At 39.9% G+C, this 125,706-nt stretch overlaps 9 protein-coding genes across 14 annotated transcripts; 2 read left to right on the forward strand and 7 right to left on the reverse strand.

The window, feature by feature from the left end:
- Positions 1–900: 900 nt before the first annotated feature.
- Positions 901–30,504, reverse strand: LOC141801883 (E3 ubiquitin-protein ligase RNF19A). Of its 3 annotated transcripts, XM_074685195.1 has the most exons (11): positions 30,196–30,503; positions 26,254–26,372; positions 19,162–19,794; positions 16,126–16,619; positions 11,797–12,002; positions 11,499–11,646; positions 7,129–7,291; positions 6,874–6,988; positions 3,275–3,406; positions 2,917–3,193; positions 901–2,246 (listed from the first exon to the last, which is right to left on the reverse strand). In XM_074685195.1, the coding sequence occupies exons 3-11, from the start codon at positions 19,312–19,314 to the stop codon at positions 1,976–1,978; spliced, it is 1,959 nt and encodes a 652-aa protein (XP_074541296.1). In that variant the 5' UTR covers positions 19,315–19,794; positions 26,254–26,372; positions 30,196–30,503; the 3' UTR covers positions 901–1,975. The 3 variants fall into 3 exon arrangements, with proteins under 3 accessions (XP_074541296.1, XP_074541297.1, XP_074541294.1); XM_074685196.1 differs by lacking the exon at positions 26,254–26,372 and having other exon boundaries at positions 11,499–11,640; positions 30,196–30,504; XM_074685193.1 differs by lacking the exon at positions 26,254–26,372.
- A 2,231-nt stretch (positions 30,505–32,735) lies between these two features.
- znf513a (zinc finger protein 513a) lies at positions 32,736–44,444 on the forward strand. 2 transcript variants are annotated; one of them, XM_074685756.1, is made up of 5 exons: positions 32,736–32,874; positions 35,547–35,683; positions 36,138–36,272; positions 41,398–42,165; positions 42,253–44,444. In XM_074685756.1, exons 2-5 carry the CDS (start codon positions 35,644–35,646, stop codon positions 43,206–43,208), a joined length of 1,899 nt encoding a protein of 632 aa, XP_074541857.1. In that variant the 5' UTR covers positions 32,736–32,874; positions 35,547–35,643; the 3' UTR covers positions 43,209–44,444. The 2 variants fall into 2 exon arrangements, with proteins under 2 accessions (XP_074541857.1, XP_074541858.1); XM_074685757.1 differs by having other exon boundaries at positions 32,752–32,874; positions 35,574–35,683.
- A 2,312-nt stretch (positions 44,445–46,756) lies between these two features.
- Positions 46,757–78,516, forward strand: LOC141802253 (formin-like). Of its 2 annotated transcripts, XM_074685779.1 has the most exons (19): positions 46,757–46,837; positions 48,428–49,925; positions 52,207–52,385; positions 58,210–58,318; positions 60,880–60,941; positions 62,622–63,289; positions 63,629–63,770; positions 65,162–65,249; positions 66,461–66,522; positions 66,606–66,694; positions 66,787–66,916; positions 67,020–67,166; positions 68,160–68,219; positions 70,390–70,510; positions 74,451–74,543; positions 75,099–75,150; positions 76,824–76,973; positions 77,992–78,073; positions 78,222–78,516. In XM_074685779.1, exons 2-19 carry the CDS (start codon positions 48,518–48,520, stop codon positions 78,264–78,266), a joined length of 3,687 nt encoding a protein of 1,228 aa, XP_074541880.1. In that variant the 5' UTR covers positions 46,757–46,837; positions 48,428–48,517; the 3' UTR covers positions 78,267–78,516. The 2 variants fall into 2 exon arrangements, with proteins under 2 accessions (XP_074541880.1, XP_074541881.1); XM_074685780.1 differs by lacking the exons at positions 46,757–46,837; positions 48,428–49,925; positions 52,207–52,385 and adding an exon at positions 56,142–58,108.
- A 174-nt stretch (positions 78,517–78,690) lies between these two features.
- On the reverse strand, positions 78,691–79,891 carry LOC141802277 (gremlin-1-like). The gene is made up of 2 exons (XM_074685813.1): positions 79,755–79,891; positions 78,691–79,644 (listed from the first exon to the last, which is right to left on the reverse strand). The coding sequence occupies exon 2, from the start codon at positions 79,637–79,639 to the stop codon at positions 79,109–79,111; it is 531 nt and encodes a 176-aa protein (XP_074541914.1). The 5' UTR covers positions 79,640–79,644; positions 79,755–79,891; the 3' UTR covers positions 78,691–79,108.
- A 167-nt stretch (positions 79,892–80,058) lies between these two features.
- On the reverse strand, positions 80,059–83,832 carry scg5 (secretogranin V). 2 transcript variants are annotated; one of them, XM_074685811.1, is made up of 6 exons: positions 83,687–83,832; positions 83,037–83,262; positions 82,190–82,339; positions 81,987–82,099; positions 81,556–81,609; positions 80,059–81,387 (listed from the first exon to the last, which is right to left on the reverse strand). In XM_074685811.1, the coding sequence occupies exons 2-6, from the start codon at positions 83,260–83,262 to the stop codon at positions 81,271–81,273; spliced, it is 660 nt and encodes a 219-aa protein (XP_074541912.1). In that variant the 5' UTR covers positions 83,687–83,832; the 3' UTR covers positions 80,059–81,270. The 2 variants fall into 2 exon arrangements, with proteins under 2 accessions (XP_074541912.1, XP_074541913.1); XM_074685812.1 differs by lacking the exon at positions 83,687–83,832 and adding an exon at positions 83,425–83,680.
- A 617-nt stretch (positions 83,833–84,449) lies between these two features.
- Positions 84,450–86,783, reverse strand: LOC141802275 (inactive Rho GTPase-activating protein 11B-like). The gene is made up of 8 exons (XM_074685809.1): positions 86,530–86,783; positions 86,361–86,457; positions 85,872–86,128; positions 85,488–85,639; positions 85,294–85,395; positions 85,054–85,227; positions 84,882–84,963; positions 84,450–84,750 (listed from the first exon to the last, which is right to left on the reverse strand). The coding sequence occupies exons 1-8, from the start codon at positions 86,703–86,705 to the stop codon at positions 84,630–84,632; spliced, it is 1,161 nt and encodes a 386-aa protein (XP_074541910.1). The 5' UTR covers positions 86,706–86,783; the 3' UTR covers positions 84,450–84,629.
- Positions 86,784–89,980: 3,197 nt separating this feature from the next.
- Positions 89,981–99,444, reverse strand: LOC141802338 (NACHT, LRR and PYD domains-containing protein 3-like). The gene is made up of 12 exons (XM_074685878.1): positions 99,429–99,444; positions 99,225–99,327; positions 98,895–98,973; positions 97,933–98,140; positions 95,623–97,444; positions 95,368–95,541; positions 94,762–94,932; positions 94,315–94,488; positions 93,643–93,810; positions 93,223–93,384; positions 90,657–90,703; positions 89,981–90,552 (listed from the first exon to the last, which is right to left on the reverse strand). Exons 1-12 carry the CDS (start codon positions 99,442–99,444, stop codon positions 89,981–89,983), a joined length of 3,696 nt encoding a protein of 1,231 aa, XP_074541979.1.
- Positions 99,445–103,175: 3,731 nt separating this feature from the next.
- LOC141802339 (protein NLRC3-like) lies at positions 103,176–110,486 on the reverse strand. Its single transcript, XM_074685879.1, has 9 exons — positions 110,398–110,486; positions 110,082–110,204; positions 109,012–109,066; positions 108,352–108,565; positions 105,736–107,563; positions 105,487–105,657; positions 105,196–105,369; positions 103,820–103,866; positions 103,176–103,711 (listed from the first exon to the last, which is right to left on the reverse strand). Exons 1-9 carry the CDS (start codon positions 110,484–110,486, stop codon positions 103,176–103,178), a joined length of 3,237 nt encoding a protein of 1,078 aa, XP_074541980.1.
- Positions 110,487–114,968: 4,482 nt separating this feature from the next.
- Positions 114,969–124,289, reverse strand: LOC141802340 (uncharacterized). The gene is made up of 13 exons (XM_074685881.1): positions 124,223–124,289; positions 123,254–123,300; positions 122,507–122,604; positions 121,244–121,357; positions 120,757–120,832; positions 119,979–120,186; positions 118,059–119,862; positions 117,805–117,978; positions 117,519–117,692; positions 117,184–117,357; positions 116,927–117,091; positions 115,718–115,764; positions 114,969–115,597 (listed from the first exon to the last, which is right to left on the reverse strand). The coding sequence occupies exons 1-13, from the start codon at positions 124,287–124,289 to the stop codon at positions 114,969–114,971; spliced, it is 3,777 nt and encodes a 1,258-aa protein (XP_074541982.1).
- Between the last annotated feature and the right edge of the window lie 1,417 nt (positions 124,290–125,706).

Consider the following 125,706-nt stretch of genomic DNA (forward strand, 5'->3'; position numbering starts at 1 on the left):
TTTTTTCATAATGTCATGACTGTTTTCGTTGTGTGGTTCATAGATAAGTCATTATAAGCCCCTGCCACACCCACAGACATGCTTAATTTATTTGTATGTTGGCTTGTTTTATTGTTGGGAAAAAGGTAAATAGAAAATTTGTGGGGTAAATTTAGAGCGATGAATAATGATGAAGTGTTTCTATGAATATGAAACATTCATTTAAGAAATAAAAGTGGCACCAGCCTTTTAAACCCACTTTTTATCAAATAAAAAATGTTTTATTAACCCTGTTATTGGCTGCAAATGATAAACTAAGGAGTAAATCTGTTGCTTTAAGTTTCTTGTCAATTGGCGCCCTCTATGGGAAGAAGTTTGTTGTTACAGCTGCTTTTCCCCCATAGTACAGAATATCCTTTGTGGGCAGTTATGACTCAGTTGAATTTTACTTTATTTTTTAGAAATTAAACTCAATTCTTTTGTGTAGGATCTCTGTGAGTTTTAATGAATAGGTGTGAAAGTTAAACAAAGTCAAAAGAAATTTCACTTGATTTTCATGAAATTTCAGGTTGTTCCTCACACTTTGCAAAACATAGGTCATTAGATAGGATTTTTTTTTTTCTTGTGAACTGAATGAAAAGGAAATTATAACAGTTGTTTTTATTTTGGGTTATTTATCCTACTGGGGTTATTCTGGTTCATTGAGATCAAATTGGGCAGCATGTGGCCACTGAACCTCTGAAATCACCAATCAAAAAGTGTTTCATCTTCAAGATAGTTATAACCCACAATATTCTCATGCCTGAAAACTAAGTAACTTTATTGTCTGACTCAAAAGTTTACTGTTTTCACAATAGTGACGAAAAGAGACTTTTACTAAAACACAGGTTAAATCAGATTTTTTAAAAACAAACAAAAAACAGAACAGTCATTGCATGTTAGTCCTTCATGGTGAAATGTTTATTGAATTTCTCTCCACAACATGTCCGAGTTCACGTCTCACAAATATTTCACACTCAGGAAGCAAAGCAGCAGGTAAAGTCACATGTTTCTCATTAATCATCTATCATCAGGGGGTCTTAGACTTCAGCCCGAAGTGGCATGCTGCTGCTGCTGCTGCTGCTGTAATTCTGGTGCTCTGTGATCATTTGAGTTTATATTTAATGCTCTTAGCTGCACACAATACTGCAACTACACTGACTGCTGTGTGGGCATAGACTGCATGTGTGTGTGTGAGTGTGTTTATCCTGCACACACAGCGAGGAGCAGGATCATGCAGCTAGTTTGGGACTGAAAACTCTTTAGAAAAAACTGGCTGCTGCTGATAAAGTTTCTGCATTAGGATGAGCATTTGAAAGCAGTGTCACCCTCCGTAAGCTGCACTAAAGGAATGCAAAGTGACTCTGCTTCTGTCTGCTGTCATGGAAGACTGTGGATTTGCAAAAGGTGATATTTGATGGTGTTTCTGATCTTTTTTAATCCCCGCTGTAATGTCACAGAGCACCTTTTACCCCAAAAGGTTCAAGAGTCGAACCTACGACAAAAGAGTGAAAATATAGTGACGCATGCATCGTCTGATTCTGGATCCCCAATTTAGGTTTAGGAAGTGAGGTCACTAAAAGAAGTGGATGAAGAGAGGGCTTCATATGATAAATTCATGACAGAGAGGGAGTAAGAGTCGAACAGAAAAGATAAAATCAGGATGATCTATTCAGCTAACATGCTCTCAGCTACTCCTCCTCAGATTCATTCATGGATGCTGTCCCGTCTAGAAACTGATTGTCCTCCCTCCGTGGTACTCATGCTTTAAGTCTCACACAAACTCTCACTCTCTCATGGTTTTATTTGCTTTCTCTGAACCCGCATCATCCTTACAGGCTGGAGCTAAAAAGGCATCTGGTGGGAGGGCCTGGTCAGTCCGGCTGAAACGTCAGCTCATGGATTTCTCTTCATCAATCAAACCGGTCTCATCTTCAAACCAGAGAGCAGAAGCCCCTCATACACCGTCTATTTCAAAGACTGGCTGAACTGTCCCGTCTTCCCCTCCTGGTTTCTCTCTCCCCTCCTGCTCTTCCTTGCCCCTCCCTTCTTGTCTCTCTTCCAGTTCAGAGGCACACAGGTAGTCTTGGGACTGGGACTGGGACTGGGAGTGTCCCAGTGACTCCACCGACAAGCTTCGGCTAGACAGGATGCTACTGAGGCTGGACTGGCGGGCGCCTCGAGGATGGGTTTCAATTTCAACACGGACCTCGATGTTGGTTCCTTCCCTGCAGTGACACAAAAAACAGATAATGGCGTCAATAAAACTGATGATAATATTACTAATGACCTGAGGAAGTATCCGCAATGGGCGCCTCCATTACATCATGCCTGACACATCATAAACAACAAGCATGGCTTTGATTGTTTTTATGTTTTTCTTTTTATCTGAAAATAAATAAAAAAACGTGTCTATTAGACTTAAAGTTGCAAAATTCCAGGAAATTTCAGAGTTAGAAAGTTTCCATTGGGAAATTTGGGGAATTTTCTGGGATTAGCAGAAATTTTTCAGGGAATTCAGGGAATTTTATGTTGACTGCATTTACCTGGTCATATACATGTACAAGTATGAAAAAGATTGGTTTATTACAAGCAGACATGCATGCAAATATGTCTATAGCAATATTTTTTAAATCAAGTTGATAACAAGAAAAAAAAACTCCATAAACTTTCCTTAAAATTAGCTAGATTTTTCCCACCCCTTTGCAGCCCTGACTAGACTCAATACAAGCCATGATAGAGCCCCATTAGTAAGAATGGCTTGAATGTAATAGGAAAAACTGTAACAAAGCTCAAAATGCAATAACTGTTCGATACTATAACAAATGTGCTGAGCCTGAAATGCAATTCTAATCTGATCAGTCTATGTTAGAAACAATAAAGAGAAAGAAGATCTACCTCAAAGAGAGTGCCTGTGAGTCCTCCAGCGTGCCATCAGGCACAATAACCACCTCACAGTCTGATTGGCTGTCCTGCTGCTGCGCAGTGTATCCGTGGTGTTTCGTGGCTTCGTCAAAAACCTCATAGCTGTCTAAATCTGGCGGTGTAGTGCTCGTACTGGGGAGGACACCCACTTCCTGTACGCTCACTCTGACTTCCTGGACACTGGTGTCGCTGAGCGTGGAAGTGTTTTGACCCGTCCAGTGGTCGCTGACGACGTGAGAGAACAGTAGATCTATAAGAGAGGAGGAGAGGTCATCAGATCAGGAGATGCTGGAGGGGAGAAGAGGTAGATTTCTCCTGATGTCATACTCACAGCTTGCTAAATCCTCCAGTTGGATCTTATGTGTTTCAGGAGGCTCACTCTGTGGTCGACACCAGCCATTTCTACAGAGCGACATCGGGACGACCCCGTAGACGTACGTCAGCATTAACGGCACTCCAACACCTGCAGGAAGCAGTACGAGACAAGACGAGATGTTGGATTACAGTCCTCCAAAACACATTTCTATGGCTGGACAGCCTGAGCATCCTGGGTTAGAGACTCTTTATGCCTAAAAGATTCGCATCTCTGTGTAAATCTTTTGTTTCAAACCTCAAAAAAAGAAATGCAGAGTACTTAAGAAAATTTTATGTTTCTTATTCTCAAAAAATAGTTCTATGTAAGATTAGTGTATCATCCTCAAGAGTGATGTCATTTGACTCATGTAATACCCAGATTAAACACAGGAGGGAGCCATTTCTACTTCATTAAGGAATCCAATAAGGATCTAATATGCTTTAACAGACTCATCTCTGAAGTAGTCTGAGCCATTTTACATCAATAGTTATGCAATTATGTCACAAATATGCTTGTAAACCCTCTCTTAAATTAAGGGCAACTTAATGTCCCATTAATCATCTATTTAATGCATTTTTTCAAAACATTTGCCACTCATTTTATATTATTTTCACAAGACCTAGTTCGATATATAATTTTCTGCCATTAAGTGAATCCTTTCCATTTTTCCTGAACTTGTGTGATTTGAAAACTGTCATTTTAACTCTACTGGCGTTAAAAAAAAAAAAGCATAAATATTGACAGATACAAAGTTAAAAGATGCCCCTGCAGTTTACAACTCCGGATAAGGATCCAGGGCTCTTAACAACCTTTAGAAACATGCAGTTTTCTTATCTTGACTCAAACTGGGACTGGTGTTGTCACCTACACTAAAAGAAATGTCTGTAATAAGTACTTTAATGCTTGCAATTTTCTCCAGTTCGTCTCAGTTGGCACTCAGTAGCTGTTGCAGCATCTTCTTGTTTTCCACTGCTGTTGGATGGAAAATGAAGGGAAAAACAACACTGCACTTTTAAAGGGACACTACACTTCTAAAAACTTCCCAGCTCAGTAGACAAGTCTGACGTAATACACATTTTGCCTCTAGTTAAATAAAAAGAACTCCAAAGCACTTCTGAGTTTGAGCAAAGCATACAGGTGCAACCCCATCACAAAAGCCAGTATGTGAAACAACACAGACTGCAAAAAAAAACTGACATCTAAGACCAGAAAATGTCTTATTTCAAGATATTAAAAGACAAAAATGAGGTCTGAATTGCTTAAAAAAAATGGCTCGTGTCGTAAAAAGAAAAAAAGATTATAAAGCAATTACTAATATTTCAAGAAATTAAACAATATTTCTGACCACATCGGCAGATTTACAGATGTCATTTTCGTCTCTTGATATCTTGAATGAAAATGTTTTTGTTATGTTTTTCAATCCTGTGTTTTATACTTGAATACTCAAAGCTCTTTCACCAAAGACAGATGGACTCAAGATGTCTTTAAAAAAAATCTGATTTCTACATGTTGAGATGCTACTACTACTGTAAATTCCGAAGTTAATCCTGATAATGAAATCAAATACTTTGACACATGAATATTAAACGCAAGGTTGTCCTTCTCTTCATTTTTGATGATGAAGTGTTGCACAAACATTGAATAAGTGTAATTAAATAATGAAGTTTTTGTTTCATTTATCCATTTCCTTGATAGCCTTGAAGTCTAAAATAAGGAAAATGAACGGTTTGATTTTTCCCTCACAAAGTGCTTCACAGAGTCTCTCAACTCGACAGGCTGAAGCCTTTTTGTGCTGCATGATTATGCAACCCGTGATTGAGATAGGAATTTTGTAACACAATGCAGAGCGCCAACCAAACAAAGGGACATCATTAACGCAGCGAGAACTGGGACGCTATTGACTCAACACCAGGGTGAAAGCAGGGCAAGAGGACGAGGCTGCCAGCCGGGGAAAGAGAGGCTGTGTGAGTGAGGAGGACAGAAAGTGAGCTGTGGCTGAAAAATGAGAGACAGTGCGGAGGCAAACAGTGAGGAATGAAACACGGAGGCTGTGATACAAACAGGAGGGAAGGAGAGGTGTGTGTGTGTGCGTACGTGTGTGTTTATGCTCGGCCCGTCAGTGTGTGGTGCAGTGCTGGTCATGACACTGCAGCAGGAAGCTGCTCACGCCTAAAAACCCCAGTCACAGCTGAGGATGTTATTTACAGTAGCAACTGGCATGACTCATCAAAACGCAGCTTTACAATATACCAGAGTGGAGCTGAACCCAGGCCTGCTCAGGGCACCCAGAGTGGATTGAATGGGCAGTCTGGTATTTTAGGAATTCAAACAACTCCTAAAAGGAGCTAATTTCCAGGACTAGAAACAGCAGAAACAGTTAGCAAGAAACAGGGAGCACTCAAAAAGGAGGTGTTGTTTAAAACTCTCAACATTAAAGAGGCGGTAATCTGCTTTCACATATTCTAAACATGTATTTGAAGTAACAATGCTGGATGTTCATAATGGGCATGTGAAGATTTTCAAACCTCTACATATTTATATGTTGTAAAATCTCTGAATCTGTCTGTAAATTAATAAAAACACTGTGTAAAAAAAACAGCACTAGATCTTTTTGAGAACTCCATGAGACTTTAGAAATGATGTCCTCACATAAGGATCAACTTGTTCATGACACTTTAAAAGGGCAGACCTCAAACACTATTTCTGCCTTTGGCTCCTCCCCCTTCACTCTGGCCAGTCAGGGAGAAGGGGGTTTCTGGAGTGGAGAGTCTTAAAGAGACAGACACTAAAACAAGGTGCTCCAGACAGAGGCTCAAATAAGAATTTTTTTTAAACCATCCGTGAGAGAAAAATATTGATTTCTTTGAGCTTTAAATCATGTGCAACTGTGCCTAGAGGAACAAAAAAAACCTACAAAAATAGCGCAATATCCCCTCTTTAAATAAATTAAGTTTCGTCAGACCCCAAGTCAGTTTTAGACTTCTTGAGTCCAACTTTATCGAGAAGCTGGTGTTTCTGGATCATGTTACACTAGGTACAGTTCCCTCTCTGCTTGGTACGACTTATGGATTTTGGGAAGTGGTTTGAAGCCCATGTAGTGATCTCCACTACAGAGCCATGTGTTTTAATGCAGTGCCGCATGAAGGCCTGATTATCAGTGGAAAAGAAATAGCATCACTAAGGTGGAACCAGAAGCTCAAGATAATGACTAAAATTGCACTATACCTCCTCTTTGACCAAGAACTGTTGAAATCATATAATGTATTGCTTTTAAAGTTTTATTTTGCTTGGAGTCAAGAAAAAAGTTGGTTTGGTCTCTGATTTTATGTAGAACTTGAAAAATTAAGAACTGACATCTGGGTTAAGCTAACCTAACTAGTGAAAGTTTTTGTACACATGAAGTCTCACCTCAGATACTCAATAACTTGAACTTTATAAAACACTTACTGTGGTTTTTGAGGATATTTTGGCAGTTTTTTTGACTGCTAACAAGAAACTGATGTTAAAAACGTGACACCAAACACTCCTATCACTTTAAAACTCAGTGAGTACGTCATTCAGTAGCCATTCCTTACCCACAGTGACAGCTGCTATAACCGGCGACACAAACACTGACATCATTACCCCACTCGCCACAGTCAAGTAGTGCTTACTTCCTGAGATATTGTTTTTCTTGCAGCGACCATGGACCTGGAGGGTAACAAATGAAACATAAATTAGATCAGAGAAATGTGATTTCCTCCTCGCTGTCCAATAAAACGTGTACTCACGCCTGGGAGGAAGAACAACCAGTGTGAGCTATCACAGAGCAGAGACAGTCTGGTGTTTACCTTTCGACCCATGTAGATTGGTATGCCCACAATGATGACTGGGATGGCGATGCCTGCTATGAGCGAGATGACCACCGGTGCTCCCAGCAACATGCCCACCTGCCACAGAACCTTGCGGGTTTGAGACCATGGCTTCTTCCCCCAGAAGGTACATCCAGAAGGACTGAGAGACAGAGGAGAGACGACAGTTCAAGGTTAAACAAAGAGTTCAGGAAACGTCCTCCATGGTTAATATTTGAACCTTTATGTTGTGGTTTGTGATGAACTGACAAAAGAGGACTCTTAAGTAACTCTTAGCTGTCCATGCTGTAGAAAACAAGTGAAATTACCGACATTAACAGCAACGTAAAGCCTGGGTCCAGTCTAATGCTCCAAATCTATGAAGGACATGTGCCCTCACTCAAATTTTCTGCGATCCATCTTGTGTAAGAGTGGGGTTCGGCCCTTTCTTCTTTCTCAAGTAAACGCCCTTAGTGTAGATCTATCTGTTTATCTTCCAAAGACCCAAACTTTTGTCTGGTGTGTATTTTTATTTCTCCTACACTGCAAAAAACTGAAATCTTATGAAGTGTTTTTGTCTTATTTTAAGTAAAAATTGTCTTTTTATACTTCAGCCATATTCACCTGACCAGTCCAGAAAAAAATGTCTTGTTTCAAGTTATTTTAAGACAAAAATGAGGTCTGAATTGCTTGTAACAAGTAAAAAAAATCTGTTAAAAATTTGCTTGAAACTAGAGTAATGTCTTAATATGAGTAACTTTTCCCTTGTTCTATTGGCAGTTTTTTTTTTTTTTTTTACTTGTTACAAGCGATTCGGACCTCATTTATGTCTTTAAATAACCGAAAACATGACATTTTTCTGGACTGGTTAGGTGAATGTGGCTCATATTAGGTCTAAAAAGACATTTTCTACTGAAAGTAAAACAAAAACACTTGAAAAGATTTTAGTTTTTGCAGTGTAGCTATATGGGATAAGTAAGACCTAATCATTAGACTTAATCTTTGTACGGAAAGCTAATGGTTAACAGTTTTATTATTGAAGCCGGGATCTGCTGGATTTTCTAAAACATAAAATGTCAGCTTTAACAGGAATTATCATATTCAGTCGTTTTCTGTGGCCCTCTATACATGTGTGTCAGTGTCTGTGTCTGCCTGAACCCCTTCCTCAGCCTGTATGTTTATGTTTTGGTTGTATCGAGATGGTTCTGAGTGGAGAGCAGACGTGGTTGCATCAGCCAATCACAGAGCACCCAGTGTGCTAGTGACTTTGCGTGTTGATGATGGCGAGTTAAAGCTTTTCATAGCAGCCAGGACAGAGGACGTAGCACGGAGGAAGAAAAACAAAACCTAAGGTAGTGGATGGAGGTGGTCTAAGGTTAAGAAAAGAACCCTTCACTTGGCCAAATGAAAGGTTGAGGTTTCCAAAAGTATCCCTTCAGGTAGCACAAGAACATTTTATCTTGGGAAAAGTACGGCAAAAACAGAAATGTTTATAACTTCACTAAAATGATCTGACAGACACCTGGGGGCATAAATAATCTCGCCCTCCATGGCTGTGATCACAGCAGCAGCCTCACTGCTTGCTGACACAAACACAGAATGATCCTGAGCCATCACTTATTAAAAAAACGTCGGAAATAAATGAGAGCTGACAACAACATGACAGCTTTATCTGTCTCATCGCTGTCATTACATCATTAACCAAAACGAATGACCTCATCTGTGTGTCTCATTCCAGCTCCGTCCTCTCTCCTTAAATTACCGTCATTTATATCCAAACTGCTTTTCGACTGACGGACGAGCAGAGTGACTTCAGTGCGGAGTCAATTCTCTGTCACTTAGCTTCAGTATGTCTCTCTTTAATCTGCTGTTAGTGTGGGATTGTAAATGCCAGCTAACACTGAGTGATGTTGTTTGCTCCTAATGAAGCAGCGATTACATTAAAGGCTCCGCAGTGACATTAGAAGCAACACAAACAGCACCTCAGGGCTACGGGAGAGGGAGCATCACTCACTTTACTGCAGCGAGTGTCACCTTGAGGCTCTGAAAGCTGAGTGGGGGGAGTTATGGTGGGATGTTAAGGCTGGGCTCTGATGCTCTGACACGGCAGATTTACAGCCAGATGCTGAGAGCTTTGCCCTTCTATAGGACGCTGGGTGGGGTTTAAAGAGTGAGGGGATGAAGGGAGAAAAAGTAGAATGTGCACAAAAGAAAGAAATCAGAAAAAGCTGTAGTTAAAATGGATCTGAAACACATTAACTTGTAGGGAGTCGGGCAGCTCGAGCTACAAACTCTGCTGTATGGAAATATGGTGACTGGATTGTTATTCAAATAACCACCTGTCGTAGTAATCCCTGAATCTGTCAGTAAACAGATTAAAATACTCAGATCCAAAAATAGCACCACATCTTCACAAGACTTTTAAATGATCTTCATGATACTTTGACGAGACCTTGAGGAGACTTTTACAGGGTCTTCACAGACCTTTCCAAGACTTTTACAAGAACTTTAAGAGATCTTTATGAGATATTAACAAGACTTTCACAAGATCCTCATGTGACCTTCATAAAACCTTTTCAAAGCTTTGAATAGATTTTCAAGTTCTTGATGTGATGTTTATGAGATTTTAAGACCAGTTTTCACAAAATTTTCACAAAACTTTCACAAAATTTTCACGAGACCTTCAGAAAACTTTCATAAGATCTTTACAAAACCTTTTCAGAACTTCGACAAGATTTTTACAAGAATTTTATCAGATTTTTCTGAGATCTTCTTTTAAGAGAGAGATTTTAACAAAACTTTACAAAAATATCCAACAGACAAGACATTTTAAAGACTTTTACAAGACTTTAACACGGTCTTTACAAAACCTTTTTTAAACTTTAATGAAATCTTTTGCAAGATCTTTATGAGACTTTCACAAAACTTTCATGATATTTTTTCTGTTCTTAAGGAGAGCTCCTCAAGATCTATAAGAGCGTCTAGCCCTGTGTCCACCAAGCAGTCCGGTTTAAATCAGTGTGGTTTGCCATGGTTTGGCTTGGTTAGGCCTTGTCCTGTTTTCATTTCCTCAGCTAACACTGCCTCCCCTATGGTTGGCGGCATCTAAGCTGGATGCCGATTGCCGCATCAGTTAAATAAAAGCGTGATGCCTTAGCAGTGCAACACAGTGTACCCGCTAATAAAACCAACGAAGAGGAAAAACATGACACAGTAAACAAAGAGCAACGGTGGAAGAAATCCAGCAATTCTTTGTGGTTGGCATGTGGCTCTTTATGTCGAAGCGCTGTCAAGCTTCGTTTCAGAGACGACTGTGTGCCGCCAGGAGAAATATAGCAGCCGCTGTTGGACAGTGAGTAATGATTGTATTCTGTTGTAGCTCCACCTTCCGGGATCGGATCGGTTTAATCTGGCACCCCAATGGAAGAGTCCCAAAAAGTGGGACAGCTTGTCTCCATTATTTGGGGATCTGTCCCAGGATTAGTCAATGGAAACACAGTAAAACGCGTGCCATGCCAAGACGAAACAAAACTGAACCGCTTGGTGGAAACGGGGCTTTAATGAAATCCTCATAAGACCTTCACACGATCTACACATGACTTGCTGAGACGATGAGGTCAAGGATCCCCTGACTGGTTCAAATTGGCCTGGCAACACATAGCTCTGCCCCCAGCACTCTGGCCAATCAGAGGAAAAGGGGATCATAAAGTTGGGACCTTTAAGGGGACAGCAGCTAATACAAAATATTTTGGACAGAGGCTAAAATAAAGGTTTTGAAAAACACCAGAGAAAGCAATAAGGGATTTTTTTGAGTGTCAAATCATGTAAAGCTACTATGGGAGAAACAAGAGGGACAGTATCAAGCTTATAAAAGCACGATACCCCCTCTTTAAAAAAGAATTAACAGATTTTTTAAAACTCTGACTTCATTGAAAACTTCTTCTTGAAAAAAGTACATGTGTTAGTTTCCAATGTGATGTTCACTCCCGCCCTCTCTAGATCTATGATTTCCAAAAAGGATGCCAAATATTGTTTTTTTCAGGCCATCAATCAGTTTAGGACCTTTTTTAAAAAAAATCCATCTTTCATGAGAAGTTTGTGTTTCTGGATTTTGTTAATATAAAGTATCCTTTTAAGTGATACTTTTTAATGTTATTGAGAAGTGATTTTTGTGCTCATGCAGTAATCTCTACAACAGAGTCAGAAAGTATGAAGGCCCAAATGTCAGAGGAAACATGTAAAAAGAAAAACAGTGTGTTGAGAACAGGTGTTGTTATGTCACAACATTGAAAATTACTTTGGATCAATTAGATTTCATAACATCAGAGGTAAAGTTTCCTTCATCTCCAGGTGAGATGTGAGATACATACCTGAGGTAGTGCACGTCGGTGATCTCCTGCATACACAGCCAGCAGAACTGACAGGCACACACAGTGCAGTTCATACGGTTACAGCTGCCATCATTGGTCTTCATGATGTAGGCACCACAGCGAGGGCATGCTTTGATCTCCTCTGCATCTTCAGCAGCAAAGAAAATATGTCAGGAGTGGTAAAATATTCATTCTGCACTTCCTGAAACATGTGAGAAAAGCTGCAATTCACACTTTGATTCCTGGCTCGCAGAGTAAAGACAAAAAGAAGGTAACAGCAGCTGCTGCCGAGTCTCACCTCCTCCAGGTTCTTCATTGAAGACATACAGCGTGGAGGCATCGTTCCCTCCGGAGGTGTGCCGAGCTCGCTGACGCCGGGCTTGGTCGCACGTCTGGTTGGGGTGCCACAGCTGGCGACAGTGGTAGCAGAACTCGGTGTCACATCCCTCTCGGCCGCAGCTCAGCTTAGGACACTCAGCACAGCCGTAAGCGATGACTGCGTAGCTGAGGAGATAAAAACATAAAACAGCCATAAATTAAAAAAAAACCCTAACTGATCCCTGAAGTCGTTCCTCACTGTCAGGGGCTGGAACATCTTTAAAAGCTGCTCTTGAATGATTTATTGTTCTTAAACAGAACATTTGTAGACACTGCGCCTCCATGAATCACATTCAAAGACAGGAAGGATGATCAGTTTCCACAGTTTAACACCTGAACCAGAAATAATCCCCCTTCAGATCCTGAGCAGTCATTTAAATAATACAGAGCCTGACGCCTGAAGACATAATCCCGCTCCTCTGAGGTGACATTAACATAAATTTTAATATTTCAAAGATGAGGTGATAGTGATCAAACACAGGTGAAAGTGACAGGGAGTGATTCAGGATCAAAGCAGAGCTGTTGGAGGAATGTGTGAAAAGCTACTTTAGACTCGTGCTGTCGGTGAATCTGAAAGAGGAATCAGACAAACACAGAGAGGTAATCAGCTTGTCTGCACACCTGTCAAGGTTTTCACTGCGTCTCAATCTTTAGTCAGTGTTAAAGGCTGCTTCCAGATAAGCCAAAACCTGCTTCCATTTGGCAAAGAAAAACAACATAAACATAAAATCTTGCTTAAAATTTCTGTCACCCTTGACAAAATCAAAAACATAAACTTTTTTTTTTTTGAACAACTGCACAAAATCTTCACACTATAGTCCTATAGACTATATTTACCAGATTTATACAAGATTTTTACAAAATCTTGCAAAACTTTCTCAAGACTTTCAGTAGACCTTAACAAGTCTTTCCAATGACTTTTACAATGTCTTTAAAAAAAAAAACCTTTAGGAACTTTGACAAGACCTTTTTGACACTTTCATGAGATCCTGGTGAGACCATTACACGACTTATGAGATTTTTACAAAACCTTTTCAAAACTTTGATAAGATCTTCAGAAGACTTTCACAAGAATTCTGCCAGATATTTCCAAAATCTTTACAAGACTTTTAAGAGATTCTCAAGAGACCTTCACAGGACTTTCATGAGATCTTTGCAATAACTTTTCACAACTTTCATAAGACTTCAACCAGGTCTTTACAAAAGCTTTTTAAGACTTTTAAGAGATCTTTACAGAAACCTCTGACCAAATTTTTACAAGATCTTTTCAAAATGTTTACAAGATCATCTCAAAATTTTCAAGAGACCCTCACAAAACTTTCATGAGATCTTTGCAATATCTTCACAAGACTTTTTTTAAGGTCCTCATGAAACCCCCACAACACTTCAAAAATGTCTTTATGCAACGTCTTTGAAAATTTTAAGAGATCTTTAAGAGACCCTCACAAAAACTTTACAAGACTTCCTAGAGATCCTTACAAGACTTTAAACAATGACATCATCTCAAAGGTATCTTACAATTGTTTCATAACACACTGAGGTTTGGGCCTCAAACACCAAGGTCTGCACATAGCTCCGCCCCCAAAAGTCCCCCAGAGGGCTGGCCAATCAGAGGGCAGGTGGATTGTGGGATGAGGAGCCCTTAGGAGACAGTAGCTTACTGTGTTGTCAGACAGAAAAATAAACTAATAGAATGAAATTTTTATGACATCAAACAGACTTATAATATTTCTCTCTGTGTTTTGAAAACTGCCTTTAATGAAACATGAAAAACTGTGCACACATACACGCTTACATGTGGACATACACACAGCGTGTTTTCTCACAGCTGTCTTAACCTCCTGCTCTAGCCTCTGTCACTAAGACCTGGAGGAATGTGTGTATGTCAGGGACATGATGATAAACAAACCAGAGCTGTTAATGACCGCTTCCCATAACAGGTCAGGTCTTCAGAGGCTCTCTTCTGTGGGAACCATCAGAGGCTCTGACCCTGACATATAAATATTTCTATACTGTGAAACTCTTCTGCAGATACTTCAGACATTTCATGTTCCTCTGTGTTGGATTTAATCCTCCACAGCAGCAGTAGTAAGAAGAGGAGGAGGAGAAGTCCGATTGAGGGATTGATTTTAGCTCCTGAGCTGTGAAAGTCAGGAGACAGACAGTCTGCTTCTAGAGCAGACATGTTTCTGAACACACAACATGCTCACACACATCATGCTTTCCCATCAGCTGACGGATCTCCTTACACATCTATGAACATTAAAGTGATGTTAACAGCAGTATGATGAGAGTTGACTCATGTCTCATTTGTTGTGGTCCACTGAGGCTGTTGTGTTCATGTTCATTTTTCTGATGTTTCCTCTGACTTCACGCTCACATTTAGAAGCTTCGGGTGTTGTTGAAACTTGACAAACCGTTGCTTTCAGACTGATAAAGCTAAAAGAATGATACAAAGAAAAGCAAGAGTGACACTGACAGAATGGTGATATTTTTCTTCTAGCTTTAAAGAAGGGGTATCGTGATTTTTTTTAGTTTTGTACCTGTCTTTCTGGTGCCCCTGTAGCATCTTTACATAATTTATAGCAAAAAAAAAATGTTGGTCTCTCATAGCTATTTAAGATAACCCTAATTTCAGCCTCTACCAGAAACGCTGCTGTAAAGCTGCTGTCTCTTTAAGGCTCCCCACTCCACAAACCCCCTCCACTCTGATTGGCCAGCCCTCTTAAGGCCTGTCAGGAGCAGAGCCATAGGAAGACCTTGATGTTTGTGGCTAGTTGGGAAAATCATAAGTAAAGACATAATTTCAGCAAGTTTTGTTAAGCTCTTGGAAGATCTTGTGAAAAGTGCTATTTTCAACAGTTTAAAGTGGAGTTGCAAAGGGGTGGACAATTTCTGGCAATTTCAGGAAATTTAGTTCTGGAAAATTTGAATTTTCAGGGTTTTGTTATTATCAGCTTAAACTATTTGTTCTTAAAATTCCTGGGAAATTCTCAGAAGTTTTTGAAAATGTTCTTGTTATCAACTTGGTTTAAAAGATATTGCATCACGTTTGCTCATTAATTTCCAAAAAACTCCATGGCAAGTTTTCACATTTGAAAATTCCTGAAATTTTGCAACTCTTGTTTACAAATTCAGAGATTTCTACAACATATATAAACATGTAGGGGTTTGAATATCTGCACAAGTTTAGTCTGAGCATTCAGGATCGTAACTTTATAGACATGTTAACAATATGAGGAAGCAGAATACCCCCTCTTTAAAAAATGTTATGATTGCATGTGACTTTAAGGAACATGAACACACTCACTAGCCCAGCAACCACCTGCAGCATCACTTGAGACTTGAGAGCAGTGCGCCAGACTTGGCATGTTAGCACGACCTTGACACAGGTATCTGACACGTAACATCTTGTGTCGCTCTTTGTCCCATGCTGCCAAGCTTCACCCTTGTTTAGGGTGAAAACTGTGCTACATCTACTTTTGTAGCTGCTCTGATCAGCTTCCACTCACTATCATCCATACCCAAAGTCACTTGTGCACTGGGCATGCTGTGATTGGCTGAGATGCCCGCGCTTACTCTCTGCCCAGAAACGTCCCAGCACAACTAAAACATCAAACTAACAGGCAGAAGAGGGGGCTGAGACAGACACAGACACAAGCACACAAGTATAGAGGCCCATAGGAGACGATGTAGCAGGATTATTCCCGTAAAATTTGACATTTTATTTTTAAATCCTGCAAATCCTGCCTTTACATAACTATATACATCAGCCAGATTTAAACTTACTTATCAAGTGAATACTGTCTTTGAATCTACATGCAGAATCATTTTGTTTGTAATGTTTTTATCATCACAAGAACTTAAGCGCTCAAGAAAAGCAGCTTTTTATATTCAAATGCTGTCTGATCCCCTCCAGAGACTAAAAGATATTTTGCTGGCATAAAATTTCTGTCATTATTACAGCCGTTAGATTTATGCAAGCTTTCTCTTGCTGTCACTTTGTCCTTTGTGAGCTCAGTCAATCATCCTGACACTGAAGAACAGCTTTAGTCTTTACAGCAGAGAGCTGTTGTGGGTTTGATGAGCGCTGACGTGTAGTAACACTGAACAACTGCAGGGCTCCTTTCTCTGTTGTCTCAGGGTAATTACAGCTCAGATAATTATTAGTTTGAGGAGCAGAAAAAGTATTTTTTAACAGACAGTGAAGAGAGTTTGATGAATGCAAAGGATGAACTCTGATTCTCACCTGCAGTCCGGCGCAGGACACCAGCGAGTATCTGGGTCAGACGCCAGGAAGCGTCTCAGCTGGTACTCCTCAAACCGCTCCAGCAGCGCCTGATCATCCAGGATGGCGCGGACATCCAGAGGGGAGAGAGTCTCAGGGCACTGCGGGCACGCGATGCATACCCGGCTCTCTGAGATCTCGATGCGCAGGTACTGACGCAGGCAGTCAGAGCACGTGCGGTGGGCGCAGGAGGAGAGGCGTGGGAAGTGGCAGCGAGGCTGGCTGAGGAGGCACAGAGGACACTCCTCCAGGTGTTCCTCCAGGAGCTGCTCCTGGCTGGAGGAGGACAGGGACAGGACCCCCGTGGAGCCACTGCTGGCGCCAACAGCGCACTCGGCTGTGGCCGCTGCGCTCTCAGTGGCCTCAGCTGCTGCTGCTGGTTGACCTCCTCTTCCTCCTCTTTCTCCTCCAGAAGCTCTTGATTCTCCAGGCTCTTCTGCTGTGAGGTCCAGCTCCTGGAAAAATGATTCAACATGCAGCATCATCAGAGTTCTGCTAAAAATCAGCGTGCACGCTGCAGGATCCTTCTTGTATTTGATGTTCTGGGTTTCTTGGCAACATCATTTCCCTAAATTAGCAAGAATTAAATAAACACTCTAATGGATTTGGGCTGTAACAGCAGGGGAGCTGGCAGGAGCTCATACATCAAGAGTTAATGATCTACAGCCTCTCCACAGGTTCCTCTCTCTTTCACAACATTATATGGACATAATTTGGATTTTGGCAGCAGAGGAAGTTGAATAAAATACCTCAGCTTTACTTTGTATTTAATTAAACTTCAACAGCATGACAAAAAAAAGAAAACTTAACATATTTTTGCTGCACAAACACAGGTTTAGAAAAGTTTTTACAGACTAGGATTGCATTTTTATCTAATCTAATCTTTCCTTGTGAAAACTAACAAAAGTAGGCAATATAGTATCGTGAGTCCACTTCATGGACATTGCGTGACCTTCAAATACCCTTTTATGTCAGCATCAATATGTTTTAAACCTAAATCACACTCTTCAGTGGAATAAAACTCAAATTTCTGCAGATTACCTGCAGAAACTGTTTACATTTAACATTTTTTCTCTTGAACATTTGATTAATTTTCAAAGCACACACAAACAACACTGCAAAACTTAACTTTAACAATATGTTTTTGTCTTAGCTTAGGAATTGTCTTATTGGACTAAAAGGTTGTTCCTAGATGCTACTTCTCAGCCTCCCAATCAGGTCAGGAGGGACTGGATTGAAATTATGGCATTTATGGCTCATTGAAGTCTCCGTGACAACACCACATCAGCTGACGAAGTTTTGTAGTGAGGAGGGAGATTTGTGTTTTTCTCTGCTGAAATGATTTCTGTGATTAATTTTGTAGTGATGGTGGACATTGGAGCCTAACTGCCAGACAAAACAATGACAGAAGAGCAGAAGAAAGCTAAACAGGAGAGTGATAGAGCACAGGCTAAAGATGAAAACACAAGCGAAAGGCTGAAACACAAGTCAAAACCTAAAACACAGGCAAAAAATAAAACACCAGCTAAAGGTTAAAACACAGATGAAAGACTAAAACACAAGTCAAGGGTTCAGCAAAGGTTTAAGGCTAAAACCTAGGCTAAAGGCAAATACATGGACTAAAAGCTACAACACCAGCTTAAGGCTAAAACACAGGCTAGATGCTTACACAAAAGCTAAAGGCTAAAACACAGGCTAAATGCTTACATAACAGCTAGGGCTAAAACACAAGCTAAAGGCCAAAATACTGGCTGAAGGCTAAAACACAAGCTAAAGACTAAACACCAGTCAAAGGCAAAAGCACAGGCTAAAGGCTAGAAAACGGGTTAAAGTCTCACTCACAAGTCAAAAGCTAAAACACAGGCTGAAGGAAAAAACCCAAGTCAAAACCTAAAACACAGGCTAAAAAATAAAACACCAGCTAAAGTTTTAAACACAGATGAAAAGCTAAAACACAAGTCAAAGGTTAAGCAAAGGCTCGGGGCTAAAACCTAAGCCAAAGGCAAATACACAGACTTAAAGCTAAAACACCAGTCAAAGGCTAAAACACAGGCTAGAGGCTAAAAAACAAGCTAAAGTCTCACTCACAAGTCAAAAGCTAGAACACAGACTGAAGGCAAAAACACAGGCTAGAAGCTTACACACCAGCTAAATGCTAAAATATAGGCCAAAAGCATTGTATCCATCAGAGAAAACCCACATCTCTCTTCTTACCACTAAACCTTGTCAGCCTGAGTGGGGATGCCATAAAGACTTTGTGCCATAAACCAATCTGGTCTTGCTTGACTTGATCACAGGAAGCTAAGACATAGCATTGTGACAAAAAACTAGCAATTTAAATTAGCAATAAATAACCTATAGTGGTTGATTGCTGGTAATCTCATTTTAAAGTGTGGAATATGATCAGGCATATATCTGGAAGGGAGACTTTTTTCAAGGTCACTTAGAAACTCCTCACAGTCCCTTTGAATTTAAAATCAAGATCCTGATCCTGCCATAAAAACATCCTGACATATTTTGCCCATATCGCCCCCTAATGGAGAACATTTTCCTTGGTCAAAAGCAGAGTTTGCTGATGTAAACACATCACGTAACACTGCAGAAAACTGACCACTGATCATCTGGTTTCAAGAGATGCCTGAGGGACAGGTGAGCTTTGAGTTCATCAGTCTGTGATGATGGAACAGAGAGGTTTGAGCACACGCAGAGACTTCTTTTTTTAAATTTGATCTGTCATTTCTGCTGAATATTTGCATTTTTACCTCTTTTTAAAACCAAAAAATGTACTTTCTAAGATGTATTCCCCAAAAACAAGACCAAGTATGTATTTTTACAAAGGCTGTGTTCAGCGCTAAGTTGCCTGTCTGAACATTCACGGTGCAGCTCTATAATCTCAAAAAGGCTAACTTAAGGTCTACCTTCTCAAGCTGGAAAATCAAAAGCTGAATAAAACATAAAACTAACATGAGTTATACAGAGGGAACATCTCTTCCTCACCTGCTCTGGGTGCTCGCTCGGCGTCAATGTGATGGCCACCTCCTCTCTGGCGCACGCCTCCACAGGCTTCTCTGGCCTCACCTCTGCTTTGGGTTTCCTGCTGAAGAAGTTGAGGAAGCTGAGCGGCCCCGTCTGCTGCTTGGGCCTCTTCATGGTGTCTGAGTGGAGCGGGAGCAGCAGCTGAGGAGGGCAGGCCAACGACCATGAGCAGGATGCAGAAGTGTGAGAGTGTGTGTTGTTTAACAAGTGTGTGTGTGTGTGTGTGTTAATGTGTTCGCGTGTGTGTGTTTGAGAGAGTGGGAGAGTGGGAGAGTGAGTGCGGCAAGCTCTCACTGCTCAGAGTCCTGACGCTGGGCGGCTGCTCTGCTGAATGTGGGAGGAAGAGAGGGAGAGATGGAGAGGTAGACGGCGGGGAGGAGGAGGAGGAGGTAATCCCTGCCTGAGGGGAGCATCGCTGATTTGGAGCCGGTCCGAGGTCGGGTCATGTGATACTCTCTTTCCCTCACTCTCTGTTCTCTATCCCTCCTCCTCTTTTTCCTCCTCCTCCGCTGCAATCCTCTCGGTTTGAGCTACTCTTTGCCTGGCCCACGGTGCTTCATCATCATCTCAGGCCTCCTCTTCAGTCCATTTACCCTGAGAACAAACAACCAGGTCTGAATAACCAGAACTCAGAAAATCACATTTAAGAGCCCAAGGGAGAAAAAGGAAAATAACACAAACAAAATAAAATTTAAGATTTAATTACTGATTTCATGGATTCTGGAAACCTCCCCCTCTGTTGCCTAGCAGCAAATTTTTGCAACTCCTTTAAAAATGTACCCTTGTTAACGCTTTTGAACCCATATGGGTGCCTTCACTCCCCTTTTACGACTGCTCCTAAAATTAACTCTTCAACTATTTGGGCTAGCAAGATAACTCAAACAGCTCATTAAAGAAAAAAAGACAAGCTTTATGGTGATGTCCTGGGGCATTATGGTTATGCGTAGGAATCAAAGGTGCAACAATGTTCTAATCACCAGAAATAAATGGTGCAAACTGTCATTACAGTAACTCGTATACTATCTGTGCAAGAGAAAAAAATTCAAACAGTTCATGAAAGAAAAAGAAGATGAATTAAATAACAAAAAAGACATCCAGGTGTCCTGTGTGACAGAAGATTAGATCTTTTTAAAGAGGGGTATTCTGTTTAAAGAGGGGATATTCTACTTTCCCATATCTTAAAACATAGATTCAAAGTAACGATGCTGGATGTTTAGACAAAACGTGTGCAGATTTTCTAACTAAAATTATGCAAAGATACTGCTGGGTCTCATAAAGTCAAAACAAAAACAAAACAAAAAAGTACTATACCCCCTCTTTAAAGCTAGTCTGTGCTTTTTCTACCAAAACAATAATTTTAAATTTAGCACCCAAGCTTGCTGAAATGATGAGGCCATGACATTAGGATCTCTGAACTAGTTCATGACATACTGGAGGGATTGAGCTTCGAACACCAAGATCTCCCTGAAGCTGGCCAATCAGAGCACAGGGGGTTTCCCTAAACAGACAGCAACAAGAACTGTGACCAATAACTATTTTTCCTCTACCTGCTAAAATAGCAGCTAAAGGAAAAATAGTGACTCTTTTGAGCTGTAAATTATTTGAAGAAATTACGGGGGCCCTAGGGAGACAAAATACAGACTAGAAAAAGGCACAGTACCCCCTCTTTAACATGATTTCCTTGTCTCGAACTGGTTTTGATTGGTTTGCTGCTAAATTCTGAGAAAATGGTTGTAATGATCTACATTTACGTAAATACAACTTTTGATACAAGCAAAAGTTTCTTTGTTTGAAAGGGAGAAAACAGGGGGCGCTGTTTGTATGATGGTTTAAGCACACATCGTGCACAAAGAGTAGTAAATAGACTCAAAGTTGAACATTTCAAATGCTCTAGCTGTGACCCTGTTTAATCTCTAATCTGCAGTTTCAAACTTTTAAAATGAAAATATCTCTGTTAATGAGTCTCAATAGAAATTTGTGATGGATTATCTGCCTCTTTTTTGGAAACAGAAGAAAGCAGAATTACAGATGGCTCAGCCACAGCTGTTTCAATGCTCATTGGATCTTCATCATCATTAGAAACTCATTAATATTTAATCACTGCAAAGCAACAGCACATAAATACAGGATATATTATGTATGAAACAGCGAGGACACTCACTCTCCTCCGGGAAACCTGAGCAGACACAACACCAGGACCTTTAAATCCGACCTTTAAAAAATGTCACCAAAATGGGCATTCCAAATACAAAACACAAGCTTTGGCATTTTTCTCTAAATCCCTGCTTTAAATCCCCCGAGATCCATTTATATAAAATAAAGCTCAAAGTGAAAACATGCCGCAGGGCTTTGAGTCGCCCTGACCCCGGGCGTAAGACGTGAGCAGCAAGGTCAGAGCTGTGAGACACGGCGAGCAGATGGACAGGCGAGTTGTGACTGGTCTGACAGAAAGGATCGGAGAAGATGGAGGGTGAGGCAGAGGAGAGACAGTGAATGACAGCACAGACAACTCATTCTGTCTCCACTAGGCTGCAGCCAGCTTTCATAATCAGGCCCAGAGAGCAAAGAGAGCGCGAGGTGATTCATGCAGGCCCAGACCAATTAAGACGCCTGTCTCCACATCGCCACTACGTCAGATCGGACCATGGAAAACCACTCCAGCCACAATACGATGATAGATCATTGTCTGTTTAATGAGTCAGATCTGTTTTAGCTTCACATTGTCTCTCGTATAACTCTGGATTTATGTAACGCTGCAGACTCTAACCTGCTTTCCCGCACAGAGACGGGGAGTCAGAGCTGTATTTTTACTCCAGTGCTGTGGAAATGTAAAACTCCACATGAAGAGCATGCTGTTCCTGCAGCAACACATCATTGTATATGTTAATTTGAGAGTATAGAACAGACATCTCTGCCCTTTGAAAAACTGGCAGCATAAACTGATGATTAGAGTTGATATTTTGGATGTGAGGTTTTTGTTTTTTTTTCACTGTGGTGCTGCAGGAGTTTCGACTCTGAGAGTCCAGAACACAAGAACATAAAGAAAACATGTTTTTGTGGAACAGTTTGTCTGGATGTGTTAAATGCAGGAATGTTCACTTCATGCAGCTAAAGGTTCAAACAAGTTAAAAACACTCTTCACTTAAAAAAAATGCATAAATACGTTTATGAAATAAAGACACAAGGACACAAGTCAGAGGTTTTTGTCAGAAAACATCACTCATAAATCTAAAGGAGAAAATCAGCAAATAGATAAAAGACTTTTCCAAAGGGGACAGAAAAAGCAACACCAACAGAAAGTTCCTTAGAAGAGCTGTAAGCCTGTGCTGGAATAATTGATTATGAGGATCATCGTAGCAATGAACACCATTAGAACAATGTCTTGATTCACTAGTTTAATGCTTTACTTTTCCTAATGCAGCATCATCTCTCTTTAATCCTCACTAATCACTTAATCATTTTTGAGCATGTGCAATAAAAAAACTATTTAAAGAGGGGTATTCTGTTTAAAGAGGGGTGTTCTGTTTTCTCATAATTAAACAAGAATTTAAAGTACCTATGCTGGATGTCCAGACTAAACGTGTACAGATTTTCAAACTTCTACATATTCTCAAAAAAAAAAAAAAAAATTGTCCATGAACTGATCAAAACTCTCCTTTCTGAAAAAAAGGGTGAGATTTTAATGAGATCTTCACAAGACTTGCTGACAAACTTTTCACACACTCAAAAGACACTGGTACAAAGGGAAAAAATACTTTGGCTAAAAAACTGAAAAATGATCAAAAAAAAAAAACCTCCAGCGATGTTAAGACACAATTGGCGATTTAATTCTAAGGTTCCCCCTCACTGTTGTCCCACAGCAAAGTCATGTTTCTTCTTTTAAAATGACAAATTTATCCTTTCAAGAAGATTACCAAAACGGTGATGTCATAATTTCAGCAAATCTTCTTTAAAGGAGTGGGGGCAGGCCTCAAACACCAAGGTCTTAGAGCAACAGCTGCCAAAACAAAGTGTTTTTAAGACAGAGGCTTAAATAAGGGTTTTCTGAAACACCGGAGAGAGAAAAATAGAGATTATTATGAGCTGTAAATCATTTGAAGCTTCTATGGAGGCACCAGAGTGACATAATAAAGACTTAAAAAGCACATACCCACTCTTTCAGTATTAGACAGTTTAACCAAGGAGGGTCTACAACAACTAATGCTGACAGCCTGTATGTCCATAATCTTCCTCCATATCTTCTTTGATCATTTTTACATGACCGACTTTTTCCTTCCACATTAATCCACATAAATCTTAAAACTCAGCGACATTTAATTTTAGATGTACATCATCATTTTAACAATCACAAAGTTAAAAATTTACTAAAAGGTATGGCTGGGACGATATGCAATTTTCCAACTGTTTTTTGGTTGTCAATTTGATTTGAATTGCAAATTTCTGATATTTCTATTTTTGGGGGGATTTTTAGTTATCTTTTTTTGCACCAGACAATGTTGAATGATGATGATGTCTATGGGCTATATCAGGAGCCCTATCTTCCTCCCCTAAAATTACATTGCTAGATAGTCTAAGAAAAATACTTTGCCCTCTGCTGGAGAAAAGCTGCAACTTCTTTGGGTCCAGCTTATCACCAAAGACTAATCTAAGGGGTTTATATTTGAAAAAAAAAAAAAAAAATGAACAGAAAATCGTGATATACAAATGGTAAAATAAAAAAATCCTGATGAGAGATGAGTTTTTTCTTTCCACCCTTACTGAAACAATAAAAAACTGTTAAGACCCAAATGGATGTTAGGCCATTTTCATAAAACATCATAATCTTTGTCCTGGAAAGTGGCAACATCTGTTTTTGCACTGAGAATCATCTGTCTAATGGAGAGCCAGCACAGATGTGAGAACATTAACCTTTTATTAGTGATTGAAGGCAGGAGGTGCTTGCTTTGCCAGTGTTAGCCATAGACTCTGTCATAATGGGTTTCGGACTTTTCTTCTGACAAATTAGTTATAAAGTGGTTTGTTCTCAAACTCTTTTTTTGCAGACGAATCAGAGAAAACAGTCTGAGCTGGATTAAATCATTTCTAGCAACAGTTTTAAACAGTAAAATTCTCTGTTTCTGCTTTTTCCCATTTAGTCTCCTGTGACAATGTTCTGCAGCTGTATGAATATACACAACACGGGCACACACACACGCACACACACATTCCACAGGGACCAACTTTCTCATCCGAAAGCATAAACCTCTGAGATGAAGGCACCACTGTGCTGCTGTTTATTTATAGAGATGATTCCCACACATAAAGACATCAAACACACACACACACACACACACACACACACACACACACACACACACACACACACACACACACACACACACACGTTCAAAGGAGCTGGGCTCACTCTCCTTACACATCCAAGCACGCTGAACTGATGCAAAGCTGCAGAATGGGCTGTTCTTGGAAAACGGTTGAGTGGTGATCCAGCAGCAGAGCAGAGATGAGGAAAGAAGCAGGCAGACACATGACAACTCAGCCTGGTTTGGATAAAGCAGAACATCATGTCCATCTGCTCAATCAGGGTCATGGCTTTGCCTCTTGTTTTCTTTCTTCAACATCCGACCGGATCATTATGTTCTTTTTCTGCAATCATCATAATGTGAGCAGAGCATGTTTGCATCGTTACTGATCATCGTCCTGAATTAGATCAGCCGTCCATCAGAATCTGCTCAAACACACACACACACACGCATTTCCAAACACACACAGGTTATCATGCAGACAAGCATCTAAATTGTTTGGCTGCAGAGCCGGAGGGAAAAGAAGCTGGGTAATGACTGTCTGTTTGTCACAAACAGAATGAAGCTGGGGATCTTGGCTCCATCTAGAAACATCTTAAAAACATGCATTATCTTTAATGACCAGCGGGGGGAGGGCACTCCAGTTCCTACATCAAGTTCCATTGTTTCATTGACTTAAAGAGGGGGTATTAAGCTTTTTTTATTGTCTTTATTCTGTCCCTCTGATGCTCCCGTAGTATCTTTACATGATTAGAACAAATACAAATAAAAACTATTTTCACTTCTCTGGTATTTTAGAAAACCCTATTTCAGCCTCCGCCAGCCCTCCAGAGACCTGTCAAGGGATAGAGCTATGGGCATACCTTGGTGTTTGAGGCCCTCTTCTCTAACATTATGCGATGACATGATCATTTCAGCAAGTCTTGAGAAGATCTTATGCTAGTTTCAGAGCATTTTGATAAGTCTACAGTCAGATTCAGGGATGTCTACAATGTATGGATATGTGGAGGTTTGAAAATCTGCACAATTTTTGTCTGAACGTCCAGGATTATAACTTTGTAGACATGTTAACAATATGGGGGAGCAGAATACCCCCTCTGTAAAGATTTTATGATCCCATGTGACTTTAAGGAAGTCATCACCAATTTGGGGGATCTTCTTAAAGGAAAAAAGTCACTTTAAAAAGAGAAACATAGCTTTGCTGTCTGGCAACAGTGAGGGAGGCTCCTAGATCATAATTCATCATTAATTGAGTCTGATCATTTTCTCTTGCCACATTTTTTAGTTTTATTGCCATAATAGTTTGTACCTTTTGCCTTTTTTGTTTTGTTTTGTTTTGTTTCATTTGACAAAACTGTCTGCAACACTTTGTTTAAGTTGTTGTTCCATTAAGCCCCCCCCCCTCTTCTCTGATTGGTCAGCTATATAGGGGAAGGAGCTATGGATGGACCATGGTGTTTGAGGCCCGCTTCTCTATCCTTATGAGATGACATCAATATTTTAGCAAGTCTCATGAAAGATCTCGTGAAGGTCTCAGGCTATTTTCACTCTCTAGTGTGTGTGTGTGTGTGTGTGTGTGTGTGTGTGTGTGTGTGTGTGTGTGTGTGTGTGTGTCTGTGTGTGTGTGTGTGTGTGTGTGTGTGTGTGTGTGTGTGTGTGTGTGTGTGTGTGTGTGTGTGTGTGTGTGTGTATGTGTGTCTGTGTGTGTCTGTGCAGTACACAGTAAAAAGCTTTCAGGGCCACACACACTCACTTATTCGACCTTCCCTCTGTACTCTGCAGCTCAGCTCTGACGTTCCTCCTCGCCCTGCTCCTTCTGAATGAACGGTTCACTAACACCGACTTGTACAACAATCTGAATTCTCCCCCCGTCTGTGAGGATTACAGAGAATTAAAGGACAAACACAAAATCTGGCCTTGGACTTGTTTTCTGTGCCACAACACAAAGAGCTCCAACATTAAAAATCCTCTTCTTCATGGTGGTGGTTTCGGTTGTGTTGTTATTTCTCAACTTTGTACAACAGAAGCTGCCGCTGCTGGGAAGCTCACAGGCCTGTGAGTTAAGGAGCCACTGCAGAGGGAAAAAATCAATACTGATGAAGAGAGTCTCACGAGAGAGAAATAACCCACTTTAGTCCTGAAAGAGAAATTCTCTGTAGAGTAACGCTCACTGCAGAGTTCCAGTCAGAGAGGTTTCAGTGATAACACACTAATGAGATATAAAACAGTCTCATCCAGAACATGAGCACTGTGGCTCTTTGACCCTGTGACCTGACAACTAAATGACAGCATGCACCCCTCAGCCGCACACCTCAGCCCTAATTCATACAGCAGCAAACCCTCATTTTTAATTCATCTCCAACAGGCAGAGGGAAACTGATCCCCGAGCCAACAGCATGAGCGGACATCATTACATAATGCACTAAGCCTTTGGCTGGAGTCTTGTTTTCTTACCTACTAACATGATTCAGCAGGCTGATTCACAGTCCACTCAAACTGACAACAACACCGCACACATTTAGACATGTTTCTTCAAATAAAAGAGGGAAAACGTCCAGGTTTCTTCAGGTTTTAAAGGGCTACTCCACCAATTATACCAAAATAATCTTATCTTATTACAAGCGTTTATGAGCATAAATGGCTTAGAGATCCCTGCTACAACAGAGAGGATCTCTTCAAAGGGGATTTGCTTCAATACCAGTTTTCACTTACAGTACCAGCAAATATCAAACAATAAAAGTAGCTGTTTTGAAACCACAGCAACAAAAAATGAACTTAAGAGTCCAAAAGCTGTCTAATTTTATCTTTTAACACCACACGTTACGATTGAATATATAAATACAACAAGTGCCTCATTGTGAGCCACCAAAGAGATTTAGAAACCAGAATTGTGTACTGACCTCTGAATGAATTGTGACAGAGAGTCGAGCAGAGACACACACATACAGGCCCCACCATAAAAACAGTTTCTGTGTTCTGTTTTAATGCTTTAATTTTCCCATGATGCTTGCTTTTTACTCTTCCTTTGCTAACAGAATCTGTAGGTAGAAACTTTTGGACTTTCTAACATTACAACAAATGGATATCAAATCAATTTAACGCATTTATCAGTGTAAAATATTTAAAGAAGGGGTAATCTGCTTTGTTATTATATTGTAAACGTGGATATAAAGTAACAATGCTGGATGTTCAGATTATACGTGTGCAGATTTTCAAACCTCTATCCTGTTTAAAAAATCGTACAACCTCCATGAGACTTGCTGAAATGATGACATCATCACATAAGGATCTCCTAAAACATTTGAGAGATGGGCCTCAAACACCAAGGTCTGCCCATAGCGCCTCCCCTGACAGGCCTCCAGAGGGACGGCCAATCAGAAGGTAGGGGGTCCTCTAAAGAGTTTGTTTCAGACAGAGGCTTGTCAAAGGGGCAATAGATAATGATACGATATCAAAAAAATAATTTAACAATGAAACTTTAAAAAATGAGGCAATGCGTTAAGATACAATTACTGATGAAAACATTCTGGAGGCCTCCTCCAGTGTTTCCCACACAGCAAAGTTATGTTTCTCTTTTAAAAATCAAAAAACCCAATGAGTGAAGTCATGATTTCAGCAAATCTCATGTTCATTTCTCTGAAATTTCATGGGATTTCTTTAAATTCAGTGCCATTAAAAAATATTTAAAGAAGGGGTATTCTGCTTTCTCGCATTTTCAACATTTCTACAAAGTACCAATGGTGGCTGCTCAGACTAATTGTGTGCTGATTTTCAAACCTCTACACATTCATGTGATGTAAAAATCCCAGAATCTGTCTGTAAACTGATCAAAACACTATGTCCTAACTAATTCATAGCCCATAGCTCCACCCCTGACTGGCTTCAAGACGCCTGGCAAATCAAAGGAAAGGGGGTCACCTTAAAGAGACAGCAGGGAAATTTTTTTTTTACAGACCTAGGCTGAAATAAGGGTCTTTTCAAACAACACTGGGAGAAAAACAGGGAATTTTATGAGCTGTAGATCATGTAAAGATACCACGAGGACACCAGAGGGATAGGAAAAAGACCAAAAACAGCCCAATACACCGTCTTTAAAGTCCTGAAAAGTTCAACTGCTGAACTTGCATTTTGTATAAGTTATCTCTGTCCTGTCACTGAATGTACTCACAAACAGAAGCGTCAACACAAACTTTAACCTACAGCTTACATTGGGGGGACCCCTGGCCTGCATGTCCTCTGGGCCTGTGCCAAGTAGGTCTGATCTGTAATCCCTCCCTGCTGTTCCGGCTTGGGAGCATTTAACTGAAAGTCCTGAAATTACTAGATTAGCCTTAATGTGTGTTACAAACAGGAAGGCATTTTCAGCTTGAGATTTCAAGGGAGACAGGAAGCTATTGGTTTGAAACGTAGGATACAAGGTTTTTAAATATTAACCTTCTCTTGTAACCAGTTTGGGGCAGATTCCTCTTCACCGTCTGCTGCAGCTGCTGCAGATAAACTTCAGGGGAATGAGTGAGGACCTGTTGCTCAGTTTGGCCAACACAGACGGCTGGCTTTGTGTCCAGGTGATGTCATATGAAAACACATTTGATCTTAAAATTTTGACTATAAAAACCAACCTGAACTTTGACCTCATTCCTTTTCTGCATCCTTCAATTTGAACAAAATGTTCAATTACTGTTCCAACACATATGGAGTGAGTTTAGAGCCATGTTTCCAGACATTATTGTCAATATGGCATCAGATCTGCGTGATAGACTGACAATGACAGATGGGATTATTACACAACCAGCAGCATCTGCCCTGCAGCGTCCCCCCTCTTCCAGAATACCAAACAGAGAGAAATAGGACATCCTGAATTTTGTCCTTAGCGTGAACCGTAGCATCACTTTTAGGGGTTTTGGAGGACACTTGTTAGCACGCTGTTGCTGTGCGCTCCATGAACGCAGAAGGAGGTCACTTTTCTAGTCTGATGAGCTGAGTTGTGCCTTCAGCGGAGGGAAACCTGATGATACACCCTGTTAAATATCTGTGCGTTGGAAGTGAGCCCACATCAGCAATGCGGGTTTCAGAGGCATGAGAGTGACCTCAGCCTGCCCCCCCTCAAACACACTCACACACACTCCTCGGCATCCCTCACATAAATATTCTGCTTTTGTAGCATCATGTGGCTTCAACACTGACTCTTAGTGACCTCTGCTTTGTGTTATTGAATAACCATAATATGGGGGATTAGCTGGGCATGATATTATATCACAGCAGGGTGCATTTGTAAGAAATGTCATAACAGTTGTGTGTTTATTTTGACGTGTAGTGGTATAAAATTGAAACAACAGGCGTGTTATTCCACCTCTGATCCACATTAACATAAAGGAAGGCCTGCAGGTTGGAGAAAGAGGATGCTTCTGCACCTTTAAGGAGCTAAACACGCAAATACAGCCCCCATAGTTACAATAAATAAAGTAATGCGCAGATTTCAATAGCTCCACTTTAATAATTCAGAGAGAGGTCTGTCCAGGACATCAGTGTGCTGTTGCAGGGAGTGGCATGTTTAATGGGCTACGTATTCGCATCCACCTCCACCTCCTAACATCCATCACAGACACGAGAAACAGAGAAAAACGCGCACTCACATTGCGCATTCGAGAGTCTGATGTTAAACACGGAGTATTTTTATTGCGTAAAGGTATCTTACCTCTGCTCGGTGCGCGGCGTCTTCTCTCTTTGCAGCGTAGAAATCAACAACAGGCTCCTCCCCTCCAGGACCAAACACCACCGCAGAAATCTCCTTTATCTAGATGTCACCAATGAAGCTGCCCACAGGATGGGTGTTAGAGGCATGCGGGTCAGGTTAAAAGCAGGGTTAGACCGGGTAGAGAGGCAGAGAAGAGTCGATCCCCCTGGTTCAGAGCTGCAGACTGACGGGCTGAGCGGTGCGGCGGCCTGAGGGGAGGCACACTGCGGTGACATGAACCAATGAGATGACGCAGAATCCCAGGATCTCCTATTCATAAATGCCCAGTGTCAGAAAAAAGGAAAACAGGGGTTCTCACATGTTCTCAGAGCCAAGTATACACAGACCTGCACAAAAAGCTAAATATGACCTGCTGCTGACTGTTTGATCTAAAATAAAAATGGGGTCATGAGGTTTTACAGACTTTCAAGTGGGGTAATATGAGGTTTTAGTCAACAACATGTGCTGTAGCCACAGAGGATGGTGCACCTCTGTTAAAATGTATGTACAGATGATTATCAATTGACTTCTTCCTGTTGTGGCAAAAACATTTACTTTAAACAGGGGGTCATCTGCTCTCATGTATTGTGAACATGTAAATAAAGTAACAATCCTGGATGTTTAGACTAAACATGAACAGATTTCCACACCCTTGCGTATGCATATGTTGTAACTCGATGAATTAGTGCTGGCCAAGCAGAATAAAGGTTTTTTTATTTTTATTTTTTGGAACCTTAAAGAACCCTCTCACTCTGTGGGTGCACCAGAGGGAGGAAATAAAGCCCCCCAAAATTTGCAACACTAAGTGACCCCTCCAGGACCTTTGCATGTTAGAGGCAGTAATAGGCAGCATTATGTATCGTGAGTGGATTTTTAGCACATGAGCAGGATGAGAAACCTCTTCAAGGTTTCATTATGTATAAAAAACTATGTTTTATCTCTACATTCAAGTACCGGGGTGGTGTGCTAGATTTTGAGGGGCCCTCCTTGCTCCCTTTTGGATCTTCCCCTGTCTTCTGAAGCATATCCAGAGGTTCCTGGGCATGCACAATTTAGTTTCACTAAGTTCAGACTCCTTATTTCCTGCGAGTTTAAGAGTTTTGAAATTGGAAGGATTTTAGTTGATGGTTACTTTTATTTTGAAAGGTCAAGGCTCCAAGGACACTGGTAAATTTCTCTTTAAATTCAAACAAGTCAGGACTGCATATGTTTCAGCTTCTCTGTAGATGAGAACAGCCACTACTGTAGTTTGAAAAAGCATTAGCATTGTCATCTAGTCAAATTTATGAGTCGTGGGTTAAAAACAAATGCGTGTCCTGACATTTTTACACGTTTTATTACTTTTAAGAAGCTACAGAAAATATATCACAGCTACAGATTTTATTACCTGGCTCTAAGACAGACATTTTAAATAAATTTGCACAAATAGTTTCTGGAAGGACAAAAATGCTCTAATGTGATATATGTTGTGTGTATGAAGAGAGCAACTGCGTGAAGCTCCAACTCAGTAGAGCAGCACAGGAGGGTCAGTGGTTGACATAAAGGTCGTGTGAAATACTGTCCAGAAAATTATCTCAAATTTCTTTAAAATAAAGAAGAAAGAAATTTAAATTTAAAAATAAAAAATATCTTATTTACCTCCATCGAGGTCCTGCCATTACTTCACTTGATTAAGGAAACACATTTCCTGTTGCATCTCAATTTTGGGGCATATAAATTTGAACTGACGGGAATGTAAGTAGAGGACGATACAAAAAAAGGGGTGAGGCTGAAAAAATACCGCAAACATGATGAGTTTCGGAAACGGAAATACGAACTAAACGGAAATGTATACAACATGTATGGAATCAAGTTACAGCCTCACTCAGACAACGACACATCCGGTGTTCGCTTCTGGCCTTCACAATGAAAGTCATCGGTTAAGATAAGCGTATCACCTTTAATAACTAAAAAAAGCAGTAGAAATATAACTAATTGTTTGGCTATTTTGGAAACATGGAAATTGAAAAATAATGAAGTATAAAATATTTTTTTTAATCTCAGGAAAATTTACACTAGTTTTTTGTTGTCGAAGAGATTTAGGGAGAACTGAATCAGTTTTCCCCAAATTTCTTGGACTAAGGCTGAGTAGTAGAAGCTTACTTTTAATGTTCCTTTTTTTGTTCTGTGAGAAAAGTATCTCTGCTTAAACAATAAAAACTTTGGGATAAGTTCATGTGGACATATTTTTGGAATTTCTTCATTTTTCCAAGAGGGACTACTGGAGATGGTATATCCAGTGGTATTTTCAGTGAGTTGACCCACCCTATAAAAACCTTGAATTTAGTCAAATTTACGATATTAAATTTTAGGTTTGCTGTATATTCAAGCTCCAGAGTCACCACGGTCGAGCAGAATTTGAGAGGTGTCTTTTATTTTGAAGGTCACACGCCGGAAGTTTCTTTGTTGTTGCTGCTGTTGGATCTCAGACGAATCAGAAAATCAATTAAGTTATGAAAAATATCGTTAATTGCCTTTCTTTGTCAGCGCAGCTCATGAAGAAATGGCGGATCTCCAGACTTTGTCCCTCCGCTGTGTCTGATGGCTCTCACAGATCCGACAGGAAGCTTTTTAACCGACGGGAGCATTTACGTCTTTCAGGTGAGTTAGCCTCATAGCTCCTTGGCTAATTCAGCTGAAGGCTGTGTGTTAACATGTTTGTTAAATGAATAGCTAAAAACAATGACAGTCATTAGCAGCAACGAGCCTTTACGTTTAATGTGGATACTCTGAAGATAGCAATGTGTCCGTTTTATTTGTCTCTGATATGTCTTAATGTCAGTTACAGTGACAAGAAGCATCAGAGCTAATGTGTTAGCCGCTGAGCTACAATAGCATTAAAGATACACAGAGGTGAATGTTTCCTCCTGTCTCTGATAAATTAGTTAATCATTTATTTCACCCACGTCCTCTTCACTCAAATCTATAAAAACGTGATTTGACACTTGAGGAAAGCTGCTGTGAGCTGGCTTTGTTGGGTCATTATAGATGTTCTATTAATCATGGATACACTGCGGTAAATGAGACATTAGCTTTGTGATCTAGCCTTTAGTTATGAGCCATCCAAGTCGACATAACACGATCTAACTGAGGAATTTCAATCAGTAAAAATACAACATAATGTTTCAGTGATGTTTTGAGAAGATATCATGTTTGAAATTATTTTTGGGAAATTTAAAAGAGATGTCACGTTCATCCAGTATTCTCAGATGTCAATATTTACAGCTTTCTGTCTCCTTCCATTAAATGTATGTACTGTCGTGAAGTTCAGGAAGCTGCACACATTTGTAACATGTTTTGTTTTATACTAGAATCTAGATGAATGTTTTATTTCGTCTCTTGGAGAATAATACATTGAACAACAGTTATGCATTAACCATAAACCTTTTGTTATTGATTATAGGTAAACAAAACATACGTTTAGTAATGAGTGTAAGAAAAATACTCATCCAATTCAGTACTCGGAGAAACAAAAAGCTATTAAAATTATTACACTGTAATATATGTAAATAATACCATAGGTTCTTCTTCTTCTTCTCCATTTAGGAACATAATACTATCCTCAGGTGATGGGGTAGTTTAAGTAACGTGTTGTTTGCTCTTTTTGATAAGGTAGGGTTAAGTCAGACAGAGCTGTTAATGTTTGGAGGGGGAGTATTTGGATAGTTGGGGCTGTGACGTTAAAAGCACTGCCCCCCAAGATGCGGTACTAGGTCTTGGTGATGTGGGTCAGGAGGTCAAGATAGGGAGTGGTGTTTGAGAAAATCGCTCAGGTGTAAGAAGGCAGGGTTATGTAGGGTTTTTGTGAGTGATTAGGTTGTTTTTGTGAAGTTGATTCAGTGCTGAATGAGGAGCCAGAGAAAGGTGCTTACAGAGGGAGGTAATGTGAATTTTGCACATATTGTAGTTTTTGAAGGTCAATAGAGAGAAGGCCTCTTATTTATTTAAATAAACTAGTTTGTAATCAGCAGATAAAGCAGACAAGTTTGTCAGTTTGCAGCTGATGAAGCCTTCATAGTACTCTGGTAATAAAGCAGTGAATAATAATTATAATTATAAAATTGATAATTATAACAATAAAAAATATTGATAACAGAAGAAAGATGCTGCTCAAAGAACTCCAAAAAATATACATTTACAAAGACTAACAAAAGAAAATACTGAAATGTTAGAAAACTGAGAGAAATTTATAAAACTAAGCAAAAAATACCAAATTTGTTTTTGTTGTGCAACATTACCAAATATCATTAAGCATGTTCTTGTTCATAGTCACGTACATTTTAGAGTTAAAGCACATCAGCTGTCTGGGCAGGAGGAAGCAAGGGACGAGTCGAGATTTTTGAATAATTATTTAATAATGAAAAGTTTAATAGTTTACGTGACTATTAGCTTGTCTTAAAAAATGTGTTTTTCATCATTTTGTTTTTTCAGTTTTATTTTACCAGCCTCTTCCTCTCGGAATGTAACATGATGTAACTTCCAGAGGGTGCTTATAGGGCATCTGACAGTTGTTAGCTTTGTGGCTTTAAATAACCAAAAACTTCCATGATTACATCACGAAACTCGAAATAACATGACAGAGCACGAGAAAACATGACTGCCAGGTGTTGGTAATACAGGTGCAGCTATGTGAGATCCAGAACTGGAAAAAAACGTTTCAACTTATGCAGTGTAAAAGAGTTCTGGGAGGAACTTCTCTAAAGATATGAATTAAAAAGGAGGTCATGCTCAAATGTGCTTGAAAAAGGCGTATCTAACTAGCTGTCATCCACTTTGCACAGCCATTAAATGGATGTTTATGTCTGTTTATGTCTAGAGAGGGGGTGGGAAGTATTCAGATAATCAGCAAATAGTTAGCAGTGACTATCAAATAGTAGTTTTGCCTGAAACACCCATCCATGGAGCAAACAACATTAGTAAACCACAAAGTGTTTAAAGTGGGACACAGACTGAAGGAAGTACAAAGTATTGTGAATGAGCAAGTTTTGAGTTTTCATTTATATCATTATTACAACAGCATCACCACAACATCACCATCTTCATAAAACCTCAATGTCATCATCATCATCAATGCCATTATCATCAAATCCAGCACCAAATAGCAAAAGTGAGAGAGGCGCTAAAACATGAGTCAGAGGAAGAACGTGCTCATCAGGCTGATTTAGGAGGTTTAAATTTGCCGCAGGAGGGCTGATGCTGTTTATAGACGCCATCAGTACATGAGACTTATTGCCTAATAATGTGTTTTCATTCATTTTGTCTCATGTTTCTAGAAATACTGACGTTTGTCTTCCAATTAGACGAGGATGAGCTGATGGTCGCGGAAGTCTGCAGGAAGACGTTCCCTAAAAAAGAGAGGCTGACTGGAAGATGCCAAGAAAAAAACAACAGAATCCACAGCCAGTCAAGTGTGAGTACTCAGTGTCAGCAGCTGTACTGCTCCCTCCCTTTAAGATATCTGTCAGGGTGTCAGGCACCAGAATGACCAGCAGATGGCAGCATTGAGCCGCAGAGCTGGACGGCCTTGACTTGTCCCTGTAGTCATTTTCTGACAGCTGTGAGATCCCTGTTTGGATGCCATCAAGCTTCAGAGACCAAAACCAAGAATTTTAGGCCTCATTAGCTGTAGCTGCAGTGGAAGAGTGCCATCTGTCAACATGTTAGCAGCTCACTTTTGTTGACAGGATGCTGATTTTGTTGATGGAGTGACCTCCTCTCTCTTTCTGAATGACGTTGGCCTTTTTACCTTCTACTTCCACATCCAAACTTTAAAGATAGAATCAGGAGAACAGAGGAGAATCAGTCTGCTTTAAGCTTTAGCTTGATAATATTTTTCATACGTTGATCTCTTTGTCTCTCTGCAGTGGATTCTGAAGATGGTGTAGTCCTTGAAGCCCCAGAAAACCTTGCATTAGACACAGACTTCTTTCTCGGACACGACCTGGAATTTGATGATCCTGATCATGAAAACAAGATTCTAGGTCTGGAAAAGTTCACAGGTTTGTTTTAAATTATTTATCCTGTAAAAGTTGAAATGCTAAGATCTTGATGCAAATTACAGTATGAAGACTCACTGTGGCTGCTCCCTCATTGGTCGGTTTGTGTGCCAGCTCAATGTTCTGAAAAAGGTCTGGTACTGCTGTCTCTCCTCCCTCTGTTACACTCCTCTGAACACACGCTGTAGGGACGGTTTCCAGTACTACATTCAGATGTTATTACTCGGGCTATTGACCGTAACACATTATTGCATGCATGTCATTTTCTGAGATGTTATAGCGTTGATTATTTTTCCACTGAAAATGATCACATGAGTCCTGCTTAGAATGCAAATGCACATGAAGCTTTATTCATCTGAATGTCTCCTTAAAATATTCAACAATAAAAACAAACTTCACAGGAAATTAAAGTGAGACCAGAGGTTGTGACATTTAGTGACAAGAAGCTGCTTCTTTGGACTGATATGATGAAGTGAAATGTTTTGTTTGATTATTTTTCTCAATTCTTTTATCCAGTTCTGTGAATTTTCAGTGAACTTTAGGAGGTATGCTTAGTATAAATAAGTATATACTTTTAAGACCGGATGCAACATGTAGGTCATTTCAGATGGCGTCGTCCATCTTAGCTGTTTGAAAAGCCTTTTGTGAAAAGAAATAAAAACGAACACAAAGTTTCTACTCCATGTTTATTTCATCAAATTCGGGCGCATTTCATAGGCCACTTGTCTTAAAAATGATGACACCGTTGAAATGACGCACACGTCACATCCAACCTTAAAGGGATATACACACAAATGTTGCATCTGGTCAAAATGAGTTAACAGTGAAAGACGAATCAAAGATCAATGTTATTAGAAATCTAATTCTTGTGGAATTGATAAAGCTTCTCTAATTTTATGAGGCAAGGCATGAAAGTCTGCCCTCAACATGTGAGAAACAGGTAGGCATGCCGACTGAGATAAGTCTGATTTGCTGCGCCTGCATGCTTAGCTCCTGAGTGGTTGCTTAAACTCAAAGTGCTTTGGTGATGTTTAAATTCTGTTTGACACATTTTATTTTTTGATGTAACAATGAAGCCATCATTTATTTGAAGAGAAATGTGACTTTTAAAAGTTTTGAAGTGTTGTTATTTCTCATCATAGCGGGAAGCAGGAAGACACTGCTATAAGTTGAGAGCTAAAATTAAGGTTACGAACAAGCGTTACCCCACTCTGGCACAGCAAATGCCACAGTGAACACTGCAACATCCGCTCAGCATCCCGTGTCTCACTCTTTAAGCAGTTAGCTCACAGTGGAAGCATCAGTGTTGTGCTTGTGTTTGTGCTTGCAGTTATTTTGCAAAACTTTCAGACTTATTTAAAAAAAACACCCTGAAAAAGTTGCATCTGGGTATGCAACAGCACAATTTGATGACGATTGCCAAACTCATTTTAGAAACATCCTGAAAGGAAGGAGGAAGCAGAGCTCACTGGGCAGGTTTTTTTTTATCAGAAACACCAGCGGATGAAAGTGAGGAAAGCGTAGAGAAAAGGGTAAAAATCATCAATTAAGATTCAATTATTCACTTGAGCCTTTCTCCTTCACCTCTGTCAGCATCTTCGAGTCATCTGGTCTTCATGTAATGTATAAGTACTTGTAAGTTCAATTTTCTTTTTTCTTTTTTCTTTTTTAAAAACAAAAAAATCATGGTGATTTTTGTGGGTCTAGAACAGATTAATGACATTCCAATACGATTAAACTCCTAAGTCAATGCACCACTGAACTGACTTGTAATCAGAGTTAACACCAACAGCCCTATTATCAAGTAATAAAACCTAAATTCTAAGGTGCAGATAACAGAAATATGGTGAATAAATAGCTCAAACAATATGCTACCACGTGCCTCTTTAAGTATTTGCTATGTAGCTTAGCATTCTTAGGGCTGCATTCATGAAATGCAGTCTCATCCACATAAAACAGACAATTACATATGTTAACGGTCTTGACAGAAAGAGCTTAGCATTAGTAATAGAAGGACCTGTTTTATTTAATGAGGAATTGAAATTATTGAGTTACCTATTCAAAGATAATACACTGCATAGCTGCCACACAAATCTACAAACAAAAATCTGAGTAACTGGTGACCAGTGACCAGACAGAATAAAGTTTGATTTATTCTTGGTGTGTCCATGGGGTCCGCATAGTTTTGTGGTCCTTTACAAGCAAAAAGTAGTTACCTTTCCACCCCCCAAAATGTATAACGTCCGCATAGAGGTGCCCAGACAAACAAGAGCTCCAAGTGTCTGAAGTTTAAAAAAATACTTCACCACACAGAAATCACCATTGTACACATGGCTACACTTGGCAGAGAAGAGGAATTTGCAAAAAAAAGTTTTCAACATTTTAAACAACTTCTACTCTAATTAAGTACTGTGATAGACATGCATTTGGAATACACCGCTCCCTGCAGCTTGGGAATAGACGCCGCGCAGAGTGTTAAAAGGCATAAACGCCACACATATTCTCTAATGCTAATTGTGGGCGTGTCATTTCTGTGGATCTACTTTTTTGTGAAAAGTATAACCCAGCCTTGAGCGATCCCTGAATTTGTTGGAGCTAAAAAGATGGCACAAAATCTTCATGAGACTTGCTGAAATTCTGAGGTCATCGCATGAGGATCACCTAACTTGTTCATGAGACGTTGGAATGGCGGGCCTTAAACACCAAGGCCTCCAGAGGGCTGGCCAGTCAGAGTGAAGGGAGTTTGTAGAGCAGAGAGCTTTAAAGAGACAACAGCTGAAATTAAAAAAAAAAGATTTCAGACAGAGGTTTTCTAAAACACCAGGGAGAGAAATAATCATGTAAAGCTACCACAGGGGCACCAAAAGAACAGTACCTCTACGATTTGAACCAGACGTTGTTTTTACCTCCTGCAGTTAGCCTGGGACTGAACATGTGACGCAGATAATTCTTATGGTTCCTCCGCTGAAGGAAACACAGCTGTGATGGTTTCATTTGGACTCTAAGGTTTGTTTCACAGAGATAAAGAGTCCCCCTCCTCCACCACCACCACCTCTGTGCCTCAGTAAGAGAAATGGAACTCACAGCTCATATTTCCCAGCATGCCTCTTTGTCAGAGAGAGTGATTTGAAAATGGAAAAGTAGAGAAAGGAGCTGAGACGCCATTATTATATAATGGTCATAAAAATAGGACTATTACCATCAAGGACACCATTATAGGAGGGCACGTATTCATCATCATCATCATCATCATCATCATCATCATCATCATCAGCCTCTGCTCCCACCACCATTACCGTTTCCCCCTCATCATCATCATCATCATCATCATCATCATCATCATCATCATCATCATCATCATCATCATCATCATCATTATCATCATCATCAGCTGCAGCCTCACCATTACAGTCATCATCATTATCATTAGGCTGGTAATCATCACTGAGGGGTTTCCAGGGGGCAGATAAAAGGGCAGCCTGAACCCTCGCCTTCCTCACATCCTGCCTCGACTGCTGGGGAAGAAGTCGCTTTTCTTTCTTTCTTTCTGCAACAGCGTTTGAAATCTCGAAGCTTTTCTTCTTTCTCCTGTCTGAAGAGCTCAAACGGAGTAACCGCACACAAAGCTCAGGCGACCTTGCTGTAACTCTGTGAGTATCAAATATTTCTGTGAGGATTCTCACTTTCTGTTTGGCTTCGAGGGGAGATGCTCTGAGCTGAAGTTTCTTTTAATCTGGAGGGTTTTTGACGGATAAAGAGGGCTTCTTAAATCATTCAGGGGTAGAACAGTTCAACTAAAGTCTAGGGTTTGTTTCTGATAAATGTCTGCATATGATGAGTTTGGTCTTGGTTGAGATTTCTGCTTCTTGTTTTAAGGCTGCTGCTCTAACCCTTCCTCTTACGTGTATCCAAGAGATTATGAACTGTGGTTGTCTGTGGCTCAGTGGTGGAGACTTCATATCTCGATCTTGATCAAAGTGGTTTTGTCCAGACTCTCTGCCTCGAGAATGGCATCAGTGTGTGACTCTGCTTTGTTATTGCTGATGGAGCTTCACACAGCAGCCTCTACCATCAGTGTGTGAACATGCAGTGAAAGTGGGCGGCTGTGGCTCAGTGGTTGAGTCGATTCAAGCAGAAAAATGTCAGCACTTGTGATAGTGGTTTGCTGAGGAGCAGGGAGCACAGAGAGGGACAGACAGAGACTGAACCGACTGGTCAGGGGAGCCAGATCTGTCCTGGGTGAGAGGAGGATGCTGGCAAAGTATTTCCTGGCTGAGACCCCAATCCTGTAAGATCAGAGCACTACCTACCACAGGTCATTGCTCCCGGCTGCATTAAGACTTGACAGCATAAACAATAAACATAACTGGACCCACACTTATCATGCGAGCTAATATATTTAAAGTATTTAAACAATACATTTGTACATCTTTTCCTCTCATTGTTTATTCTTTAATTAAATTGTTCTCGTGTACCTTATGTAAATTTGTACATTTCTAAATGTTGGGTTCTTAAAACTGTTTCTTATTTCATTACTGAGTTTTGCAACTTCTTGCTTTAACAGCAAAATTTTTCTCCATGAAAGATCAATAAAGAAGATTCTACTTTTATAGAATAAAACAGACAGCATTTGAAACACCAAGTCTGATTTCTTTTCTAAGTATTAAACAATTTGGCCTTCACCAAAACTACAGAAACATGGAAAAATATCCCTATTTTTTCCTCACAAAATTTTATCCAAAGACATTTGAGCAAGTTAAAAAAGTGTTTTTGACTCCTAAAATAATCTTGTGTATGTAACTTCTTGGAAACTTTTTACCTTTTTATATTGAGAGTGAAATATATTCATTTTTTAACATATATACTCGTTAATTCATATTCAACAATATATTTAACAATGCCAACGTTGGACAGTCAGAGACAAAAGAAACCCTCATCCTGTACAGTTTTATTCTCGTGTTATTATCTTCTGTGAACAAGATCAAAACATTCACCTTTTAGAACTTCAGAGTCGACATGTTGTGTTTTTGGTTAATTTGTGTAAATATGATTTTAACAGCCACATAAGAGACTAAATGCCAGTCGTGTTCATGTTCCTTCATCCTCTCCTTCTGTGTGTCTTGTGCAGAAGTAGCAGCTGAGATCGGTTTCTCCGTCTATCCTCTGGCTGATGAGGAGAGCCCTGCCTACAGCCAGCTCAGCATGGAGAGTGAAACAGAAAACTCACACGGCGCCACCGACAACGGGAGAGAAGACGAGGGCCGTGGATCCCAGTCGGAGCCCACTTTTCCTCCTTACCTGTCCTGCAGGGGCTGCGGTCAGCTCCGCGATGAACCTTTAGGACCAGGCATCGACCTGGTGGGTCCGTTTTGCCTCAGGTGCTGCAAAGCCTCGAGGGACGCTAAAAGCACAGACTTCTGCTCCCCGTTTGGGAGCATGAGCGGGATCCGCTCAGGTTTGCAGTTGGACGATGACGATGTAGGAGATGGGATGGGAGACAAAGATCTGTCCGCTGACGACAAATTCCCCAAACTGCACTCGTGTCACCTCTGCGGCTTCTCCTCCCGCTACGCCAACCACGTGAAGCGTCACATGAAGACACACAATGGGGAGAAACCATACAACTGTCCGCTGTGCACTTACGCCTCAGCTCAGCTGGTGAACCTGCAGAGACACCTGCGCATTCACACCGGGGAGAAACCGTACAAATGTGACAGCTGCACATTTGCCTGCAGCTCCCTCGGAAACCTCAAGAGGCACCAGCGCATGCACGTTCCTTCTTTGGGGATGGGACATGATGTGCCGCCACAACGACCTCCTGGGGGACAGATCGTCCTGAAGAGGCAGCTGAGCGGGCAGAGAGCCAATGAGGACGTGTCTCCTGCTTCAGCCAAGGGTAATTATCACTTCTTTTTTAATTCCAAAAAACAAGGATGTTACTGTCCTCAATAAATGTTTTACTCACTCTCCTCTTTTTTTGAAGTTTCAGAAGTTGTGAGACCGACTTCTAACCTGAACCTGGGCACACAGAACAATGACTACCTGCCAGCCTTTGATGGCTTAAAGGGGGCGTCGCCTCCGCCTATCCCAGCCCCTAACCCACCCCCTGGACACCAACCTCCTCTCCTGGAAAACACAGGCAGCGGAAGCAGCCGAACTGGTAGAGGGGGAGTGACAGACAGTGCCCCCCTCCCTCCGTCACTTTTCCCTTTTACCTGCCGACTGTGCGGCGTTGTCCTTGAAGACGAGGATGGAACCTCGGCACAGATTTGTGCTAAATGCACCCTGGAAATGCTCACTAAAGACTCATCTTCTTCTCCTAACAGTCCTGGTGAGCGCAGCGACAAAGTGTACACCTGTGCCGCCTGCCCCTTCCTTACACACTACCCCAACCACCTGGCACGCCACATGAAGACTCACAGCGGGGAAAAACCGTACAAGTGCCCACAGTGCGACTACGCCTCAGCGCACTTTGACAACCTCAAGCGGCACCACAGGGTGCACACCGGTGAGAAACCATACAAGTGCCATTTGTGTGATTACGCCTGCGGGAACCTGGCCAACTTGAAGCGCCACCAGCGCGTGCATTCTGGACTCAAGCCGTTCCAGTGCGCTGTGTGCAGCTACAGCTGCAACCAGAGCATGAACCTGAAGCGGCACATGCTGCGACACACGGGGGAGAAACCGTACAAGTGTCAGGAGTGCGGCTACACAACGGGGCACTGGGACAACTACAAGAGGCACCAGAAGAAGCACGGCCTCGCCACGGACGGCTGGGTGAAAGTCCCGAGCACAGGCGGTGACAGAGAACAGGAGGCAAGGAAAGGCATCGGAGGAGGAGGTCAGACTCAGAGGAAAGAAACAGGAGTTGATATGCAGTACATGTCCAGGGAGGGGGGACAGACGGTCCACTCATGCTACAAACTTGAGATTGTTTAAAATAAAACTCAGCAAAACTAAGCTACCAGCAACTTAATGTTTCTTTTTCACAGAGCCTTTATATTGTTTTGAGTGTTTGTCACATGTCTTCAGAGGCTGCTAATTTCTCATTTGTAGATCTCGCACAGTATGAACACTATTGTTTTGAATATTTTCATCCTGTTTTTTTTTTATTTTTTTTAATCAGAAAGGTGGGTGAGTCTGAGTTTGTGGGAAGCAAAAGGGATTTATTGTCCTGTCGCATTGCCCCCTCATTTTACACGACACAAATCAACACTACCAAATACTCCTGAACACTTCAAGCGTGCACACTTTGAGCTGCACTGTGTAGCTTATTTATAATTTGTGCCAAAAAAATATTATGTTAACCTTCCTGATTGAATATTTCCCTGTCTACAAGCAAAGTGCTTTTCAGTCGATCTGGATCCGTCTCACTCTTTGTCTTTGTCTCATTTGTTTGTGTCAACCCTCTAAATAATCTCCCCTGTCTTTTGTTGATCGTCATTTAACCCCTCAGGATTAGAGAAATGTGATCTGGCACGCTGAATATTGTAAAGAAACTCATTTTAAGTCACGAGCTCTGAGATAGCATGCAATAGCATCTTGAAAAGATTCTCTCCAGTCTGGACTTTGTTTATGTTTGTGGAAAAAAAGCACAACTCTAAACCTACAGGTGCATTCTGACAGTGAAAAGGGAATAAAACGTGGAAATCACGTTTATGTGAATCAGCATTGGCGCTGATATGATTTTCCTTGCTACAAAAAAGCTCTTTTTACATATCACAACACTTAAATCTACAGAAGGGATGTGTTTTCCTTTGAGGAGTTTCTTTGATTACTGTTACTGTGAATTAGCCCTTACTCGTGTTATTTACTTGAAAGTATATGATGAAACCATTAGACAGCATGTGTGTGTAATAGTTCTATTTTTTTAATGTGACTGTAACACACTGCTAGAAGTGCATACTTAAATATCTGTCATTGTTTGTTTTGTTTCGTTTTGTTTTTTTAATCATTTTGAATGTGTGACATGTCGTTTAGTTACCATGGGAAAAATAGGGACTGTGTTTGAATTACTACTATATGCAAGTGAGATTGTTCAGGTCACCAACTTTCCATGATGAGATGGAGAACATGTTGTTTAATACTGACATCCCGTAAGTGTCGTTTTATGTCTTTATGCAGTGTCTCATAAATGCCTTAAGTGAGGATTTTGAAATAAACATGTGGATTTCATGTCATTGAATGTCACATAATGGACTGGATCTCTGTTTTTATCTTCCTACAGTGAACATGGAACTACTGAGGTAACTGATATTTTAAAGAGGGGGTATTGTGCTTTTTGTTGTCTTTATTCTGTCTTCTGGTGCTCCCGTAGTATCTTTACATAATTTTTACAGCTCATAAAAATCTAGATTTTTCTCTCCCTAATGTTTAGTTGAAGCATTTATTTCTATTTTTATTTTTGTAGTCTTTATTCTGTGTCTCTGTTGCCTCTGAACCATCTTCACATGATCTAAAGCACAAAATATTCCTATTTCTTTCTCACTGGTGTTTTATAAAACCGACATTTCAGCCTCTGTCTGAAAGACTTCATTTTGGCTGCTGTCCCTTTAAGGCTCCCAGCTCCACAGACCCCCTTCCCTCTGATTGGTCAGCATTTGAGAGGCCTGTCAGCAGCAGGCCTATGGGCAGACCTTGGTGTTTGTTTGGTCAGTTCACAGTCAGATTCAGTGATTTCTACAACAAATGACTATAAAGAGGTTTGAAAATTTAGTTTAGTTTGAACATCCAGCACTATAACTTTATATCCATCTTTAAATTGTAGAAAGCAGGAAATTAATTTATTATTTTTGATTTGTTTTGAGTTTAATTAGTTGATATTTGGGCATATATTGCTAACTCTGATAAAGAAGCAGCATTGTCTTTATTGTCTTCTGCTACTGCCACTGTGATGGAAAATGGATGTCACCCATGTGTTTTTGAGTTTTGAAGACTAGTCTTTATGGGGGCCATACAAAAAAAAAAACTTGACAACTTAATGGAGGGACTTGAGTCTCTTTGAAGACAGCTACAGGGTGCCCACCTGTCAGTCTGGTCAGCCATGTCCATTTGGGTAAAACTTGTAGGCTATGATGGCTCTTTGTTGTGTCTGTGGTTTCTAGTGCTTTTGCAGCCAGCTTCAAGTGGATACTCGAGGAACTGCAGTTTTGAGCACTACTGCCTTAGCTTCATATTTCCAGACCGGAGGCTGCACTTGTTTCAAGTAAGTGCTCTCTTGTTTTAGCTGTGTTTTAGAATCAAATACATTTGAACACATTCTGTTGCTGCTTTTATTTTTCAGTTCTAAACATAACTTGTAGAGAAGCCGCTGTTTACATTTCACTGACAGTAACAGCTGTTTGTTTTCTTCTAAACGTCTGTAATCCGTCACAGACAGCTGGCCAGAAGGTCAGATTAGCTTGCAGCACGCATAGTGAAGCCCAGGACAGATTCCACCGTCAGTAAGGGGCAGGAGGGCAGGTCTGACCTACGTATTGTTGTGAACTCATGACCCACACTTACAAGAAGCGAAATTAAGCTTTATTGAGGAGACAGATAAATTAACCTTAAACCTTCCTTTCAGACAGATTTTAACATTTTGCCACTTGTTCTTGTACTTTTGAATTTTCTGTATTTGATGTAAATATTTATTTCATTTTATTTTAAAGAACATGTTAAAATAAATACAAGATTAAAAAAAAAACTAATTGCTATATTGTTAAGTGGTTAAGTCAAAGTTAGTAGGCCTACAATATGTGTTTTTCAATTAAATCAACTTTATTTTAGCTGTTTTATTGAAACATTTCCACGTTTTGATTCTTAATACCTTAAATTAATGTCAGATTTGGAGGAAATACCACTTATATTACCAAAATAGCTATTTCAAATGCTACTTTTAAATTATTATTTTATTATTAATTTATTTATTTATTTATTTTTACCCTAAACAGATACATTTACTAGTTTAAAAATTTATATCATGGATAAAGTTACTCTCCATAACAAATTATCTCTAACAAACATAAACTCAGCAATTTGAGGACACTCCAACAGGGTTTAATAATCCAGCAACAGTAAGAAAATAGCATTGATTTATAGTAGAAAGAATGAGATAATTATATACATTTAACCATTATATGCATTTATTGTAGTTTTAATTCAATTTCCTAAACTCTTGTTAAGATTTTAAATGCATTACTGTAGGATAAGTGTATTCTGTTCATGTTAGAGCCTAAAAATATATATTTTTAAAGAAAAGATCAAAACTATGGTGAATTTTAAAAGACAAATAATAAAAGTTGTTTACATTTTCACTCATGATATTAAGAGATTCTCGTTTATCCTCATTGATGTCAAAAGGATTATTCTAAAGCGTCAAATCTCTCCTGAGCTGACACTGTACCTGACAGACCTCACTGGATTAGTCGGAAAGCTGACAAGCCAATGAGAGGCTTTGGAACTGTCACGAGGAGCGCTGATTGGACGGACTGTCAGTGGGCGGGAGGTCGTCCTCAGTCAGTGTGCTGTGTCAGTGTGCTAAGAGTGAAGATGACCTGCTGACACAACGAGGGATGAGACTTACGCCCGTAAGTGAATGACTATAAAACACGTGTTATGTGTAGATTCAGTCTTTAACACGCTGATACCTCTACAACATTAATGTATCTCTTTTCAAAGGCAATTTTGGAGTCTTGCAGAAGACAGTTTTGACGCAGTGCTGTGTTTATGTTAAAAGTTATCATATTTTTTGTACCATTTCTAACGCATTTCTACAGAAAACATCTAGTCCGGTCAAACCTAGGGCTTCTATTGAATTCTAAGAGAAATAATTTGGAAAAGAAGAGTCTTTTTACATGCATGTTAGCTTTGCAGGAACCTGCATTGTAGCTGTATAACACCTTATTCAAGGGCATTAGTAAGCAGTCTTACTAAACCTAATGTATGCTACTATAAATAGGCTTTGTAATATACTTAGAGAGGCAAGAACAGAAATAGTTATACAACTTACTAGTAAATAAAAGGCAAATAAGATTTTGTATAGTTGTAAATATTGATGAACAGTATATCTGTGAAAGCAGAGCCACTACACTGCACAAACTGAAATCTATAGTGTTTATGTCTTATTTGTCAATTTTGTTTGATTTATTTATGCAAAATTGTGTAAATGTACAATTCACCACAATATTGTAAATTATAATATCAAAAGACAAACCAATGATGCCTGAGTTCTTTCAAATATTGTGGCATTATTCAATTTCTTCTTATTTTTGTCTTTTTTGTGTCTTAATATCTTGAAGAAGATATTTTTTGTGACTTGTCAGATGATTTTAGCACATATAAGCCTAATAAGAAAACTGTACTCAAAATAGAACATTACCACTTATTTATATTTTCAAATTTACAGAGTGTGGTTGCATCTTTAGTCATTAAACTGTGTTTAAGTGTCGTTATTTTGTTGTTTTGATCCTGTTGCTGCTGGAAACTCTTGGTCAAGAGACTTTAGACTTATTAAAGCCTACTTGCTATGAAATATTTACATATTAAAAAGCTAAAAGAAGGATTTGACTAATTGTATCTAGCAAAAATTACCACAAGGCAAACTTGTTATGAAATGCTAACATCTATTTAAGTCACTACAATGACTTAAATCATCATTTTTGTCTTTTGACATCTTGAAATCAGATTAAAATCTGGACTTTTAAGATGAATGTGGCTTTAAATGAGTGTAATAAGACAATTTAGACTGAAAATAAGACATAAATACTGTTTAGATTTTTTTTTGTATTTTTGTGTAAAATGTACTTTTTGCAAGCTAAAATTTACCTTAGGCTCAGTTATTTGGTCCCTTTGGTCCAAATGTTGGGCATTTTTTTCCCCAAAAAATTAGTGTCCTAAATGTTCATCTTTATGTTTTTTTTTCCCTTTTATGTTTGTTTCTTTGTGTTTTACTTCAAATTTCATGAATCCAGTCAGAGTCCTTTCTGCCTCTAAGCTTGTCTTCCACCAATATTATAAAGCTGTCTAGCTCTGTTTAACATGTGATTATGTTAATATGTGCAGTTAAGCATATAATAGGATTTAGAATTAAGTTGTTTCATCTTCGTGTCAGAAAAAAAAAAGCCTTTGCATGCTTTAAAAAGAAGTCTGATGTTGTTTTTTTCATCTCTCTGCTGCAGGACTTGTGAGTCTGTCGAGTGAAGAACAAAAGGTGATCACTCCTCACACTGTGAAGTAATCCTCCTCTGCTCTGTCTGTTCCTCTTAATCATGGACAGCACTCATAACAACTTACACCTCTACTCCCCCATCAGCAAGAGGATCACTGTGAGTCCATCCCTCTTGGACTGCAGGGGCCCAGATCCCCCTTTTGAGGAAGCTTCTCTGAAGCACCAACCAGGATTCACTTCCAATGAGGAGGCTCGAGGAGACAAGTTCAGCCCTGTGGACTTTAAAGAAACCCTCAGAGTTTTGGGAAACTCCTCTGATAGTCGCCTGCTGACAGAGTTGTTGATGTTGTGTTTGGAGAGCCAGGAGTTTATGAGCATGGGTAATCAACATGGTGTGAGGATGAAGTCTGACTCAAAGTTTGGAGAGAGTTTGAGGAAATCTCCCAGGATGCAGATCCCAGTGAAGAAGAGACGACGACTGAGTGGTTTAGAGTGCAACGAGGCTATCCAGGAAAACCTCAAGATGACACCCAGCTTTCCGAGGACGCCTCTGAAGCCCAGACGTCTGATGAAGCTTCGATTGATGAGTTCTCCTGCTTTTGAGGAACTGGATTTAAGGGAGGAAGGATCAATCTTTTCCTCCTCTGTCTCAAGACGAAAGGAGAAAGAGGAAAATCAGAACCCAGAGGAGGTGAAGATGATTGATCCTCCCAGAAAGGATGGATGCCCTCTCTCTGAGTCAGATACAGATCTTTCAGAGTACGATAACAACTTGAACTCACCTTCCTCTGCTAGTTTTAATTCAAGGAAGATAGAGGACAACAAAAGTGAAACGCAGCAGATCAAGCAGGAAGAAGGAAATGAAAAGCAGAGCTTTAAGGAGACAGAGAAGGAAGCTGCAGCAAAGAGAGTGATGGGAAAGATAGAGGAGGTGGAAGGGATCATACGTCGAGTGAGACACTCCAGTTGGGTCAAAGACGGTAGAGATATCTCAGAGGAGTGTTCAGGTGATGAGAGAAACAAGAACCAAGTAGAATTTAAGAACAATGAGTGCCCTGAAGAGAAGCCTGAGATGGAGCTCCAAGCGTTGGGTGAAGCTCTGAGCCAGAGTCTGCGTGAAGTCCTGAGGATGGAGAGAGGAGAAGGAGATACAAGAAGACATCTAAAACAGTCACCACATCTGTCTGATCTCATAACACATGGAAAAACCTCCCCTGATAACACAAAGTCTCCATCCTCAATCTGTTTTGAATCCATATCTCCCATCCTGTCGCCTCTGCTCACAACAAAACGGCACCGTCCATCCTGGAGTCGGACTCATCGGTATGACAACAACATCCCCAAAGAGTGGAAAGTCTCAGGGGGAGAAGGAGACTGGAGAAGAATCAAAACTGACTTCTCTGGGACAGAAAATGAGCAGAAGAAGAAGAGGACGTGGGATCAGGATCAGGCGCAGACTTTCAGACCCGGCAGTCAGACAGAGGACTCTCCAGATCTACTGTCTTCAGGTAAATATACTATTTTGTGTCATGTTGTTTGCAGTCAAGTCAGCTTGTGTCATGTGATCCCACCACATCAGACTATCAGAAAGTAGCATATTTTATCAATTTCATTGTATTGTATCAATCGTATCCCATTTACTGTATCCCATCGCACAGTATCGCAACACACCCTTTTGCATCGCATCATATCGCATCGCACTGCATTGCACCGTATTACATTGTGGTGTATCTATGACACAGTTTCCCATTGCACGGTACTGGATTGCACCGTATCCCTTTGCACCATATCACATTAAACTTTATTGCATCGCACTGTCTCCAAACACACTGCATTGCAACAGTATAACATCACACCGTATCATATTGCACCACAGTTTATTGCATCGCACCTATAGACTGTAAATAGAGTGGACGGAGTAGCTTCACCTTTTTACGTTTGTGCAGTTTTGAAGCCAAATTACCAGGGTCTGCGCAGTAGAGACTATGAGAGACTACGGCCATGTCCACATGTAGCCGGGTATATTCAAAAACGAATATCCCCCCCTCATTCATTTTTAAAAATACTTCTATTCACACCCAGTGGGTAAATCCGCCAGTGAGTGCGGCTCGAGGCATGCTAAACCCATAACGGACAGTATTTTTCAGACGTAAAACCCCTGTCAGCCAACCAGAATGAGCCCCCATTATTCATCTGTGAACTCCGTTTACCGGCGTCTACACGAAACCATGAAACCAGAGTTTTCCAAAATCTTTACTTTGGCCGGAGTTTTTAGAAAACGTTGTTTTCGGTGACGTAAAACTACAGTTTCCTGTGGTGACAGGCGTAAACGTATAAAAATATATGTACTTTCCTAAATACCTGGCTACGTGTGGACATTGCTTAAGAGAGCATCTGATTAGTCTGGTGACAATTTTTTTTTTCTTTCAAGTCTAATCTCTTCTTTGCTCTCCTTCCCAACATATTTTTACAATCCCCCAAAAATACACAAGAACAACAGTAGTCAGTCATCGTTAAATGAAACGTAAAGCCTCGTTTTTAATCACTTTAAACTTGTGAAAACAAAACTTTTTAGAAAATAAAGAACTTGAATACAAGGCAGACAAAAAATATCTTTAAATCACCACAGCAATTGGGATGTGAGAAACATTTCTATGAGGAATATTCATTTTTAAAGTTTGACCACTGCCCATCTGGAATGGCTGGGGAGACAGAGTTTTTGACCTGTACTGTAGCCAGCCACCAGGGGGAGCCATTTTTGTGGCGACCTCACTTCAAGCCAAGCAGGATGATATCCATTTTTTTTTTCAGTCTATATCATTGCATCCCATCGAACAACGCTTTATTAGATCACATTTCATTGCACTTTTTTATTATTACATATAGAATAGTATCTTATCATATTACTCTGTATTGCATTGCAGCACATCCTAACATAACATTTTGTGTCTTGTCATTTTGTAGCACACTGTATCATATCCTGTTGTTTCGTACTGTATTGTAACGTATTGCATCACTAGCATAGCATCCTGTCACTTTGAATCATATCATATCTTATATCTTATGCTATACTGTAACATATCGCATTGTATCATGTTGTTATGTATACAGCCACATCATGTCAGTTCCCGTTGCATGTTTTGGTATTTTATTGTGTTGTATTTTTTTGTGTTCTATCATATTTTGACGATAGTGTCATATCATCACTGATATCTGGGCTGACTCGTGTTTTTCTGCATCAGAGCGTGATTGAAGTGTATTTATGCTTCATGCTCAGTTAGTGTGCCAAGGAACCAGAGTTAAAAACGGTCTTTTGGGAAGGTTTTCAGGTGTATTCAGTGGTTAGGAGGAATCTGTGTGTGTAGCAGTGTGTGGCAGTGTTTAACTGTGTGTGGTTGATCAGTGAAGTGAGGAGAACAGGACGAACAGACGGCTCTAAAGATGAGATCTGCTGAGTCCTGACTGTCAGGTTTACACATCGATTTAAGACGCTGCTCAGGCTTTACTGCCTGAACTCAGACTGCTGGTGTCTGCTGCACACACACACACACACGCACACACACACAGATCCAACCATAGCTGCTTGAGCATACCCAAAGGATGTGTTTCAGTCTGTAAATAATGATTACCTGCTGGTTTGACCTACCACCACACGTGAGTTTGTGTGTGTGTGTGTGGGCGCTTCCTCATGCATGAATTACTTAAGATCACCTGATGTTGAAGCTTCCAAACTTCTTAGATCCCCTCTGTGATAACCAAACGTCTTTGTCTCTGTGCTTTTCTCTCCAGAGGAGGCGCTGCAGAGGCAGGAGCAGCTCTGGCAGCAGGAGGTGGAGGAGTCTCTCTCCTTCTGCAGCTCTCTGTCTCACCCCTCCAGACCCAAACACATCGACTTCCTGCGCATCACCCCCCCTGAGGATGACATCCTTGATACCCCAACGAGTTCACCTTTACCGGTGGAAATTCAGGTGAGTGGAGGAAGAGATCTGACTACTGCAAACTCCTGGTGAACAGCAGGGGGGAGTAGAGAGTTATTTTACTGCTCCACATCCTGCTGAATCATCTCATATCTTATTTTTATTTAGGGTGGAGTAGTATTCTTTATGATCCTGCTGCAGCTCACGAGTTAAAACGTCTGAGCTCTCCTCATTTGTAAACAAAGCTGTATGATAACATAGCATCTGATCAAACAGGAAGTGATGCTGAAACCTGTAGAGCTCCTCCTCTTGTCAGCAGTGCTGCATAATCATGATGTTAACCTACATCCTGGTCTCAGTGAAGTCTCTTTGGGGCCACAGCTTCCAGTGACCTTGGATGTTTGTGAGTGACAAAAGGGTCTTTGTGGTTGCGTAACAGAACAGATTTAATGTAGGTATCAGTGTTTGCATGAAACACTTGTTGACTGTGTGCTAAAGCTCTTAAGCTTCACATTTTTCTTCTTTAGGTACATTCAGGATCACAGGTTTAAGTTGAAACCACTTAAACTGCTGGTGTTGACTTTGACTTATCAGAAATCATCTGAATGAGAACATGGATTACTTTTTTTTATCTCCCAGTAAATGCTATAAAAGTTGAAAATTTCCTCAAATGGTTGCAGGAACTGTCCTCTGACCTGGATTTCATTCAAATGATCCTTTCCCACATTCACCATGCAACTGAACTGAATTTCTTTTCACGTGCATTAAAACATCCATGACCGTTGTCACATGTTGAATAAAGCAGCATCAAATCTGGGTCAAAGACATGAGTAAAAACAGAAATGATACTGACTGGGTTCATGAAACATAAGGCAAAACACAAAGAAACAACTGTAAGTGGAATAACACAAAGTCATGTACTTTTCACACCAATTTTGCAAAAATACCCAGTATTTAGATGCTAAAGCTTTTCCCATGACACATTTTAACTGAAATTTCAGTCTTCTTTCATACTGCGCTAAAATTATTTCATTTTTGACTGATTGTTGGTTGCTGTGATGCCCTTGATCTTAAAAGACTGAATAACTAGTCCACAAATGGTCTTGCAAAAACTGAAATCTAACAAGTGTTAATTCTAGTCTAAATCGTCTTATTAGTCTTGGTATGAGCTACATTTGCCTGACATGTCCAGAAAAATGCCTGATTTCAAGATATTAAAAAAAAAAAAGAAGAAGATTTATTTGGTTGTAATGACTTAAAAAAAAAAACATTTATCAATAAGTTTCTTGAAAGGAGAAGCTTGACTCATGGTCATTTTTCTTGTTAAAATCCATTAAATCCTTCTTTTTTCCCAGGTAATATTTTGAACCAGGGAGGTCCCAATGAGACAAAGGTTTTTTTTTCCAGGAGTTTCCTGCAGCAATACGATGAAAACAACACAGTAAAGACATGTGAGCACAGTTTAATGATTATAGATGCATCCATAGCCAGAAAAGAACAGAAATATAAGCAAGTGTTTCAGTTTGATTTTGAGTGAAATTGTCCTTTTAGAGTTAATATGAGCGAAATTTACTGGGCAAGTCCAGAAAATGTCTTACTACAAGATATTAAAAGACAAAATGTTTGATTTGCTTGAAAAGATCTGAAAATGGAGTTAGGAACGTTGACTTTTCAAGGCTCGGGAAAAAAGTATAATGTCTTCCCTGTGAGGACTTTCTGAGTGATCTAAGAGTCATTTCTTTAAGACAGTGGGTGATGATGCTCATGGGAAATGCAGTGTTTTGCTGGGAAAACCCCACAATATCTAGTCACAGGTGTCACTGTTACCAACAGCAAACTAATAGTCCTCACAAAGACTTAATTCTTATTTCAAGATGCTAAAGAAGTACATTTTTCTTTCCTCATCAGCAGATTTTTTTAATCTTTTAAAGCAATTCAGATCTCATTTTTGTTAAGTCATATCTTGAAATACAATGTTTTTAACATATTAAGTATAATAAGGCAACTTCTACTATAAATAAGACATAAGCACTTCGGTTTTGTGGTTTGCATTCAATTTCCAGCCTGATGCTGCACTAATCTCACCCAAACAAGCTTTAGCTTCATAAAAATACGAAATAAAACTAACCTTTTCACAGAGCATTTGTGCTCTATTGCTCATTAGATGTTATTTTAAGTCTTATAATTCCCCCAAAACTGTGTCCTTCAAAGTGGATCTGACTTAATAACACAGAGGAGATCATGCTCAAAGAATTAATGGTTATTCAGGTCTGTAACTTTCCATTTAAGCTCATTTTGATACATTTACACTCTAATAAAGTTTGTTAAAAATACATGGTACTGTACGTTAATCACTGTATGTCTGTTGTTGTTGTGTTGGACCCTCTCCACTGGTTTTATCCCAGTGTGTAGCTGACTGTATTTGCTCTGATTCTCATGTTTCTTCAGATTATCTGGACTCAATCGGTTACATAAACTCAGAGCGCATAAAGGTCTCTGTGTCCCTCCTCAGGAATGTAAAGGCTCTGTTTTAAGAGCCATAAGATTAACCCGTACAGATGGCAGCCTGCGGGGCGACGGCGTGCGATGACTGACTGTAAACATGTTCACCTTGTGTTGTCCGTCACTTTTCATCTGCTAGTTGTGATAATGACACATGAAAGTCAATATGGGTGGAGATGATTTAGAAAAATACAGAGGCAGGAAAGGTGGAGTCTGAGGAAAGTTGATGTTTTATCAGTCCATACAATGTTTGTGCTTTTAAATTGAATGTTGATTCAAAATTTTCTTTTCTTCGTGTTTTATTTTAAGTTTTTTCACTTGTTTTATCTTTTAACTCAGGTTGGAAAAACTTAATCCACTGTGACAACACTGGCACCAGATTTACCTTGGCTGGAGTGTTATTACTGTAACTCTGTCACCCTTTGTCTAAAGCACAACCTGAATTGTCAATATTTAATGCAAAATGACAATTTGAACAGCCAATTTTACCATAAGAATAGATTTTTTCTCAAATCTTTCAGTTTCAACATTTGCTATGTTGTCTATTTTCAACAAAATGCAAGTTTTACCATAAAAATCTGTCTTAATTACTTTTTTCTGCAGCCTACAAACTTGTTTCTTAGTTTAGGGGATGTTTTGCACATCTCTTGTAGGAATCAGCCTTTATTTACATGTGTTTCAATGTCAAAACTGCAGAAAACTGAAATCTTATCAAGTGTTTTTTTCTTGTTTTTAGTAAAAATGTCCTGAATTGAGTAAAAAAAATTGCGAGTAGGGTAAGAGAAATGTGCTTGTCAAGAGTAGAATAATGTCTTAATACAAGCCCATTTCTCTTATACCACTGGCAGATTCTTTTCTTGTTTCAGGCAATTTATACCTCATTTTTGTCTCTAGATAACTTGAAATAAGACATTTTCTTGAATGGTCAGGTGAATGTGTCTCATATTAAGTCCAGTACTGAGAATAAGACAAAAAACACTTAAAAATATTTCAGGTTTTTGCAGTGAAGTTGTTTTATAACTTTTCCCACATCGGAGATATCAAAGAGATCCAACATGAATAAAATCTTAAACATCACAATAGATAAACCAGTTTTATTGATCTGATTCTGCAGAGTACGTCAGCCTCAGAGCGAGTTGATTAGTGGAGTTTACTTTGAACCCACTAAGAATCAGATTAGCCGTGTGTGGCTCTGAACCTGGAGCAGAGGGACCTCCTCGTCATCGTGGATTTATACGGTGATCCCTGTTTACCCTCCTCCACCTCTGGGTGTGGTCTCCCTCCCTCTCTCCCCGTCTCTCCATCTGGCTCTCCCTCGCCGTATGGCTCACGGATCTGTCAGGGTGTTGTCAGGATCACCATCTGCTCTCGATTACGGCGTGACAGTCTGCTTCTGTAAACTCCTGCAGAGAGGAACGAGGAGCTGCAGGGGGAAAGGAGCCGAGGAGGGAAAGCTGAGTCATGGAGCAAGGGAAATGCTCACTTTGTGGATTTCTCTGCTGTTATTGGTTGCTCTAAGTGACTAACTGCTGCTGACGGTCTGAGGTTTGGAGATTTCATCATCTGGTAAGAGCTGAAGGAGACGTTTTAGAAGTGAGAGGATTCAGCAAACTGGATCGGAAACAGGTCGGACTTTTAGGTCTTATTGTAATCTCCAAGCTGCATGATCTTACAACTTTCCTGCATGCCTTACATTTCCAAAAACACCAAAAACATCTCCTTAAACCGGACTTAAAATGCCAAACTCATCCTGCTGTGGTATCCAGTTCAAGCAGCTGCATTTGCAACCACTTTGCTGACGTTGGTTAAAAGATCTTCATGTCCATATAACTTCACAACTTTTACTACCTGAGTGACTTTGATTTAAAAAAATGGAAGAACAATCCATCCGTAAGTTTTTCCGAGGATTCAAAGACGAGCAAAATGAAAACTGTCTGCAGGGAGACCCTGAGCTGATCTACTACCAGAAGAAAAACTCAGATGTAGGTTTTGAGGATGTGCTTCAGAGCAGTGGGGAAGACTTCACGTACGTTATAATGCCACGTGAAGACAAGGCAATAACCTCAGAAATAAAAGAAGGAGGATATGATCTGACAGAGGAGGAGAGGAATCAGTTTAACCTGAAGAATTCAGCTGCAGAGAAATCAAATCAAGAGCGGAGGAAGATGCAAGAGGAGCACAGAGACAGAGAACTTATTTTATCTGGCAGTGTACATCTAGATCAAGATTTCGGCACCAGTGAGAATGCAACAAGAGACGACAACCAGAAGGAAAGAAAAGAGCTCAAAAATAACCAAACCCAAGAAGAGATTTTGACAAGTCAAACCAGTGATGTGGATGCAAGTTTAGACACTGAGGATTCTGGGAAAGGTTGGACTCGCACGGCCCAGCATGTTGTGATCACACTGACTCGAACAGAACCTGCAGACGCAGAAGAAGTGGAAAAGAAAGGAGCAGAAACTGTAGTAGAAGAGGATGAGGATGAAGAAGAAGAAGAAGAGGAGGAGGATGAAGAAGAAGAAGAGGAAGAAGAAGGAGAGGATGAGGATGAAGAAGAAGACGTAGAAGATGACGCAGAAGAAGACGTAGAAGATGACGATGAGGACCAAGATGAGAAAAGAGATTTCTTTCCAGACTTTTCTGCTCAACAGAACACTCTCACCCCAAAAGCCTCAAAGAATATCTCTTCAACAACCCAAACCCCTCTGTCTAAGTCCACCGTCACCAGAGCCACCTTCTCCCCAAACTCCTCCAACGATAAGCTCCCTGCGCTCTTCAGCGGTCTCAGAGTCCTCAAGAAAGGCGTCGTTGGACCAGCTCACGACTCCATATCCCAAATCAAACCTCCCGAAACTCGAAGATGGAGTCTCGGGGACAAGCCGTCATGGGACGCTAAAGCTCAAGGAAGCTTCTTGGACCAGATCTCCCAGTTCCTGAGCCGGGACAAGAAAGGGGATGAGAAAGAGGAGAAGAAGGAAAAAGAGGATGAAGGAGATGTCTCAGAGAAGAATGATGGTCAGGAGATTGAAAGGAAGGAAGGTGAAGCAGAGGTGACCCTCGAGTCTCCAAAATCCCCAACAGTGTCCAGTGCAGAGGCAGCGTTCGATGCCTTCAAAGCTTTTTTCACCCCCAAGCCTCTGAAGAAGGACCCAGCAGATAAAGTGGACCTGGAGGCGATGAGGAAGAAGATGAAGGACAGAGACATGCTGAGGTCACTATTTGAGAGAGCATCGAGTAAGGCGCAGGAGAAGAAAGAATCAGCTGAGAGCAAAGTACGAATCAGAAGACGTTACTGGACCAGTGTCCTGGATTTAAAGATGCAAAAGCTCAATCTGTTTTAATTCTGCTCTCATGTTCTTATTTCTTTATCCAGAATGAAGCGTCCAACCAAGGAGACGGAGAGGAGCGAACTCCTGGTCGTCTCCAAGCTGTGTGGCCGCCACTCAGAGAGGAAAAAGTTGGTCTGAAGTACACAGAAGCAGGTAACTTTAAAATCATCTGGATGGGGACTTTTTCACCTGTTAGTGCCTTAAAAAGTTTAAAATTCAGGAGCTTAACAGGTAAAATAAACACATCAACATAATTCTGTAGTGTCTGCATCGTCTCTCCTCAGCTCTGCTGAATTTTGTGCGAGTTCGCTCTCTGTCATGTGACAATGAAGCAAAGCAAAAAAGTAAGGGGTGAAGATTTAGATTGTGACATAAACATTTGAACAAAAAGATGATTGATAAGTGATGCCAGCAAATGTTTTAACTTCCAAACCTCAGCTCAAAAAATATGCTGAAGTGCTGAAAACTGCAGTTCCTCAAGCATCCACTAGGGGCTGGCTGCAGAAAACTACACACTACATACACACCAATTCAAAAAAGCCGAACTTTGAAGCATTATCAAACGTGATTACAGCCTTATTCAAAAACCTTGTTCGACTCTGAATAGATCATTTCTCTATTGGCCAACATTGTACAGGGGGTGAATTTATTGTATCAGAGATTGTTTTATTGAGAAATGGGAAAAACATCCATTACAGATCAAATATTGTTCTTTGTAGCATATTCCATCTAACACGGATTGAATTTTTGAGGCATTTACAACCAGGATAGTCAGAGTTTTGAGCCCTGAGTTTAGTATTTCATCACAAAAGTTAGGTATGAGGCATGATATTTTTTAATGCTTGAACAGTTCGTGCAACAAGCCCATCTGAAAACTTTTAACTACTACTAATTAATAACACAACAGGGAGAAAACGCCATTGGCAGGCGCTGGTTGAACAGGTGTGAGATCCAAAACAAGAGGAAACTGCAGGGGCTGTAAGAAAAATTGTGAGGATTCTAAAAAATAGAAAAAAGAAATGAATAAGTGCAAACTTTTTCAGATCAAATAAATATAGGATAAGGGCACCTTGCACAGAGGTTTCAAACTGAATATCTGAATATCTGAGTAGTTCTACTAAAATGTCCCTTACTAATAAAATTAGAAACTGTTATCCTTCTTGAACTAACACATAAAATTGACTGAGGAAACTCTGAAGGTAAAATAAAAGGTTATAAAAAAGGAACTAAATCAAGCTAAATAAAATAAATTAATGTGATAATGAAATGAGATTAAAGAAGTAAAAGAAAACAAGGTGATAATCTACAATTTAAGGACAAGCTGTTACAGAACTGATGGAAGACCACATCAAGAAATGGACAAATGGGTTCATAACAATTAAAAATAAAAAATAACTTAAAATTCATCTTAAACACATTAAAATTATGTTACTTTAGAATATTTTAAAATTTGTACTTCTTGAGTTAATGGAAGGCAAAATAAAACTCAGCCAAATTAAAGGCTCAATCACAACTTGAAGACCTGAGGGCTTACAATGATAAATGCTTATCTTCTCCACTGGATGTTAAAAAAAAATCACAAGGACAATGTTAAAATTAAATTTAATGAGTCCAAACATCTGGAATATCAATCAAAGTAACAACCTCAATGAAGTTAAGATTTTCCACAACTGTTTAAGGTGACAAAAGGATATTTAAGATTAAAGTTTCTTAATAACTCTTCATAAGTTTTCAATGAAATTTAAGCTAAAACACTTCTCAGGCTGCTCCTTTTAGTGCAGGAGGCCGACTTCTCTAATCTCTCTCTTTAAAGTAACAAAGAGAATAAAATCCAATAACTTTTTATTAAATATAATTTCTTCAAAGTCTTTCCTCTGAGCGGTGAAGTTGATTTTAGGAACAGCAGCTGAAGGAGGATCTCTGTTTGCTCTGATATCATGAGGTGGATGTGATACCGAGAGGTACAGTCACAGTAAACAGAGCTCCACCCTGTCTGTGAGTGTGAGTCTGTGTGTGCACAGTTTGTGTCTTTAGGAGTGTTCAGACAGGAGGATCATGGGACAAAGACTGTAATAACAAGGATTTCTTTTGAATCCCTGGACGGCTTAACTTTACATCAACTATGCTCCTTAAAAAAAACTCCTTTTGACTTTAAATTAACATTTTTGACAGATTTAATTTAAAAATTATGCATTAAAAGTCTTAAAAATCTTAAAAACAGAAAGCTTTGTATAACAGGAAATAATTATCCATTTACTGTGTATCCACAGCACAATTTTACAGGAGTTTCTGTGTTTTTAAACCACCTTGAATGGAAACCAAGGAGAGTTAGTCTGACTCTTACCCTAAACCAAACATTATGTAAGTGTTTAAAGACAGTAATTGCAGCTAAAAGACTCGAACATTACTCACACCTTCTTTAAAAACGCAAAAACACTTCTTCTCGAGTATTTGAATGGATGACATAACAGAATTAAGATTTAAAAGTTATTCATCAGGGATAAAACTGTGTGATCCGTCTGTACACAAACACACACCTTCCTGAGGATGATATCATAAAGAATCAGCTGACTGTCTGAAGTCCAGTTGTCCTTTCCAGGATAAATATTTGCTCAGTTAGTTTGTCTAAGATTTGAGACTCTGCTGCCACCCTGTGGTGGAGTTTTGAAGTGCTGTGTCTGAATTTTCTTTGTTTTTCCTCTGACTCCTCTCAGAGCATCAGGCTGCTCTCCTGCAGCTGAAGAGGGAATGTAAAGAGGAGCTGGAGAAACTGCAGGTAAGTCTGGACAAATCTAAGTATTTTTCTACTGTTGCTTTAAAAATTTTTTATTGAGGCTTCAAGAAGTTAACTTTGTGAGGTCCAAAAGACACAAAAACAATCAATTCAACTTATTTTGCTTCATTTTTTTTCTGAAGCTTCAGCTGATGAGATTTTTTTTAATGTTGAGCCAAAAGTGTTAGCAGTATTTTTGGGCTAAAACTGAGCCAACTGAAATGGCATGACAGTCTCCTTAGTGCAATCCAGCTGCTAACAGCACTGAGAGCTTTGCATCATTTGGGGTCTGATTCACAAAGCAAACTGCAGAGATGATGAGTAGTTGAGAGTCCTGCAGCTCATACAGTTCGCTCCAGGTTTACCCTTTGATTCATGACGGATGTGGCACAGATTTCTCAGTTTATTAAAAAAAAGGAGATGAATAAGCAAAATAAATCACTCAGTCAATCTTCAGGCAGCAGACTGATTTAACTCCTGAGTATGATCAGAACAGTCAGACACATCCAAAGGTGAAAATGTGGGGAAAGTTTGAGTGTAATAACTTACAGCTCACAGCAAATGGTAGATAGATATTTCACTTTAACTGCATGAGGCTGTGAATAAGCTGTTTTTTTTTGTTGCAATGTACAGGGCCTGTGTTGATTTGAATGAATATGTAATAGAAACATTAGAAGTGTGCAGTGGGTCCTCTAGTGAATCAAGCCCCTTTGTTATGTATGAAATGAATGACTGCATAAAATTTTGAGCCCCTCCTCCAGAAATGATCGTTACATCGGAGAGAGAAAGTAATGGTTTTAACTTTAAAACACCTGAAAAGTGTTTGATAAGCATTTCTCTGTTCAGTTCAAACAATTTGTGTCCCTTTGAGATGCAAAAATCAACATTTTTCTTCAATGAGTTCAATGTTGTAGTAAAAAAAAAAAAAAAAAGAGGGACAAGTTTAATTTCCCTTTTTTTGATGTTTTAACACTTTCTCAAATCTATTACCTTCTTGAAACATCTTAACTTTCTAGAAAGAAGCTTGTAACAGACTGATAACATGGGAAATCAGGGACCGTTTACACGACAACGGTTTAGGGTGAAACGCAAAAGTTTTGTTGCGTTTCAGCCGACCTAAAACGCAAACTTTTGAGACCGGCCTCCAGAGTGGGATTTTTCTGAAACGCTCCCAACACCGTTGCCGTGTTAACAGTCAGCCGGCGTTTTCAGTGGAAGCGCTGACGTCACACTACGCCTCGCGCAACAGGACAACAGTACTGTTGTCCTGTCAGTCAGAATCTGCTGTATCTGCTGACTGTCTTTCAACAAAATGAGCATCTTTTGCTCCACTTTTCAACTTAGTATTCCCCAATACACCAGATGACCGGCTCAACGCTTTTTCGGTGGAGCGCTCGCAAAAGCGGCTTCTCGACAATATAATTATAGCACCGCCTACAGGCCTGGCATGCTTACTACAGCGTTTTCAGTCCATCAGCGTTTCTGTGTGAACGCAGATTTTTTTCACAGCGTTTTAGCATTTTCAGATGAAACGTTGTCGTGTAAATGGGGCCTCAGTTGATTCCAAGAAGAATATCACCGTAAAGTCAGGATTATGTTGAGATTAAGAACAGATTTTCACACCAGTCTTGTTATTTGACTGTAAAAGGCTTCAAAGTGAATCTGATAGTGTTTTTCTTCCAGGAGGACTTTGGTCTGGAGCTCTGGAGGCAGAGGGAGGAGAATGAAAAGCGAGTGGCTCACCTGGAGCTCAGTCTCTCTGAGCTGCAGAATGAACTCGCTCAGGTCGGGACTCGTCTCCGTGGAGAACTCAAAGATGCGTCAGTTTCAACGGGAGATGACTTCATTCACAAATCTTTCCGCACTGTCTGCATCCAGACAGACAGGGAGACATTTGTGAAGACTCCAGAGGATGGAGAGGGGTCAGGAAGTCCTCAGGAGCCCCGAGTCACTCCTAAAAAACTGGATCTGACTTCTATCAGCCTTAGTCTGACCGGGCAGAAGGAGGGAGCTTCTCCTCCTCTTCCTCCTCCTGGGGCGGAGATACCTCCATCAGAACAACCTCAGACACAGACCAAACCAGGCTCTCTGCCTCCTCCTCCTCCCCCTCCTCCTCCTCCTCCACCGCCATGTTTGCCTCCAACTCAGAACCACATCCAGCTGTCAAATGTTCCTCCTCCGCCGCCGCCGCCTCCTCCTCCTCCATCCATGCCAGGCTTCGGTCCTCCCCCTCCACCTCCTCCTCCAGGTGGGGGCTTTATGGTGGATAAACCTCCCAGGAAACCAGCCGTGGAGCCTTCCAGACCCATGAGGCCTCTGTACTGGACTAGAATCCAGATCCAGGACAACAAGTAAGTCCACAGACGACGACAAAGATTCAACCTGTGGTGATTTTTGAAGCCAGGATGTTTAAGTTGATAGATTTCTATGTATTAAACATGGTTCACAGATCTGAAATGTGCTCTAAATACAACAGCAACAAAAGAAAGCAATGATAAGAGTGATTTTATTTTGGTTATAGTGGAAAAAAGTGAGTAAAGCGACTGAAGCAGTGATCAGTCCCTCGCTGCACACCATGGAGTACATGTTCAATAGCTAACCTTAACTCCAACACCTGATGCTGCTCTTTGAGTTTGTTAAAAAGAATTCCAAGCAGAGGATGAATATCTTTCTGTTTCTCTCCTCTGCAGCAACAACACTGTGTGGAACGACCTGGAGGAGCCAAACATCATCAACACCAGCGAGTTTGAGGATCTGTTCGCCAAAAGCATCACACAGCCAAAGAGGAAGCCACTGTCTGAGGCATACGAGAAGAAAGCAAAGGCTAGGAAGGTAAATAACCACATTTTAATTTTATTTATACATAAAAGAGAAGAAAATGAATAAACAGGCCAGACCTGTAAAAATAAATACAGCAGGAAAAGAGGGGAGAAAGCAATTAGGTAAAATAAACGCAGTAACGATAAAATGTGAAAATAAAACCAAACCAATGAAATATGAAAGTCTAAAACAGAAGGGAAGAGATTAAAAGTGATTAAATTTTTTTTAAAAAAAGCAACAAAGATGCTTTAAAATCATTTGAGGGGGTAAATGAAATTATTTTTGGGCTACACAGCTGAAACCCTTAATGGTACAGATTCAAGATTCTGCATGTGCTCAGTGGCTCAATGAGGAAATAATCTAGACCCCAAAGACTCAGCCTTTCACACATTTTCATCCAAATGAAAAAAAGCATGAGTGAATGAACTAAAATTACACCAAAAATCTGGAAAATAATAAAAACTTCATACAGGTTTTAAAAAAAACAATCCAAATATGGGCTAACAAACCTTTACCAACTCTGACTTTTTCAGATATTTTCGGCTCAGGAACATTTTTAAATGAAACAGACAGAATGTGAGAGTTATGAATTCATCTCCAATCAGTCAAGGAGGAGTATATGGTGATCTTTTGTCCTTGGGCCAAATTAACTGCAAACACCCATGGATACCCCAAAGGCCCTGTTTCTGAGTCAACTTTCTCCTTTATCTCCTGCCTTTTTTGTCTTTATTGCTTCTTATTATTTATTTGTGAATTTACCCAATTTAATGTACATCTTCTACCTTTTTTGTTCATATTATATTATTCTGTGAAATTTTGTAACAACAGAAACAGAAACTTAATAATGACCTTATGAGTTTCCTAAACCAAAATAAAAACTAGGTTGAAAAAATAAAAGTTGGTAAGTTAAGTAATTAAAGATAAAAGAAAGAAATGAAAAGGGAGGAGGATAATCAAAAAGTTTATTTCAGACAGCCTCTCAGCTGCACTACATCTGTTGTTCACTAGAGGGGGTAACCGTCATTGGATAATAGATGTAAATTCATTTTAAACCTTTGAAAAGCAACAGAGCTGCAGACTGAGACATCTAAAATGATTCAGGTTAGATTATGACTTTTACTATCTTTAAATTACTTTTGTTGTTTTTAAACCACTTTAACCTGAATCTCTGTATTCTGATTGGTCACATTTCCGAACGTGGGGCTCTGATATAACATATAAGACTTTGAAGTGTTCTAAGAGACAACAAGAGGCTAAAAAGTACAAATAAATTAACACAAATGAGATAGAGATGCAGCAGAGTGGAGTGTGTTCATTAATGAGCCGCTGATGGTTTCTGCTGGTTTAATGGTCATGGTGACCGGGCTTTTCTTTGCTGATGTGTGTGTGTCTGTGTGTGTCAGATCATTAAGCTGCTGGATGGAAAGCGCTCTCAGGCTGTGGGTATCCTCATTTCAAGCCTTCACCTGGAGATGAAAGACATCCAGCTCGGTGAGTTATTAATTAAAATGTAACCAGGATTATTTGTACAAAGACTCGTCGTGGTGCAAATGTTTGCTAATGACCTGCAGACCTGCATACTGTTTTTTTTCCATTTTTGACACAGTCATAGGCAGAAACAGGGTGGGGTGTCGTCCTTTGGAGGCTGGAGGGATGAGGACAGAGTTGCTGCTGATCAGAATGTGTAAATTGATTGATTTTCAGTGGATGCTGCTAACTTTCTGACAGTCTGAGCACAATTTATGTCAGCTTGCAGAGCCACAGAGCTCAAACACAGGCTCATTTTTTACACTAGGAACTTTAATATTTCCTCAATTTAAAACAGATAAGTTAAAAAAAATTAATGGAAAAGGAGAAAAAAAAGCCGTATTCAAAGCCAAAGCCAACTAGAGCCCGAATCTAAGCTCTCATTGTGATGTTTGTCTTTCTTCTAAAGATATGAAAGATTTATAGCTCCTTAACTCTTTTATGTGTCATATAAATAAAAAACAGTATTTTTTTGAGAAATTCAGCACAACAAACAATAAAAAATGGATGGAGTCATAGTAAAAAGAGACAAAAGCAGAAATCACCCCAGGTGGAAACTCCAAACTCAAGTCTAAAAGTAAAAATTCTTCATTAAAAAATGAGCTAATTTAACAGACAGTACCCTGAAATTTACAGTTTTTTTAATGAATGACTTTAATTTTAACAAAATATCTCTTTAGATATTTTTGTTATCAGTTTTAAAGTGCTGCACACATCTGCAGAAGTATGTGCGTAAAACTTCACTTGCTCTGTGAGCACCTGTGTGTATACGATGTGTCATTATCATATTATCTGTTTGTTATATTATTAAAGCTTCTATAAGGACTTTTTGGCCGGATATGAATGTGATAAAATTTTAAAAAATTCTCTTTTGAACTAAAAAAGAAACCAGATCATCATCAGAGAGCGTAACTTTTTCTTTGAAATAGTTTTGAATGTGTTAAAAAATACCAGCAGGGGGCAATGTTGGATGAAATGATTGACAGCACACTCTTAAGAAAGTGTTTTTACATGTTCTACTCAAAAAAATCTTGATGAGTGATATATTCACTGTTGAAACAGAAGGATGGGATAATTTTTCTCAAGAATTTCCGTTGCAGATGTCACAGTGTCCACAGGGGGCGCCAAAATCAACATGCATTTCATTGTGGTGATATCTTCTCCCTGTCTTGTAGCCGTATTGACGGTGGATCACTCTGTGGTGGATTTGGAGACGATTGAAGCGCTGTATGAGAACGTGAGTATAACAGCACTTTAAACTGAGCTTTGACTGAGCGTGTGTCAGTCGTGAACTCTTCCCGTGTGTTTTTTCTGTGTCAGAGAGCTCAGCCCGAGGAGCTGCAGAGGATCCAGAAACACTACGAGACGTCGGAGGAAGAGGATGTCAAACTGCTGGACAAACCTGAACAGTAAGTTTCCGCAGCTGAGAGCTCACATTCAGAGATAGAGGTGTGTGTCTGTGCGTGTGTGTAGAAATGTGTGTTCTCATTGTGTGCTCCAGGTTCCTCTATGAGCTGTCTCAGATCCCAGACTTCGCAGGACGAGCTCACTGCATCATCTTCCAGTCGGCATTCACTGATGGGATTGCATCCATCCAACGAAAGCTCAACACCCTCTCCTCCGTCTGTCAGGTAGGAAACGTGTTCATGTGTTGCTGATAAGTCAGATTAAAACATGTTTAATGATAAAGAAGTTAGAAATAAGTTAGTTAATCCTGTGTGTTTTATGTTGAAGGCTCTGCTGGAGAGTGACGGGGTAAAGAAGGTGGTTGGTCTGGTGCTGGCTCTGGGGAACCACATGAACGGAGGCAGCAGGGTCAGAGGTCAGGCTGACGGCTTCGGTTTGGAGATTCTTCCAAAACTGAAGGACGTGAAGAGCAGGGTGAGACTCTGGGGATACATAAGTCTACCTGAAGACTACAACCTGTGGTGCATTACTCAACCTCTAAGACAAACAAGTTTCACGTTTTTCTAGAAATTTTTTACTCACACAGATAACATTTCCTTGGAAAATTTTCAATTTCTTCAAAATTTTCTGTAAATTTTGTGCACATGGGAAAAGAGCTGTTAGATGTTAATTTTCACAAAAAAATGGGAGGGAAGATTTTTTGGGGGGCAGCATTGCATCTTGGGAGGACGAAACAAGAGCGTTAAACTCCAGAAAAGTATATTCAGCAACTTGTAGGACTTCTTGTTTCCATCCAGTCTTGAGAGAAAAAAGTTGATCCAAATGAACACTTTTAAAATGCGTCCGTGCAATTCTGTCTACACCCTGCAGACACGTTATTTAATTCTCTGAAGTTCATGAAAAACAGTTAAACACATCCGTTTCATTTTCTTCTATAAACATAATGGTAGAAATTAAGAGAAACAACAAAAACTGAAATCCAAGCAAGTGTTAAAGTCTCACTAGACTTAAACAAGTCAGATAGTAATAATAATAATAATAATAATAATAATAATAATAATAATAATAATAATTATTATTATTATTATTATTATTATTATTATTATTATTATTATTATTATTATTATTATTATTATTATTATAATAATAATAATAATTATTATTATTATTATTATTATTATAAGAATAATAATAATAATTCAAGATATTAAAACCTGAAAACCTGAACTGCTTAAAAATCTATGAATAAGAAAGAAACACTTAAAATTTTCCTGCTTGAGGTTAGAAAAATTCAGTTGAATTTTCTTTTTTTTTATTCCAACATTTTCTTGAAATTATGGCTTTTAGAATTAATCTAATTTTTTTTTTTTATCTTTGGTGACCCTAATTCTCTTCTCTGAGATAGTATCCAATGCATTTCAGATTTGTCTCCTGGAATGATTTGTATTTTTATTTATTTCTCTTCAGGATAATCGTATCAGTCTGGTGGACTACGTGGTGTCATACTACCTCCACAACGTGGACAAGGTAACAATACAAGAAATAGTTTTTAGCCTGTTTCTTTTTCTAGTCTAACTAGAGGTAAGAGCTGGAATCGAGCACCAGAAATAATCTCTCTGTAAAACAACAGTTACCACAGCTGTCTGAAACAGTAAAACAGAAGTTCTACTTTTAATTTTAATTTTCTACAGATCCACAGAACCTTTTGTCCAAAGTGACATTCAACACAAGCAAGAATTTAGACTGGAGGGGTGACCTTAATTAGTGCGACAAAGTTTTTGGCCATAGGTGCTGCCATCTAGTGCCAGAAGAGATGCAACACAGCTAAACATAACCGTCAGTATCATCATACAAACTTAGACAAAGTTTAATAACCAGTGCGGAATATTCACTAAGAGCTGGGTCTGAGACCTCTTGACTCATTCTACCCAGATCAAGGGCCTAAGTCCCTGAATTTTATGTGTCATATAAACCATTTAACAATCAAAACAATAGTGAAAAAGATATTAAGATTAAAAACAGCTCTGCTGTACTTGGTTTGTCATTTTACTCTGCAAGGAGCAGCTGAATGCCTCCTGTGAGTATTTAAACACTATTAGAAGCCATTTCTTCTTAAATGTCTTCAGACTGATCATGCCTGATGTTTTCTATTTAATCTTTGTGACATTAACGTGTTTGTGTGTTCTTTTGTGTTGGGGTTGGTAATAGGGCATGAATGTAGCAATACCATAGACTGTATAAAACATGGACATCGTCTCGCTGACGTCACCCGTCTGTTTCTGAAACGGAAAATGAAGCACATCATCTATAGCGGTCATATTGGTAGTGGCAAGGGCTTTGCCTACAGCCATAGGGCGCCTGTCGGTCACGTGACCCTCAGCTGTGCCTCTTATTGGGGGAGCTCGTGATCTTATTATCCTGCGAACAGCCGAGTTAGAAAAAACATCACCTTCGTACAGTGGGTGCCTATAGTAAAATTAGCGACTCAGACAGGAGACATTTTTTGAACCAGGCTGTAAATAGGTTAATTTCTGCTTTGAAAATGGCTTTTTTTGGCTTGGTGTGTATGTGACTACAGCTACTTCCGGAGCCAGCCTCAAGCGAACACTCCAGAAACCGCAGATTTTAGTGCTTCAGCATTGTCTCATATTCCCAGACAGGAGGTTGCCGCTTGAACAATACATTAGGACTTTCTCACACTTCAAACTAGAAAAGCAGTCAGAGAGCGCAGACCTCTACTAAGCGTACTGTGATTGTCACGCAACACTTAAGTCCTACTTTAATGTTACACTCCCTTTCAGCAGACTGTCTGCAACAAGTTGGTGTTAGTTGCAGGTTTGTACGATATTTTTACCCGGCAGAGTTAAAAATCACGATAACCCGGTACATATTTCATATTCTGGATCTTACTATCCAGAATATTGCCAGGATCTGGATCGTACTTTTACATCTGTCAGAATTATGGTGACCTTGTCTTGTGTTGTTTTGCAAAGCAATCCCACCATTTATCGTGAAGTTATATACACATGTGGTGAAAACAGCCCTATCTCACAATGATAAAGAATCCTTTAAAAAAGTCCTGGATCCAGACAATGATTCGGATCACCTCCAAAATTTAATCATTTCTTTCTTATCCCATTTTTAACATTTCCTAAAAATTTCATCAAGATCCATTTGTTACTTTTTGAGTAATGTTTTTCATAGACAAACAAACAACTCTGCCAAAAACATAACCTCTTTGGCGGAGGTAATAAACTTTACACACAAAGAAAGGAGCAGAATAAGCTGTTTGGAATTGGCAGACAAGATTGGTCAAATTTTTCTGCAAACTCAGCTTAAAATATACTGAAAACATTTTTTACTGAGAAGCATTGATTCAACAAATAAATAATAACTAAAACTAAATGTCTTTACTTTTTGTGCTTAGTTTATATCTTTTTTGTTTGGTTTTATTGTGTGGCCCACTTATGATAAATTCACATAATGTAGGCACAACCAGTTCAGCCTCGGTCACAAACAGATTTGTTTTTATGGTTAACCTGAAGATGCTGAGTCAGCGGTATTATTGTCCCACATTCTTGCTCTTACTGAATCTTTCAAGTTGAAGGTTTGGAGGAAAAAGCACACAGTTTTTTTATGTCAGCAGATTTATTTGTCGTGATTTAACAGATGTTTCATTTTAATCCTAATCCACCAGAACGCCGGCACAGACAAGAGCTCCTTCCCTCTTCCTGAGCCGCAGGACGTCTTCCTGGCAGCGCAGGTCAAGTTTGAAGACCTGGACCGAGACCTGAGGCAGCTGGGACGAGACCTGACAAGTAAGTGACATCTTTATCCCATCCAGCTCGATCATACAGGACGGTTTCAGTCAGACGCTGGGCACCGTGTGACCGTGTGACTGGAATATTTGGTCTTGTGGTCATTTTGTTGTGTGTTTTCGTTTTAAACCTCAGGCAGCCTGTGTAACTCTATCGCTCTGATTCTGAGAGTTCCCACAGACTAAACCTCGGCTCAGTCTGGCATCGTTTTGCCTCAGACTTCCCCCTCCCTGTTTTTTATGTCTCACCGTGCTGTTCTTCCCATCACTGGCCCCTGCCATTCAGGAACTGTTTATACTTTGCGCTGAAGGCCCGCTTCTTTGACCGAACTGAGCCTCAAAACAAAAGATTTCCTCTCTACTTCTCAGACCTCGTCCCTTTTCTCGCCTCTTCTCTCAGTGCGCACACATGACGACATCCAGCGGGTTGAAAACAATGCTCTTTCCTACATGTGTCAGTCTGGGAGCAAGCGCATTGTTGTCCTCCATGTGTACATGCGTTTCTGCCGCTCTGCATGTGCGTGTACTCAGAGACTAGCAGGAGTCTCTCTGCTGCTGATACTGGCCTGGCGCCTTTCTGATCCAGCTCCTAATCCTCCTGCCCATCAGATCTCCCATCGTTGTTTCTTTGTACCCATGTCGCCAGTGCAGGGAGACCATAGCTTACCACTTATGTAATCTCCAGACCTGCAGTATCTGAGGTGTATCTGCCCAGGTCTCTGCAGAGATGCACAGATCCTTAACCTGCCCGACTCTATCACCTGGGCTCCAGTGTGGCCCCCAGATGTGTACCACAGATTGCTTTCTTCAGCTCTCAACACAGCTTTGTCTTATCGAGCCGTCGGCTCAAAGCAGCATGCAATCTGGATGGCCTTTTGTTCTGCCCTCATGCTCTGAGGTTTGAAGCTGTGCTCCTGTCGCTCTTCACTCTCCCTATGTTTTCTATTCGCTTGGTATGAAATGTTTCCCCACACAGATTATTTCCTCTGAAGTCATCCATGCTGACTGTTGAAGGAAATGAGAATAAAGTTATATTGCACCTTTATGTGTGCTTTTTCTGCATTAGAAGAGAAAAACTTCAGTTCAGAATAATCCTTATAGTGTCAGTTCAGAGAGTGATGACTACATTCAAAACATGGAAACAAATCCAAACCAGTTGCAAGAAGTCTTCCATATTTTGTTAAGTTATCTAAACTTAAAGGGGCCATGAGGATTTTCTGAGTGATCTTGGAAAAGTCTCCCTTCAAGATTATCAGCACCAATAAAGGTCATTTTAATATGCTACTTCTTATCTTCCTGATCAGGTCGAGCAGAATGATTTACGGCATGTCTTAAATCTATGAAAACACCACACTAAATGACAATGGGTTTTTTGTGAGAGAGGTCTGTGTTTTTCTCTGATGAAAACAATTTCTGTGATTAATTTTGTAGTGAAGGTGGACACTGGAGCCTAACTGTTAGACAGAAAAAGGACAGAAGAGCAGCAGAAAGCTAAACGTGAGAGTGATAGAGCAGGAGCTAAAGGCTAAAACATGGACCAAAGGCTAAAACACATGCTGAAGGCTAAAACACATGTTATAGGCTTTAACATGAGCTGAAGGCATAAACATAAGATAATTGCTAAAACATAAGCTAAAGGCTAAAACATGAGCTGAAGGCTTAAACATGAGCTAAATGCTGAAATACAAGCTAAAGGCTTAAACAGGAGCTAATGACTTAAACACAGGGTAAAGGCTAAAACACAAGCTAAAGGCTAAAACACAAGCTGAACTGTTAGTGATATTGTTCAGTCCAACCCACAGTCAGCAGTTATTCCGCAGTGGTCTGTTCAAACTTGAGAGTCTATGAATAAAACGAAGATTGAGGCATATGAGTTCTGGAAGTACATAACCACGATTCACTAACATTGCACATTACAGACACGTCTCAGAGCATCGGGCTGTGAGTAGAGCTAAATATAGCCGGCTACAGTACAAAGTGACAAAGTTTGCTTGTTGTCATGTTTCAAACCATAGCTCTACTTAACTGTTGATAAATACCTTACCTCTTGGCGTGTCTGGTAAAAAGTTGTCTTGAACAGGAAAAGTACAGTTAAAAAGAAGATCTGATCTCTGTTTATTTCCAAAACAAACACGTCTTGTTAATAGTCACGTCTTCACTGCAGTGTGTGTGATACTCCAGGCCAAAAGGTGGCGCTGCAGTCTAATTTAAACAGAACCTCCTTACAGCAAGTTTAAGATTTTATCTCACAAATCTATGGCATCTTCTTACGAAATAAGTTGAACAGATGAAATAAGCAGGCAGTCTTGTCAGCCAAACCATGTTAACAATCTTCTTTCATCAGTACTTTTATATATTAACATGATGCATCCTCAAAAAGGAGATAATGGACACCAGATTTTAGATACATTTCTATGTTAGACCAGAAAAAAAAATCAGACTTTAAAGTCAGAATTATGACTTTTTTAAGTCTAAACTTTTATTTATTTATGGTTAGTTTTGCTGAGTTGGCTTTGGGACCCACCACGACTCCTTCAAGACATGCTGCTTTACAAATTGAAGAAAACTTCTGAAGTGGTTTCTCATTAACAAACATAGGCAAACTTTGGACTCTGCACTTACACACACAGGCTTCATTTTTTTTCCATCTCCAGAAACTGACACTTTCACTTTATTAAAAAAAAGGTGAACAATCAAAGAGATTTGTCATGTTTTACTTTTATTTGATTCATTTTGTACCACAGTGATTCCTAAAGTCACCGACCCAAACATGTCATCATCAGACCTCCTGAAAACTCTTTAAGAAAGCATTTACCCCCCAATGAGAAACCAAATCCCTCCCACAGTCTCCACTCTCTGTTTATGTGGAGGTCTGTAACCCTCTTCAGTCTGAAATAAGCAAACTTCTGTCACACACCAGAAGCAGACAAAGAAAGAAAGGCTCGCCACACAATACAGAGAGAGAGATACCCGCCTCCAGAGTTTACACAAATCCTGAATGAAAACAGTATTCTTTTGTAATCTTATCTGCTAGATGTTGATCGAGCGTCGGGTTGGAGGGGGTGAGACGGGGGCTTCAGGGCTCGGCTCCTTCTGCAGCCTGTATTATGACTGGTTCTGCAGACTGGCTCCTCTGATCCACTGATTGGACGCAGAGCCACATGGAGCTGCAGTCTGGCAGAGGACGAGAGGGAGAAGGAGAAAGAGAAGGGGGTGGTAGTCGCCATCTCTGGGTGAATCTCTAAAAGTGATATCTGTAGAGGAAGTGGAGTCGATAACCTCCTGCTTGGGCACAGGTGGAGCTGGTTTAAACCAGAACTCTCTCCTCTCTTTCTCTGACTATGTTTCCAGTCGACATGTTAAAGTCAGGGGTTAAAGCTGTAGCATTAAAGCTTAAAACTCTTACTTTGCTGCTGTGTCTGATTTGATCAGGGTCATACCTGTCCTCATTGATGCTCACTCTGTTCTGAACTCTGCAGCTCTTTGCTGATGCCCTCCCTTCCTTCTTTATTTCCAGACGACATGTTAGAGTTAGAGTTTTAATCTGCAGTGTTAACGCTTGTACAGTAAGTAGCTGGTGAAGATACAATTCAAGCTCCTCCTTTTCTGCTGTGTCTGATTTGATCAGGGTCATGTGAGTCCTCACTGATGCACATTGTGTTGTAGCTTTGCTGATGCTCTCCCTGCTAAAAATTGTATCATTCCACATAGGCACATGTCAGAAACAATCTCTAAAAAAAGATTTATTTGCGGACAAAGGCTGAAACACTTAATATGAATGGATTATTATATGATTCTGTTCTTTTATTTTACAGTAAATCGTTTAAATTCAACGTATTTTCTCCATATCCTGTTCTTCTTGTTGCTATCTCTCTTAAAGAAATACATTTCATGTCATTTCCTTAATTTCTAACCCTCCTCTTCTTTGTTTTGTCATTCAGGATGTGAGAAAGATGTGCAGAGGGTTTGCTCTGACTCTCCTGAGGAACACCTGCAGCCGTTTAAGGACAAGATGGAGGCTTTTGTACTCAGCGGTGAGTCTTCATTTAGGATGTTCGTTTTTTGACATCAAATCAGAAAATTCAACCGTTACAGTGACGACTCATGACAAGAAGCTCAATTAGAAATTTTCATCTTCTTTGCTCTTTCTTTTTGTGCCTCTTTTGTTTCACCCTGCATCTGGTATCTTTGTGTGTGTGTGTGTGTGTGTGTGTGTGTGTGTGTGGTGTGTGTGTCAGAGAACGAGAGATAGAGTGAAGGCTAGACGCTCAGATAGGGATCAGACAGATTTTGTGGTGACGGAGAGACTCCCGACAGAGACTCACAGGCACAGAGAAACTCTAACTGGGACATTAAATAGACATTGTCAGATTTTTACTTTGAAAATCCTCGAGGAAGTCCGTCCTCATAGATCAGAATACAAAACAGTAGAGCTGTTTTTTATCTTCTGTTTAATTACAAAGAACAGATGTGTTGTGCTCTCTGATCCTGACTGTATGACTTCATGATGTCATGTCAGCCCATGAAGGCTGGGCGTAAAAATATATATATGAAACAATAAATAAAAAACATTTTTTGTATCTCTGCAGCACGAAAAGAACACGGAGAAGCTTCCTATCAGCTCCTGACGGTGCAGAAAAGGTTAGAAAATCCTGTAGCTGTGTGTCAACTGTGTTACGTATTATTGTGATGTATCCTCCTGACCTTTATTCAAATTTAGTTTAAAAGTTAAGGTGAGACCAACAAAGACGGGTAGGAGATATCTGTGAATATTTAAGAAGAAAAGTTATTTAACTCATTATTTTTATGGCTCAAACCAAGTAATGTAGTCAAGCTAACCAGAGCAAACAAAAAAAAACTGGGACATCAGAAAAAAGTTTAATGGTGCAGATAATGTACTATGAGCTATGATATACTGCTGCGACTCGGAATTTTCCTGAGATAGACATAGAGTTCATTGTATTCCACTCTATTCTAGTCTATTCTAGTCTATTCTATTCTATTGAAATAGAGTAGTCTTCTCGTGAAGACTGTATGAATCGTTGAAATAGATTTTTGTGCTGAATTTTTTGAACCTTAATGTCATATTAGTATAGTATAGACTTATGATAAGTACTGTTGTACATAACTAAGACGGAATCACAACTCTGAGTTGAGTCAGGATTAAACTGCTCATAGATAACATTCAAAATACAACCAGGAAAGTGATGAGTAAGAGTTGGTATGAAAAATCAGCTTTAAACTTGTTCAGTGTTTGTTTAAATGTGTAGTTTGTATTTCTGTTAATAGAATAGAATAGAATAGAATAGAAAATACTTTATTTATCCCCGAGGGGAAATTCAGGAGTCACCGCAGCATTTAAGAAAACAAAAGTAAGAAAGAGTATAGAAAGTGCAAAAAAAAGTCCATAAGAAATTAGATGACGACATCCCGTCCACCACTCGTCCACCACTCTCCAGCCCAGCCAGTCTCCACCTCCACAGGGTCCAGGACTGAGCCTCCCCAGCAGTCTGTTCAGTCTCTTTCTCCTGGATCCTGTTTGCTCACAGCAGGCGAAGCTCCTCCAATGTGGCGCCGGCGTCCGATGTCAGCTCCGTCAGGCACGTCCGTGAACAGCACGATGCCGCTGGGTTAGCACAGCTAGCTCGTCCATCCCCCGGAGCTAGATCCCACGTTCCCAACAAGGATGGATGGAAGGACAGGTCCACGTCGTCACCTCCCAGCTCACATCCGAGAACCAGCACATCGTCCTCACCTCCTCCTCCTCAGCTCGAGGGAAATCATCAAGCCTTACACTAGTTAGCATTGACATGCTACAGGCTGCTAACAGCTAATTTTGCATGTAAACAATGCAGCCATGGTTACATGTAGGATCTCCAGACAAACACAGGAGAAAAGTAGTAAAAAAATATCGCCGAAGCCACAAAAAGTTTGGTGTCCGTGACCGACAATGAACCATACAAAGTGATGATCCTCTCCAAATACAAAGATTACGAAAAAGAGACAAAAAAATTACAAGAAACGGACAAAGACGAGAGAGCTGCTGCAACAGGCAGCTACTTGGGTAGCGCCTAGCAACGGGATATATAATGTCATAGTTTCTTGTATGACGTTTCTACATTTTTAACTAATCCAAGAATAAGTCCCATTAGTTGGTTTAAAATCACTTTAGATTTCATTGACAGTATAGTAGTCCAATAAAATCAGATTCATAGCAACTTTTTTGAACAATATCAGATTTTATGAAAAACGTTGTTTACACCAACTGACCTCTGTCTTGGTTTAATCCTCTTTTTTATACATTTCCGGTTCAGTTTTCAGGATCTGGTTCAGTACTTTGGACTGAAGCCCAAGACAGGAGAGAAGGACGTGACCACAGCGTATCTCTTCATGCTCTGGTTTGAGTTTTGTGCCGACTTCAAGGCGCGGTGGAAGAGAGAGAACAAGAGCATCTCCAAAGAGAGGTATCACATCCAGCACTGACCTGTTTCTTTTTTAAGAGGAGGAACTGTATATAGATAGATAGATAGATAGATAGATAGATAGATAGATAGATAGATAGATAGATAGATAGATAGATAGATAGATAGATAGATAGATAGTGGATTAAAGCTGTCATGAGGTGAAGCATTGGATTTCCTTTATTTATACCGCATAATCTACCCTCAATTTTCTGCTCTTGACCAGCTAAGGTCGTCACCAGCTGTCACAGATTCTGTTTACTGTTCCTCATTTTTGAGTCTCGATAGTAATATTTATAGTTGTGCCTGCTCACAAAAAAGCAAACTAGCTCTAAGTTCAGTTCACAGCAATCAAAACGAACTAGTTTATTTCATAGTTCTTTTTGAAAATTTTGAACTGGGTTCATGATCCAAAAACAAACTAGTTCACATTTTCACAACAAGTTCTTTTTTTCAGTTGAGCCATTAATGCTTTCATTCATATCCCTTGAGATAATTTCTCAAATAAATGAATCTCTGTAGGCTTTTATAGCTCCACAGACCAAATTCAGTTCAAAATGTATAACAGTATTGTGTGAACTGGGTGTTGTAATAGTAGATCTGACCTTACGGTGCCTTCTGGATTGTGAGCGGCTGTTCACTGCCCCAGGAGTGAACTTTGCTCATGTGGCTCATATGAAGTCTATGAAGACATTTTACAAAGAGTAAGACAGAAACACTTGCTTGGATTTCAGTTTTTGAAGTGTTTAGTCAACATTTTAGATACATTTCACATCTTTGAGGGTAAATGACTGATTTAAAGATAAAACTGTCTGAAAACATTAGACACATCTCAGGTCGGGAACTCAAAGTGGTGTTGTTGATCCCATTTAAAGGCATCGTGATATTGACCTTAATTTACCCCTGATACAAGTCTAACTGGACCTTTTCATGTCACGGCTTATTTACAGGATTCTGTTTGTTATAAACTGTTTTTATAATCATGAATTAGGCAGTCTTACATGTGTTTTTGTTTTCACAGACTAAAAGAGGCTCAGATGTCTGTGAAGAGGATCACATCAGAGAAGAAGGTGGAGACAAGAAAGATTAACGGCAACAGTCTGGTGAGATGAAGTTTAGATCAGTCAATATCGATTTAACTCAATGAGTTTGAGTGAATAAGTGGCCTAAATAAAAAAAAAATGAATCTCAAAACCTTAATCCATGGTTAATGTTGGACTTTCTAAATCAGATTCTGTTTCCTCTCAACAGAAAGAGCGACTGCGACAGAAAGAAGCCAGCTTTTCTACAAACTAAGACCCTGAAACCAAATGATATTTAAAACTCTGCTTTTATTTTATATGTTCTACACATCCTTCACAGTTCTTCTGTTCTCACACTGACAGCTTCATGTGATGTTTTGCTACTTTAAAGTGTTTTAATTTAAAAATAAATCCTGTGCAATATGTAGACAGAAGAGTCGCTGATGCTGTATAGACTGGAATAGATCTGTTGCTCGCATTTTCCATGAAATCCGATGCATTAAATCCAATCTTTTCCATATTTTTACAACGAATAAAATCAATAATGAGAAAAATGAGTGATTTCAGAGCGTGGAAAGTGTTTTATTTACAAGAAACTGCACCATACAAGACAATAAAATACACATTAATAAGTGTCATAAAGCAGTGCAGGTTACAAGAATATGTCTGTTTACATCCCACACAGTGGAAACAAATCAAAGCTCAGAGTCCTTACACATGCACTGAGACACACAGCTGGCATTTGTGCAGCAGATATGCAAGAATGAAGTGTGTGAAACCAGGTCCCAAACCTACGTCCTGCATCCAAAATCTTTAGACTACAAACTCCAAATCTGCTTGACAGTTACAACTTATAGTTCTACTTATGATTCAACTTTGAGGAAACAAAAACGTAGCATTCGACCTGAATTTTCGATAGTTTTTATCAATTATCTGAAGGATAAGCCTCAGTATTAGAAAGAAGTCAAAAGAGCTCCAGTCTGTTCTTCATCATACTCATAATAAGTTCCGGTGAATTCAAGCGTCCTGTTACTGGAACACGTCTTTGGTACCATTATTGTATTGCAAAGCTGCACAAATCCACAGACTGAGGAGCTGGGATGATCTGGTCTGTGTCTAATCCGCGTCTATTGTTGTGCAGCGGCACTGCTTCACACGCTGCACCCGTTTCTTCCTTGTGCTGGGTGTCTGACCCGGGCAGAAGAGGGTGTAAGTGACAGTGCTGAAGGTTTTGGGTTTGCACGCAGAGCATGACTGGAACGCCTCTCCATCCTGGTAGTTGTGCCTGGGGATGTAGAAGGAGTTGCACTGCCCGTAGCAGAAGCGGTTGATGATGGTCCGGCTCAGGCAACCCTCCTCTTGTATCGTCTGCTTGAGTGGCTGCGTCTTGCACCAGTCCAGGCGCAGATAGCGACGCTCTGTGACGTGCAGGGCTTCCTGGCTGGACTCCAGGACTTCGTCTGTGGAGGTTACAGGTCCAGGTGCGTGAGAAATTAATCCAGTGATGGCGGGGTTTTGGCATCTGTCTGGTTCATTTGAGTTGTATTTGTTTGGATGTGGGAAAGCGCCCTGATAGGTAGCTGCATCTGTAGTCCACAGAGAGCTGAGCAGCAGCGCCAGAGCAGAGATCAGAGCTGGTGGGGCCATCACAGCTGGAGCCAAAGGGAAAAGACAGATGGAAAGATTTTTACGCACAGCTTTTACGCACATTACGCACTGAGAAATTATCTTTTTCTGTGAGTAATGATAAAATTTGAGTTACCTGGTGTGTGGTTGGATCCTCAAAGCAGATTTAATCCAAAGAGTTTCCAGCACGTGCTCCTTCTTTCGCTGCCTCCTCTGTTGTGGCTTCATGAATGATGCACACAGCTTTTCTAAACTGAGCTCCAGCTGAACACGCCCCCCTCGTCATCTCCTCATCTCTCAGAAAAGAGGGAAGAAAACCTAACTCCAGACTTTGTCAATGCAGATAAATCTTTTATTTGACTTTACAGAACAAAAACACAAAGAAGAATTAACCCAACACTGATTCAGCGAGTCTGCAGCTCAGACAGATTTACAACAGAGACCATGCAACAGTGTGGGAATCGACAGGCACTCAGTACATGACAGAGTAAAGCTACAAGAGTTTAAAATGCACTTTAAAGAGTGTGATCAGGCATCAATCTGAGGGTATAAAGTGTTATATTAAGAGGAAAATAAACTTTAGAGTGAGTCACTTTAAGCCTGTACAATTGGGAATATAATACCTTTCCTATTCAACATTCCTTTGAACATTTTTATACAGATTGTTATTATTATACAGGAGTGTGGATGGGATGAAGCATGCTGACAGATAAGTTTTTAACATCAGGTGTTTCAGCATTTTGAGAAGTGCAGAGATCCTACCTGCAGAAAACAGACAGTTAGGAGGATCTGTTTAAATTGGACTGCATCGCCACCTTTTGGCTGGAGTCTTACACATACTGTCATGAAGACATGACTCTTAGTTTTTAGCTTGTGGTTTAGCCTTTAGCTTGTGTTTTGACCTTTAGCTTGAGTTTTAGCCTTTAGCTCATGCTCTATCACTCTCCAGTTTAGCTATCTTCTGCTCTTCTGTCCTTTTTCTTTCTGACAGTTAGGCTCCTGTGTCCACCATCACTACAAAATTAATCACAAAAATCATTTTCGGCAGAGAAAAACACAGATTTCTCTTCTCACTGCTAAACTTCGTCAGCCACCATGGTGTTGCCATAAAAACCTTGACATGCCATACATCAGTTAAGAAGTAGCATTTAGGATTAATTTATATTGATGCTAATAATCTCGTTTTAAATTGTGGATTGAAATCAGGTATAAATCTAGAAGAGAGACTTTTTCAAGATCACTCAGAAACTCCTCACAGTGACTTAAACCAGAATATGGACGTTTCAGTGACTGTTTTCTGCTCAGTGTTGAGACTTTTCCTGTCATGAAATGAAAAATTTAATCCAAGATGTTGGATAATTATTGATCCGAGTTTGAAGATTTAGGTCTTAAATCAGATCTTTTCATGTTTATCTTCCCAGGTACTAAGGTGCATGTGAAGGATCTATGCTAAAAAACGGCCAGACCTGATACCTCTGAATACTGCGATAAAATAAATAAAAGCAGTATGAAAACTTTTCTCAATGTACCTTTTCTTCATTCCTTAACTCGTATCTGCTATTTGACACACAAAATGTTAAATCTGAAATGTTAAAAACTTGATTCTGAGAGCATACTGTGAATTTTACAATGAATGTTTCAGGGGCAGGATTTTAGGTTGTGGATTTGGCTGTCGGCACCGCGTCCTCGTCCTCCTCAGAGAAGTGAGGAACTGATTTCTTGGCGACCACGTTTTCCAGACGCTGGCCCATCAGGTATGGGTTCACGCTCTGCAGGGAGATGGAAGAGGAATAACACATCCACAACAAATGTAAGTCAAGATTTGTCCTCACATAAAATCAGATGGTAAGTAGTGAATTTGAGAGTACAAAGAGTTTCAGTGATGGTGTAGTGGTTTTTTTAAAGCATAATGTAAGAAGAAGAGGAAAACAATTTACCCGTTTCCTTCTTTTAGGCCCTCCCTTCAGTTTTTGGTACAAAAGCTCCTTGTTCTGGAAGAAAAGGCAAAAAAAAATCAGTTTGCAGGTTCTGAATCAGTTTCCTTCACCATGCAGTGCTGTGTTTTGAAATCAAAATTAAAAAGATGCCTTCTCCTTTTCTTAAAACATCCTTAAGATCAAAAAATCCTCATGGGGATGAACAAAACAACAGTTAAGTTTTGATGCTATTTCAACTGAAAAATTGTCTCAACCTTTGTGATGTTCTTGTAAAAAAATAAGCTGTGGCTGCTGTACCGCTGATTTTAAAGATCCAGAAGCTCCAAGAAAAGAATGAGGACTTATGATACCCAAATGTTCCCTTAAAGCCACGCTTAAACTTCATAAATAAATGGAGATAATGATAAGAAAGAATCTGGATCTCTACTTACCCACTTAGCCAGAGCTGGATAGTCGTGCTCTGGGTCAAACAGGTGCTGATGTTTCTGAAACTCTCTGCTGAACTCGGCTGTATCCGGAGCGTTTTCCAGACAGCCGTCAGCTGCTGTGAACAAAAGAGAGTGATTCACCTCCACTGTTCTTCAACACACATAAGTTTATTGATAAAGATTGAGCTCTGGACTTCAGCCTCTACCTGTTTTTCCCAGAGGACAGGGGTTTGGAGGGTCTGGATATCCATGGTCATCACTGAAGTCTTTGGGAACGTTGTCTCCGGTCAGCTCAGCCACAATGTTTGGGATGTTTCCGAAGGGGCCAAGGTGCTGCAGCCCTTCATGAGCACCACCTTGTGGGGAAACAGAGCGACTACAATCAACACTAAAATAATCTCATCACTCCATCAATAAAGCAGATTGTTCAGACTTCTTTGGTTGTTTCAGATCAGCTAAAGATAATTTTTTCTGCAGATATGTTAAAGAAATTGCTAATATAAAAGAAAGATTCTGGAAAAGTAAATGATATACAAGTCCCAAATTAATTTGGTTTGTAATTCTCAAGCTAATATCTGTATTTCAATAAGATGTTAACTTTCTTTTTTTTAAAGTGCATAAGAGATCATAGACACGTCAATTTATACCTTAAAAGAAACACAGAAAAATAAGTCATCATAAATAAAATGAACTATAGAGAGAAAAAAGATATTATGGTGATATAGTACTAAAAGAAAATAAGAGATTTAATTTAAAAAAATGATACTAATTACAAAAAAAAATAAATAAAAAAAAATCAAATTTTTAGAATGTTAACATTTATTTTTTCATGGGGTAAATGATTTTTAACTGCTGACATATTATGTATAATAGAGATGTTTTGTCTTTCTGTGTGGCAAAACATCTTACTGGATAAATTTATAGAGAAAAAAAAGATAAGTTAAGCCAAATAAAACGGTTTGAACCTTTGAAAACTCTGCCTCCTGAATATTCTCTCAATGAGGGGGATAATGGTCAGTCATTACAAAATAAATATGCATCCATCACTCTTACCCTGAATGTTCTGAGGACCCACGACGTTCGTGGCCTGATGTGCAGGATACTCCACCCTGGGCCGAGCGATGCCCAGCTGCTCCATGACGCCGTGCAGAAGCCTCTGGATGTCGGCCTCGGACACCTGGTCCACCGTTCGGGGGCTGCGGGCCGGAGCTCTGCCGAACTGCAGGCACAGGAGGAGGCCGAACAACGATAACCGAGCTGCTGGAGCCATTTCTGTCATCTGGAGGAGATAAAGAATCACAGATAATAAACAAACAATGGATTTTTACATGACAGCAGGTGGTGAAGCGTGTATTAATTGTTGTGTACAAATACAGATGTGTACACACGACAGATCTGAGACCATATTTAATATCTAAGGAATGAATAAAAATCATCTTACATAATTTGTTAAAGTAGAAAAAAGGCAACGAATTGTCTTTAATTTGAGAAAAGCATCGTCAGAGAGCAACGAACAGGCGCAACGGCTGTGATCTATAAATAGCCAACAAAATACGCCACAGATACCAGAAAACGCTGTAATTATCGATAAATGTTTTATTCACACTTATTTGGAAAATAAAATATTTGTTTTCTGTCAAGAAAGCATCAAAATCGACCAAAATAAAGGGGTTTTAAGTCGTATTTCTGTTCCTTTTCCTTACCGTTTCCGACAGTACAACCTGCCTGCTGCGCGAGACAGTGCCTGAAGTGCCTTCAAAATAAAAGCTTGCTTTGAAACGTAATGGCAAAAATGGGTTGATCTCGCTTTAGTGATGGTACAGACAGCTGTATTAAAAGCAAAATTATTTTAGCATAAATATGCAACCATGCTGCTCTACATTTATCACAACTTAAAGTTTAACAGTCACCAGTTTGTTTGACTTTTACTTTATTTTGAAGGTTAAACTCTATTTCACTGTCTGTAATGGGTATCCGTTATACAACCTTGCGGGAGGATGCAATCTGCCTCACTTCACGGTTCAGATACTGTTGCGTGGATACCAAAACTCTGCTTTCTCATTGGCTAATACATCATCTCTTCATGGAGCATCTTGGCACTGCAACGAGATTTCAACGAGATTTCATTGTAGCTTTACTGTAGATCAATTTCAGTGTGCTCATACGTTTGTCAATTTTACCACAATGAAAACCTTTTTTTTTTCTTATTTTATTCTGACTCGTCTTTAACTCAGGGTAAATTTTGGGGATTTTTGCAGCATTATTGGGATATATATTGTTATTTTTCTGACTTTTTTAATAATGTTTTTAAAGAAAGAATAAGGTGTACCACTGTTTGATATATTCAGTTTTCAATTCAATGTTACATTAGTCATAAATCTCCAGAAACAACTGGTCGCCCATCAACATATTCACCAACACCTATGAACAAATGTGCAACACGCAGATGCAAGCTATAAAGCAATTTATTGTAATATAAACATATAGAAACAGTCCAGCTGAAGAATAAATACATTAAATATTAAAACAAAAACCGACAACGGATCCCACTTTGACATTTCATGTCATCTTATAAATAAAAACTTGTCCATCGTGAATCAGAATGAAGAAGACTTTGTGATGTGGGTCTACCCACATGACTCATTTTTAGAGCGAGTGGCGTTTTTTCCAAGGAGTGACCTGCAGCTTCCCGACTCCAGTCAGAACGGGAGAGCTTTCTATTTCTTGTCCTCTGGGAAATCTGGGGAAATGAACCAAGCGCAGATCCCTGAAAAAAATAACACAAATCTTGATGAAAAATATGAGATTTTATGGGTTAATGTATACCTTAACATAAACCTACAGCGGTATCAATACAGATATATTAGAAATTATAAATGAAGAGAGAATAAGATTCACCTTTTGAGTGTCTCCTGAGGTGTCTTGCTTTGATCTTTGGGAGGACTGTCCAACAAGGCTGTTGCGGGACTGTAGCTTTGGTCTAAGAGTGGATAATTTAAATATCATTAAACTGTAAGTAAAAGGAGAGACTTCATGCATGGAGCTTGTTTCCCTCTGTACTGTTGTTTACCTGCAACAGGCAGACAGGTCCTGAACAGCTGCACATTTGGGAAAGTCTCCAGGCCGAGGCTTCTCCGCAGTGTTGGTTTGACTGCTGATGTTGACTGCTGTGTCTCCTCAGGGACAGGCTCTTCAACTTTTGACCTCCCTTTGATCCAGGGCACTGTCTTTGCAGACTGCATGGCTGAGAGGATTTCAAAATGTTATGGTACAAAAAGAATATTTGATTGTGTTTAAAAGTATGTTTAACCTTTAAAACTGGGTCTCTTCTTGTGTCCTTTCTTTGCATCTTTCAGAAAATGGAAATTCACCAGGAAGTCCATACTGTCCAACACCGTTTTAGGAATCACACCTAGCAGAAAACATCACAAACAACGCAAACATCTGAGATCCAGTCCAGCAAATACAGCTGAGTATTATGTGACAGAATGATTTATAAGTTACCAAAAAGGTGAGGGTTTTCAATAAAGGTGCGAAGAACCAGAACTCGCAGTTCAAGTCGTCCCTCGGACATCTCTGCTTTGTTTGGAGGCGGCAAAAGACACGGAGCGAAGACTGTAGCAATGTTGGAGCTTGTCATTAAGTTTTCACTGCATCTGACAGGAAAACACAGACAAAACATAACAAAAACCAATCAAAGGAAACCACCTTAAAACTACCTTTGGTTTTACAGATTCATACCCCATACGCAAACCAGATTTCTTATCTGCCCAAGATAAATGGTTAAAAAGTTTAGCATAAACTCAAATTTAGCAAGTAAGATAGTTCCAAATATTTTGGGGGAAAAAATCCATCTAAATCTAACACCTGTTATTGTTTTTTTCAAACCTCTTGGAGACTTTGTGGAGGAAGTCAAACAGGTAGTGCAGACAGGAGGAGTTCCTAGCAGGCAGCAGACAGGACAGCAACTGGAGGGCTGAAGTCCGGTCCTTAGGATTTGACAGAGCCTGAGCTCTGAGCAGAGCAGCATGGAGCTCGGAGGGAAACAGCGGCTCCAGCAGCTCCCTGCAGAACTGTTTGATGAGGGTCCCCACGTCATAAGGAAGAGCCGTGGACAGAGTCCCCTCTCCACGGTTCAGCTTCGCCTGAGAGATGGAGTTTAGACAAGTGACATGATTGAATTTTGTGTTGCTTGCATACCCCAGTAAAAGGCTTGTCCTCCAACCACTTAGTAGGGCTATGACTATTCTCAAGATTGCATTCTTACACATATCTATTTGTATAAAAACATTAATGGGAATCTAATTCAATGCTGTAGTCTCTTTTGGTGAATGAGAAATTGATTGAAAATGATTTATATGAAACAATGTAACTCACTCTGAGGATCTTAATGCGGGGCAGAGAACCAGGTTTTCTAAACAGACCAACAGTTCCAGCACGCTCCAGAAGGAATGAGCAAGCATCCACTAAAAAGCTAAAACAAAAGTTGATTTAAAAAAGAAAATGAAAAAAAGAAATTTGAGCGTATACTACTGCTCCTACTCACCACGGCACTAGTCCAAACTCAGGGATGTATCTCCTGGGTAAGTTCTCCAGAGGAACACCAAACACCTTGGAACCGCTCATGAAGAGTCTGTCTTTCCTCTTCTCAAAGCCCCTCACAGTGATCCCATAAAGAACCTGGAGGTGAAACCGGATCACGTTTCGGTCTGTGACCTTCATGATTTGATGAGACGTGTAAAAAAAGCTGCTGGTCTGCAGTGAATGAAATAGGACATATTGAGATCATCAGTATCACCTGTGCTACTCCAGAGGAGGAAGTGAAGGGAAAGTGATGCGTTCAGGTCACCTGGGAAAATGGGAGATTTGGCTTTTCAATTTGAAAATACTGCTAGCTTTGTGAATCATATTTACAGCCAAAGAAAATGAAAATCATAAAAAAGCACAAACATCAAACTGTCTTTTATCAACAGATTTTGAAATACAATTAAATTTGATTTTTTTGGTTTTGTTTTTAATAAATGACCACGAAAGACAAAACGACTGATGATCAGCATTGCTTGTGGAATTAAATCCAGAGTTCAATCAATTGTCATTTATATAGCACCTTTTGTAGGGACAACATGGAGTTCAGAGTGCTTTGAAATGAGTTTGTTCTAAAATTAGAAAAATAGCAAAAAAATATGTATATATTTCAAATGAAAATCGGCTGAAAATAGGATGGCAAATAAAAAAAAAGGGTCTGAAATGGCTCTGATGACAGCAACTCGTGCATTTGGTAAGTGTAAAGCGTCAATAAATTGCTATTTGTATTATATCTTGATTTTTAAAATTAATTTATTCATCTCAGTCGATAGGTTGGATAATGTTAGAAAATAGCAGAACGTTTTATTTTTATGCTCGTCTGTCAGCGTGACTTCCTCTTTGACTCCAAGATCGCCACATGACAGGTTTGTTTTGTCTCCTCTCGCTTGCTTTGATATTGACATTTAGTATAGTAGGCATATTTTTTTGTCTTAATATAACATAGATTTTTTGTTCTTCATTAATAAAAAATCTATAAAACCGTCAAGTTTATTGTGGTATGCTAGCATCAGCTTTAGCTGCAACATTGAATTGATTTACCATGCTTACTCGCCATAGCAGCTAAATGCGACTTAGTTCGGATGTTCAACCGAGGTAACAGTGACTTGATCAACTTTTTTTTGATATTTAACTTTTAATTAAACTCATAACTTTTTAATTTTGCCCAACGTGCTTTTTTTTAAAAAATATACTGAGCCAAATTTGAGCCAAACCAATATGTAACAGTTTAGTCTGTGTAGTGTTTCTTTGTAATGTGTTATAATTGCAGCTGCTTCAGGTATTGTTATAATCCCTTGTTAACCTGTCTTTATCAGTTTTGTGAATATAATGTTTGCTTTATTTTAACAAATATGATGGAGAGATTTGTCTTTAGAAATGTGACCAAATCTGATCTCCTAAAAGTTTTATTACATTTATGCCCCTGTGTTTTCTGTATGTGTTTTCAGATATGATGATGTAATTACCCTGAGAAGGAGGACTGCTTTTTTCCCTCCTCCTGTCCTAAGCTTTTTTGTGGAGGCCTAGTAAGTGTGATAATCCCAGACTCATGTTGTCAGCACAAAAGGAAATAGAGATAAGTACTGTTTGTGGTTCACTTCACAGGTTTATTTGTGTTTAACACTCAATATGAGCACTGCACTGTAACTCACGGCACATCAACTGTTAAAAACGTTTCTAGGTCACATTCCAGCTTGATTTATAACACAATATTGTAAAATGACACGACACATACATCAGTTATTCATCTTGAAAAAAACTTAATGTGGTGAGGGAACTCTTGAGACTCTGATATCTTAATCTTTCTTGACCCCTTTAACAGAGTGTTTCCCCTTTAAGAAAAAAAAGCCAAAAGTCAAATAAAGGCGTAATTTAAGAATATAAATATAAACACTTTATTCTTCAAAGCAAACATTATTTTTTGAAAAAAGTTTTTATTGATTTAGGTTTTCATTAGATAGACAGAACCTGGAAATATCCTGGATGCACAATATGCAAGGAGAGCACTGCTAAATACCTGCCAGGGAAGCACAAGTTAACACTGTTGCTTAGCACAGCACAAAGTTGCACTTAAGATAAAGAACAATCTTAATTCACAGAAACAAAAGTAAGCTCAAACTAAAGACAGCAGAATACACATTCTACTGTAAAGTCAAGTCAAGTCAAATCAAACTTTATTCATATAGCACATTTTAAAAGAACCACAGTTGACCAAAGCGCTGTACAAGCTTAAAAACAAGATCAATAAAACACAATGTATAAAAAACACAATCAATAAAAACAAAAAGTTAATAAAAATAATTTAAAACAGCAGTTAGGTAAAAAGAAAATAAATAGCAGAATAAAAAAGGCCACAATAAATAGAAGCAAAATAGAACATTTTATGCCTCACCTAACATGTATTAAAAGCCAATGCAAAAAGGTGTGTCTTAAGAAGTGATTTAGAGGTGTCAATAGTCTGTGCGGTCCTGATATTTCGAGGCAGAGTGCTCCAAAGTGTAGTTGCAGTCACCGCAAAAGCTCTGTCCCCTCTCGTTTTAAACCTCGCTCTGGCAATGTCAAGGAGAACCTTGTATTGTGTTGTCGACCTGAGTGCTCTGACTGGAGCATGCAGGTTCATACACTCACTCAGGTATGGTGGTGCTAACCCATGTAAACTCTTGTAGACTAACAACACAATTTTATACTGGAACCTTAAGCTGACAGGAAGCCAGTGAAGAGAGGCCAGTACAGGCGTGATGTGATCACTTCGTCTCTTTCCTGTCAGCAGGCGTGCAGCCACATTCTGCACCTGCTGAAGGCAGCGGAGGGACAACTGATCAACACCAACGTTCAAAGAATTACAATTATCCAAACAGGATGTGGTGAACATATGTATCACCCTCTCAAACTCATGAGGAGGGAGATAGACCTTTACTTTGCTCAGAAGTCTCAACTGGAAGAAGCTTTTCTTCACAACAGAGCTGATGTGTTTATCAAACTAAACTATAAAAGCCAAACTCAAAACCCATAAAGGACAAAACTAACGCAAAGACTGGCACAAAAAGCTTTAAAGAAAATATCAAAAAGACAAGAGTACAGCGGCAATTTGTTATAAAAAATGAGATGAGAACCACAGATAATCAGCAGACATAGGAACGGAACATTAATATCACAAGTTACAAATTAAGGGTTACCTTGGCTGTCCGCAACTGTACATCACTTCCATTATCACACCCTGAGCCTGTTGCTCCATAAGTACCTACCCTCACCACACTAGAAACATAGAGAGGGGTCACACATTTAGCGTGCTCTGGGTTAGTTTTTGTCTTATTTAACTCCACATTTTTGCCTGTGGTTAGGTTGACGAAAAGTTTGGTTGGTTAAGCAATTCCAATATGGCAACCAACACTGGTTTGCCTCAGAGAAGCAAATCACATCTTTGTTTCAGTAGGAGATTCATCCAACACAGAACACAGAGACACTGAGGAATCATAATACCTGAAAAGAAACCCAAACCCAGGATACAGAGGCTCAGTGAATGTGGTGTTGAAGGTGTAGAGGTGGATCAGTGTGTCAGAGGAGACACTGTAGAAGGACAGAATACCAGCAGGACAGTCCACATACACTGCTACTCTGTGGGAGACAAGAGACGAGGGGATAGGGAGGGCTGTTTCCTTGTCGTTGTGACGAACAGAGTAACCATCCTCAGTGCAGATGAGAGTCCAGGACTGATTATTAAATCCAAACAGACAGCCAGTACTGCCTCCTTTCCTTGTGATTCCTCTGTAACTCACTGATATATTAACCCCTCCTGTCCACTTGACCTCCCAGTAGCAGCGACCTGTCAGACTTTCTTTACAAAGCAGTTGGAGCCTGTTTTCAAATCTGTCTGGATGCTCAGGATATGCCTGTTTTCTTTCAATATTTGTTGCCTTCTTGTTGTTCGTAGACAACTTGAGCTCTGTGTGTGCTGTGTTTGAGTCCATTGTGAGTTCACAGAAATCTGACAGAGAGAGAAAAAGACACAACACAGCAGTTTACCATCAGACATACTCGATGTTGTGATTCTCTGTTCTTTGATACCTGGCAATAACGAGTCATGCTTACATTTCCTTATACCGGGTTTTAACCTCTGCTGTCCACCGTGGTCCACCCTGGAGAAAGAAACAGAATGATTTACTGTCTAACATGAGTCATAACTACAGTTTAACATTACAGTCACTTACAGTTAATGTCTGAGTGAGCTTTATTTTGCTTTTCCTGACTGCACACACAGCAATAACAGTTTGACAGACCCCAGATGTAGTTCTACATTCCTCACAGTTCCAGCCTCCCCTGGCCTCCTGAGGATCAGATGCTACTGGAGGCCTACTGGGCCTAAGCCCGGATAACTGGGCTGTTGGCTGTTGTGGATTATTTCATAGATTTTTGCATTAACCCCAGTGTATAAGCCTAGACACTACTCCTGTGCCATGCCAGGGTACTACTGAGGGGGTGGGGGACTGGATGATGACAGCAATTTGGGTGACAAAATCTTTGTCTGTCCTTAATACGGAGGCAATGGAGGCTTAAATCAGTGACTATTCAGCAGCTTGTATCATCTGCCTCTTTTATCCTCTCTTATTAGTGCTGGATTTTTCGTTGTAGAGAAGGAAGCCAAGTTCCTTGACGCCATGTACTGACTATCAGCATCTGAGAAACATTACAGTGATGAACTGTTGGCACCTGCCCCTCATCTCATTGCCTTTGAACTTTTGGAGGAGGCATTGGTGAATCTATGCAATGTCTACCACTTGGTTTGTATTCAGGAAAGGGACAAATGGAAAGTGGCTTTCAGTACTCCCTCAGGACATGAGTATCTGGGGATGCCATTCCATCTCCCCTGTGCTCTATCTGTTTTTTTTTCCGCTGATAAATGAAATTCTCAGAGACATGCTTCACAAGTCTGGATTGTGCGCAACACCCTGACTCTGCCACCCAATTGTCCCCATTTCAGTTGGTCTGTGGGTTCTGGCCTCCCCTATTTCCTCTTAAGAGACAAGGATTTTCTGATTGTTGGTCCACCTCTTTATTTGTTCTTTGCAGTTTTGGCCAAAACCAAGGCCACTCTCCCTTATGGCTGGTACAGTGGAGCTACTAATTACACCTGTACACATGCCCCCACCTACTGAGTAGGTCAGAAGAAGTTTTTCCCCTAGGTTTGCCTGTACATTGAAAGTGAAGAGGCCTATTGGCCCTACGGCAGCGAGGCTTAAGTCACTCAGGTCCACGTGGATACACCAGACTTTCATGTTTACAAAGTTAAGCCTGTTCATGAAAGTCTGCTGGTTCTTTAAGTTAACTGTTTGCTTTGATCTTGTCACAGGGGAAGAGACCTTTGGTATTTAGTTGACTGGGAAGGGTATGGCCCTAAAGAGAGAACTTGGGTCCCAACTCTCCATATCCTAGATGCCAGTTTCATTATAGGCTTCCACCTCCGTCATTCTGACTAACCCAGCCACTAGAGGCTCTTGTCTAGAGACTGTGGTAGTGTCCAAAATCACTCACTCATTCTCTACTCCCGACTTACTATATAGTGAATCAGATGTAGTGGACTCTATAGTCCACTCACTCAGCAAAACCAAAACAACATTTTGGACACTACGAACTCACTTGTCAGCAACTGACAGTGACATAATTACTCTTGCGTTGCTCACGGACAGCTGGGGATTTATAATTTTTTATAATTTTTCTCAAACTGCCAAATGGCACAGATTTCAGTGGTAACCAATATTATACTTAGCATATTTTTCCACAATAACCACCAAATATAATAATTAGATTTGTTACATGTTAATTTTTCTTTTCTAAATAAATACCTTTCATCTATTCGCGCCACGACTAAGGCTGTGTTTGAGAGTTTCAAGGTCCATTGAATGCATCACTCGTGTTTGACAGTTCAGCGGCTAATGTCTGTGGTTGTGTATTTCTCAGCTCTAGTTGTAAGACTTGCTCGTCCAAAAGTTAGACAGAGAGTCAAGTGTTATTCCTTAACATATTAAATGTCGTTTTATGTGATAAGTAATCAGTTATCATGAATTTAGCCATTTCTTCTGTTTGAACTGCAATGCATGATGGTGAATATGTATGTATGCATTGTGGGATACATTAAGTAGACTATGTAGGGTATGACCATGCTCACTCAGATTTCACTATATAGTGCACTATAATGAATAGGAAGTGATTTCGGACACAGCATGTGTTTCAGTTGTTAGGTAAATTACAGTTTTGACATATGTTTGACTAACACTCTTACTCCTTTATCCATACTACTACTTGAGCTATGCAAGAATTTCATTACAGTTCAGATGACCAAAGATGCTTGGATTGAGGACAGAACTGTTGCAACAGAAGTGTATGTAACATTGGCTTCAGTTTATACCTCAGTTTCTGCTGTGCATCATCTAGTGTGACAGACAACAAACTCACTCCAGAGACTCTTAGATGGTTGTAGCTTAGATCGAGCAGTCTCAAGTGGGAAGAATCGGAGGTCAGAGCTGAGGCGAGCGAAGCACAGCCCTCCTCTGTGATCAAACAGCCTGACAGACTGCATCAAGAAGAAATCAAGCATTAAGCACAGTTGACACTTTTTTTTATTCAGACACCTTTTGGCAGTTATAAGAAAAAAAAATACCTGAGAGTTTCCAGTTTATTGAGTCCACCACACAGTAGCTTCACTCCCCAATCCTTCAGATCATTGTTGCTTAGGTCCAGCTCTCTCAGACTAGAGGACTTGGAACCAATGACCAAAGACAAGTCTTTACAACTCGTCCCTGAGAGGTTACACCCTGCACACCTTTAAAGGCATTAAGTTGTTTAAAAAAACAAAAGAACAAATTATTCTTAAAATTAAGATAATTGAAAATCTTCTATTTTGAAATGTTTTCTTCCTCCAACAGTCGATGTTTTTCTTAGTATTTTTCTATCAGTATACTATTGTCAAACAGCTTGCAAAAAGACTTACTTAATATTTTGTGTATTTTTAAATGTAATACTAATACCTTGGAAAATTGTCACATCTTCATCACAACATTACAGTTAGCCTTAAACTGACCTGAGAGTTTTTAGTTCGGAGTTTGGACTCTGCAGTCCAACACACAGAAGCTTCACTCCAACATCCAACAGGTTGTTGTTGCTCAGATCAAGCTCTGTCAGACTTGAAGACTGGAGGACAGAGGACAAGTATTCACAGCTGCTCCTTGAGAGGTGACATCCAGTCAACCTTTAAGAGAAAAGTTTACTATGAATAAAAAAGAAATCTTCTTTCATTTGAGACAAATGAACAAAGATTGTGTCAGAAAAAAATAGGTGCTAGAAATTTGATGTTTTTTAAAATTCAAAGTCTGGTTTGAATGATGATCAAAGACAGCAGGATGAGATACGTAGGTGTTACATTTAGATAACATGATAAAATGCCTTGCCGTTGGTCATTGTCATTTAGGTCACCAATGTTTAGGGTTGCTGGAGGAGAATGTGGGCACTCCATACACTTTAGAAAGAGGGGGACTAAGTGTTTTTTGAACAGGAACGATATGACCTTTTGATGAAGTATCATTATGTTTTCCTTAAACCTTGTTTGACACTGGCTACATGTGTTTTGAAACCAAATTATACTTGCAGGGACACTAGAACAGCTAAGTCCTGAGAGGATTCTGTTTTGATGTCACTTACAGATTCATGAAATATTTGTATATGGTGCATCAAGAGTTACTATCCTAAAACTGACCTGAGAGTTTTCAGTTCACAGTATTGACACTTGAGCCCAGCACACAGTAGCTTCACTCCTGAATCAAGCAGGTTGTTGTTGCTCAGGTCCAGCTTTCTCAGGCAAGAGGACTGGATACTTAGTACTGAAGACAGAGTTTCACAGCTCTTCTTTGAGAGGTTACATCCAGTTAACCTTAAAATGCATGAACACCTGTTTTGTTTTTTATTTTATAAGAAAATTTAAGTCAGACATTTGTGATTTGTTCATTTCCTTACTTTTTCCCAACATAAGACCATCTCTGTTGCACTTGTCTACTTTTTTAATGTCAATCAGACCAAACAAAGAATGACAGAAATATTTGTCTTAACTTAATCTGCCTTACTGATGTCTTGAAAAATAGACTGATTTGCTGTCTAGCACTAACTCAGGCACTCATGTCCGAGTTAAAATTACCCTTAAACTGACCTGAGAGTTTCCAGTTTGCAGAGTGAGCTCTGCAGTCCAACACATAGTAGCTCCACTCCTGAATCCAGCAGGTTGTTGTTGTTGCTTAGATCCAGCTCTATCAGTCTCTGGGACTGGAGGACTGAAGACAAGTATTCACAGCTTCGCTTTGAGAGGTTGCATCCAGTAAATCTTGACATGAACACATTTTTAAAAAAATATTTAGAATCAGTTCTATCATCCATATTTCATTTAAAAGCAATATCTAGCAGTCAGAAACTGAGCTAAATTACAACTTTGCCCACTGCCCCAACTTACCAAAATGACAGTGGCCTTCAAAGACAAGAAGCTCCTGTGGTACATGTTAAGTATGAGCCTCAACTTGTTTGTACAAGTTGTTACACTCACAAACTTTTATTGATGCTTTTGCGCACAATGACAACCATGCTTTTCTCCATATTCCTATTGGTTTATTTTTGCAAGGCCAGTCAGTAACTACAAAAACATTAATGTTGCTAGTTTGCTTGCATTGCTGTACTTAAGAAACATAATAGTGAAAATTTGCTCCCCCAAGGAAAAAAAATACCTCATGCTCAGCTCCTCTTTAACCACCAGCCTCATACAGACCTGAGGGTTTCCACTTTGCAATGAGAATTTCCAAGGCCAGCGCACAGCAACTTCAGTCCTGAATTGTGCAGGATGTTATTACTCAAGTCCAGCTCTCTCAGACTGGACGACCGTGAGGTGAGGACTGAAGACAGACCCTTACAGCTTCTCAAAGATAGGTCACAGTCCCTCAGCCTGAAGAAGAAGGACTGATGAGCACCAAAAGAAATGTTTTTATGTATACAATTTTGAGATACATCAGATTAATCCACCTACAGAGCTTTGTTGGAGGCTTTGACCACTGGCAGCAGCCTCAGAAGAGCCTTCTCTGAAGCTGAGTACTGCCTTAGGTCAAACACGCCTAGATTTTTTGCTGATGACAGTAAGATAAAGGCCAGAGCTGACCACTGAGCAGGAGACAGATCATGTGAGCGAAGACGCCCTGATTTCAAGGACTGTTGGATCTCCTCCACAAGAGAACCATCATTCAGTTCATTCAGACAGTGGAACAGGTTGATGCTTTTTTCTGCAGACAGATTTTTACTGATCTTCATCCTGATGTACTGTACTATTTCCTGATTGGTCTGTGAGCTACTTCCTGTTTGTGTCAATAGACCTCTCAGGAGACTCTGGTTGGTCTGCAGTGAAAGACCCAGAAGAAAGCGGACGAACAAGTCCAGGTGTCCGTTTGGACTCTGTAAGGCCTTGTCCACAGCACGGAGATAGAGGTTTTCTGAATTGAGTTCAACATAGCTGTATTCATAGAGTGAATAGGTATAATTGGTTTCTGAGATTGTTTGTCCATCTGACAGCAGATTGACTCCAGAGTTGATAAAAGTCAGTTGGACATAAAGAGCCGCCAGAAACTCTTGAACGCTCAGATGGACGAAGCAGAACACCTTGTCCTGGTACAGTCCTCTCTCCTCTCTGAAGATCTGTGTGAACACTCCTGAGTACACTGAGGCTGCTCTGATGTTGATGCCACACTCTGCCAGGTCTGATTCATAGAAGATCAGGTTTCCTTTCTGCAGCTGCTCAAAAGCCAGTTTTCCCAGAGACTCGATCATCTTCCTGCTCTCTGGACCCCAGAGTGGATCATACTCAGCTCCTCCATCGTACTTGATTTTCTTCAGTTTGGACTGAACCACCAGGAAGTTGATGTACATCTCAGTCAATGATTTGGGTAGCTCACCTCCTTTTCTTGTCTTTAATGTGTCCTCCAGAACTGTAGCAGTGATCCAGCAGAAGACCGGGATGTGGCACATGATGTGGAGGCTTCGCGATGTTTCAATGTGGTTGATGATTCTGTTGGCTTGCTCCTCATTTCTGAATCTCTTCCTAAAGTACTCATCCTTCTGGGAGTCTGTGAAACCTTTGACCTCTGTCACCATGTCAACACACTCAGAAGGGATCTGATTGGCTGCTGCAGGTCGTGTGGTTATCCAAAGACAGGCAGATGGGAGCAGTTTCCCTCTTATGAGGTTTGTCAGCAGCACATCCACTGAGGTGGACTCTGTAACATCAGTCAGGGTCTGATTCTTGTAGAACTGCAGAGGAAGTCGACACTCATCCAGACCATCAAAGATGAACACAACCTTGAACTCTTCAAACCTGCAGATTCCTGCTTCTTTGGTTTCAGTGAAGAAGTGATGAACAAGTTCTACCAAGCTGAATTTTCTCTCTTTCAGCACATTCAGCTCTCTGAAAGTGAATGGAAATATGAACTGGATGTTCTGGTTTGCTTTGTCTTCAGCCCAGTCCAGGGTAAACATTTGTGTTAAGACTGTTTTCCCGATGCCAGCCACTCCCTTTGTCAGCACTGTTCTGATTGGTTCAGGTCTTCCAGGTGAGCCTTTAAAGATGTCTGCTTGTCTGATAGAGATTTCTGGTCGGTCTGATTTCTTGAGTGCTGCTTCAATCTGTCTGACCTCATGTTCATCATTGACCTCTCCAGTTCCTCCCTCTGTGATGTAGAGCTCTGTGTAGATCTGATTCAGAAGGGTTGGGTTTCCTGCTTTAGCGATCCCCTCAAACACACACTGGAACTTCTCCTTCAAATTAAATCTCAGTTTGTGTTGGCACTCTGTAGCAACAGATCCTGTGTGACAAAATTGTAATAATGATTAAATATTTAAAGCTACAGTTGGTCTGATGAAATTTGACAACTAACTAGTAGCACTGAAATATCCATTCTTCTGATATTTTAATACCTTAACAGTCTTCACTATTTTCATAAATCTTTGATTTATTTGCCTCAGTTTTACCACCTTGTGTATCTTTGACTTACCAAAGTAAATTTGCTCTTATCCAAAAGTTCTCAAATTTGTTTTATTATTATTGAAAATAAGTTGTTTTTTTTTTAAGACAAAACACATATGTTGACCTTTAGCAGTCAAAGCTACTGTGACGTTTCTCACAAAAATGGATGGTGGAAGCAGTCACACTGGCATTAGGCAGAGTTGCATTTTGGTGGATAATCACATTCAATGTTTTTATGGAAGCCATCAAAAATGATCAATAGAGTGACTGACTAGAGTCATCCTTAATCTATCTCCTGCTCTTAAATCTGCATTTAAATCGTCTTACTGCTCTGCAGACAGTCAGCCAGCTTCTCCTGTTTCATTCCCCTCAGGAAGTGCAGGGTGATCTTCAGAAACGCTTCTCGACTCCTCATCTGCTCTTCCTCCTCATCCCCTCTCTGACTCTGAAGGCATTCTGTGTAATTTGGACTCAGAACGCTGTGGATCCTTTTCAGCTCACTCTTTACAAAGCTGATGATTTTCTTCTCGAGCACCTGAAACAGAACAAGTTTGAAAAACTTTGAAAAAGTTTGCTTGTCTGCAGAGTTAAGCATGGAGATTGGATCACAGTGATGGTTCAGATTTAGTTTGTGGATGGGCCTTTCCTTCAGTTTTTTTTTTTTTTTTTTTTTTACATCTGTAGAAATATCCTGGCTTGCGTTCATCCAGAAAAACTCTGCAGTGACTTTAGTTGTGATGTGCTTATTAGAATGAAGCTGAAAGCAACTTCATATTCGTGTCATTAATATAACCCAAATTATTTTTGTTTTATAAACTTTAAAAGATCATCAGTATGTGAACTCTGCTACCAATGTCTGGGTCAGTGTTAGACCAGCATCCACCATGACCTCTGACCTCTGACCTCTGAGTTTGAGCAGCACAGATATGCTGCTTCATTCAATCAGTCAAACACTGAGGTCTTGTACAAGTTTTCAAAAATGAATATTCCCCTTGTTTGTCCACAAAAAAACAAAACAAAACAAAAAAATGTCCACACTAATTGCAGATCCGCCAACAAGTGCATCTCTAAGCATTGCCAAACACATGCTAGCCAATTAGAATGAGTCCCTGTCATTCAACACTGATGTTTGAGAACCAAAAACTTAGTTTCGGGCTGTACATTAAACCATAAAACTGGAGATTTACAAAATCTTCATTGTGGCTGCAGTTTTCAGGAAGAACATTTTTAGTGACTCAAGTGCGTTCTGAGTATCGGTGGTAACTGACAGTGTTTTTATATTTACACACCTTAACTACGGAGTCCAGCTCCATCTGAGTCTGCTCAGCAGACTGACCAATGGGATCCTCTGATCTCTGCAGTTGAACTCTGTGGAACAAAATGATCATGTTGTGTATATAGTAATTACACATAGTGTTCATGTGATAGATTCTTTATGTCCAGTGAATCATGATATAGGCTAAACACTGCTGGATCCTTCTAAAAACCTAAGTTAAATGACTAAACCCCAATCCCAGTTTAGGTCTACTTCCAGCATGTGAATAATGATGGTGCAGTGATGTGAGTGCTGAATTCTGCGATGGAAAAGAGTCATGGACAGTTAGAGATCCTCATCTCACCTCTGGGGTTTGGTCCGGTGGTCATGTTCCCCTAAGGGAGTGGTTCTAGAGGGAGGGGCTTCCTCCATGCTGTCCTCACCTGTATTCACAGTGGAGCCCCCACCTTCACACAAACACAACATGTTCACCATCACTACTGTTACAATCTTAACTCCATTAAGTCACACAGATTACCATCTATCTCAGTGTCAGTCCCAATTCTACCACTAGATGGCACCATATTCACTGTTTATTTTAACACACCCAGATAAAAGAACTGTGGGTACTTCAAGTGTCATGGATTTGAGGTTCAGTACTGATTAAACAACAAAAAATTGTAGTGCCACTAAAATAAGCTACATGATGTCATGTATGTTACATGAGAAGCAGCAAAGTGCGTTAACATTTTGACCTCTTTCAGCCTTGTGCACTTGATTGCTTTACTTCATACATCAAGTCCTTGAGTACAATTAATTAGCAATGTGCAAGAATATCATGTAAAATAAGAATAAGACCACTGAATCACAAATTCATTTCACATAAATTCTTATTTGACCACATTGTATGTTGATAATTGAATTGATGAGGCTTAATATCTTGTTGCAATTTAATAATATATAAACTTAACTTTCAGAAACAAAACGCTAATATATTATAACAGTTGTATTTATTTTAATCTTGAATTAAAATTACATATTTTTTATGTTTTTGTTTGTTTTTGTTTGTTTTTTTGTTACAAAAATGTATTATCAAATGAGTAAAAGTAAATTACTTAAACCTGATTACAAAAAAAGGTCTTGACATCTGAAATATTCAGAAAAAAAGAACTTCTCATCACTCTGATTTATTTCTTATGTGTAAACTATTTCAAGTATGAGACAGTGAAGGTGATTCGAAATGCATTTATAATGCTGTGGAAGCCAGTCTGTTTTAAAGGTAAGGTACTGAGTATTATGAATGAAATGATCATTTTTATCCATATCTGTCAGACAATACAACTGTTTTACTTTTTTTTTTTTTTTTTTTTTTACATAATTCTAACTTTTATGGTATTACATTTTATTACCTTTGAATTGCTTATGACCTTATGGTTTGAAAGTTTGATCTGACTTTATGGAGCAGTCCCATTATAAATGCAACCCTTGTGACTTAATATGGTTTTATGAGTTCAGGGTTCATTGCACTGATGGAAAACTACAACTGAAGCTTAAAGAACAATCTAAATTTGATCTGTGGGATACAGTTAATATGCCAAAAGTGAAATAGAATGAGCAGGAGTGTACATCCGTGTCTGTTTCTCTTCTTAGTTTGACAAACAGACAGACTGGTTATTAGCTTCCGTCAAACTTAAGTTTTTGTTTGCTTTAGTTGAAGTTTGTTTGACCAATCCAGTCATCAAAGTAACACATCAAATCTCTAACATCATCTTTACTGTTCTCAGTTTAACAGGTGCTCATACAAACATGAAGAAAAGCGTTGGTTACGTTACCTTCTGATGGTGAAAATAATCTGCATGAAGTCGATGAGTAAAGGTGAGACTAATCAACAGCATCCAACGGGAAAACAATTTAGAGCCAACCTGACTGCAGGAGGTTCTCTAACATCATGTTGTTCACATACAGTCCAAACAGTCTGTGTTCATCTTCAAACTGAAGTGCTCTCAAAGAAAATATGATCATCAAACAGCCCTGAATGTTGAAATAAACCACCTGAACAACTAAAGTCAAACATTAACTGATAAAATAAAACCTTATCAGATGGATTATAAAAGTCTCATGATACAGATTTATACTCATAGACCTTTTTCATGGGGCAACACAATATGTTGAATAAATAACTCTTGTCCACAAATTCCCTGCTGCAAATCTTGCTTGTGTTGTACGTCACTTTGGACAAAAGCATCTGCTAAATGAAACTGTAGAACTGTAGACACTGAAATCTATATTTTTAATCATCATTATCTGCTGTTTTAAAGTGGAATTTACTAAAGGGCGTTTCAGGTGTGAGCTCACATGATAGGCTATGTAAGTTCAGGGTTAATTGGAGGATAATGCAGTGAGAGACCAGCTCTATGTTATGCTTTGCAATGCTAGTTTTGTATTTTGTTGTTGACTGCATTAGTGTTGTGCTTATGCCCCCCCCCCCCCCCCCCCCCTTTTTTTTTTGTTCTCTTTACTTCTTACTATTTCTGCCCCCTACCCATGTATTCTTTCCTCTGCCAGAAAAACAGAGGTGCAAAAAAGTACAAGATACCCTGGCCTCATGCCTCTTTTGACAAAACTAGTAACTTAATACTTAATACTACTTAATAACACAGGTGGAGTATGACAGTATAGTCATTTCAAACCACAGTCCAGTTTTGTGAAAGCTTTGTTTCCCAGAAAACATGCTCAAGACGTACATGGCGTCTCAGCCCAAGACTCATGACAGATCAGGATTTTGTTGAATTTACAGAGGCTCAAATTAACCTCTTTCTTGAAACTAATGAATCCTCAGAGATAATCTACACTGCTCTGTTGGAAACTTTAGAAGCATATGGGCGGGGATTAATCATTTCATATCAGGCTAGTGAAAATTAAAGGAAATCAAGGCGTGCCATAGAAATAATGGATAGAATTAAAATAATTGACCAGTTACATTCAATAGCACCATCTGAGGCATTGCATAAAGATAGACTGGAATAAAATATGATATACTTTATCTATCCCTGAGGGGAAATTCAGAAGTCACAGCAGCAATACAAAAAAAGAAAAAAGTAATAAAGTGTGCAAAAAGGTCCATAAGAAAATAGATGATGACTGCTTGGCCATCATTCTCCAGTCAGCCAGCCTCCACCTCCACAGGGTCCAGGATGGATGGATGGAAGTACAGGTCAATGTCGTCACTACCTCAGCACGTTTTCCTCACCTCCTTCTCCTCACCTTTAGGGGAAACATCAGGCCTTGCGCCAGTTAGCACTGATATGCTAACAGCTGATCTCATAAGTAAACAATGCAGCCATGGTTACACGTAGTGTCTCCAGACAAACACATGAGCAAAAATCTGAATACATAACCAATTTGGTGTCCTTGAATTGAAGTAAAGTAAGATTTTATCTCATTTTTCACCGACAAAAAATGGGGCAAAACACTTAAAGTTGATCCTGAGGAGGTAAGACAGGACAAGGCCAAATCTATTTTTTAAAAAACCTATCTTACTTTAGACTCAGAAGGAAGTTTTCCACAACTTAATGATTGGAACAACCTTTTTTTTATTACATCTCATTACTTAATCATTTAAGTAATAACAAAGTCACAAGTAATGACTTGACATGCACACAGTTAATTGCTGTACATGAATACACACATAACATGTTACATATGGCTTGTAACTCACATTGTTGACGTGCAAGATTTAAAACATGTTTGCTTATGTAATACAGTATAATATATTGAATACATTGTTTATTACTCAGGTTACATGATTTTTTGACAAACCAGATGAATGTAGTTTTCCAAGATTTATTATGACGGGCATTGGTTTGGCTTGGTCTAAACAGACATCTTGTGCTGAGGCTACAGTCCATAGCACTCTGCTCCTTGTAATTATTAACGGTTCCAGCATGATTTGATGTATGAGTGGCATCTGTGGCTCAGTAATAGAGTCAGCTATTTCTCTCTTATGGTCAGGGTTTGATCCCAGGTTTGGCTGCCACATGCCAAATTGGCCTTGTCAAAAGCACTTGTTGTGCCATTTTTCTATGAATGGAATCAGTTAATACTGAAGGAATGGGTGAAAGACCCCATCAGTATAAAGCATTTTGAGTGGTCTGAAGACTGGAGAAAGGTAATGAAACAGTAAATTTACCATGTTGTTCCCCTTTCCCTCCACTCACATTTTTGCAGTTCTAAAGATTAAGTTTGTGCGTCTTAGTGCAGAGGGAAAACTGTTTCTGTTTTTAGTGTTTTTGTAGAGAGGAGAAGGCTCTCCGTCCTACAGGGAACACAGAGACGCCGAGGAATCAAATGACCACAACCTAAACCCAGGATACAGAGGCTCAGTGAATGTGGTGTTGAAGGTGTAGAGGTGGATCAGTGTGTCAGAGGAGACTCTGTAGAAGGACAGTGTGCCAGCAGGACAGTCCACATACACTGCTACTCTGTGAGAGACAGAGGACAAGGGGAACGGCAGGACTGATTTTCTGTTGTTGTACCAGACAGAGTAACATTCATCAGAGCAGCTCAGACTCCAAGACTGATCATTGCATCCAAACACACAGTCGGGACCGTCCTCTTTCCTGCCGATTCCTCTGTAACTCACTGATATAGAAACCCTTCCTTTAGACTCAACCTCCCAGTAACAACGATCAGTCAGACCATTTTTGCAAAGCAGCTGGGGACAGTATTCAAATCTGTCTGGGTGATCAGGATAAAACTGATCGTGGTTCACACATGTCACCTTCCTGCTGTTTTCAGACAGTTTGAGGTGTCTGTTTGCTGTTTTTGAATCCAGTGTAAGTTCACAGAAATCTGATAAAGAGAAAAAGAAAACACAGCTGTTTATCATCAAACACACCTGAAGACTTTACACGTTGTTAGCTGTTTGGTCATCATGAGTCAAACTGATTCTTCACTTACACTTCTGCAGACCGGGTTTTAACCACTCCTGTCCACTGTGGTCCACCCTGGAGGAAGAAACTGAATTATTTTTTATCCATTATGAATCCTTACTGCTGTTCTACACTATTTTATCCCTTGATAGAAAGAGTATCTTAGTCCAATTCCTATCAGTAAACACCTTTTCTTCAACCATGGAGATGACCGTGGATGTGTGCCTGTATCTACAAACCTCAAGCAGAACCAGACATGTGACTGGTGTTTAAATGATGTTTATTCAGTGATAACGGGCCAAAAGTGTGCAGGACCATTACTCCACCAGCAGCAGACTGAACTGTGTAAGGATGCCAAATTTGACTCTGCCATCTTAAATGCAGACACATTAGACTAGGCAATGCTGGTAAGTCTATTTGAATTGTGGCCTCAGTTCCCTGTTCTTAGCCAACAGGAGTGTCAAATGGTGTGGTCTTCTGCTGTTGTAGCCTGTCAGCTTTGAGGTTGGACGTGTTGTGTTCATCCATTCTGCTCTGACCTCTGCCATCAACGAGGCACCAGAGAACTGCTGCTCACTGGTTATTTATTTATTTATTAAGACCATTCTCCGTAAACCCAAGAGATATTTTTTTTACTGTACTATTATTCTGTGATCTCTTTTGCCATTCAATTGCTGGTAAAAGTACATTTTATGATCTGGTTTCCCAAAGGCCCTACTGGGGACAAGAGTGGAAACTAGCGATTGCTATAAACTCTCTGTGCAGCACATCAGATTCATGCTTTGTTATGAAACTATGTTAACCCTATCAAATAAATCAATTCAAAATGTAAATGTTTTGTGTTGGAAAATCCTAGTAGATCTGCTTGTGAGATACTTAGACCAACAACCAGGCCAGGTCAAAAGTTACCTAAATCACTTTACTTCTCTATTCTGATGTTCGGTTTGAACTTCAGCAACTCATCTATACCATGTCTACATGACAAAATGAGTTGATTTGCTGCTTTGTGATTGGCTGATTAGATATTTGCGTTAATGGGCAATTGAACAGTTGTGCCCAATAAAGTGGCCAGTGAGTGAATATGTACCTGTAATCTAACATCCTTAACCTTCCATTTTTGTCCTTAGCATTGTTCATTGCAATGTTAGACATGGTACTGTATTCTCATATTGAAATAGCTCTGAGAGTTTTGTTACCAAACAGAAATAGGAAAATAAAATAAAAAATAATAGGAAAAGAAGTTATTCCCGTGTTAGCTAGGAGTGCTAATAACTGTCTCATGTTGGCACCTCACATTCAAAAGGCTAGTCTTTCAAACTATTGACAACTACTTCCTACTCCAGGATGTGAAATAGTGGGAAATGATTTTGCATCCCAGGACAATTTGTTGTTGTCTGTTTATACCTTAGTGTTTCAAGTCGCCAGAGTGGATCATCAAGTCTAGCCAACAGCTTCTGTGCTCCTGAGTCTCCTGGATGGTTATAGCTTAGGTCTAGCTCTCTCAGACTTGAGGGGTTGGAGCTCAAAGCTGAGGCTAGAGAAGAACAACCCTTCTTTGTGATCAGACAGCCTGACAGTCTAAAATAAAATAATAATTTAAAAAACATTACTTGCAATGAACTGAAGTTAACAGTTTTTTTGTTTTGCCATTTTCATTCTGGTATCCCTTTAACCAGGACTAGTAGCAAACCTGACCTGAGCGTTTCCAGTTTACATTGGGTGCTTTTCAGTCCAATTGACAGCAACTCCACCCCTGAATCCTGTAGGTTGTTGTTACTCAGGTCCAACTCTTGTAGTCTGGACTGTGAGCTAAGGACTGATGAAAGAGCTTCACAGCCTTTCTTTGAGAGGTTACAGTTGCTCAGCCTACAAAAAGAATATTGATGAGCAAATACACAGTTTTGATTTTTTTAACTGATAACAATATTCCATGTATGAACCTACAGAGCTTTGTTGGAGGCTTTGACCACTGGCAGCAACCTCAGAAGAGCCTCCTCTGAAGCAGAGTATTGCTTCAGGTCAAATGTATCCAGATCTTTGTCTGATGACAGAAAGATGAAGACCAAAGCTGACCACTGAGCAGGAGACAGTTCATCTGCGGCGAGACGTCCTGATCTTAGGGACTGTTGGATTTCCTCCACCAGAGAACGATCGTTCAGTTCATTCAGACAGTGGAACAGGTTGATGCTTTTCTCTGCAGGCAGATCCTCATTGATCTTCTTCTTGATGTACCACACTGTTTCCTGATTGGTGTGTGAGCTTCTTCCTTTATGTTTCAGCAGACCTCTCAGGAGACTCTGGTTGTTCTGCAGTGAAAGACCCAGGAGGAAGCGCAGGAACAAGTCCAGGTGTCCGTTTGGACTCTGTAAGGCCTTGTTCACAGCACAGAGATAGAGGTTTTCCAAATTTACTTCGACATAGCTGTCTTCATAGATTAATGTTGTGTAACTGTGACAGGCTTCTGAAATTGTTTGTCCATCTGACAGCAGATTGACCCCAGAGTTGGTGAAGGTCATATGAACATAAAGAGCCGCCAGAAACTCTTGAATGCTCAGATGGACAAAGCAGAACACCTTGTTCTGGTACAGTCCTCTCTCCTCTCTAAAGATCTGTGTGAACACTCCTGAGTACACTGAGGCTGCTCTGATGTTGATGCCACACTCTGCCAGGTCTGACTCATAGAAGATCAGGTTTCCTTTCTGCAGCTGCTCAAAAGCCAGTTTTCCCAGAGACTCGATCATCTTCCTGCTTTCTGGACTCCAGAGTGGATCAGTATCCACTCCTCCTTCATACTTGATGGTCTTCAGTTTGGACTGAACCACCAAGAAGTGGATGTACATCTCTGTAAGGGTACTGGGTAGCTCCTCTGCTTCTTTGTTTTGCAACTCCTCCTCCAGAACTGTAGCAGTGATCCAGCAGAAGACCGGGATGTGGCACATGATGTGGAGGCTTCGGGAGGTCTTGATGTGGGAGATGATTCTGCAGACCTGTTCCTCAGCTTCAAATCTCTTACTGAAGTATTCCTCCTTCTGAGGGTCAGTAAACCCTCTGACCTCTGTAACCATGTCAACACACTCAGAAGGGATCTGATTGGCTGCTGCAGGTCGTGTGGTTATCCAGAGGCGAGCAGAGGGAAGCAGGTTTCCTTTGATGAGGTTCGTCAACAGCACATCCACTGAGGTGGACTGTGTAACATCAGTCAGGGTCTGATTCTTTTGGAAGTCCAGAGGAAGCCGACACTCATCCAGACCATCAAAGATAAACAAAACCTGGAAGTGTTCAAACCTGCAGAGTCCTGCCTCTTTGGTTTCAGTGAAGAAGTGATGAACAAGTTTGACCAAGCTGAAGTTTTTCTCTTTCAGCACATTCAGCTCTCTGAAAGTGAATGGAAATATGAACTGAATGTCCTGGTTGGTTTTGTCTTCAGCCCAGTCCAGAGTGAACTTCTGTGTTAAGACTGTTTTCCCGATGCCAGCCACTCCCTTTGTCAGCACTGTTCTGATTGGTTCAGGTCGTCCAGGTGGGGGTTTAAAGATGTCTTCTTGTTTGATGGTTGTTTCTGCTCTGTCTGGTGTTCTGGATGCTGCTTCAATCTGTCTGACCTCATGCTCTGTATTAACCTCTCCAGTCCCTCCCTCTGTGATGTAGAGCTCTGTGAAGATCTGATTCAGAAGGGTTGGGTTTCCTGCTTTAGCGATCCCCTCAAACACACACTGGAACTTCTCCTTGAGGTTAGACTTCAGTTTATGTCTGCACTCTGGATCAGCAGTTCCTTATTAAGAAAAATAGATATGCAAGGAAAGTCAAATCAGTTAATAATTGTGGCACAAAACAACACAATCACCTGGTGCCTTTACATACTATCTGCCTGGAGGTTTGGCGTGAGACAGAAAATATATAGAACTACAGAACTCTATAGAATAATTTGAACTTAAATCTCTATCTCTGTCTTACAGCTCTAAACACTTGAGTTGTCTTTGTGGTCTTCATTCATGATTGAAGAACTTCAGTACCATCAGTTGTTACATTGGTCCTGGATTCAGGACCAGTCTATTCGCTAGCCCTCTGTTGTGCTGTCCGGAGCTGGAAAAGCGATCGGCCGTGAAGTGACTAGCACACACATGCACAGTTTTACTGAGTGTAGCTGGTACATTTCCTTGATAAATGAACTCTAGCCACTTAGTCTTGTCTTCTTCCAAGATGGGAAGCTTGTGCATGGAACTATGTCGCTGGGGGGGGGGGTTCGGGGGTATCTGCTCCAGTGGACCAATCAGGTCAGACTTGCTCCTGATTGGTCAAAAAAGGGAATCGCTGACATCAGCAAATCCCCAAAATCCAAACAGCTCGTTTTAGGTCAGGAAGTTACATTTACAAGCACTACTAAGTGCAGGTTTTGCCATTAAATATCACATTTTTTGGGCTGGGAGGAAAGCCAAAGACCCACAAATTTCACTAAAAGATTAGATGGGATTTTTGCATAATATGGGACCTTTAAACAGCAGAGTTTTAAATTTAGCCCTCTCCAAATTTACACTTTTATCATGTTAAATCTCCTCTTACTGCTCTGTAGACAATCAGCCAGCTCCTCCTGCTTCATTCTCCTCAGAAAGTGGCGAGTGATCTTTAGAAATGCCTCTTTGTTTCCCCTCTGGTCTTCATCCTCATCTTCATCCTCCCTCTGGCTTTCTATGTATTCGGAGTAATCTGAATTTAGAGCTCTGTGAATCTTCTTCAGCTCGGTCTTTACAAAGGTAATCATGCTCTCCTCAAGCAGCTGGAACACAACAAAAGTTAAACTTTAACTTGTTGAACAGAACATCGGATCATCTGTGATGGATGCTCCTCTAAAGAGTGCAGCATGGAGACTTCATCACTGTGGGGTCAGATCAGTCTCTCCTTTCATCTGGAATAGTCTGCAGTAACTTTAAAAGTGATGTGTTTATTGGAATGATGCTAAAATAGCAGCTGTGATCAAAGTATTTATATCCTTCAAGTATTGTTCTCAAACTGAACTTAGTTTGTGAACTCTGCTACAAAAATCTGAGTCTGTATGAGACCAGCATCCACCATGACCTCTTACCTCAGAGTCTGCTGGTCAGAAGTGTAAGGCTCTTTGTTTGAACATAATACAGGCAGAGGTGATATTTGCAGTGTAATTATTATAGAAGTAATATATAAGGGTGCTCTGATTCTCAGCGGTTGCAGTGTCTATTTACTCACCTTAAATATGGAGTCCAGATGTGTTTGAGGCTGCTGACCAATCTGCTGCGGAATCCTGTGGAGGAATATGATATCATGTTGCTTAATATAATAAATAACAGTGTTCATGTGAAAGCTATTGTCCAGTAGATTCTAAATATAAAAACAAAATTCCACCTTTAAATTCAAAGGTTTATCCTTGAATCAATTCTGATGTGCTCATGTATGAACAAAACAGACAAAACCACACACCCTGATCATGGATCGCATTCTGAAAGAAATGTTCAAACCTTTTCTAATTTTTTTATGTGAACGTTTAAAGGCATTAAACAGTGAGATAACTTTTTACTTCTGATGATGAATCTGATGTTGATTTTTAAGGTCAATGGGCCTTAAGATCAATGAGCTGTCACTCCTTGGAGACATATAGGTGGAGGCAAGTCCAGGTGGTTCTTCATGTATATGTTTTACCCTGACAGAATCACAAAAACCAGTAAATACACATGATACACTAATCTTAGAGCTTTAGAGTTTCTCAATTGTGTTATAAACTCTCAAATATTTGGATTTAGATATAAAAAAAAATGTGGTCAATTTTTACTTCTGATGATGAATCTGATGTTGATTCTTAAGGTCAATGGGCCTTAAGATCAATGAGCTGTCACTCCTGGGGGACACAGAGCTGGAGGCAGATCCAGGTGGGTCTTTATTTATATGTTTTACCCTGACGGAATCACAAAAACCAGTAAATACACATGATACACAAATCTTAGAGCTTTAGAGTTTCTCAATTGTGTTATAAACTCTCAAATATTTGGATTTAGATATAAAAAAAATGTGGTCAATTTTTACTTCTGATGATGAATCTGATGTTGATTCTTAAGGTCAATGGGCCTTAAGATCAATGAGCTGTCACTCCTGGGGGACACAGAGCTGGAGGCAGGTCCAGGTGGGTCTTCATTTGTAATCTGCACCCTGAATCAAAACCAAAATCAAAATCAAAAATCCAGTGATTATCAAAATATGTTGAGAGCTTGTGTGATATTTTGATAATGATTCATATTAACTGTGTTAGTGTTGTGAGTTTTTACCTTCCGTCATCAAACTTTTGTTCGCTTTTTAACTTTACTAGTCCACCCTTAGATGGGTCAAACTTGAAGGTCACACCACTGGAAGGCTCAGTTTTAGATGAGTCTGTTTTCTGATCTTTATTTCTGGAAAATCACAAGCAGAGTGAAGGTAAGAATGAAGAAACCATACTATAGGGAAACATTTCTGAAGCACTAAAGATGATAAATGGCTATGGGAGGCATAATAAACACACAAACACACACAGAGTGAATTATGATGGTGGAGGGACAAGGAGAAAAGCCATGGACTGTTGGCTGTTGAAGATCCTTATCTTACCTCTGAGCTTTGGTTGGGCGGTGAGGTTTGGCATGCAGACAGGTTTCAAAGGGAGGGGCTCCCTCTGCTCTGTCCTTTCTCTGATCCATAACAGAGCCCTCACCTTTACACAAACACAAAATATTAATTTTGTACAACAAACTTGACAGCTCACTACCACTGCACTGTTTTCATTCAAATTCTACCCCCAGATGAAGCCACCATGCCACATGTGTTTTTACAAAAATGTACTTGTTTATTTCATCCACTCTCTACTACTTATCCTATTTAAGGATAAGTGGTAGAAAGTGGCGTCTTTGGCAACAAAAAGGGTGCACACCCTGGACTGGTCGCCAGTCAATAACAGGGCTGACACAGAGAGAGAGACAACCCTTCTTGCTCACACCTACAGGGACTTTAAAACCTGATAAGCATGATTTTGGACTGTGGGAGAAAGCTGGAGTACCTGGAGATATCCCATACATGCATAGGGAGAAGATGCAAACTCACAGAAGGCACAGAAAGACCCATGTTGCCACAACTGGAATTCAAACTGGTGACCACCTTTTTTTGTGGCAGCAGTTCTAACCAGTACACCATCATGCAGCCCACTGGTTTAAATAAAGTACTTCTATTCATTTCAAATCTGGTAAAAATTCAGGTGAATGGTAGCAGGTGAAATAATATTCTGTCTTCAGAATGACCTGCAGCGGTAGAAGACAAGAAATAACACAGCCACTCATCCCTTTTTATCAGGTCTTCATGATGAATTCTTACTTTACAGTCAAAGTTCAGGCATTAAATCAGTGTGACCTCTAACCAGTAAGCAGAGTTCAGTTCCAACCACTTGAAAACAACTTCCTGTAGGGACATGAATGTGAAACCTCAGTGACAGTCATGGACCTGACTTTAATTAAAGTATCAATTTACTGAATGAATAAAGGTGTAGACCTAGGAGTCTTCAGTTATTCAGGAGTGGATCAAATTTTAGTTTTGTTGCCAAATATCGCTCCTCTTCTATTTTAGAGGAGATCAGACAGGAAAAGAAAACATCCAGAAAACACTGAAATCAAGGTCATCATCTTTTTTAGTTGGTGGTTACTTCTGGTGCCAGCTTTAAATGAACAGTCAAGAAACTTCAGCTTTTACCACTTCTGTATGTGTTTTTTTTCTCGGTCACGGTCAGTGGTTGCTGCAGATGTAGGGCTCACAACATCAGAAACCAGGTTTCACATTATTATTTTCATAATAATAATTATAATAATCATTACTATTACTATTATTATTATTATTATTATTATTATTATTATTATTATTATTATTATTATTATTATACAGCGCTTTTCAAAACACTTACATTTGGAAGTGCTTTACAGGAAAAAAAAAACTCAAAAAAGAAATAAAAGAGAAGTCAAAGAAATAAGAAGAAGGGAAAGAAAATAAACAGTATATAAAAAGCTAAAACCACCACCTAATAAAAAAAGGAAAACACTGGAAAAACTTAAACAAAATATTTTTTTTAAAAAAAGAAGAAAATTAAAACAAAGGATTTTTACTGAGGGTTTAAGATTCTGCATATGATGGGGCAAAAGTAAGAAAAAAAATTGAAACTAAAATTAAAAAACACCATTTTGACAATAAAAAAAATGCTCAGCTAAAATCTCCTGGTTTAAACACGTGTACAGACAGTAACAGTAGTCTAAGCAAGAGGGGAAAAAAGCAAGAGTGGCAATCTAAAAAATTTTCTAGCTAAAACTGACCTTATTTTTGTTTTCAGCTGCATATACAAGTCTATCGAGAAGGGAAAGGCAAGTTTATTTTGCAGAGCACAATTCTTACACAAGACAATTAAAAGTGCTTTTCAGCTAAAACTGTATAAAACCACAAGAAATTGAAATGAAATCTTTACATAAATCATAAAAAACATTAAGTTAATTACATTAAATTAAAAGCAAGGGTGCAAGTTAAATACATTCAGTTGTCAAAGCTAAATAGAGCTGTTTTAAGCTTTGAACAGAATATCTCCTTATCTGGTCCGAACCAGTAAAGCTACCCTGGAGCAGTGGTTGCAAAAGTTGAGGATGTGAGATGCCCTCCAGAATTGTTTGTTTCCCCCACAGCTGGGGATCATGGACTGATTAGTTTGTGAGCTCTGGACTAATAGGGCCACAATCTCAGTCAACAGACAGTCCATCCTAAGTGATTGCTATCTCAGATTCACTGAAGAACTGAATGGACTGCTTCTAATTAATCAACCCGATAATGCAAGTGATTAATCCTCAACAACAAGGACTAGAACAAGGATAACATGATCACAACAAGCATCGTATTCAGTAATAATCGTATAAATCAATCCACAGAAAGGGGCCTGTCAAATTCACCCTTCAGCCTGTTGACACTGTGGTTACAAAATAAAGCAACAACCTGCCTTGCAATCCAGACAACTACAACAGCTGTTGAGAGCATTTCTAAGCTACTGCACTCTAAAAAGTCACGACAAACACCAATATAATAGGCTTTAAATCAATATTTTGTGCCAGTGTCTTGATAATTGTGATCCTGGTAACGGAGGTTAATGTATGGCTAGGTGGGATTCCATTTCACTTGACCACCCGCTAACCAGACGTTCTCACTTGTAACACCCAGTCTTCAGACTCTATGGAACAGTCCTGCTATAGATGCAACCTTGATGATTTAAATGGATGAGTTCAGGATTCCATGCAGATACACAACTACATCAGCAGCTCAAAGAACAATCCCAAAATTGAGAATAAAATAGAGTTACAATGTAAAAAGTGAAATGAAGTGAGAGGGACCCACATCTCTACAAGCCCTTGTGTCTGTCTCTCTCATTAGTCTGTGATTCAAGTATGGTCCAATATAAAACCCTCCTTTCCCTCTAGTTGTAGTTTGTTTTACTGATCCAGCCACCAAAATATCACAACAGATCTCTAACACTCTCTCAGGTTAAACAGGTGCTAACCAAAAGATGATAAAAAAAGGTGTTGGTTACGTTACCTTCTGATGGTGAAAATGATCCCCAAGAAATCAAATCAAGAAAAGATTTTCAAATGTTTTGAATTAAAGTAACCTACACAAGGTTTACTCATGTCAGATTACTCACACAGTAAAAATTCCGTGTTCACCTTCACCTTTTTTAAAGGAAATATGATCACAGGACAACTCTGAACTTTGAAATAAACCACCTGAACAACTGACGTCAAACATTGATAGATAAAATAAAACCTTATCAGATGGATTATAAAGATCTCATGATTCAGTTTTATATTCACTGGCTACACCAGCTCTACTGCTGTCTTTTGTATTGTATTATTTTAAATACATGTCAGAGATACATCCTTCGATCACAGCAGTTGTTGTAATATGGTCAAAACAGCTGAGTAGTCAACAAGCAGACAATAAAGGCATTTAAATCACCCACACAGATTTACCCAGTGCTTTCTGCAGTGTACATGTGAGGAATGTGTTGCCTAAAATAAACTTAATGGGGGACAGCTCCCTTCAAAAAGCATGAGGTCATCATTAGCTTATTCCTCCAGTGCTTGTCAAACTGAATTAAACTTGTGATTTACTTACTAAAATTTTAGGACCAGTCAAGCCTTCAGTGCCTCTGCTGCCACCCTCTGGCACTCTCCCTGCCGCATCTCAAAAATCTCCTCAAACACCACCTGTTCACCAAAGCATTCAGTATAGCCAGCACTCATCCCTCTCCCCACTGAGTGTATGCATGTGTGTGTGTTTTTTTTCATACGTTTGTAAAGTGACCTCAGGTTCCTATCAGCATTTGTTGTTCAAACTATGGCGTCATGGAAAATGTAAGATACTTGAAAATGATGGTAAAATATTTTTGTAATTCTGATTATAGCAGTACAATCAGTATTTATTCCATGCAGAGGCAAAAAATAATACAACTTTCATTGTTTAAAAAACTATTAGTAGGAGCAAAGAAGAGTGAGGAAAACTAAAAGTTTTTCACTGAAGAAATGTTTATTTTCAGCTTTACAGACAGGTCACATAAAAACAGATAGAACTGGTGGGTTGTTTGTCTCCTGTAGTATATATACATACATACATATATATACACACACACATATATATATATATATATATATATATATATATATATATATATATATATATATATATATATATATATATATATATATATATATATATATCTGTGTGTTTTCAGATTTGATGGTGATGACTCTGTGAAGGTCATTTTTCTCACTGACTCTTGTCTTGAGGTTCAAAATGACACAAAGATAAGTCGAGACAGTTCCTTTTGCACACATATATCAGTGTATTTATGTTTTCTTTAAAAGAAATTAAATTGTAGACATTCCTCAACAGAATGAAAAATTAATAGAGTTGCCTGCTGTATACATGTTGTGGACGTTATGATGTCCTTTACATTATTGATCACACTCTAATGACAGGAGATGTTTGAAAAGAGCGAGAAGTTGGGTCACCTCCAGGTTAGATTTGTTACCTGTGCCTATTAAAACCTCACAAATACCTGCGCAGAATAAAACCCCAGTTAATTAGTATTTTGTAGGACTATATGGGTGTTACAGTCTGTCCATGAACTGAGTATCCTCCAGAGTCTGATCCTCTGATTGCTTTGGGGCTGTAGTGTTTGTGTTGAGAGGAAGAGACCCTCCCACTGACAGAGAACACAGAGATGCTGAGGAACCATGTGACCAGAACCCAAATCCAGCATAGAGGGGTTCAGTTAGTGTGGTGTTAAAGGTGTGGAGGTGGGTTAGTCTGCCAGAGGAGACTCTGTAGAAGGACAGAGTGCCAGCAGGACAGTCCACATACACTGCTACTCTGTCAGAGACAGAGGAGGAGGAGATGCGGAGTTTTGTTTCTTTGTTGTTATGACGAACAGAGTAACCTTTGTCAGTGCAGACGAGAGCCCAGGACTGATCATTGGATCCAAACTCACAGCTGATACTTCCTCCTTTCTTGTTGATTTCTTTGTAAGCCACTGAGATGTAAACACCCCCTTTCCACTCCACCTCCCAGTAGCAGCGACCACTCAGACTTTCTCCACACAGCAGCTGAGGCTTGTTATTGAATCTGTCGGGGTGATCTGGATATGACTTGTACCACACATAGGTCACCTTCCTGTTGTTTTCAGACAGCACGAGGTCTTTTTGTGCTGTGTGTGAATCCAGAGTGAGATCACAGGAATCTGATGGAGAGAGACACACAACACAGCAGCAGTTTATCGTCACACACATCTTAAGACTTTTCATTCTTAGCTGTCAGTCTGCTGTTTGGTCATCATGGGTCAAACTGATTCCACACTTACACTTCTTTAGACCAGGTTTTAACCTCTGCTCTCCTCCATGGTCCACCCTGGAGGGAAAAACAGTCAGAATGATTTTCTGTCCAACTTGAGTCTTAACTACAGTTCAACATGAAACTGTGTCGCTCAGAAAACAGGCTAAAACTCATCTAAGTCACTTTTTCTGATAGTGGTGAGACACAGAGAAAAATGAAAATATTCAAACAGCAAAGACTCACTCTTGATTTGTCTCAATTTATGATTTTTAAAAAGGGGTTCCTGTGTGTACAAGATTTGTGTTTACTTCAGTGTAGTTCCCTTGTACCACACTAGGTGGTGTACACACATGGTGTATGAGATGGCAAAGAAGCGATTTAGTGGCTCATCGCAAAATGTGAAAAGGCGTCCAGTAATAGTGAATATGACGAATTGAACATAATGAGGCTTCCAGAGGGTAACCAATGTCAGCAAGTAGTGTTAACCACTGACTATGGAGGGAATAATAAACCAATCCATTTGAGGTTTTAATTTTGTAGTGGTTTTAATTAAACTAAACACCAATCTTAATCTGGAAATTGCAAACTGAGTAGAAAGAGAATTTGGAAATATACATACTGTCTGCTAAAAGGTGTTTCTAACTGTGCAGGGGGATTTATATGCATGAGGATGTGTTTTTTTTGTTTGTTTTTCAATCTGACTGGGCTGCTCATACCTGTCTCAAACCATCTCTTCAATAAACTGATAGGAGATACCCCTTCAACTTAGCCCATCTTCTAGTTTGGATGGATCTGAGCCCTGACATAGTGCAGCTTCAAAATCATTAGCATAATATGCTTCCATTAATCAGCCTTTGAGACAGGGCAGATAGTGGGAGCTAATGTTGTACAACTCTTAATGCTGTATCCCTCTAAACATCGGACGTCGGAGAGACATGTAGATCACGTCAGTCAGTCCACCGAAGACCATATCTAGATAGAGCAACATGCAAAATAGGTACAAATTTTGACATCTAAATCTGACTCTTTTTTGACGTTGTAATGACGTTCAGCATTTGGACGTCATATGCAGACCGTTAATCTAACCTCCATACGACATCCAAAAAAGACATAATAAAAACTTTCATTCTGCACCTTCAGGAGACCTGATTTGCACGTCGAAAATTACGTTAAATATACGTCATATCAACGTCACTTTGCGCAGTAAAGTATGTGAACTCATGCTTTCTGGTTAAACCTCAGTGTCCACTGTGAATCCTGCCGTCCAACAGACAGCAGCTGGACTCCAGAGTCTCTGGGATGATTGTAGCTCAGGTCCAGCTCTCTCAGGTGGGAGGGGTTGGACGTCAGAGATGAGGCCAGAGACGCACAGCCTTCTTTTGTTATCAAACAACCTGATAGTCTGGAATTGGTAAGAATCATACATTAAGAACAGTTCTATCCATTTGCCATTTTTTCATAAAAGCATGAATTAAAACCATAAGAAAATCTGACCTGAGAGCTTTCAGTCTGCAGTGGGGACTTTCCAAACCGGAGGACAACAGTTTTACCCCTGCATCCTTCAGGTCATTGTTGCTCAGGTCCAGTTCTCTCAGATTGGAGGACTGGGACCTTAGAGCTGGAGATAAAGCTTTACAGCTCTTCTCTGATATGTTACAGTCTATAAACCTTAAAGAACATGCACAGTGTTTAAAAAGCCTGATCTTCTATTTAGGTGGTTTAAGCAGAGCATTAGTAAATGATTGTGAGATTTGGTGAAGAAATTGCCTTTATTTATGTGAGTAGACTGATTCTGATTAAGTTAGTTTTACTATGAGTGTCTTACTAACCTGAGAGTTTCCAGTTTGCAGTGTGGACTCTGAAGTCCAGCTGAAAGCAGGTCCACTCCTGAGTCCTGCAGATTGTTGTTATTCAGGTCCAGCTCTCTCAGACTGGAGGACTGGGAGCTTAGGACTGAGGACAGAGCTTCGCAGCTTTTCACTGTGAGGCCACAACGTGTAAACCTTTAAAGACATTCACAATGATCAAAAATCTTCATCTTTACACTTTGATATTGCTTGTAATGAAGCAAATTGTGTTGAACAGAGTCATAGTGATCAGAGAGCCTCTTCTGACCTTAGAGCTTCCAGTTTGCAGTTTGGACTTTTCAGTCCGCCAGATAGGAGCTTCACTCCCGAATCTTGCAGGTTGTTGTTACTCAGGTCCAGCTCTCTCAGATGGGAGGACTGGGAGCTGAGGACTGAGGACAGAGCTTCATAGCTTCTTTCTGAGAGGTTACAGCCACTCAACCTACAAAAAAATAGAGATGAGCAAATACAAAATCCGTCTTTGTCAGGCACAATCTTCAAATGCCTCATAAAGCCACTTACAGAGCTTTGTTGGAGGCTTTGACCACCGGCAACAGCCTCAGAAGAGCATCCTCTGATGCTGAGTATTTCTTGAGGTCAAACGTGTTCAGGTCTTTTTCTGATGACAGTAAGATGAAGACCAGAGCTGACCACTGAGAAGGAGACAGTCTCTCTGAACGGAGACGTCCAGATTCCAGGGACTGTTGGATCTGCTCAATAAGAGAATGATCGTTCAGTTCATTCAGACAGTGGAACAGGTTGATGTTTTTCTCTGCAGGCAGTTCCTCACTGATCTTCTTCTTGATGTACTCCACTGTTTTCTGGGTCACCTGTGAGCTACTTCCTGTCTTTGTCAGCAGACCTCTCAGGAGTTTTTGATTGGTCTGCAGAGAGAGACCCAGGAGGAAGCGCAGGAACAAGTCCAGGTGTCCATTTGGACTCTGTAAGGCCTTGTTCACCGCACTCTGATGGAGATGTTTTGCTTTGGGTTTGTCCCTAAAGAGTTTAGAGGTTGCAGGTGCAGTTTGTTCTTCCTCCATCAGGCTGAGTCCAGACTCGGTGAAGGTCAGATGTACATGAAGAGCAGCCAGAAACTCTTGAAGGCTCAGATGGATGAAGCAGAACACTTTGTTCTGGTACAGTCCTCTCTCCTCTCTGAAGATCTGTGTGAACACTCCTGAGTACACTGAGGCTGCTTTGATGTTGATGCCACACTCTGTCAGGTCTGTTTCGTAGAAGATCAGGTTTCCTTTCTGCAGCTGCTCAAAAGCCAGTTTTCCCAGAGACTCAATCATCTTCCTGCTCTCTGGACCCCAGAGTGGATCAGTCTCAGTTCGTCCTTCATACTTGATGTTTTTCAGTTTGGACTGAACCACCAGGAAATGGATGTACATCTCAGTCAGGGTCTTGGGCAGCCCTCCTCCTTCTCTGGTCTTTAGCAGATCCTCCAGAACTGTAGCAGTGATCCAGCAGAAGACCGGGATGTGACACATGATGTGGAGGCTTCGGGAGGTCTTGATGTGGGAGATGATTCTGCTGGCCTGTTCTTCATCTCTGAATCTCTTCCTGAAGTACTCGTCCTTCTGAGGGTCAGTAAACCCTCTGACCTCTGTAACCATGTCAACACACTCAGAAGGGATCTGATTGGCTGCTGCGGGTCGTGTGGTTATCCAAAGACGAGCAGACGGGAGCAGTTTCCCCCTGATGAGGTTTGTCAGCAGCACATCCACTGAAGTAGACTTTGTAACATCTGTCAGGATCTGATTCTTGTGGAAGTCCAGAGGGGGTCGGCACTCATCCAGACCATCAAAGATGAACAAAACCTGGAACTCTTCAAACCTGAAGAGTCCTGCTTCTTTGGTTTCAGTGAAGAAGTGATGAACAAGTTCCACCAAGTTGAACCGTTCCTCTTTCAGCAAATTCAGCTCTCTGAAAGTGAATGGAAATATGAACTGGATGTCCTGGTTGGTTTTGTCTTCAGCCCAGTCCAGAGTGAACTTCTGTGTTAAGACTGTTTTCCCGATGCCAGCCACTCCCTTTGTCAGCACTGTTCTGATTGGTTCAGGTCTTCCAGGTGGGGGTTTAAAGATGTCTTCTTGTTTGATGGTTGTTTCTGCTCTGTCTGGTGTTCTGGATGCTGCTTCAATCTGTCTGACCTCATGTTCCTCATTGACCTCTCCAGTTCCTCCCTCTGTGATGTAGAGCTCTGTGTAGATCTGATTCAGAAGGGTTGGGTTTCCTGCTTTAGCGATCCCCTCAAACACACACTGGAACCTCTCCTTGAGGTTGGACTTCAGTTTTTGTCGGCACTCTGGATTATCAGCTTCTGAACAATAAAAAAATGGAATAAAGAAAATCTGAAGGTACAGTCAGTTTGATGAATTTAATGTTTCAAGCATCAGGATGGACTATTTCTTTTAAGATCTGATTCAGTTCTCTTACTGCTCTGCAGACAGTCAGCCAGCTCCTCCTGCTTCATTCTCCTCAGGAAGTGCTGAGTGATCCTCAGAAATGCCTCTCTGCTCTTCCTCTGCTCTTCATCATCATCCTCCCCCTCGCTCCCCGAGCATTCAGGGTAATCTGGACTCAGAACTCTCTGGATCTTCTTCAGCTCCTTTCTGACAAAACTGATAATGTTCTCCTCGAGTGTCTGGAACAGAACAAAAGTAAACCTAAACTTGTAGAACTCAAAATTGTAAGCCTGTCATCACCTGTGACAGAGTGCAGCCTGGTCCACAAAGATGGTTCAGTATTTAGCTTGTGAATGAAGTACTCTGCTGTTGAAGTCAAATGGCCAAATCACACCAAATCCATCTTTATTCGGTCACAGCAATGTATTAACTCTCACTGGCTCTGCTCTCTTGCGTTCAAGCTGTGTCTCAGCTCTGTCGGGTCAGAGCCTTTCAGATCAGTTACGCACAACCTCTAATTTTGCCAAACACCAAAGCAGTGATACATCATTTGCATGGAGATTGAGCAGGACAGGAATTCATCATGGATGACTTGGCTATTCTGCACCTGGCAATGTGGCTGGTGTGTATTCCCATTACCAGGGAAGACAGAAAGGGCACAGCGTAAGCCTGTGTGAGACCGCCGTCTACCATAACCTTAGAACTCAAAAGGATGTTTGCAGTATAATTAGGATCCAGTTCAGACACAAAAATATTTTAGTGTGCTCTGGTTAGCAGTGGCAGCTGTGTTAGGTAACTCATTAACTCACCATGAATATGGAGTCCAGATGCGTTTGATTCTGGGCAGACTGACCAATAGGGACCCCTGAGCTCTGCTTTTGAAGTCTGTGGAACAAATATTATAAAGTGAGTATACGTAAGTGTAATGACATATTCTATATCATGGAACTTGATAGAAACATGGGACATACAGGGAGATACATGCTGAGTGTACCATGCTATTAGAATGATCAAACCATGTTTTTATGCTGTTTTACTGCCGTTGGATCTAGATAGAAACTCAAACACTTGTGTAGTTCATTACTTGTGATGATCAGGATGGTGTCCATCTTGGAACTTAATCAGCCGACCCTTTGAGTGGTCACTCTTGAAGGAGATGCAGCTTGGTTCAGATCTAGAAGAGCCTGGTCTCTCCTGTTTTACACTGGTGAAATCACAAACACTGATAAAAACACACGAGCAATGACTATCAAGTTAAAGTGCAGCAGAATACAAAGCAATGTAATGTTTTGTTACTTTTGGTCATCAGGATGATGTCCGTCTTGGAACTTTATCAGTCGACCCTTTGACTGGTCACTCTTGAAGGAGACGCAGCTTGGTCCAGAGGAGTCTTGTCTCTCCTGTGTTACACTTGAGGAGACAGACAACAATAAACATACCAGAACACCATTACTTGTCCACATAAAATGCTGGCTCAAATCTTAGTTGGAGGTAAAGGAATGTGCCAATATTTGGAATATGTATTGTCTAAGTTACTTATTACCAGGAAGTGTACCAGCCACAATTGCTACTGGTCTGCTCAGCCCCTTCAATGAGAAGCTATTAGAAGAAATGGCATCCAAGGTAGGCTACACCTTCTGCAGACAAGGTCAAGCCTGCTACCTAATGTTGCTAAATTTGTGAAAGTCTGACTCTAGATCATATCTTGGTTAATTTTTAAACTGTACTTAGAAGTTTTCAGGAAGTCTGTTTTCCCAGCATTGTCAAAGCAGTACAGACGTGTTTTTCAGCCTGCAGGGCACCGATCACTCTGTGGGTCTACAGGGTTAAAAGTGAAGCAACAAAACTAAATAATGCCCTATTTTAAGTAGGCAGATCATATACTATCTACTGCAGAAACACACTGACACCTTCACGAGTCAGTCCACATTGCCCATTAAAATTAACTTTGAATTTGTCATTGACTTTCTTTGATAAATTCTAGTAAATCCAAAATCCAAACTAGATCAGGTGAGCTAGTACACTTCAGTGCAATATGTAACTCACACGACCCCACTTTAAAAGTATAAGCAAATTCATTTAAGCACCTTTACACAACAAACAGCATTATAGTGAAATATTTTGGAAGCACATACCGATCTCCATCATTGAACTTTATAAGTCGACCCTTTGAGTGGTCGCTCTTGAAGGAAACACAGCTTGGTTCAGGTCCAGAAGACATTTCTCTCTTTTCTTTGTCACTGTCAGAATCACAAACTAATATGAGTGAAATTCTTCCACAATGAAGTGCTGATAAATATCTTTTTTCAGAGTGGAGCTCTATCATACTCAGATTGAAGCCCATCTTTAAACTTTATTAGCCGACCCTTTGACTGGTCACTCATGAAGGAGATACAGCTCGGTTCAGATCCCAGAGAGTCTGGTCTTCTATGTTTGTCACTGTCAGAATCACACACAGCAATTACAATAGACTAAAATACAGAAATACTGAACATCTACATGTGTTGCTAAAATGTACTAAATGTTGTGAAATGCTCAAAAAACATATTTTAATCTTACCTATCATTATCACGATGATGTGCATCTTGGAACTTTATCATTCGACCTTTTGACTGGTCACTTTTGAAGGAGACACAGCTTGGTTCAGGTTCAGGAGAGTTTAGTCTCTCGTCTTTGATACTGAAGGAGTCACAAAAGCATCAGTATTAGATGAAAGACAATTTCAGAGATTTGATTGAACAGTCATTCAGAGGGATTTCAACTCTGTGATTCTCCATAAACAAGTTTCACAGAAATGTTCACTAAATTTCAAAATTCTTACCTTTTAAAAGATGGTTGTGATCCATCTTTAAACTTCAAAGATTCAAACACAGACTTTCTCTTTGAAGACATCTGGCAAAGTCCAGTTACAGCACAGCCTGAGTGTGAATAATGATACACCAACACCTGAAAAGGACAAACAAGAGAAGCTGCAGCCGATTGTCCTTTATCAGTTCTTACCTGAGGACACTGCCACACTCTTCCTATTTCAGGGTCAAAGTCTAAAATCAATAATAAAGCATTGAATCAGCGTGACCCAAAACCAGTTACCTGAGTTCAGCTCCAGCCACTCAGCTGAAAAACCTGCTTCCTGTCAGGACATGGATGAGGAACCTCAGAGTCAGTGAGAGATCTGACTTATGTTGGAGTATCAGTTTACTGGATACATACAAATGTTGATCTAATAATTTGACATATTTTAAAGGCTAAGTACCCCGAGTGTTGTGTTGCAGTATCAGAACTTTTTGGAACAAAGGAAGGGATTATTTTGTGGTGATGCACGTCTTCTTTCTGTTCCTGAAGCCTATGGTTGCCTGGTGCCGTGTGGGAAATGCCAAACTCTAGTCTACTCTAGCTAGTGTAAGGTAAAGCCATATGAATATCTTCTAAACTGCTGAGTACCAAAACAGTGTGCGGATGGAAAAGTTCAGACCAAAATTATCTGTTTCCTGCATGTCATTCGCCACTCTCACCCTGCTTCTGACTCTATCCACTGTCCCAAGCTCTCTGATTAAAGGCATAACAGCCCAAAAATAACTTTAAAAAATGTCAAATTGGTGTGTATGTAGTTTCAGGTACTTCCAGAGCTAGTCTCAGGTGGACACTTGAGGAACCTCAGTTTTGAGCACTTGTGCGTTGGATTTATGTCTCATAGTCAGAGGTTGCCACTTGGTTAGGGATGGGTGACAAATTAGGTACTTTTAAAGGTACCGACCGAATTCTGTCAAAAGTACCGGGTACCGATTCACGTGAAATCACAAGTTGCCATGTTTAGGTACCTAAATGCATCCTTGTGACTTTGAGGGAGTGGAAGAGTGGGTAATTTTCCATACTGGACATGAACACATCATTACAAGGTTATATATTGAAGAAGGAATATGTTAAATTAAAAATATATATATTTCATTATTGAACAAATTGATATTTTTTACCACATACAGCCAAAAAAGTACAGAAAATTGGTACCCTTTAATCCCGGTACCGATTTCCACGTACAGAGCATCGGTACCATATCGTTTCAAATGTGAAAGGTACCCATCCCTACACTTAGTACCGCCTGTAAAGCTGCAAGTTGGAGGATGGACTTTTAAAACCAGGTTCCATTTAAGTTTTAGCGTACAAAACATTTTTAGATGTAGAACCGTATCTTTCTCTTCTGAGGTAAACCAGCAAAGCTACCCTAGACTGACTCGACCACAGTCTTTCTAGAATTCTTACCATCTCAGATACACTGACTTTTCATGCTCAAAGAGGGTATAGATTCAGGACTTTCTCCATTTGGATCTGCAGGGGTTTCTAACATGGTTCCTAAAGTAATACAGTCAGGACCCTTCAATCCTCAGAAAGGCTGTGAACCTCATGGGAGGCCAGTTCTGTGAGAAAGCTGCGCTCAGTGAGAGAGGAGAAGAAAGGGAGGGCAGAAGGGAGGATGGATCGGAAGCAGGGTCGATGCCTCACCCTAAATTTGAGCCACAATTTGCCTCCACCCCTCTGGGACATATGGACACTGGAGTGAGCATGTCCGGCTTTGCACTTTCAGCAGACAAAACAAAGTTTATAACTTCTTATCACCCTGTCTTCAAATATGTTCACTCTCACTTTATGGAAACGTTCTGTTATAAATGCAGCCTTAATGACTTTATAAGATGGTATGAGTTCAGGGTTCACTGCGCTGATGAAGAATTTGACAGCCGCTCAAAGAAGAATCTCAGAATTGAATTAGAGGATGGAGTCAAAAGGAAAAGCCAATTGAGCCAGCACTTGGGGTCCATTTCTCTTATTACTCTGTGGTTCAAGGACAGGGCACATCTTGTTCACACCTGTTGAATTTTTTCAACCAATGCAATCACAAATATAACACATCAGATCTCTAACACCATCCATACTGTTCTCTGTTTATCAAATACTGGACAAAGTGATAAAGAGTTTGTTACGTTACCATCTGAAGGTGAAAATAATCCACATGAAGCCAGTGAGTGCAGTTGAGATTAATCAGCAGCTTCTACCAGAAAGCCAAACAACATGCAAACATGACAGTGCTGAAGGTTTCTCAAAGGAAATATGATCACCAACAGGCTCTGAACTTTGAAATGAAGCACCTGAACTGCAGTCAACCAATAATAGGTGGAATAAAACCTTATCAGATTGGTTATAAAAGTTTTATGGTTCAGATTTATACTTACCGGCTACAGTGCCAGCATTACTTCTCAGTATTTTTTTTTTAATGAATGTCTTAAATAGATCCTTCCATCAGCACCAGTTATGGCCATACTTGAACGAGGACAGCTTTGGTATCTTTTTTAAATTGAGGTATCATCATTTATGATGACAGAATTGTTATGACCCATCCTGTCAAAATGACGGACAAGTAAAATATCTAGTGCAGATTTATACCCACTGACTTCAACAAACCTTTAAGAGGAGTAGTACATGATTTATGTCTTTTTATCAAGATATTATTGAAGCTCAGGTTGCTTTGAAAGCATGTCTCTCATCTTGCTCTTGATTATACCTCACAGATTTTCTGCTGGCCAATCAAGCTCTGTAACATTATGGTCATCTAACCAGCTTTCGATTATTTTGGTGCCGTGGGCAGGAGCCAAGTCCCACTGGAAAATGAACCCAGTATCTTTTGAAATATTGAAATAAAATAACTCCTTGGCCATATTTTTATTTACCTAGATGCATGTTTATATGTTGAATTGTTTTGTTTCTTTAGG

Source organism: Halichoeres trimaculatus, unplaced genomic scaffold, assembly GCF_033239565.1.
Source record: "Halichoeres trimaculatus isolate MK-OKI-2021-1 unplaced genomic scaffold, fHalTri1.1 fHalTri1_scaffold_13, whole genome shotgun sequence".
Taxonomy (NCBI): domain Eukaryota; kingdom Metazoa; phylum Chordata; class Actinopteri; order Labriformes; family Labridae; genus Halichoeres; species Halichoeres trimaculatus.

Excerpts from the sequence above, each read along its gene's own strand:
- LOC141801883 (XM_074685193.1), bottom strand. The coding sequence starts at position 19,314 with ATGAAGAGGCCCAAGCAGCAGACGGGGCCGCTCAGCTTCCTCAACTTC. Across the intron at positions 3,407-6,873 it reads TATAGCAGCTGTCACTGTGG|GTGTTGGAGTGCCGTTAATG; the intron begins GTAAGGAATGGC and ends TGCTTCCTGCAG. Across the intron at positions 3,194-3,274 it reads ACTGGAGGATTTAGCAAGCT|ATCTACTGTTCTCTCACGTC; the intron begins GTGAGTATGACA and ends CCTCTCTTATAG.
- znf513a (XM_074685756.1), top strand. The coding sequence starts at position 35,644 with ATGCCAAGAAAAAAACAACAGAATCCACAGCCAGTCAAGT. Across the intron at positions 35,684-36,137 it reads GAATCCACAGCCAGTCAAGT|TGGATTCTGAAGATGGTGTA; the intron begins GTGAGTACTCAG and ends GTCTCTCTGCAG. Across the intron at positions 42,166-42,252 it reads GTCTCCTGCTTCAGCCAAGG|TTTCAGAAGTTGTGAGACCG; the intron begins GTAATTATCACT and ends CTTTTTTTGAAG.
- LOC141802253 (XM_074685779.1), top strand. The coding sequence starts at position 48,518 with ATGGACAGCACTCATAACAACTTACACCTCTACTCCCCCATCAGCAAG. Across the intron at positions 74,544-75,098 it reads GGAGGCTTTTGTACTCAGCG|CACGAAAAGAACACGGAGAA; the intron begins GTGAGTCTTCAT and ends GTATCTCTGCAG. Across the intron at positions 78,074-78,221 it reads AGATTAACGGCAACAGTCTG|AAAGAGCGACTGCGACAGAA; the intron begins GTGAGATGAAGT and ends TCCTCTCAACAG.
- LOC141802277 (XM_074685813.1), bottom strand. The coding sequence starts at position 79,639 with ATGGCCCCACCAGCTCTGATCTCTGCTCTGGCGCTGCTGCTCAGCTCT.
- scg5 (XM_074685811.1), bottom strand. The coding sequence starts at position 83,262 with ATGACAGAAATGGCTCCAGCAGCTCGGTTATCGTTGTTCGGCCTCCTC. Across the intron at positions 82,100-82,189 it reads CTGTCCTCTGGGAAAAACAG|CAGCTGACGGCTGTCTGGAA; the intron begins GTAGAGGCTGAA and ends TTTTGTTCACAG. Across the intron at positions 81,610-81,986 it reads ATCCAGCTCTGGCTAAGTGG|AACAAGGAGCTTTTGTACCA; the intron begins GTAAGTAGAGAT and ends CTTTTCTTCCAG.
- LOC141802275 (XM_074685809.1), bottom strand. The coding sequence starts at position 86,705 with ATGAAGGTCACAGACCGAAACGTGATCCGGTTTCACCTCCAGGTTCTT. Across the intron at positions 85,228-85,293 it reads GAAGAGACCCAGTTTTAAAG|CCATGCAGTCTGCAAAGACA; the intron begins GTTAAACATACT and ends AAATCCTCTCAG. Across the intron at positions 84,964-85,053 it reads GACCTGTCTGCCTGTTGCAG|ACCAAAGCTACAGTCCCGCA; the intron begins GTAAACAACAGT and ends ATCCACTCTTAG.
- LOC141802338 (XM_074685878.1), bottom strand. Across the intron at positions 94,489-94,761 it reads TGCAAACTGGAAACTCTCAG|GTTAACTGGATGTAACCTCT; the intron begins GTCAGTTTAAGG and ends ATGCATTTTAAG. Across the intron at positions 93,811-94,314 it reads TGTGAACTGAAAACTCTCAG|GTTGACTGGATGTCACCTCT; the intron begins GTCAGTTTTAGG and ends TTTCTCTTAAAG.
- LOC141802339 (XM_074685879.1), bottom strand. The coding sequence starts at position 110,486 with ATGGATCAGAGAAAGGACAGAGCAGAGGGAGCCCCTCCCTTTGAAACC. Across the intron at positions 110,205-110,397 it reads CGCCCAACCAAAGCTCAGAG|AAATAAAGATCAGAAAACAG; the intron begins GTAAGATAAGGA and ends GTGATTTTCCAG. Across the intron at positions 105,370-105,486 it reads TGTAAACTGGAAACGCTCAG|ACTGTCAGGCTGTCTGATCA; the intron begins GTCAGGTTTGCT and ends ATTTTATTTTAG.
- LOC141802340 (XM_074685881.1), bottom strand. The coding sequence starts at position 124,289 with ATGTTAGAAACCCCTGCAGATCCAAATGGAGAAAGTCCTGAATCTATA. Across the intron at positions 117,693-117,804 it reads TGCAAACTGGAAGCTCTAAG|GTTTACACGTTGTGGCCTCA; the intron begins GTCAGAAGAGGC and ends ATGTCTTTAAAG. Across the intron at positions 115,765-116,926 it reads GATTCACAGTGGACACTGAG|GGTGGACCATGGAGGAGAGC; the intron begins GTTTAACCAGAA and ends TTTTCCCTCCAG.